Raw genomic sequence first — 114,743 nt, 5'->3', positions numbered from 1 at the left:
AATTTATAAGAAATTTTTTTTCGAATCAGTGGTTCGGAGCGCGTATCAAAGTCACACCCCCCAGTGGTGAACGATTGAAATTCTGAAACACTTATGAGGTAACAAAGCATCATTTACTGAAATCACGTGACTTTGGCAGTTTGATACACACTCCGAACCACTGATTTGAAACAAAAGATTCGTAAATCTTCGAAGCGTCATTAAGCAGTTTTTTTTTAATCGCCCATCACTAGATATTGTTGAATTAAGTCGTTATTTAGTTTTTTTGGAACACAAAAAGTATTCTCGTTGCTTCATAACATTAAGGTTAAACCACTGTAGTCACATGAACTGTTTTAAATATATCTTTAGTAGCTTTCTGGGCATTGGAAGTATTAATTGTCTTGCTGGCAATAGAAGCCTCACTGAGCCATTGGATTTTATGAATAATATCTTAATTTGTGTTCCGAAGATGAACGAAGGTCTTACGGGTGTAGAACGACATGAGGGTGAGTAATTAACGAATTTTCATTTTTGGGTGAACTAACCCTTTAAAAAATGATGTGCACAGATAAATCATTTATAATAAATACTACAATATTCCATAAAAAAACTAAGAATTGTTAATTTTGATTTCATAGTGACTTTAAAACCCACAGCAGCTTCCACTGAGCAAACTACAGCTATCAATCCAGACAGTTCACACCTGGAAAGAGACAGAAATCATTATGTAAGCTTGAACATGTTTGCTAGTCAAGTGCTCCAGATTAGATGGTAATGAGTGGCTGCTATGCAGAGGTGCTGGCTGCTGTAAGACCTCATTCACCTGCCCAGATTAATATAGCAAGCTCCCTCTCTGAAGCATTCTCTTCATATTCATCCATTTCTCTTCCATTTAACAACTAAATATTTATATTTATAAATTTCACCCCATTTGTTCCATTTTAATGTTTTAAAGTAAGTTTAAAAAGCTATTTTCCCATAAACTATAGGCTTTAGAAAAAAAAACCTTGAGCAGCCTTTAAGTATGTACGCAGTTTGTCGCTGGCATTTATATAAGATTCACTCTGTCTGACTCCTACAATGCGCTCTGAACAAGGTCACAAGCCCCTGGAGATAAGATTAAAGAGTAAACAGCTCTATGCCATTGACTCTTTCCCTTGTAGCAATTTATTATACAGTAAACAGCCTGGACTCGCTGACCTAAATTAGAGGTGATCTGAGTATCTCTGCTCACCGTATTGGGCTTGCTGCAAAACAATATTTAATAGTTCTAGCTTTGGAATTTAAAATGTATTTATATTTCGTTACACATTGTTTCTCCTAATCAGTAAATCTTGTGTGGTGCTACTGTGTTTTCTTCACAACTGTTCTTCATGCACATGTTGGATAGCCAAAAGCATATAAATCTTAGTCCATGCAATGAATGTGTGATTTCACTTTAATTTATTGAATGATGTATTTGAGTGATTGATAATGTTAATAAATATTATATTCTAATAAGTACTATGAATTATGCTTGCATGTAAAATTTTTATTTATGCTTTTGGGTTTCAGCTAGGAAATTTGAAAATATATAAAATGTGCAATGTAGTTCAAATACAGCTTTATTTTAAATGGTTTTGTTTTCTTTTAATTTTGTACAGTCAAGTACAAAATACACTTGACAATCCGTACTGTACATAGGCTCCTTGGCAACTGTCAGATTAAAACTGACTGAAATAGTAAAGCTTGTTAGACATAAACAGTTACACTTCTGTCACTTCTTTTGTATTGTTGTATCTATGACCCAGTGTAACAAATACTCAGTGACAGGAAAGAAACCATCTGTGCAGACAATGCATGATAACAATCTTTGGATACAATAAGCCCTGTGATAACAGTTGCTGTGACGTCTTCCATGATAACTGAGTATCACAGATGTTCAGAAGAAACGTTATTAGGTTGTTAAGGTTGTTTTTAACCAATTTCCAGAAAGAAATGCATTAAAAATAGCACATACTTTTAGAACAGGACAAGGCCAAATAATCGTTACTTTTGCAAACTTATTTTTTTTAATTATTTTTTTTAAAGCATTTCAGGTTATCATGCAACTTTAAAACAGTTATTTATATAAGTCTATGAATAAAATTTGACCCAAAAATATTTTACTCCGGATTACTTGATTTTGATTGATCAATCACAGCATTTAGCAGTCTGATATTTCTTAAAATTTGCAGTTGTCTCATCCAGGTAAGTTAACTGAAACTGGAGCTACATGTCGCACGTATCACAACACGTAGGCCAACTTGTAAAATACAAGTTTGAGTCTCTGGAGAGACGTAGGAGAATCTCAGGAGAAACACTTTCCACACATAATGTTAACAAAACGCAGATCAAGAACAGAGCAAAACTGGAGGTACTTGTACACAGAGATAATAAGGGAACTAATTTGATGACTGGTGAATGTAATAACTCATGAGAAGCCAAGGAAACTAACAAGTGTGATGAGAATGCTACACTGAAAAGGATATATAGGAAACTGAAAAACACATGAACAAAAATATAATTAAACTAAACATAACTCTGACAAACCCCAAATCCCGCAGGGCTAGAAGTCCAAGGCAATGTTGCTAGCTCAAAGGACTGAGGCGAGGACTGGGGCCTGGCAGAACGGGGTGACACCAGAGAAAGAGTGAAGACTAAGGCAGAAATGGTGAAGCTGGAAGGATGGAGGACTGAGGCGCAGCTGGTGGAGCTGGAAGGACGAGGGAGCCCAGTGGGGCCTTAGTGATGGCAGACTACGGTGGAGCTGAGGGGGCGCGGAGCCAACGGACTGACTTACCAAGGTGGAGACAAGGGTCTGGAGGCCCAAGGTACAGCCAAGAGATCACAAAGATCACAAAGCTGAGCTGGTGGTGAAGTGGCCCGAGGCAGAGCCGAAAAGCTGGCGGAAATCAGCGACGAGGGTGGAGCGGAGGAACTGTGAGACACCAGTGGAACAAGTGAGTGACTGTGACTTGAAAGAACCAGCAGAGATGGAGACAACGGGGAGGGAAGGTAACAGGGTGGGACCGGAACATCGAACAGGTGACTTTGAGTGAGTCCAGGGGTGGAAGCAAGGGTGGGAGCTGGCTCCACAGTTAAATTAATGAGCCAGCGCTCCTCTGGCTCAACGGTCGACTCTTGGACTTTTTATTTACTTTTAATTTCTGCAGGTTTGGGTCTCCATATATGAGAGGCATGCAGATTGTACATTACCCCTTACTTAAAACACATTGGCAACTCTCCTAAACACCTGTGTTACTTTAACAAGATTTAGGGGCTGTTTGCACAACGCCATTTTCAACGCATGTACACCAACTACTGGCCTGGCATGCATAATGCAGCAGGGTTTTTTTTAAAAAAATTTTTAATTTTGACAATGTTGTCATCTGTATGCAAAACCTTTCCTTTTTTAGTACATTGTTGTTGGGTAAACGTACCTTTAGATGTAAAAAACACATGAACTGTTAGCAGTATTATGTACTTCGTCCATTAAAAGCAATGGGAAGATTAATGCAGCAAATGTGCTTTTTATAATTGTGAATTTGAATGACGACATATCACGTCTCATGTCACAGTGGACAAAGACAGAGAGGAAAGTTATTTTATGGCTGAGGGTGAGCTTTACTTTTCCATAGACCATTGTTTGTAATAATAGCTATTGTGTGTGTCATTGTGTAACATGATGGAGCCAGAATGCTTTCTATACTTGTCACTCTTAAGAATAAGAGTGACAGGACTCAGTCAGAATGACCTGGCTAAATTATACCTCTGATCCTTCACAGAAAAACATGAATGGCACAGGATGGCAGGTGGATGTCCTGCCTGAGTGTATTGACCGTGTCAATCATCTTCCCTGGTATAGTGTGCTCATTTCTACCCACCTGATAACAACATCATTGATGACAGGAAACACGTCTTTCATTCTCCTTAATCCACAGGAGAACAATATTTGAGATAAACACAGACTTCACCAATATAATTGTCTACTCATTTGGAATATGTTCATTCTCCTCTCTTAAAACAGCTTAAAATAACAGAAGCAGAAATGAGTGCCCTTAGCAAAGATGGAAGAATACAAATCACAAGCGTCTGGGGGTCCTGCACCAGCTGAGCAATTGAATTGAGTTGAATACGAATGCTAATGGATAGCTTACGCCAGGTATTATGAAAGCAGAGATGGTCTTATTATTGAGAGATACCAATGTCTGCGGCTCTTCCATTGGAGAAAGCATAAAGGTCAATTTGGATCATGTGTGCCTTGATAACCAATCACATTACAGACTTGACATCATTGAATTTCTGTGACAGTCAATCACTGTTGACAGATACCATAGAAATGAATGAGAATTAAATCCAAAATTAATGTTTAATAGCAAACATGTTGAAGATTAGCTGATAAGCTGTCAATTCATTAAATGATAAGTAGTTTATTCAGCATAGTGAAGTCTCTCCTCCATTGACATCCATTCAAAAAACAGTCTCTGGTCTGCTTGTCTGTGTACCACTGTTACCTTTTTTTTTTTGCTAACCTTGAAGGCTAGCCTTAAAGCGGCTTTGATGAAACTCCTTGGTTTACACAGGATTTGTAAAACGCAGCAAATTAGAAAGAAGTGACGAGGCCCTTGTTGAATCAGTCCCACCACATCAAACAAATCTTAAAGCCATCTATTTGGATTTACACCCTGAAACAGCTTTAAAGTGACATTACGTCAGACTTAGCAACTAATGGTTCTTTGTTGTTTATTAGTCGCTTCCCACTAGCTCAATCCATGGTGCCCTGTGAGTGGACGCCCATAGGAGCAGAGTGGAAAAATGTGTTACCCTAAGAAGAGGCTATATTCGCCATGTGAATCATGGGGGCTTGGCATCCGGGGGTGTCCCCTTACATGCCATATAAGGGCCCGAGGGCTTGAGTGTTATCACTTTCTGCAGAGGGGATCTATTCTTAGGCTGTCTGTCCAGGCCATCCGAGCAGGCAAGAACTCTCCTCCTTCTGCTTTTAAGACTTTTTTTTACTTATTTTGTCAGTGTAAACAGGGGTGGGATTGAACTATTTGTTTTTTTCTTTTAAGTCTGATTCATTCTGTGGTATGTTTTTGAGTTGTATTGATAGTGCAGATGTTAACTCACATCCTATGTGATGGTCGTATAGTGACTGAGGGCATAAGGTAATACAGCTTATTTCACTCTATTGCATTTCCTGTCTGTTGTTGTTGTGTTTCAGAGGCTCCTCGGTGCCTGCCCGTACCCGGGTGTTTGGTCATCCCGACTATAGGGAGAAGAACTGAAAGGAAAGAAAGGACTTTACTGATCCGAGAAGAAGCTTTTCACTTTAAACTCTCTTCGAAATGAGCAATTACACAGTAACCCTGTCAGGACCTGCACCATGGGGCTTCAGGCTGCAGGGAGGCAAAGACTTCAACATGCCCCTGACCATCTCCCGGGTGAGACAACATCTCTGCCTTGTAGAAAAAAACAAACCCATCATGCTCTATTTAAACAAATTCCTGCTTTGATTAACAAAAAGCTCACATTAGAGATTATTTTGACTTCCTAAACAATGAAAATCGCATATATTTTAGCATTATGTAACAACGTGTTGCAGCTGTTGTTGTATTGGTTATCGTCCAAGCCAAAGCTGACATTCTCTAACCAGCTATGGCCCTTTGGCTTGAGCAAGGTATTGTGGTGTATTAACAGTGGAAAACTCTATGAATAGCGATAGATAATGCAAGCCCTGAGAAAATGAATCTGTGCATGTGAGGTTAAAAGTGAAAGGCGAGAAGCCTGGATCTATGCTACTTTCTAGTTGTATCACATACACAACCGCTGATGCTAATTCGCCTAATGTAAAAAAATTAACATGCTGGATATTTGTTTCACCGATTCAATCTATAAAAAGACTCTAACTTTTCTCATATATTGCCCCAGAAGAAAAAGTAATTTAAGTATATTTGACCTTTTTTTTTTTTTTAACTCATCCACATATCATTCCAAACCTGTATGATTTTCTTTTTTCTTTATCACAAAAGAAGATATTTTGCAAAATGTCTGTGTTGTTTTTGACCTGACTTTCATTGTATGGGTGATACCTGTTGTTCAAAATATCTGCTTTTATATTCTGAAGACGAAAGTAAGTCATACAGGTTTGGAATGATAAGAGGGTAAATAAAGTATGACATCATTTTCATGTTCAGGTAAACTATCCTTTTAAGTGTAAAAGTCATTTGCTTTTGGATGTCTCTCTGTACCATCTGTCATTTATGCTAAGCAGTCATTGACGTCATGTTTCATGGAAATACATGCAAATTCTTGTTGCTCTTCTCCTTTTAGCTTTGGGATTTTTAAAAAAAACAACAACGCTGTTTTCCTTGAAGTCATTTCTTCATGGGAAGTGGTTTGCCATCTATCATTTTCTGCAACATGACTTCTATGAAAAAAACATTATGAATGATATTGTAGAAATTTATGGCACAAACAAAGGAGCAAAGGGATTGTCTTACCCTCTCAAACAGATCAATAAGGTGTGGTATTGACAGAATAGCACCTCTTAACCCTTAGAGAGTTGAATTGTTAATACAACACAGAACGTACAGTCTTCTGTCTATTCACCAAGTGTGTTCATCCCATGGCACCTACAATCCTCATTGTGTTAGAGTATGGATTCAGTGAAGTTGACATGCCTTGTCCAAAGGTTTAGAGAGATTATATTGTCCTAACAGAGGTGATTTTCTATCTCCTATGACAAGAAATCGCTACCGCTGTGTTATCAGTCACAGGCGGTTCAGCCTAGTTTGTTTGTTTCATAGCTGACACCTTTCTTGACATTTAAATTGGCTTTCACTTCAACAAGGGGAGAGTCATTACCTCTGTTTGTCAGGGATGTGGTTGGTCCGACTCCTCATTGGCCCCTTGTTTGCAAGTAATTACAGACAGGACCATCATACTGAGAAAACTTTGTTTGAAATATCCACTTTGCTAATCTGCATTGTCGGATGACACTGTAATCAGTGTCAATCCAGGTGTACATCTGGATATTATAGTCTCTCCCGACCCAGCTGTCACTGAATATGGCAGTAAATTGAAATGTGCAAGGTATATGTGTTTGGATCATATGATTGATGCACATGTAACCGCCAGATTTGACAGTTTATGAATTTCAAATCTTCACACACTGTAATAAGAAATCGGCCTCTATCCTAAAGCACTGTAGACAATCTATATTGAATCTTAATCCTGGTCCCAAGGCTGATAGAGCCGCTGTCTTCCACAAAGCAGCCCAGTAATTGCTTTTACTGCTTTTGTAATACTTGCTGATTTTCTGTAGTCTTTTTAGACAATGTGTAAAGTGATATAGAGACGTGATGAAGTTGTGACATTTGAGGACAATGAAGGAGTGGATGATCTAATTTAATACTTTGATTCAGTAAATTATTGCAGTCTTGTATTTTGTTCTCGTACTTGAAAAAAATTCATGCTGGACGGGAGACTAATTTACAGTAGCTGTTGACAAATGGATTTAGACCTGAGACGCAACCTTTTGAAATATCAAATCACAGACATTCTTCAATTGTCGCTTTTCGTTTTTAATGCAAGCTATCATCCAACTTTAATTAAGGTATCCTGGCCTGAGTGTTACAGACATGGGAAAATGACAACGCCAATATGAAGACCGTGCTAAGCGAGTGACAGTACAATATGAGGTTTTAATATGTGTGTATTTGTTTATGTGTGGGCTGATTTTGAGGTTGTGGATTTTAGGCTAAATAAATAATAACAAATAATTAACTTACATTACTGTTTCTTAGCTATTTATCATACCTTTTCCTCCTTTGTAACACTATATAAAAAGCTCTGTGGCAGCTAATGATAGCACTGACGACCACTTTTGGCCTGTGGATGCAATGCCTGACTTATGGTCACTGATTTTAGCTTAGCACTAAAGGTCAAACCAGCAGAAATACATGTGAAGGCCATAAATGTGGAGCACAAAGACAATAGACACATGAGGTCATTGTGTATTTAAATATTGCTTGGAGAGAGTCGCTGGAAGAAACTCCTGAAGCTGTCCGTTCCCTTTATTTTACAGTATTTTCAACTGGAATTGTTTTAAAGGGAACTGATAGCTTCAGAAGAACAGTTCCAATTCAAAATACTGTATATGGGAGACTGGAGATGGTTGTCACATTTATTACACCATTGATTATTTCTCATAGTACATTTATTGTTCAAACCCCATTTTGTAATTTTTGGCTTTTTTAGTTAAAGTTAAACAATAAAGTTATGACTTACACAGACAACAGAAAAATAGAAAAGACATCAAAAATTCTAAACAATAAATTGCATAAAATTACAATATTTAAAACATGTGACGACCTGCCCTGACTGACATCTACTGACAAAGGTTTTCCTGAGAACACAGTTCAAATACATTCATTATATAGTTGACTTTTGTCTGAATTTGAAACATTTTCATTTGATTAAATAATAATAACATTTTCATTTAAATATTTTCATCTTTTTGTGAACCAAATTATTGCATAAAAAATACAAAGAGCGGAAATGAGGAACCGCAATTGCAGTAATACAGCAATAGCTTTAGTAAATTCTGATGAGAGCATATACAAAGTCAACTTGATAATGATGCTTTTAAAATTGGGAGATTCTGTCAGTGGCTTTTGTAAGTGGCGGACAGCTTTGTGGAGCAGCACTGCTGATAGCAGAAAACACTGGCACTAAATTTCCTCTCAGAGATAATTTCCGTCATTATATTGTTGCGCATGATATGGAAGTCCAGCTCTGCAAAGTGCCAATATTATATTCTGTGAAGTACTTCATGACAAAGACAGTCTGAGGAGTCATTTGTGATATATTATATGAAGTAATTTCACTGCAGATGAATCCTTAAGACACTATCTCCTTAGTGATGTACCCAAATCTTATTTTTCTTCATTCTGTTGCCCTTTCATTCTCACATTGTGTCTCCTGTGGATTTCAAGCATATAGAATTCATAGTAAGTTTGTTCAATTCCAATTTGGCAACTGCTTTGTTAGCTCTTCAAGGTCTCTGACCCTGACTGTTCAGTGCTGTAGGATGTCAGGCTACATTATGCTGAGGTCAAGGCCTTTCTGACATAAAGGTGGACAGAGTCAGGCCCTATTATGCATATATATGTGTGCCGGAGCTTAGCAACAAAAATTGAAAAGTATATACTGTTAACGGCCTTCAGAGCCTTGCAAATACCCACAGGTACCACAGATAGTCCAGATCATCACCCAACCTTTGCTATTAGCCAAAACAGTCCAGGAAATGGAAGAAGACAATTAAAGCTGGCATTTACCAAGGGCTGACTCATAAATCACAATGCCAACAACAACAGGCCCCCATTTCATAACTAAACAAGTTCATCTGGCAGACTTCTATCATTCGACAATCTGAGATAAAACAGATGCTCTCATCTATAACTTGCAATGCATGGAACACCATCTGGACTAGATATTTATAAACAGTCACAATATATCAAATGTTTTAATTTGGATCTTAGCGGGTCATTGGATTTACTGTCTGTTGTGGTGAGATTGGCAGCTTAGCAGCTTAAATGAAAAGAACAGCTGTATTTTTGTATTTCTTTTGTGCCTGGTATGCAGACAAAATGAACCTGTGCGTAAACAGTGATTCTTGTTGTCAGTGCATCTCATTTCAATTGGCCAGGGGTGTAAAATGTCCTGAGAAATAAGCTGAAGTATGGCTATGCCATACTCTCCCTCAATTAAAAGTTTAATTAAAAATTAAAATGTTCTTACTAATGTAACTTTGATTGACAGTGCAAAGCAACCTCTAGGACACACCACATGTAAAACAGAAACCTTTTCCTTAAACGTTTTACCTAAAACTTTTATTTAAATCAGCAGTAGTCATTTGTAGTCATTTGACTCAAGTTTGTCAACAGTATTATAACATAATTAATATACATATAATTGCTTTTGCATTACAACTTGTAGTGACCGAAGAAACATCTATTCACAAGGATGAATACATTTCACATTTAAATAGATTTTATAAATAAAAGTTGATCATAAATCATGATTTGAAGTGGAAAAAAATAGATATTTTAATGAAAGGGTAGTTTGTACTTTGAAGACTTAAATGAGATGAGTGAAGAGTGTTTTTTAGAGTAATTCAATAAAAGTTTTAGTAGTACTCTCACTACTCTGTCACGACCGGTTGCTGTAGTAAAAGCACGGCAATACAGGAGAAACACGCAAGAGATCACAAGGGAAACATAATAGAACAATCACATAATACCAAGATGACACGGAACAATGAACAGAGGAAACTAAGGGCTTAAATACACAGGGAGTAATCAACGTAACAGCGAACAGGTGTGGAACTCAAATCAGCAACCAAGGTAACTATCAACGACACAAAACACTGGCAAAACAGGAACAGGGAAAACTAAACTAAAACACAATGGCCTGATTTGACAGACAGGGCTTAAATTAAGAGATTAGGCCTTCAATTAGGACATTTAAGTAGCTTTTATAAACGTGCCTTAGAAAAGAACATTACTGGTGTGAATCTTGAGACAAAACAATGGCACTGACATATTTTAAGATATGTCAATGCAAGTTGCTTTCAGATAGGACAGCTCAAACATGTATTTTAGTCTGGGACTAGGCTTAAGGCTTGTCTGTGAAACCGGGGGAAAGAAACTAGATTGCATAACCATGTCTCAAGTGAAGTGAAAATTCTCCAAATTAATTGTTTTCCAATGTAATATAGTTACTCAAAAACTGTTCAAACCTGAATATGCATTATTTTAGAAATTTTTAATAAAAAAGTAATATTTGTTAAAAAAAAAAAAAAAAAACATGAGATATGCTAAAACATCTTTTCCTGGCTCTCAGAAACAGATTCTTTGTCAAATCAGCCCCCTCTGTGTGTGTGCTTATTTAATTAGCATCACATTGTTATCCACCATGCAGCTCCATGATTGAAGTGTCGGTCAAGCAGCAGTCCGTTGGCTTAAGTAAAATGTGAAGAGAGGGAGGGGGATGATTATATTTTCTTTTATCTATAGCAGCTCCATGATTGAAGTGTTGGTCAAGCAGCAGTCTGTTGGCTTAAGTGAAATGTAAAAAGAGGGAGGGGGATGATGATGTTTTTTTTCATCTACTGTAGCTTGTAGTATCCTGACCAGTGATGCATGCAGTGGGATTTAATGACGTAATAGCCAAGGAGAAATGTGTCTCAACAGTAAAGTCAGTTAAATACAAGCGATTAAATGCAAGCATAAAAATGCAGCGACTATGTGAAAGCCAAATGAATGTGAATATTTTCCAATTTATTATGTAAATTCTATAGTAGCCTAATATTTCTCATTTCCTTGCTGATTTGGAGTTAAGAGCAAAATTATGTTGACTTTTTCTAACTCCTGTCCACCTAAAAAAATTCTCATTATGGATTCAAGTTATTTACAGATAAATCACATGATCAAGTGCCCTTCATGCACCTTCAGAAGTTATAAGTTTTGTCCTCGTACTTGAAAAAGTTATAAGCTTGGCAGTTGGGTATTTACTAGCAGAACATTACATGAAGGAGAGCTCTCTCAGAAGAATGTATATGTGTGCACGTTGAGTAATGGCAGCAGGTGGGACAGAAGAGTTGGTGGCAGGGCCCCAGAATACAGGGTCAAATTGAGGGAGGCAGGGGCGTCAACAACAACCTTTATTTTTAACATTTTAATGAGCTGCCTGAAAGTATAGCCACTGACTTATTGCAAAGATGGGATTTCAGAATTCTTCCCCTTGGTTTCTGAGCTTTGTCAAACCAGTCCATGTTTTATGTTCCACTGCACTGTTTTTTAAATGTTCTTCGTCCTTTTTTATACAGCAGTTAGTCCCAGTTCTTGAGTTTGATTGGCCGAGCAGCATTCCAGTAGTGCTAATATGTACTGAGTCTTGCTGCAGGTTACATTGTTACACCAGTAGGTGACGACAGCCACCTAAAGATCCTTAGGAGTGAGTCATTGAATCATTTATTAATCTGATTCATTCAAAATAATGATTCATTCAGGAACAATACATTATGAGTATATCATTGAATCATTCATTCATCCGATTTATTCAAAATGCTGATTTTTTTTCAGGAACTAAACATTATGAGTAAGTAATTAAATCATTCATTCAACCGATTCATTCAAAAATAGCGATTCGTTCAGACACCAATGACCACAATTTTTTCATATCAGTCAATATCGAAAATTATCACAATAAATTTCAAATCTTAATTTTTTCCAAGTTTAAAGGCAAGTTTTCGCTCCTGAGTAAAAGTTGTAGAAACCAGACAGTTAAGTTGTGGTTTCCAAACACTTTCCAAACACGTGAACATTTCGCAAATTAATAATACATGATTTGTGTATCTTATAAATGCACATTTGTCAGTAGCTTGAGTTTAATGACAGTAGCAGTAGTTTGAATTGGGATGCAGATGTAAATTTATGTTCATTAACAAACACAGTAGCTTCTGTAAAACTATAACATTTAAATATTTGGATCATGTTAACCACAGGTAAGATCAAGCATTGCACCTCTACCATGGTAAAAAAAAAAAAAAAAAAAAAGTATCTATATTGTTTCTATGGTATTTGTTATGAAAACAGTAGCCTAAACACATTGTATAATACAAATGCACAAAACAGCAAAAGACAGCAAAAGAATACTGCAATTATATTCCATTACTCATTTAATGCATTTAATATCTACATTAATGATATGCCACAATCCTATGGTTTCTGTTAATGTTACTACAGTAAATCATGGTAAATGTAGGTGACTTGTGGTGGATTGAAAACCTTATAACTATATTGTTGTGGCTCAATGTTTCTCCTGTTTTCCGCATCAGTGTTGTTGAGAATGTCAGCGCTGCTTTAAACTAGTTTATATCATGAGGCACATCAGAAATCGAACGTCTATCCGCATTCAATGTAGACAGGGTGTAAGTTGAAATTCATATTTGATATCCAGTCAGAAATGCTTTATATATAATTATTTAGTGCATATCACTAGCATGTATCACCTGTATCAAAACGATCATAACAATATACTGTGCTGTGTTCTGTTACACTTGCTGGTTTCACTTTTGAATCTGCAACTGAATCTTTTTATTTTATTTTATTTTGAAAAATAATAGACATTGTCAAATTGATTATTTTACTTTATTTTATTTTTTTAAACCGACACAAATTAAATAAATTTTAACTATGCCTATAGCTGTATTTCATAGGCATATTTCATAAGGTCATATGAGCTCATATAAAATCTATGATAAAACATTATAATGTATTAAAGTGCTGGAATTTGCTTCTTTTTAACCAAAATACTGAAACAGTCATGTGGTTTTGAGGTGAACAAATCTTCAGACGTCATAGATCATGTGCTTTTGGCAAAAATGAATTTCCGTTTCAGTGATTGAATGTGAAATGTGCTGCTGTTGTTTTACAAGAGCTCTTACTGAGGAGTTACTCAATGAGCATTCCTTCTCATTCTTTAAGGGTTTTCATTTTTAAGGCCTCAAGTTTAAGAATTTATTGTAAAAGGAGAACATTGTTTGTGTCGGCATGTACTCAACTCATCTGCTCAGAATCAGCTGCTTTCCTTGACAGTGACAAATTATTAATTAAATGTGACTGGTGTACCATGCACATGTGTGTACTGTAGCAAGCATAATATGTAAAAAATGAATTTGATAGTAATTGTAAATAAAAAATAAACTGTTTCTATAGCCATGAGGATTTTATACTGGATTTTTTTGTGTGTATATAAAATTCAATCTGTGGCATCATTGGTAATTATTTAATTAACGTCTGGTGTCTGTCCACAGATCACACCAGGCAGCAAGGCAGCAAGCGGAAACCTCAATCAGGGTGACATCATTACAGCAATAGATGGGGTTAGCACTGAAGGCATGACCCATCTGGATGCCCAAAACAAGATAAAGGCAGCCACCACCAAACTCGTCCTCACTATGCAGAGGTAAGCCTCAATAATGATGTGTTCAGACGACCACCTCCTTTTTATTTTTTCTTCACACTTATTTCCACTAAACTACCTCTTAAGGCCTCCACGCAGACGCACAATAACGTTCTGAGCTGCAGCTTTGTCATCTGCCGCTTCAAATGCTTGAGCTCTTTAAAGCAGAATGGATTCTGATTGGCCTTTAGTCTTTCCATCTGACGATTTCCCATTATGTTTGTTGGTGAATGGGTTTTCTTAGAGGGCATCAACGATGCATCTCATTTACTTTGGCAGCAGTCAACTCTGGCAAGCAATAAAAGTTCTCTGCAATTAATCAGCTCATCCATGAGGGATATAAGCGGTTGAGCTGACACAAACTACGAGTGATGGTTAGCATACAAATATACAGACAGGACAACAGAATTAAAAAATGTGCCTGTGATAAATCACCTAGATCTTATGTAGTCCTTCAGGTTGCCAGCATGCATAAATTAAAGGCATTGATGTTTAGGAGGTAGGGGAAATTACATTTGGAAGACTTTCCACCTTTTTAATATAGTTTATTAATTTAGTACGGACACCCCAAAGCCTCTATCCGAAAGAAGATTAAGTCCTTTCATGTGGCCGCCTGCACTACAGCAAAGGGAGGAAATGTTACTCACAAAGATACCTCGGCTTCCCTGTGACATTTCTTAATGCTGGCTCTGGTGTTCACTTTTAGAAGCTATTCCTCCTCTGTCTCCGTCTTTCAGTCGTGAGTGAACTTGATTCTCCTTATTTATTGACAGTATACACATTTATTAGTTGGAGGAGAGTGGAAGTTGCTTTCATATGCATGCAGATATTAGTATTATTGTATGTTATTTGATAAATAAATAATCTCCATTTTATTTGATTGGGTAGATATAACAGATTTATCATTGACAGATTTATGTAATTTTGCACAATCTTTCCTTGTTACTCTCCGAGCAAAAGCATCTTAGGAGGAATGAGCTGGTGCAGGGTGTATTTCCCTTGAATTTCACTTGATGATGGATTCCAAGAAATTTCTTATGCCTGGTGACTTGTGAAAAGCCCCCCAGTGTTACTGCCTATACAGCAGTGCTGCTCCTGTTTTACAAGAGCACTTACTGGGAGGTCACTCAATGAGCACTCCTTATTGTCTAAGGATTTTTATTTTCAAGACCCCAACCGTAGTACTTTCATTGGTTTAAGCATTTTTTGTATTGATTTATCGGCCACTCTACAAAACTGGAACTGTTGTGGTTGTGTCTTTGCGAGACAGTATTTGTGAAGTGATGTGCTGCAGTAGCACATACTTTACAGTTTAAATTCATGAGCAAATAAAGGGTTAGTTCACCCAAAAATGAAATTTGTGTCATTAAGTACTCACCCTCATGTCAAAACGTTCCAAACGTGCAAGACCTTCGTTCATCTTCGGAACACAGATTAAGATATTTTTGATGAAATATGAGAGTTTTTTTTATCTCCCATAGAAAGCAACGAAATTACCACATTCAAGGTCCAGAGAAGTAGTAAAGACATCGTAAAAATAGTCAACGTGACTACAGTGGTTCAACCTTAATGTTATGAAGCGATGAGAATACTTTTTTGTGTGCAAAAACAAAATAAAAATAACTACTTTATTCAACAATTTCTTCTCTACCCTGTCAGACTCGTACGCAGTGAACGCAGTTCAGCGCTTCTGTGTTTACATCCGAACTCCAGCTTAGGATTGGTCAACGCTGTTGACGTGAGCACCGCAACGTATGCGCGTGATGCTGACGGAGGAGTCGGCATTCGGATGTAGAGCACGGAAGCGCTGCAATGTGTCTTCAGCATAGGAGACTGACAGGGTAGAGAAGAAATTGTTGAATAAAGTAGTTATTTTGTTTTGGGGCACAAAAATTATTCTCGTCACTTCATAACATTAAGGTTAAACCACTGTAGTCACATGGACTATTTTAACGATGTCTTTACTACTTTTCTTGACCTTGAATGTGGTAATTTTGTTGCTTTCTATGGGAGATAAAAAAAAAACTCTCAGATTTCATCAAAACTATATTAATTTGTTTTCTGAAGATGAATGAAAGTCTTACGGGTTTGGAACGACATGAGGGTAATTAATGACAGAAATTTCATTTTTGGGTGAACTAAACCTTTAAGTGTTGTTCTTTCCTTTTACATTTTTGCCCAATACACTACCATTCAAAAGTTTGGGGTCTGTAAAATTTTTTTATGTTTTTGAAAGAAGTCTCTTATGCTCACCAAGGCTGCATTTATTTGATAAAAAAAATAAAGTAAATGCAATAATATTGTCAAATACTATTACCATTTAAATGAACTTTTAATGTATTTTAAAATGTAATTTATTCCAAAGTTGAATTTTTAGCATTGTTACTCCAGTCTTCAGCGTCACATGATCCTTTAGAAATCATTCTAATATGCTGATTTAGTACTCAAGAAACATTTTTTTTATTATCAATGTTGAAACAGTTGTGCTCCCTAATACCAGACAAATTTTTTTGAAATAGAAGTATTTTTGTAACAATGTAAATGTCTTTATTGTCACTTTTTTCATCTTACTGACCCCAAATTTAGTTAAGAGACATAACTGCTTTTACTGTATAGGAGTATAATAATATATTGGTGTTTAGGTTGTGATTTTTATTTATTTGCTAAAAGCATCTTAAATATAGTTCTTACTCACTATAAGTATCACTATAAGTAAAATAACAATGAAAGCTTGATGTTTTGCATTATTGACCTTTGCTTTTGAATTCTGTACGGTTCCCAGGTCGAGACGTCCCGCTCCTGTACCCACAGCTACTCCAAGAATGGACTCACCCATGCCAGTTATCCCTCACCAGAAGGTAAAATCAAGTTCTGTCTGTTTGAAATGTTCTCTATCCCGAGTATGCATGTTCAACGGATTGGTTTATGTCTGATAGGTGTATCAGTGTGGTGTAAAATATGACTCCAACATACTGACCTTTTTTATTGGAGGGGACAGAAATTTTGAAGGAAACTCAATGATTGTTTTTGGTTATAGGCAAGCCATTTCTTTGTAATCCTCTTAATCAGTAATGGGAGTTTATCATAGAGAGGAGAAAATAGAGGAGGGATTATGAAAGCAAACATTCTCTGTAAAGCTGACACTTAACTCCCTCTACAGGCATTTGTTGGTCAAGCAAGAATAAGCACATTGTATGAAATCATCATAAGTTTCCCACTGGTCCAATTTTCATTTGCATTATTGTTGCTAGATGAAGTTTGTTTGATGTTTTTGTGTGCTTCTTCGTGCCTCATTTGCCTCTTTCCTAACCATCTCTTTTTTCTATGCCTTGCCATTTTGGGCTAATGGTTCATTTGTTAGTCTGATCTAATGGTTTATTTTATACTAAGGAAACCATGGACACTGAGGAAGGAGAAGATGATGAGAAACCTGTCAAAAAATATGGCATCCTCTTGGCCAAAAAACCTTCCAAAAAGTCTCTTATTCCAAACACTGAGAAGCAACCTCAAGAGAATGTAATTCATTCTCCTGCTAAAAGCCCTGTCCCTTCTAATTTGTCATTCGGCCAAGGGGCAAAAAATACCCCAAACCAGAGGGGACAGTATAATTCTCCCATAGGCCTGTATTCAGCAGAAACTTTAAGGGAAATGGTCATGCAACAAGACAGTCTAAATGGCCTGCCATTGTTGGGGTAGGTAACATAATAGCTAACCCACAAATCTGTATCTTCATGAGCAATTCCACCAAATCTGCTTTAACAAACTAGTTGCTAGTGCTCACTTTTCACTAACGGGTCACAGAAACATTGGCTAGCCTCACCTGTATCCCTGCAGTACTTTTAACAAAACTGTGGCAAAGAGTACTCAGAACATTCCGTCCTTACCTCTGCACATTCTGCTCTTACATGCAGCGGATCAGTCGGGAATGTGCTTGGCAGCAGGGGGACCAGTGGTCCGTCAGGCTCACCTGACCCCCCTGCCTGCAACATGAGCAGGGCCTGGCCGAGTCTGATCTGTATCTATGAAAGTTAGCTGTTTCCATATGACAACATACTATGGTTATTTTAGTCGTGTCAGAGCTACATCTCTTATGATTAGAGGAGGACTGCCAAGCTTGAAGTTGGCTTATAAATTATGCCAACACATTAAAGATGGAGCTTTCACCTTTTTTAATATGTTGGCATCATTTATTAGCTTCATAAATCTCCTAAATCTTCTCTGTCGAAAAACATGTGAGCAAATTCCCACAGGCCCAAAGCGTTGAACCGTAATTGAACATGGGTGCAAATGTGTGCTCGTTGGCTCTATTAACGTGCTCAGAATGTCACAGCTCCTGTAACAGTATATCCCAAATGAAGTCCTACCGAAATGATGCCATCACACATCCTCTATTTACAGCTCACAGGAACAGAATTCCCGCTAGGCAACATCACATGCACAGCTGAGCAGAGCATGTGCGTCCATTGACAGTTCATTAATCTATGTACGAGTGGTCTGATACTGTACATTACACTGTAAACTTTGATTCTTGTTGTCATGCAACTAGCAATAGACATCTTTGAGTTGTGATTGGTTCAGTGTTGTTTTTGTATTATATATTATTACAGTATTTATTATTAGAATTTTGACAGCTTTTATTTGAATATTTTCAGTTAATGTTAGTTTAAGTTTTAAAAATGTTATGTGCTTTTGTCATTTTTTTTTATTTTTTAATATTTCTATTTAGTTTTAAACTATTTTTATTTTAGTTTTAGTAATTTTAACTTCATTTCTGTTAGTTGCCAAGACAATATTTCTATTTTTCATGTAAGTTTGTTAAGGTTAAAGGGGCTATTTCAAACGTGAAGCTCAAACGTGCTGTGTAACCCATGGTAATGAACCTCACTGGTTACGCAGCAAGTTTGAGCTTCCGCAGTTTGTTCTCGTGCTTCATTCAGGTTCAGTTGAGCTTCTGTTTATGTTCGCTGATCAATGTTTATATGTGAGGGCAGATGCAGTGATGCAATGACTTTACCAATCGCGTGTTGCACTTTCGCCCATTCATAGTAATATGAGTGCACCGTCTATCTGTATATAGTCTTTGATGAGAGGATGAGTGTTATTTAGCTCCAGTGTTCTCTTTTTGTCCCACTGCAGCCAAACTCCTGTTCCAGTCAATCAATCTGTTCTAGGAACAATCCAGAATGTCATTGTTATGAGAAATGTGACCAGTAATAACCATCAGCTACATCATGGCAAAATATATTACAAGAAATCTGAGTACATTTTTAATGACTGTCATCATTTACTTACCCACAGGTCATTCCAAACTTGTATTAAAATTTTTTACTTCTGCAGAACACAAAAGAAGATATTTTGAAGAATGTTGAAGAACTGTTTTTGTCCGTACAATAAAAGTCTTTCATTGTATGGGAAAAAAATCCTTACCTTTTTTTGTGTTCCACTGAAGAAAGTCATACAGGTTTTAAATTACATGAAGGTGAAAAATGTGAAATACAATGACAGGTGAACTATCACCACTATATTTAAATATATTCAGGTTTAAGGTGCAAGTTCTTTAGGCAAAGTGAAGCAGTTTGCATTCTATGTTAATGTTGAGTTTTCCCTGCTAATTTACATGTACGTGGATCTATTATCATTCAACACACTGCCAAATCAAGGCTAACACTGCCTCTTTTGTGTTTCTTTCTTTCTTTTTTTTTGTCCATATTCCTCTATTTCATCCCAGGTCATTGCCAACACAGCTGCAAAGTCAGTAACAGATTTTGAATACAAAATCTCCAGAGTTGCGTGTGAATCTGTGTGCTCTGAAGCATGGCCACATGTAGTACTGTGGTTGTGGTTTGCATGCTTACATTTTCAACTCCTGAATGTTATGAGCTATTTTGAACAATTTGACATTTCAGACATGATGAAATGTTAAATGCTTTTGAGTGAAGTATTTAAACTGGATAAATCTATAGTTGGTTTTGGTTATAGTTGTATTGGTCAATGCATCTTTGCATGATTTATTTTAAGTATAATAAGTGGAACTATTGCATGCCATGTCTTTTACATTTAAGATTGAAAGCCCAGATGCATTTATTATACAGGACATTGTATTTTCAGACATGGGATTTTATTAGAATGTAAAACAAGAAACTAACAGCTGGTGTAAACAATTCAAACTAAGTAGCAAACTGTAGTATTGTAAAACTCAGTGCTGTTTAATAATACAGATGTAGCCTATTAAGTAAGGTAAGTCAAGCATACATTGTTCTCACTGTCAAATGGCCTCTATCTCTCTGTTTTCCCTCATATTTCTGGCTCCTCGCCATCACCCACTCTCCTCTACACTATCGCACCCCGGACACTCCCTCACCTGAACTCTTACAGCCAAGAATATGTTCCCAGCTTCAACCCCATTGCACTGAAGGACTCTGCTTTGTCCACTCACAAGCCTATTGAGGTGAAGGGTCCTGGTGGGAAGGCTACTATCATTCATGCCCAGTACAACACTCCTATTAGCATGTACTCTCAGGATGCTATTATGGATGCCATTGCTGGTCAGGCCCAAGCCAGAGGAAACGAGATGAGGTAGGTCTCTGGCCCTGTCCAGCACTTTACTACACTGATGCTTAGGTGAAAGCTGAGGTAAGAAAGTGATACAGTGGCCCCAAAATGAACATTAAGCCACACTACATGAATGTCATTGCATTAGAAACACTATTATATTTCGATATTTAATGCAATGATACTTTTAAAAGGAATAGTTCACTTAAAATGGAAATTCTGTCATTATTTGCTAACTCTCATGAACACACTTTTCAATACAATGAAATTGAATGACAACTTGAAAATCAGGAAAAAGAAGTAGACTATCATTAAAAAGTGGTTCACACAACTAAAAAAAAAAAAAAAAAAAAAAAATTGGTGGTTTTAAAGTGCACAATGCTTTTTTAGAAACGCATCTCTGAGCGATTTATTTATGTTTCGGTTCCCACAGTTTAACAGCCCACTCTTTGTTATTCTCTTCTGTCAAAGAATAACAGAAGATGGCAATTTTTGAGTGGACTATTTGAGTGTCTAAATACTTTTAAGGGCCACTGTATGTAGCAATTTAGGGCACAAGCAAGAACTAAGGAGGCCTCCATAGAGGGCTACAGTGATTACATATTTCTGTAGGCCATCATTTTTTTTAGTTAGTACCACCCTATTTCCCTCAACAACAACAACTCAGATCTTTTCATTGGCTTTTGGAATATTGCCAAACATAAGCTCTGTGACCTACACTATGGTCACATGACTTAAACATCACCACCATTATGCTACTGACAAATCTTTCAGCCTGAAAGGTTGAGTTAGAATAGTTTGCAAGAGCGAAATTCTAAACAAAATGAGGCTGTGAAAGCGGACTAGTGAGTAGATGAGTTTACCTGTTACCCCAGGTTATCGTCATTCTAAACAAGACTTTTAACCCCGGGTAAAGAAGCGTTTCACACTTGTAATTTAGATGCAGGGTTAGCACTACATTTTACCCAGGGTTATGAAACCCTGCTCTGGAGCAGCTTTTGCGGTGTTAACCCCCGCATTGCGGTGCCAAACTTATACAGTGTGAAACGATGCAGTGTTAGAATGTTACAACTAGATGCTTAGCAGCAACCGACAACCAATCGCGTGCCTTATATTCACACGCTTTGGGCAGACACGGAAACACAGCGCGATGTATATAAACAGTCGTTTCTGCATATGATAGGAAAAATGTCAAACGGCGATGGAAAACGCAACGATTGGAGTGAAGAAGAGACCGTTTCATTCTTACCTTTATAGTTTGAAAAGTTCACTCAGAAAAACTTGAGATTATTGCAGTCAACAATGTGTAATATGAGGATGCGCCATGCTAGAAGCCTTTACGTAAACAGGTCACGTGTTGCATTTGTCCAGTCAGTAACACTGACACCGCGAATATTCAAATAAGGACTTTAACCCAGGGTTTAGAAATGTGCAATGTGAAATGGCAGTTTATGAATACCCAGGATTAACTGTTAACCCCGGGTAGGCTATATTATGAGCAGTCAAAACGTAAATAAAGATAACCTAGGATTACGTTTACCCGGGGTTTAGAATGACCCAGGGTGAATAGGCCTATTTCAAATGTGAAAAGCCCATTTAGGCAATTTTTAGCAATTATACTTTTTCAAGAAAAGTAAAAGCTTTGAAAAAAATCACAAGAGGGTATTACTTATGTATTTTATGTCATAGAACAAAATGTGAAAATATCTTGAACTTGTGTTCACCACAAACCTATTTCTGGCATTTAACCAAAAACCCATTTAAAAACCCCATTGATTCAGGAAGTTCTAAAATGCTAATTCGTTTGTAGGTTTTGGCCTACAAAACATGTCATCCCTGAAGCACTCTATTAAAATAAGGCAAATTCTTGAAATTTGTTATGAGATGTTAGGAAAAGTAAATGTATTTCCCCTCATTTCGCATCTTTATATTTTCAGTGTACTGTTTTTGATTAGCATCTATAAAACTTGCTTCAGTTTGCAGTGTTTATAACAGTAGGAGCTCATTGTTGGTCATCTAGTCTGGGCTGATTTCAGGCTTCCACAAGGTCATGTGTATCAACCTCATCTGTGCTTTTCCTTCCTCTTCTGCTTGTAATTATGTCACTCCATCCACAACTACCCAACCATACCTCATCACTCATCCTCGCCTCACCCCCTTCGCCTTTCCCTTCCCTCCATGTGACACGGCACTGTCTTGCTCCCTCCCATCCCGGTTCATCATGTGATTGACAGTGGTGATGACTCCGCTGGATCTCCCTTGGCGTAAGTAGCCAACAGTCTGTTTAGATCCGTCACAGCTGCATTGACTCATCTCACATGTTATATTCTCTGTTAAAGGCTGATTGCATAAACACTGAAGTGGACTTTTTTGGTTATTTTTCAATTACCATGTTACACTGTTGTGAATATGTAAGTAAAGTAAATGGAGTGCAATAAAGAAAAATAAATAACCTTGTATTAAAAAACGAATGAAGACAAAACCTAAAAGCAATGTTCTGAGTATATCTGCCAGGGGAGAATTACTACATCTTAAAATGTCTAACATCTTTACCTTCTCCTAATATGGGAACTCTGCATACAGTTTATCCTAACTCATTCTTCAGTCACTTCCTCCATCACAGATCTCTCACTAAGATAGAACTGTAATTAAAATAATGCACATCTTCACAAGAAGCGTAATACAAAAAAGTTTCTTTATTAATTCATAAATCAATTCAGCAAATACTGTCCTTTATTATGATTATTGGAAATGCAATTATGTAATCATTTGTAATTATTTGACATACACATATTCAGAGAACACAGATGAATGACTGATCTTGTTTTTTTTTCCCCTTTTCTCTCTGTTTGGGAGTAGCTCACTTCCTATTAAAGACCCTCTTGTGGATAGTGCTTCTCCAGTGTACCAGGCCGTAATCAAACCTGACGATAAGGAGCCGGAGATGTCTGAATGGGCCCGTCGCGCTGCCAACCTGCAGTCCAAGTCCTTCCGCATCCTGGCTCATATCACAGGAACGGAGTATTGTGAGTACAGACTTTCTTAATGTTGACTGAAAATTGGTTTGAACTGAAAGGGCTGACATGCTTTAGATGCACTGACATAAGATGACTGCTAGTGTTTGTGTGATATAAATCAGTTTGCACTTTATTTTGAAAACTTGTAAAGGGCCTGTAAAGGGTAACTCTATTTTTATTTTTTACGTCACAGTGCAAGATCCAGATGAAGAGGCTCTTAGAAAATCAAGGTAAATCCACTTTGTCTCAATTTTTGCAGTCTTCACCCTTATTTACAATTAATTGAAAATATATTATAGTTTAAATTTATATATATAAAAAAATATGTGTTTCAAATTGTTATGCAAGTGACATATCAGTATGATTTTAGAACAATAAACTGGTATCAGTCTCAGACAGGTTTGTTTAGTAGTTTGCCAGGTCTTCTTAGGTAAATGGAAAACATACTTAAAGGGATAGTTCACCCAAAAATGAAAATTCTGATTAATTACTCACCCTCATGCTGTTCCAAACCCATAAGACTTTTGTTCATCTTCGGAACACAAATTAAGACCTTTTTAATAAAATCTGAGAGCTTTCTGTCCCTCCATTGACAGCCTATGCAACTACCATTTTTAAGACCCAGAAAGGTAGTAAAGACATCATTAAAGTAATCCATTTAACTCCAGTGGTTTAAGCTCAGTTTTATGAAGCGAAGCGAATGCTTTGTTTGCGCAAAAAAACATAATTTACCACTTTATTTTCAAAATATTAATCCCCAATTTGCATTCACGCAACAACGTCTGCTCTCGCGTCAACACAACATGCATGCGTCGTGGTGTTCTTGTAAATGCGCGTTTGAGATTGGATTACTTTAATGATGTCTTTACTACCTTTCTGTGGCTTGAAAGTGGTAGTTGCATAGGCTGTCAATGGAGGGACAGAAAGCTCTCAGATTCTATTAAAAAGATCTTCATTTGTGTTCCGAATATGAACGAAAGTCTTACGGGTTTGAAACGTCTTGAGGGTGAGTAATTAATGACATCATTTTCATTTTTGGCTGAACTATGCCTTTAAAGAGATTATTCCACATTATTAAGCAAGTCACAGTTCTCATGCAATATGGGGAGGAAGAAAGATCTTTCTGAAGATGAAAAGCATGAAATGTCTTGCAAAAGGCATGAAAACAACTAATATATTGTGAAAACTGAATAGAGATGATCAAATTATCAAAAGATTTGTGAGCGATTTAGAGCGCAGAAAAACCCGGTCAGATAAAGGATTATTAAGGAACATTTCTGTCAAACAAATTAATTGTATTAAAAGGACAGCTATACTGTTCAGAAGCAAACAGATACTTGAAGCTGCTGGTGTCTCTGGAGCCTCAAGAACCTCTCCATGCAGGCTGGCAGTTGTGCGTAAAGATGCATTTTAGCCACCTATAACCAAAGCTCGCAAAGAGAAAAGTTTACTGTGGGTGTAGAAATACATGAATACATGATACTTTTTTATAGATGTCCTTACAATTAATTTGTTTGACAGAAACTTTTCTTAATAAGCCTTTTCTGACCGAGTTCTTCTGTGCTCTAAATCACTCACAAATCTTTTGACATTTGATAATGTCTATTCAGTTTTCACAAAGTAAGTTTTCATGCCTTTTGCAAGACATTGCACCATTTCATGCTTTTCATTTCAAAAAGATCTTTCCTCACCACATTGCATGAGAACTGTTACTTGCTTAATAATGTGGAACAACCTCTTTAAGTAGGGTTTCCATTTACCAAAGAAGACCTGATAAACTATTGAGCAAACCTGTCTGAGATCGATACCAGTTATCTAAAAAGATAACAGAACAAAAAAATAAATAAATAAAACAAACAAACACTTATCTGAACACTTAATCTGAATGTTTATTGTACTGAAATCCTACAGGTATGCTACTTGCATAATAATTTGGAACACAGTGTAGATGCAATTAGATTACCTTAAAAGTGCTTTTTGACCCACTTAAGTAGGACTTAAGTACAATTTTATATGTAATTTCATAATTATTTCTATTGTCTTTCTGTTGAAAAGTGCACTGCCAAATACTGACAAGAATTCATGGCAACTAAAATATACTTTAATTTAGCTTCTATTGAAATTTGGGTAACACTTTATTTTACAGTGTCATTGTTACACATGTTAGTAATAACTAGGAATTATGCATAATTACATGCAATTAACCCCAAACCAAACCCTCATCCTAACCCTAAACTTATAGTAAGTACATGTAGTTAATTATTATTACTCAGTATCTGAATGTATAACTACACTGTAATACTGACACCTTAAAATAAACTGTAACCGAAGTTTGTATGTATTAAAATATATTTGTATTTACATATTTGTAATGATGAGATTTCAGTTTAGCACATTTAAAATTGAAATTAACTTTAAATGGATTATTGAATAACACATTAGTTAAAATTATAATCAAGTACTTTACATGTGTATGTTTGCCAACACATCAAAATAAGTGTACAAAGCACGACAAAAGATTAAAACATAATGATTTAAAATGTATTTTAAAGTAAAAAAAAAAAGTGCCCTTTTCATGCTAAGAAACATAGTCAGGAAAGTGTACTCTCTTTAAGTACCCTTAAGTGGCCTTTTTTAAATTAATAATATATTGACTGTGCTTTAAAAATATACTTTTAATATTTGAAGTAAACTGAAAGTGCACATTCAATCAAAGTCCCTTTCTAGGAAAGTCTGTTCACCCGGTGGTCATATTTGCAATGCCTCCAGGCAGCAATTTTGGGCATCCAAGACCAATTCCTATCTATTTGAATAGGGAAATCCTAAAATCTCAAAAACTGTTTGCCATATTTACATTTACATTTACATTTAAATTTACTCATTTGGCAGACGCTTTTATCCAAAGCGACTTACAAGTGAGGAATACAACAAGCGAGTCGTCATGGCGAGGCAAATAGACACAAAAAGTGCTCACAATACAAGTCTTAGGTAATGCTCAGAGTATCATAAGCTACAATAGAGAGGGATTAGAGGAGGTTATTTAAAATATGTTATTTAAATAACATATTTTAAATCAACAACAAAATCTGATATGAACTGTTCCATAATGTTGTTTCTTATGCTCAAACTGTGTTATATTTCAAGCTGGACCAGCCAATGAGCATGTGCAGTCCTAAGCGTGCGTCTCAGGAAACTGACTATGGCAACTGGAGCTTCTAATGGCAGCTGTTCATCTTGTATGACATCAAAGTACTGCAAGAGCAATTCAAAAGCATACAGAGCCAGCTGCTCTCTAATCGCTCTTGCGGTACTTGGGTGTCATAAAACGATTGGTCTGCGCAGCGCCGCTTCAAGTCGAACACACCTGATGACTTAACCAATTGGAGATTGGCTCTTTTATTTAGAAGGCGGGGCATTTTCTGCCATATACATAGTAATATGAGTGCGTCATCTTGGTATATTTAAAGTTGAAAAGTTTGATTCAATACAATTAAGCACACTTCTTTTTCACAAGGGCACTGACACAATTTGTATGGTTGGAGCATATAAAGATCTTGTGATTAATTAAAATCATTTATGCGTTTTTGTTTTTGTTTTTGTTTTGTTTTTTTACAGGGAGAAATTTGAATCAGAGGTAAAAGGCCCACGATTTGCCAAACTGAAAAACTGGCACCACGGCCTATCTGCACAGATCCTTAACATCCAGGGGTAAATGCCTCCTAATGTTGCTGGACAGAAGTTGAGGCAACAATCAACAAAGAATCCAGAAGACGATGTAAAATGAGGGTGCAATAGGCAGAGAGAAGTAGTTTAGTGACTGGAATGTGAGTTAGAGTTATAAACTAGCCTGTAAGTGAACACACAAAGCTCCTGTGTTTGATGTTCATATGTCTGTTTGTTTCATGTAACTTTCAGTCACTGAAACATAGTGCATAGTGCTTAGTTGTCATTTTCTTTTTCATTTTATGTTTCTCTTTTTCTTCTCTTTTGTTTATCTTTTCTCTTTTTTCTTCTCTCTTCTTCTCCTGTTTATCCTAAATTATTGCTGAATAATGAATTGCCTGAATGAATTGCTGATGTAAAAAAAAAAAAAGCTAACCCTGAGAGAAATTATAAGATTATGTACCACATCCACTGCAATAATCCACACCACAGCACATATTGAAATACAAACCAAATGTACTATTGTTAATGTGAATAAAACATTATTACTTTTAACCAAATAAACAAAAGTGTCAGTGTGACTTGTTTATTTACAAAGCCTTCTGGTTATTGGATTGACTCTTTTGGGTGTACTAAGTTCTTTGTAAGGTAAACAGTAATACATTTCCACACAAAGAAAATTTTGAATTATAAAACTTTATTTTAATGCTCGTTGTTTATATAAATTCATACCAAATGGAGCGTCTGCAATATTCACCCAGTCAGTTTCTGCAACACCAATACTGACCTGCAGATGGTACTATAATTCAGAGTGACAAGTAGTTCACGCTTACCTTCTCTGTCTGTGTATAAGTTCATACTTCTCCCTTACGTTTATGTGTACTTTTACTAATATAAAAAGCGGTATTATGTAAGTAATACACATAAAATAGATGTCCGCTTTTTATATTAGTAAAAGTAGGGTAGCCTTCATTATTATAAACATAAAAGTTAAACTGCTACTATAATTCTTCCTCATGTTGACACCAGATGGCATCCGCGGCTCTCATTTTTGGGCGACCCCCTCCCATTCATCCATCCTCTCCCTGGATGCGCGTATATTCAGCTTGTTTTTCACCGCGCGGGTCTGCGAGTGGAACGCTCGCGCTCAGCCGCGCTGCTGTGATTGGGGGACTAAAGCAGCGCGCTGCTGTGATTGGAGGATTGAATCAGGGCTCATCGCGTTACGCTCACGAGTGGAATGTTCCCTCACACAGAGGCACTACTACAGAGGAAAGAACGAAAGAAACCGGAGAAAAACGTCCACTAAAGCAGGAGAAAATCTCACCACAGAAAGTCTCTATAATTCACGTTTTGAAGTAGACCTTCGTCACGAGTCATAAGTCCTAATTTGGAAGGATTTTGAGTTGTTTTAGCGCCTTCATCAAATAGGTAAGTGGGGATTCCGGATATTTGCGTGATGATTTTCTTTCCGGTTGTGGAGGGGGAAAGTTTGTTTCTCTTGTCATGGTTTCGTTCTGCAAAAAATGGACGCTTTAAACGAGCAAGGCAAATAATACAATGTTTGACAAAGGGATTTCTTATATACAGTGTTTGTAAATGCTTCTTTTCACCCATATCTACTATTTTCCTATTCCAGCCCTTTTGTATATAATCTTTTTCTACAACAACCATGTTCTCATAAAGCAAGCGTACATTACTAATTTCTGTCTACGGTGCTCCATATTGTTTCTAGCATTTTTGTTTGATGTTGCTTTGATAACATCTGTGTTTGGGTTTTGTTGTCAAGTCCCAACATGCATCGTGTTAAATCACGACTACTACCTGCTTGCTGTGTAGCTCGGATTGGCCTTTGTCAGTAGTTGAATTAAAAAGTCTTTGTCCTTTATTAGAGAGCTATGTTGTCTTTGCATTAACGATACATAAAGATTATTTTTATGTTAAAGTGTCCAATAACCCATTTTTGCCAGAACTGTGGCTTAATTTCTTCTTAACACAATCCTAACTAAATGACTACAACAAAAAACATGATATTTATTATGATTATTGCATTGACAGCAATACCGTTGTTATTTATGCTATTATATTTATGCAAGCTTTTGCGATTTAAATGTCACAAATTAACTTAGATATTTGTTTTGAGCTCTACATTACATTAGTTAGTTTATCTCTGAATACTGTTTTTGGGTGCTGCCACAAAATTATGCTGTTTATCGATAGACCTGATATTAAAGAACTGATAACTAATTAAGTTGGTCAAACCGATTATGGACAACCGGTCATTCTGACTCATTTGTTGCATTTTTGCCTTGGTTGTTTTCTTATTTTTGAGTATTTGTAAAATAGAAGACTACTTGGATTATGTTTCCACAATTCACTCAGCTTTCTGTGTGAAATTTTAACACCCTTAACTATGAGCTATTGGTCTATAACATTTATGTCTCCTTTGAAAACTTATGCAGTTTCTTCTAAGTTGTTTTAGAGGGACGTTTAGAATAAAGTGTAAATCTTTTTTTTTTTTTTGGTCCTGACCCTCCACAGCACCTAGAGAATGAACAGACCCATGATTAGTCCCAGGGGCAATTAAACACGGAGACAGAGATAAATCTCCTACGAGGAGAGAGGCAGTTCTATCCATATATCTTAATTTACCGTGGTATTGGTCTTTCAGATTTGTGGAGGGAAAAAAAGTGCAGAAAGCTCCAAATGAAAAACAGAGAACCTAAGAAAGGCCTGTGCTTGCTCTTGGCTCTTCTGAGAAGCCCTCTCTTTTTTAGTGGCAGTGTTCGGAAACACAAATAGACCTAATGCCTACAGTTTATTTTTCCTCTCTTAGTGTTGTTGTGAATACGAATAGTCGTTCAAGTAAACATAGGGCACTTTCAGCTACTTAATATGCTGAAAGTCCTTGATTGTGGAGATATCATTGTGAACAGATATGAGATAGCATGTTGGCAAGTGTGAATAATGTTAATTGAAGGCAGACTGTTTTCTAAATGGGGTCTCCTTTTGCCTGTGCAGATTCCTGTTGCATGCACTGGTCTAACCACCACATGTATTCTCATGCAAAATTGTGTGAAAACCACATTGCTTGACAAAACAAAGTTCTTTTAACTCTTTGTTGTCTGAATAAAGCTATATTTATTAGCTTTTTTTTTAATTAATTAATTAGTGAGAGTTTAGCTTATGGTGTAAATCTTATTTTTCCCATTATTACTTTTGGATTTAGTTTAGTGTAAATAATGCACTGCAACAATAAAACAAACAAACAAACAAACAAACAAAAAAATAAGGTGCATTATTTGCAAGAAAACTTTTCTCATTCCATTAGCAGTTTTCTAGATTTAAACAGAAACATCAATAATTTTGTTAAATTTTATACATATTATATTGAGACATTATATATATATATATATATATATAATGTCTCAATATAATAAGTTTTAAGAACAAATTTAATATATATGTCTCAATATATTATGCAATATTGCTTCCCAAGTAAAAATATGTTTGAATGTTTTGGTAAACAAGAGAAAAAATACTGGTTAAGCAAACAATTTTTTTTTGCAATGTTGGTGTTAGATTAGACAGCTCTCTTTATTTGTTGTGTAATTGCATACATTGAATGCGTATGATTATTTAGTGCATGAATTGTGTAAATACAGACGTATAATCAGGACTACTTGTACTTGCCCTGAAGCATGTTTATAAGGTCAGCCCTGCCCTTGACACAAGAATTCACATTCACAATCTGTGTCAGATAGATTTGTCTCATGCCTGTTCTTTCTCACAAACCTTTGGCACCCATTTCTTGCCATTTGCATCATGTTTTCTAATCTACTAGCATGTTTGTATGTGCAAGATGTGGGCTCAAAAACAGCACCCCTCCCACCTCTTACAGCACATGAAACCTTCAGCAATCTGAATTGCTCCTGCAGCCACAGGCCAGAAAAAGGCCTGTGCTCTGCTTGCAACTAAAATAGAAGGACTGGAGTGGGAGGGGAAGAGAGAAACAAATCTAATTTTCTCCCTAAGAGCCAGGCTTTCTTTATTTATATATCGTTATGGCTGTATTTAAAGGAGAAATGGTGGCCCGCTTCCTCCATGCATGACTCGCTCTTTATTTTTCAGCCTGTGGGCCTTTCGTCTGGCCATAGAAGAGCCTCTCCTTGGAAAGGGGGGAGGAGAGAGAAAGAGAACACGAGGGAGGGAGAATGGAAAGGGGGAAGAGAGAGAGTAAAAGAGTCAGGTTTCGGTCCCTGTGCGCTCTAAGCTGAATCAGACAAGAACGTTTCTTTAAGCAAAGCTGCTTTTAGTCTTACATGCTCTGATTTGCTTAAAGGGATCATTCACCCCAAAAAAATGAATATTCTGTCATCATTTACATGTTGTTTCAAACCCGTATGACTTGTTTTCTTCTGCAGAACACAAATGAAGATATTCTGAAGAATGTTTCAGCTGTTTTTGTTCAAGAAGATAATTCGAAAACTTTCTTGATTTTTTTTTTTTTTAAGTCAAGGGGGTCCAAAACAACATTAACCCCCACTGACTTGCATTATATGAACAAAAACCAAACAAGAATTGTTAAAAATGACCTTCCACAGAAGAATAAGGGTCATCAGGGTGAGAAAATGACAGAATTATCATTTTTGGATGAACTATCCCTTTAATACTCCGTATATGGAGTTGCATGCTTCATAGTAGTCTGTTCAGTTTAATGTTGTGTAATTAACCTTGGCTGTAATAAGATGTGGTAGCGAAAAACCAGAGGAGGACTAGTTTCATGGCCTTGAATGGCAGAATGAAATTGAGTCTGGGGAGATCTTATCACTTTCTGCAGTAACAGTAAGCCTGTTTATTTCCCTTTTTTAGTGCATGGAAAGGTGGAGCGCGCATCCCCGCTTGGTGAATCTTTTCTCACTAAATGTTATCTTCAAATCTTAATGAATGCCAAATCTGCAAATGGCCTGTATGCTGTTGGCAAGTGAAGAATGATTCTTTTGAGCAGCTTTGAGAAAGGACTGAAGTTGTTTCAGGTTAAAATTACATGAAAAAATCTTGTTTACTACTTTGAAGTGAAGCACATCTTTCATGCATGCAGGTTGAGTTCATCAAATACTATTTGACGTATGCTTTTAAAGGAAATGTACAGAAAACACTTGTATTTGGAAACCGCAACTAAATTAGCCTTTGTTAAGCCTTTACACCCTCATGTTGACGTAGAGCTCTATGTAATACCTTTTTCCATGTCCCTCTCTTTATCTGTCTCTGTATAGGAAATGCCATGTCTTTCAGGAGGGTTTTGTTGTGACCACACAGAACAATAGAGCAGAGTTGGTTGTGGTTAGCTGAGCGTGCAAAGCACACACACGTCCATTATTTGCTGTGCCGAGACCTCCCAATGTTTAGATCTACCATCTAGTGCTACTCCTTTATACCAATCCAGTAGTGACTTATAGCTAGAGCCTGCCACTATGTTCCCAGGGCTCAATGCTAAGGATATTTTCTACTGGTTCAGATTTTTACTTGCCCTGCCAAAATTTTCACTGGCCCCCACCACAAAAAAGTAATACAATAAAATAGGCCTGGTTATTGTTTTTGACCCATGTAACCTTTATAAATAAGGTTATGACACCAAAACAACTAGTCTAACTCGCATTTATTACTGCTGTCACTTTAAGAGAGATTGCACGGATCCAATATACTGATACACGTTTTCTTTCTCAACTGTTTATGTTCACTTAAGCCATAACCGACTGTATTTATGAGGATACTTGCCAATACGGGCATGTTGACATAATTTTTTTGTGTGTTTATGTCCGTTCAAGCGCAAGAAGACTTGAAAAGCCGCGTTTCCACTGAAATGATCCGGAACAACTTGTCCCAGGAACTTTTTTCCCCCCAGACCTATTGCTAGCTGCGTTTCCATAGCGGTCTAAAGTACCGTGAAGATAGTCTGGTGACGTAGGACTGCGCGCGACTTTCCAGTTACCGCTGGATTTCGTCCTCCGCATATAAGCTTAATAAAGCCTAAACCTCATCGTCTGTCCGTCGGTCGTGTTTTTTAAACTCCATTGTTGATTCGAATAGCAAACCACTCTTACTGCACGCACTGCAACAGACTTTAAAAAAACGATGGTTGAAATAAAATGCTGCGTGGAGTCAACCAATCAAAATGCTGCGTGAACTCAACCAATCAGCATGTTCAGCGTGCAAGTCCTACCCCCGAAAGTTCCAGAACTTTGAAAAAGTACTACCTAGAGAGCAGGTACTTTCAGAGGGGGAATTTTTTACCCGGAACTTCATTTAGACCCTGGTTCCTGTGGTCAAAACACACCGAGTACCACCCCAAAGTTCCTAGTTTCTGGGTAAAGTTCCTGTGGTGGAAACGTGGCTAAAAGACTCAATTCAGTATTTGCACCTTGACTGAGATGCAGTTTTCTGGGTAATATTTAAATTGGCAAGGCTTAAAAACATGTGAAATGATAAAGGTTTGGGATGATGCAGCACTGGCTCGATCGGGCAAGTGACAGTTCCGTCAACTGTCCCAAGTGTTGTTCACGCTGGCCCCAGGGCATTGGGCAGTCCTTATTGTCGAGCCCTGGATGCTATGTTGGTCACATGAGCATATTTATAGTTTTTCCCATATTGCTTTTTAAAGATGTAAGGTTTATTCAAAATGTATTGCATGCTCTTTTTTGCATACTGTTTTGATTGTTTGAGTATTGGATCTTTTCCCTCTGCTTTGCATGGGTAGTTATATTTGACATTTTATTATGGAAAGATCTTCCCAAACCATGCCGTCTGCATTTTTGCAGCGCATTATGTCAGGTCTGAGATGTGTTTGGCATCTGCACAGAACCACACAACTTTAAAGAGGGGCATTTCCAGAGTCTGACTCTCTCAGTCTGAACTTTGCTTGTGCTTATAGTACTGCTGAACCCTGAACAAAACCCTCAATAAAAAACATTCATTAGCACTGAGGCCTCCAGCAAGACAAGTCCATCCATCACAGTCAAAGAAAACAGGATATAATTTCTGCATGTATATAGATTAAATGCATATAGAACCTCAAGGTTTGACAATAAGGATGCCCTTATGGCTAGGGGTAAGTGTGAGAGTTTTATAACAGTTGAGGAACCAGTTCTTTTTTTCATGTGTTTCTATTCTCGATTTTTGTGATGCGTGAAATTCGAAATGAAATGTTGTTCAATACTAGTATTTAAAAAATCACAACATGTTAGTCTTGAAAGCATTAGATAGAATGAGTTGAAAATTAAAAAAAAAAAAAAAATTCATAATGTTTTCCAGCAAAAGTGACTTTGTTTCATATATTAGGGATGGGCACGAGTACTCAAATATTTGAACGTGACAGCGATGATCGATCATGAAAACGATGATCACCGCGACTTATCTTTTTCTAATTGATTATTGCGGAATTTTTGCCGGTACCCAAGTTCTGATCGGTTAGAGTTAGACAGCATGCCATCCAGACCGAAGAACTAAAGTGAAATTATGGCTTTAAAAGTGTGCAGTGATGCCTCGAATTACTTTGATAATAAAAATACAGGAAAGGTCAAGATGTGCAGTGCCAAACTTCCATATACATAACATTAGAATGAGAACATTATCGTTATAGAATGTTGTAAATTCTTTGTGCTTAATTTAGTTGCCTGTGTTTCAGCATTGTTGTTTTGGAAAGAGCGCATCCACAACCGAAGTTATACATTCAGACAAGCACATCAAGGTCACGTGCACATTTGCGTCCTTTTGTGCAGATGTAAGTTGTAATATTACTTTTATGTATTAAATAGCAGATTCAAGGAGATCGACTAACTGAAGGCCTTGTACAGCACCATGAGCTATAGTCTACATATTGTGTTTTCTGCTTCAGAGCCATAACCTAAATGAATGGAGAATGGCTGGTTGTAATTGAATGACTTCCTCCGTAATAGGTCTCTGCTTTGTAGAGGAAATGAGTAAGAGTTCCTAAATGGTGAATATGAACAGATGTGTTACATGGTGGTCATCATCACTCAACTATTGTGAGCACAGGGTTAATTATTGCCTTTCTCCTTTATACTTTGCCAGTCGCACCTCTTAATGGACTGTTAGTGTTTCAGCACAAAAGAAGACATCCGGTGGTTGTTTGACTGATCACATAGTTCGCATTAGTTCACATAGTTCGCATTTAGGCTTGGTATGATTATCTGACCATTTTCAGCACTGTTTTCTGGCTTTCTGCTTATTGGTGGTTTTAAATTGTGCTTGAAGCCTGTGGCTTTGACAGTAAACAAGTTTGCTGTCATCTCACAAAACTAAAGATCCTGACAGAAAAGCTTAGCCGTTGCCTTCCCACGAAGCTGAATCGTGACTGAATGCTCTCTCAGAGCTTGTAAAATATCACAAACATTAAAGAATATCATAACCACAGTGTAAAAAGAATGAGTGGGTGCTTTGCAAGCACAGTTGAGCCCTCCCTCGAGGCATCTGTGTTCCCATCCACAGTGCCTCAGTGAACCACGCTAACCTTCTCATTTCATGGGCTTTAATTTCAATTAGCTATGGCTGATCGTTCGCTTTGATCGTATTAGTCTCCCCTCAGAGCCCCAATTGCTTTTTATACACCCTCGTGCTTTCCTGTTGGTTTTACTAAACCCTCTGGAATTAACAGCAGTGATGGCATCTTCATATGTTTGATTTCCACTTCCTACAGCTGTCGCTCATCTTTCAGCACTGCAACAAAACAATGTGACAAATCAAGCCACATGTTTCTGGTCAAGAGTGTGAAAATGAGCAGACACAAGCCGCTCTGATTAAAAACTTAAAATTAAACTTATTTCCTAAAGCTTAATTGTCATTTTTGATAAGGCTTATTTCAAAGATTATCCCTAAAGCTTCAGATTTGGGAAGAAGTCAACATTCCAGGACTTCTTGGGAAATAACAAGTAATCCTCTTTCTTAGTGAGGGCAGTGGGGTCAACTCCTCCTGGCACCTGTGTGGATATGAATGTCTTAGGCTTGGTGACATTCTGTCTAAGAAGCATTTCTGCCCTGTGTTGGGCGCTAATCCACACAGTATCAGTTCAGTTTAATCCTGGGATCTCCTTTTTGACATATTTAGTGACTTTGCCATGTTGAGTTTTGACATGAACTTTCTTGACGACAAACAATTTACCCTCTTGATTTGTTTCTCATTTACATTAAAGCTTCTGTGTTTTTGGTAGTTCAAAAGTAATATGGTTGAGTTTGAAATGCCCATATCATACTTTGTTATACTGTATCAAACCTCACTTGCAAATATGTACTTTCAGTTTTCAAACGTATAGTCTAAACATGGAAGTGATCTGATCTAAGGCTGCACAAGTGGTTTTAGTGAGCAGTGTGGCATGACAGCTTTCACATTACCAATTTTTCTTACGAATCATGCCCTGTTTTGAGCTAAACTGCCAGTGTGAATGAAAGCACCCTCCAAGAACAATTCATTCATGTATATGTTTCACAACCTCCTAATGTTTAACCCTGCACCTCTACAATTGACTGCAAGCTCGTATTCATTTCTGAGTGCAGTGGCCACATCTCAAAATCCAATCAACAACTGATGCATAAAACCAAGTCGTCACCCTACATTGTGTTTTTTTTTTTTTTTTTTCCTTAATAATCCAACATCAAGTAATGCTGAAAATGCCAAAATGATATCTTGCTAAGTTGTGATTTGGCAGCTGTTCAACTGTGAAACACTGAAAGTGTCCTAAAGCAACTTGTGAGAAATCATGAATACATTGAAGACTATTCTATATTTTTTTCTTTCTTTTATTTACGCACCAAAAAGTCTCTAATGAAAAATTAACATGATTCAATTTTATAATTGGAAGAATTTAATGAACAGGGGCTCAACTCTCTTTTAAATTTGTGATGCAATGAGATGAGTGTTCAGCGTAAATGAGTACACCCCCTTTGAAAAGTAACATTCTAAACAATATCTCAATGAACACAAAAACAATTTCCAAAATGTTGACAAGACTAAGTTTAATATAACATCTGTTCAACTTCTAACATGAAAGTAAGGTTAATATAACTTAGAAAACAAAATTTTCAGTTTTACTCAAATTAGGGTGATGCAAAAATGAGTACACCCCACTGAAAGTCTCTGGAGCAAAGCTAAATTTTAGACTACAAATGTCTAATTTAACAAGAATTCAACCACAGGTGAGTCTAATTATTCATTACACAGGTGTCCAGCAGACAGTTGACTATAAAAGGGTATTAAAGCCCCTTCCCATTTCATGCTGTCAGCAATGGCACCACATGGAAGAGAAATGTCAAAAGACCTGAGAAAGAAAATAATTTCTTTACACCAGAAAGGTGAAGGCTACAAGAAGATCAGCAAAGCTTTACTTATCAGTCAGAATACTGTAGCAAAAGTGGTACAAAAATTTAAAAAAGATGGAACTGCAACCATCTCACAGAGACGTCCAGGTCGTCCACGGAAGTTAACACCTCAACAGGAGCGTCTTCTGATAAGAAGAGTTGAAGAAAATCAGCAAGCAAGTTCACTGCAGTTATCTAAAGAAGTAGAAAGCCAAACTGGGGTGACTATTTCCCGTGACACAATATGGCTTACACTGCAGAGGAATGGCATGCATGGGTGCCGTCCACGAAAGAAGCCTCTCCTAAAGCCCAGGCACAAAAAAGCCCACCTAGAGTTTGCCAGGGCCCATGCTGACAAAGATGAAGACTACTGGGACTCTATACTCTGGAGTGATGAGACCAAGATAAATGTTTTTGGAACTGATGGCTTCAAAACTGTATGGCGTCGCAAAGGTGAGGAATACAAAGAAAAATGCATGGTGCCTACAGTGAAACATGGTGGTGGCAGTGTCCTTATGTGGGGCTGCATGAGTGCTGCTGGTGTCAGGGAGCTGTATTTCATTGATGGCATCATGAATTCACAAATGTACTGCTCTATACTGAAAGAGAAGATGCTACCATCACTCTGTGCCCTTGGTCGTCGTGCACTTTTCCAACATGACAATGATCCTAAACACACATCTAAGGCCACTGTTGGATTTCTGAAGAAGAACAGGGTGAAAGTGATTCAGTGGCCAAGTATGTCTCCTGATCTGAAGCCAATCGAACACCTATGGGGAAGAGACAAGTTGAGCATCACTCTCCATCCAGCATCCAGTCTCTAAAAGAGGTCATTCTTGAAGAATGGAAAAAGATAGATGTTGCAAAATGTCGCCAACTTGTTCATTCCATGCCTAGAAGACTTGGTGCTGTCATTAAAAATCATGGAGGCCATACAAAGTACTAGATGTAGTAGCTTTGTTGTGGGGTGTATTAATTTTTGCATCACCGTAATTTGAAATTGAAAAATGTGTAATGTAAGTTATATTATTAACCTTACTTTCATGTTATAAGTTAAACAGATGTTATATTAAACTTAGTCTTGTCAACATTTTGGAAATTGTTTTTGTGTTCATTGAGATATTGTTTAGAATGTTGCTTTTTTTTTTTTTTTTTTCAGAAATGGAATTCGGCAGACCAAATATCTTTTCTGACCTTAGCGTTGAGAATTTATTTCCATAGTGATGTTGAATATGAAAAAGACAAATTTCCTCCTTTATCCAAAAGAGTCATGGCAGTTTTCATTTTATCTCTAGTCAGAAGTGCTGCTAAATCTCTTCTGACATGGTAAGATTGTTGTTTGCTTGTGTTTTATGCAGTAGTGGCCTCCTAATGTTGTTATCTCATAAATGTAATCTTTCCTCCATGGGCCTGTTTATACCTGGTCATTTAATGCATTTTCTCTGATTGGATAGCTATATGATTATGAAAAGACCAGGTGTAAATGCTCTCCGAAACGCTTTTGAAACTGATTTAAATCTGATCACTCAAACCACTTGAGGAGGTTGTTCGAGACACATTCCAGGCGAAACTGGACAAGTGTAAATGCATCTGGCTGTTGAATATGTAAATTTTATTCCTCCCAAAATGTTAAAAAAATAAATAAATAAACGTGTAAGAGCATGTTAGCCTGCAGCCTGATCTGACAGTGCACACATTCCCACAGATATGGCCCAGATGAGTAGCTGAATGTCTCTTCATCAAACCGACATGCAAACTGATGCAAATTTAACTGAAATTTCGGTGTCGCATCCTGAAGCTCAACACACAGTCATCTTCATTAAAAGTAGCGAGACTAAATTATTTTACCAGTGCTGATGCTGCTCTCTCTCCTATTGCGGAGAGAGAAATTAGCTGTTGATAAATAAAATGCAGCCCATATCTGCTGCTTTCATTGGTGTGAACTCTGTTAAATTTGCATATAGTGCGGGAATTAAAGATCAGATTAATATTCATTTTGCGGAGACACATTTATGTGGCCAAGTGTAAAGGGAACAGTTTTAACAAATCGGATAGCTATCAGATCAATAAAAATGCATGACATGACCAGGTGTAACCTAGTAAAAAAGTAATATATTTAAAATACATTTGTTTCATACTAAGTATAGTTCAAATATATTAACATATTTACTGACATATCGCTTGAGACTTACTGATATAAAAATGATAATTAAACTTTATTTAAATTGGAGTACTACTTGTGCACACTGCACATTTCTTAATATTAAGCCTAAATGTGTTTTAATGTCAATAATGATAAGGATTGTATTTCAATAATATTAGTCTTGAAATACAAGTTATTTAAAGTGTACCTAAAGTATACTTGCAATAGTTCCACTTTAGCACAATCAAATATACTTAATTATATCTTTAGTTGGACCTCAGCACTACTTCCGCACAATTAAAGTGCATTAAGTACAAAATTAGTTGTTCCAATTTAGCAGACTTTAAGTATATCAATTTAGTATACCAAAAGTACAACTGCAGGGTATTTTTATTAAGTACATAAATATGTAAGGCCCGGTTTCACAGACAGGGCTTAACCTAAGCCAGGATTAGACCTTAGTTCAATTAGTATATTTAAGTAGCTTTTATAAACATTCACAAGAAAAAAACATTACTGGTGTGCATCTTGAGACAAAAAAATAGCACTGACATATTTTAAGATTTGTCAGTACAAGTTGCTTTCAGTTAAAACAGCTCAAACATGCATTTTAGTCTAGGACTAGCTTAAGCCTTGTCTGTGAAACCGGGGTAAATGTATTAGTAGCATACTTACCATGAAATAAATGTATTTAAAACACATTTTAGTTTTTTTTTTTTTTTTTTCAATAAGGTAAACAGGCCCTTAGTTTTCCACCAGATTGTATAATCATCTTTTTTTTTTTTTTTTTTTTTTTTTTTTTGCTCTCCATGTCTCTTTAGGTACTACAAAGGTTTTTCACAAGAGTTTGTGGCTTTACCTTGAGATACATCTACAGACAGTAGCCTCTTAGTACTGACACCCATGATTCCCCGGATCATCATGTACTGCCACACTTGCTACCCTGTGAGGTAAGAACCTGCTGCTTCCTGTTGCAGACTGCTGTATGATGCTCTCCTTTACTTTATGATTGAATTTATTCCATTTCTGTTTGGTCTGTGTGTTTTTATACTTTTTTTTTTTTTCTTTTGTAAATCAAGGTCTGTCTTATTTCTCAGAAGCCTTTGTGAAATTAAACTGCCGGTAAATGATTGGAGCACTCTGCTCTGTTACCAGAGTGTCACTTCTTTTTCAAAGACTCAATCCAGAGCCAACTACATTAGTAAATGCCACAGTTTTTCTTTACTTCCTCCACCTTTGGCTGTATTTTCGTAGCGGAGAAGGAGCGTACAAAAACCTTGATTACCGAAGCCCAGAGATTAACCCTTAACCCCATCCCTGAGACAGAGACAGACCTACACAATCAGTGGATTTCCTGTCTCATAATTATTGGCGCTTGATTGGTCTGTCAGAGACCAGATCCCCCTGCAGCCCACCCCCATTAATGACCCACGACATATGAGAACTGTGTTTACATGCAGAACTCCATACCGCCACATTGACTGGATCACTGTTGGGATTTTCTCAGGTACTTAAGGGCTTTGCTTTTGATTAGACTGTAGTGCGAGTTTAGATGTCGCTCTGAGGCATGGGTCAATCAGTCTGTGATGTAGTGAGTCGTATGGAACTGGGATGTTTACATGGAGCTAGATGGATGGATGGCTAGAGGGAGGGGCTGTTCCACTCAATTGCAGCCACATGTTTGCAAAGGATGTGGAGCTGAACGAGGCCGTGTGATCTGCCAGACTTTAAACAGGGCCTTCGCCTGTGGGCAGCTCTAAAGTTTTCCAGCGCGTTCCTCCAGCCTCTTCGTTACTGTGGTTTCTGGGCAAACACACTGCCCTGTTGCCGTACAATTTCGCATTCATGAACTGCACTCGCACTGCCTGAGATTCCCATACAATTGCTCAGACAAATCTGTTCTTGTACTGACTTACACGAAAACAGAGACCACACACATATAACTAAGTTATATTGAGATGGGGCACGGAATATTTCATATATGCCAGTGAAAATATGCAGAAAGTAGAAGCAGGAAAACTTTCAAACATGCACATGAAGCATAATGGAAAATGACATTGTCAACTAACTATGGTTTTTGTTTGTAATACATTGACCACCTGTTTTATGTGCTCTGTTTGTCTGTTCTGACATGTTTATATATGTATCACTGTAAAAAAAAAATCCTGTTAAATTTATGGTAAAAACTGGTAGCTGTGGTTGCCAGAAATTCACTGTAAAAAAAAAAAATACTGTGACAATGTTTCCAGTTTTAGAGGATGCGTGTATATTTTACAACTTATAACCGTATATTTCATTAAGTGACATAATGTTAATATACCTACTTTAACTACCAAAATCTACCTTTTAACTTAAAATGTACAGATAACCACCACAATAATAATAGAAAGCCACATGATTAATCAGAGTTTGCAGCCTATTGCAAGCAGCTTGTCCATAAAACATTGTATATAGGCGGTGCGCATGTTCATGCGTACAAACACAAAACACCATCAGGGTAACACACGTGACACTATAATAATGCAATAAACATTAACTGAATATAAAAAATGTAACACAATTTTTTTTTTTTTTTTACCATAAATTATATGGTAGTTCTTAGTTTTTACTTGCAAAAACCACACATTTGTGTTGCTAAACCATTTACAGTTTATTCGTATATGTTAAGGAAACTTACAGTTAACTAATTAATGTGTTTCTGTAGAATTTTTTTATAGTATTTTTAAGTTTTATAGTTGAAATAAAATGTGTGTACGAAGCTAAGCTACAATGTAGGTCACTTAGTGCAACTTCACAAAGCATAAATGGACTGGCATGAATTCAGTTAGACTAAATGGTTTACATTTTAAAAAGACAAATTATTGTTTTATTCTGACTAAAATCGAACTTTTCAAGTGAATGTAAACAAACTGATTGTTGGATCTGGGATCAAAGTGTCCAGATGTCACTCTTCAACTGAAGAACAAAGTCTTTTACTGCACTTCCTGCTGCTGTAATTAATTAGGTAAACTCAACAATTAGGTAAAAACAAGTTGTAAAATGACGGACATTTAGTAGTTTAACAGAGTAGTATGACCTATTTATGTTTCAGCGTTTTGGAAAAAATAGGAGAAGTTCATTGACTTAAAGGCATAGTTTATCCAAAAATGGAAATTTTCTCATCATTTACTTATTCTCATGTCGTTCCAAACCTTTATGACTTGTTTTCCTCTGTAGACACAAAAGAATAACCTTAAGGTTCTTTACAATGCAAGTCAATGGAGGTCATTGTTGTTTTAGACCACACTGACTTTCATTGTTTGACCAAAAACTGTTGAAACTTCTTTTGTCACTGAATAAGAAATACATGTTTGGAACGACATCAGGTGAGTAAATAACAGAATTTTCATTTGTGGTTAGATTATCGCTTTAAAAGCATGGAGTTTTCTTAAAAATGTTCTTTTTTTTTAATTTTTATACTCTGGACTTGTTGAGTACATGAACCATCCCAGAAGCCTCAGGCTGAAGTTTTCTGCTTATACCAAACTGCCTCTATGGGGCAGGAAGAAAGCTTACCACAGATGATAAAACCTCTTTATCATTCCACAGTCATGGAATTTGTAAGCAGGTAATGGAAAATGCAGCACCTTTTTCCATTCTGTGTCATGCCCAATCCCTTTTGAGAGACAACAACTCAAACCTTGGCGCTTGAAAAACAACCATCACCCCACAGAGATAAGAAAAAAAGATCTCCAGCAGTGCCATTGTATGTCTCTCCAATCTATGTGGATAAGAAAGAAAAAATAGCATCCTTTTAAACACCTTGTGGCAGACATCTTGATTTGTAAGCTCATGCAGGATTAGACATTCTGGCAGCACGAGCTCTGCAGAGTGTGAAAACGATCTGTTTGATACAGAGGAACCTCCTGCCGCAGCCATTAGCGTCCTGCCTAGAGAATTGGAGACATCGGAGACCCCTGCATGAAGTGCACTTTTATGCTTTGCTCATCAGGGCAACGTCCTTCAGCTCAAAACAATTTGCACTTACTGTTTTTTTGGGGAAGGGGGCAATGTCACTTTCAGTTGCCAGCTGGATGACATGTGTTTCTATACACAGAGGGACTAGCCACTTAGTAAAATGGATTTTGTTCTCCTTGTCCAAAAGGAATTGGCTTGCACAGGTCCGCACTGTGGTCTGTGATCTGTCAGACAGGATTTCACACTCATAAGACATGTAGATTAAGGGAACTCAGGTGACCATCCCTGGGTGAAGAACACAATTTTCTGAATCAAAAATTGGCAAGAGGAAAAAATATATGGAGAAAAATGAAGTCCTAAGAGATGTCCACATGCTTGTAGCTCTTGCAGTTTTTTCTAACCCCACAAGTTTTCAGTTCGGAAATATTCTGTGTTTTTAATACAGAAGTTTTAAGATCTTACAATAAAGCTATTTCATAGTCATTGAAGACATAGGCATTTATTTTATACATTTCCAATTTTCTTTGATGTTTTGAATAGAATAGATCAGATATTCCCAGATCCCAGAAGCCTCAACCAGAGTAATTGGGCAGTATTTGGCAATTTTAACCATTTGACCCCATATGTCACTAGGTGTTTGTTTCATTTCAACAATTCTCATGACCAATAGAAAAGTATATATAGTAATAGTAATTGAGTCTTCATAGCCACATGACTGGACCATGATACAAATACAGATACACTATCATTCAAAAGCATATTTGGTTTGTTATGGTAACAATATAATGCAGAACACTACACAGAGTTCATTTCTGTCTAATTTCCAGCAGAGCTGATCTGTGATTGTTGAACTGAACATGGGCCTTCTGGTGTGTTGTCCAGAACGGGACCTCCCGACCATATGTCTCAGTGACGTGAAGCCCTCTCTGGAGAGCTAGGCTACATTTGGTCGTGGAATGTGCTGGAGCGTGTGCATCTGCTTAAACAAAGCCTTATTTTCAGCTCAATGTTGTAATTACAGACTAGAATGAATCTAGCCGTCTTGTGAACCCACAGCAGCCTCTGCGCAAGTTTCCCAGGATCTGTTCAGGGCTTGTAAGTCCAAACAAAGAGTGTTTACAGCAGTAATTCTGAGCCACCATTAACACAACATCTCTCAGACATATTTACTTACTTTTAGTAAAGTTTGTGTCTTTCGTGTGAGGAAATATTATGTTTGTAAAACTACATTGTGTTGGAATGAGATGCTAGCATTAGCTATAGCAGGGTCCACACAGGTGTTGAAGTTGAGAAGAGAAATGGGACTCTCTGGAAGCAGTCAGTCTCAGCGCAGCTTGTAGTCTAGTACTTGTCTAGACATATGGATCGATGGGAGTTGGACTTGCTTTCTTTTTCCTGAAGAGGAAAAGTGGATTGTGATTTTGTTACATTTGTGTACTGAAAAAGAAAACCATCAAATCAATGTTTTCTTATTTTAATACGTTGTAGCAGTGTTATTATTTTATGTTAAAACTAAGATGAAAACTGTTACAAATTAAAAAAATAAATAAATTCTAAGTGTGCAAACTTTATACTGGTAGTGAATGTCAGCCAACATGAATAAAAACATGAGTAAAAACAGGTAAATGGAGCACAGAAGGACCCAAGGTACATTAATATGTACCCTCTACGTGGGTGATTGGTAGAGCAGCATGACCTCAATAGACTACGCACACCATCATCAGTGTGTTCTTGAACCCACGACTGTCTGGATAGAGCCCTGTGTCTGTTGCCACAAACCTCCGCCCTAGTTTCCTTCCTTTCAACTTTCTGCACTTTCCACTCGATTTTCTTTTTTGTAGATGAACCCACAAAAAGATTCATTTTTACCCTCCTGCACTTTTTTTGGTATCAAGTCAGATACAGTCAGTTGTACATCTAAATTCACATCTTATACCCAAATAACACCCTTTTATATTTCCATTAGAGCGCTGTGTATCTCTTGAGAGTTGTTCAGACATAAGCTGCAGATACAAACCAAAGACGGGCTGTAAATGTGAAGAGAAACTGAAGGCAGGCTGTGGGAGGGCTGTCCTGGTAGAAGAGCGTGACTGAGATATTGGAAGAGCTGCGGCCAGCAGGGAATGATAGATAGAGGAGGGCAGAGAGGGGGAGGAGGAGGAGGACAGGAGAGAAGAAGTGCAGCAGGAGGTTTGGAAGGGGAGTGCTCTGCAGGAACGTTTCAGTATTCTTATGGTAATCCAGCCTTGGATGAGCCTCAGAAGCAGCCAAGCAAACAATGAGAGTGGAGCCAGGAAGTCTGCTCTCCCTGCTGGCCGGCGTGACTTGAGAGGCAGGCGAGGCGCTGGGCTGCCTGCAAGGAGGGGCCCCCAGGAGGGGCCAGGGAAACGCATGCCAGCACACATATCCACATACCACATTCACTCAATCTGCGAGTTAGAGAGCATGGTTGGCGTTGGTGAAAAGCATGTTTGTGTTGTTGTTTGCATGTGTTATGATGAGGGGGACTTGTTTTCCTGAAGACTGTATAGAAATGGATGCATTTCAGTACTAGCACAGATTTGGTGATGTACTTTTGCCAATGCTTTTAAGAGTTTCTCATTACCTATGCGCTATAAATCGGTACCATATTGGTTATCTGCTGATATTAGAGGTTTTTTTTTTCTGCTATAGGTCGATATTGGTTATTGAATTGTGTATACTCGTTTCACCTGTTTTTTCCATTTAGATTACTTTTACCATCATCGAATGCTCCTTTGATGAAGTTAATGTTAATAAACTTAACATATAAATATAATATATAAAGTTAATTTTTAAAAATAATAAGTAAATAGTTCATATTTAAAAGAAGGCAAATGGCGTAAAGTGACACAACGCAATGCGACAAAAGCAAATACAATCCATTATAATCAGTGATGCTGTCTACACTGAACATTGTGTTAGACTAGGTTTAGTAAAAGAGGACCTATTATGCTATGTTTCTTAACTCCCTGAAACACCTCATGTTTTCTTCGGGGAACGTACACATCATAATATTCCTCATTTAAACAGTTCCAGCCCAAGGTATGCGCAAAATAAAGGGGAGGATTGGTTGAGTTGCGTTAGTAGTATGTTGTCGCTAGGGCTTCCCCCGACTAAAGATTTTTCTATTCGACTTGTAGTTGTTCACTTAAGCCATTAGTCGACTAATCGCACGTTAATATTAATTTAATTACTTAAATATACTGAGGGGCGACATGCCTCATGCTCAAGGGCACGCATAAAGCTTGCCCCAAAGCACTGGCAAAAGTAATGATTATGAATGTGTCGGATAATAGCAAGTTTATATATGTTTATTATCATAAAATAACGTTTTAATTGTTTATTAATAAACTAGTGTTTTCTGAGTCAGTGTCGGCCGCAAAGATGAAGTAGACGATGCTGACACATCATCTCCGCAGTAATGCACTTATAGAGAGAAATGCACCTTTCCTATGGATTACATAACCGGAGAGTATTTGTTTTTGATTTAAAATGGTTAGTTTAAAAGTAGACATTTAAGATTTATATTTCTCATGTCTGTGAGGAAAGTAGCCTATACTCTAAATTTCGGTTCCTTTCATGTGACGCGCTGCTGTTCAGGGAGATTGAGATGGCAGAAAGCGCATCCTGTTTGTTTTCTTTATTTACAAAAGAATGTTTTGTTGTTATTGTGAGAGTACACAAATAAAAGTAGACCCTTTACAGTTCAGAATGATTACTCTTATCTGTATGACAAAAAATGGCAGAGTATTTTAAGTTTAAAAATGCAAGTGATTGCTCTGGCGCTTCCATGTCGTGCAGTAAGCGCGCTATACTTAAGCTGCCTTCCACACTCTGCACGAACACATTTATCTAGGTTAACGTTAGAGCAAGCAGCCATGTAAAGTTGCTACTACTTACGTGTTTCAAATGATAAGCCATATTTGAGGTTGATGGATGATAGGCGAACGTTTGGATTTCCTGCCCGACATACTGTAATTACCACAAGGACCCGCCGTTAATGTCCCTCACGGACTGCGTGATACCCCTCCCCCCCACACACACACATACACACACACACACATTCACATTCTTTTTCTTCATTGTGCATCGATCAAGACCACAGACTTAAGGATCTCGGCTGATCCCCACTGTTGTTGATCTCACCTGACTTTCCAAAACCTGTCTGAAAGGGGATGTTTGGCGTCTTGCTGTTAGCCTTTTATTCTATGAAATGGACTTAGCTGAAAAAACAAAGATATTCAAAGGACCTGTCAAAGCAGCATTATCTTTAGGGAAACGAGTGACACAGCTCGCTCTGTTCTTCCTCGGATTTCTGTCTCCACGGTGACTTCCCTTTCAAGCATCATATGATTGAAGACTGTGGGAATGCCTTTCCAGAAACCACACGCCATGCCTCAGTGATTTGCTATAAGGTGTGGTCATTCTATATGGTGGCTACAGTTGCTTTACCTGTACCCCCATCTCTCTGGTCTTTCATCCATTCAAAGGAAATTAATGAGGAGCTTTTCTCTGAAAGAATGCTCAGTGAGACTATAAATTATGCAATTTAGCTGCACAACTTTATGGCACCTTTGCCTTCTGATTTAATAGTGGTCTGTCTGCTGCAGAGATTCACTATGTGCCAGTTTTCAAACTCTGTTATTGATATTAAGCTGTGTGCCTCTGCACATTCACATCTGTAGTAATTCTAGTAATTCTTAACTAGAGAAAATTGATTTTCCAAAACATGTATTTGTGATTCGGATTGGAAATAATTTATTTTTGAATATAAAGTTGTTGTTTTTTTTGTTGTTTTGTTTTTTTACTTTATTTAATATTGTTTGTGAGCTGTGACTGTGGTGGGGATGATCTTGTTCACAGATATAAGTGTAAGTGTCAGGAGCCTTATGATAGGATTGTTCTTTCTCTGTCAGCACACTTCCTGTCCTCAGGCCCCAAAGCTTTCCGCGCTGACTAGTCCTGGCATGTTTTTACCAGTCTTTGGCCTTTATCTTACCTAAGGCGAAACTACAAAGTGTTTCTGATTATTTACAGGCTTTAAAGGTACAATATGTAACTTTTGGCCTTCTAGCCGAATGCATGCATTTTGCGGGAGAACATTGTTTTGGCTGTGCTTTGGCACTGCGTGACTGTGCAGATTAATATGGTTATCCTACTGCTCATAAAATATGAACTACTAGGCTTAAGAGATATAACCAGTTTAGTTGGAAAGGCTCTCATGCTGACTAGCTAAAGATGTTACTTTAGCTACACCCATTAATAGACATGGTACTTCCTTAAAAAATGAATTCAAGCACATCGCTACAACCATAATGAAATGACCCTTCACAATAATGCTTTACAATGAACTCTATTAGAGATCTACATATGGCAATTTACCTGTTCAATAAAATACCTTATTAAACTGTTGAGTAATAAAAATGCCTTCTCTGCATCACTTTTACAACATTTCAAATCCCTCAGTTCTCACCATCTCCGAAAAGAAAAGCCAATGCAGATTCTTGTTTTATTACAAGCTCTGTCGCATTCTATTTTTGCAAGCTGTAGCTCCTCTGTAAAACGGGTGATTCCCCGGAGGTTTGAGATTTAGCATGCTCCATGGCAGCCTTTCTCGCTCGTTGTGACAACTAACCTATGACACTCCCACATGCGTCAAAGTAGCCGAAGCAAAATTTTTCTCTATTTATGGATATAACGAGACACACTATATTTGAAAATTTTTTTTTTTATTCTTGTTTGCTAAAAAAAAGCCATTGTGTACAATACGTTAATTGTACTGCCTGTGAACTGCCTTTTAACAGAGATGGGTTAAGTTGTTAAAACCTGTTGCAGGTCCTACCTCTCCATCCCATGCCCTGTGGTCCTGTGTGGAGAGGGATCCAGTCAGTCTTAAGGGGTCCCTGTAAGCCAGAGGAGCCCCGCCTTTTGTTTCCCCATTACCCAGGAGTCAGGGAAGTGTGAAAAGTAGGGCGCAGGTCGGGGCTCTTTGTCCCCCTCGGCCAAATGAAAAGTGACAGACACCGGCCCCCTCTCTGTGCCTGTTAATTCAGGCCCCCAGTCCCGCAGAGCTTCTGGGAGCCACTAATTGCATCGAGACAAGCAGGAGCTAAGAGAGAGCAGACACATTATGTTATTAACGCTGGACAGAACCCAACACCAGCCATTTGAACGGGACACTCCTCGTTTTGTTCCAAACCTGTATGACACAAAAGAAGATATTTTGAGGAGTGTTGGTAACAGTTCTGATGACCGTTGGCTTCTACTGTATATGGACAAAACAACACGAGATATTTTCTCAAAATATCATCTTTTGTATTCCACTGAAGAAAGTCAGTTATACAGGTTTGGAACAAAATGAGGGTTAGTAAATTATGAAAGAATTTTTGTGTGAACTATCCCTTTAAGCAGTCTTCCAGACTTCCAGAGCCGCCATTCCACATCTCCCCTCTGATACAGGGTCAGGGTTCACGCTCTCACAAGTCATGGTGCTAAGATGGAAGTGCAAAGGAATTTGAATACCACCCCGGTCCTCTTTTGCTTGCTTGCTTTCTGGCACTGAGGAAGGAAACATGTCACAATGATGGATCTGAAATATTAATAAGTGTTCCTCTCTCTTCATTACAGGGTCTTAAACAGGAGGAGGCTGTAAAGAGGCCTTGAATCCTTCATCACTCTCACATACTCTTCATCAGTCTACTCGTGTTCATCGCTAATTGGTCACTTCGTTGTCTTAAAAGTGGAAGAGTACGGCACGACCAAGACAGCCATACAGTTTTGCATCTAAGCCAACATCATGAAAAGCACCTCCATGGTCATCGTATTTACCGTTTTGGGAGCTGCCGTCCTCCTCTCGCTGCCGGCTGAGGGTAAGCCAGTTTTGTCTGCACTTGACAAGTGTTGTCAGAAGTATTGACTTCGATACCAAGTCGGTACTGAAATTTTAAAAATGTGACGCTTTTGAAGTGTTGATCATTGTAGCCAATCACAGACATATCTGATGAGTGTGTGAACACAATGGCCAATCAGAGGTGTTTACGAATCCACTCAACAGCCCTCAAAGCGTCACATTTTTAAAAACTTTATCGAAGTATGTACTTTTGACAACACTACACTTGACCATTGCTTACTTCTCAGTGGACCATACAGATGCTTGGCAGTAGATGCAGTGTGTCTGTTTTGAATCACAAACCCCTATAGCAAACAAAAATGTGTTTTTTGTTTGGTTTTGTTTGAGTGAGGGAAGAAGGCAAAAACTGGAGATGACTGAAAGGATCATCTGTTTTGTTTCATCTGGATGCACAATAGAAATGCAGCAGCAATTTATAATACAAAGCAGACTGAAGCAGCAGGAGAATTGATTTCGTCGTATTTGGATGATACCCAGTGTTTGCAGAAGCATCACTGCCTGTTTTAATGGATGGTGGCCTTTAAAAACATAGCAGGATAATGGCCTCGCTTTTTATTCTCATCAGGCCCCGAAAGCACAGAACCCGTCTCTTCACATTTGCGATGCATTAGCAAACAAACGCTTTCTGCCATGATATTCATCTGAATTACATTATTTAATTTTATTGATTTGATGCCCTTCTGATCTTCTCTCATATGGGTCGGCAGTAATGGAGACTTTGTCTCTATTTCAGGTAAATGCAGACATGAGGGACTGCACACTTCTTTTCTCTCAAATGACTCACATTATCAGAATGTAATGGCCCCCGTTAGAGACTGTTGTGTGGCATTCATGTAGTCTTTAGGTAGTTCATTCACTTATTTAGCAGTGATTGTATTGGATACAATACACATCTTTGGGTGTGTGGAGAGGCCGTTGGGGTCACATTTGGCTGTTCATGGAAACAATGGTTTGGGTGATTGGTTTGAAATTGTGAGTGTGTTTATATGTTAAGGAGAGGAATGGGGGAAGAGGGTGTCAATGAGCAAGATTGTAAATGTGTATTTTAGGTGAATGCTGTTTTTCCTCTAAGGTTTTACACTAGTGTGTTAATGTAGGCAGTTGCAGTTGTAGGGTGAATTGAATTAGTGTTTGAGCAAAGCACACAAAAACTTTCTATGGTCTATTTTATAAGAATTTTTTTAATTTATTTAGAATTTTTTTTGAATGGGGGGGGGGCAGGTATACATACCATTTAAAAGTTTGGGATGATAATATTTTTAATAATATTTTATCAAAAATACAGTAAAATAGTAATATTGTTAAATTAAAATGAATTTTGAACAAAAAAAGTTACATAGTGTACCTTTAATCACAGTTTTTGATGCATGTCATTTTGTAGACAGACAAATTGCTATATACACCGTCCAAAAATACCTGATGCTTATCAATAGCTGAAAGCTTAACAAGTAAGCCAAAATATTCAATAAATAAAGATGTTGGTGATGTGTAAAACTTTGTCAGTGACGGATGCAGTTCTGTTGAGAACTGTGCCACGTTCTGTGTATATTTGCGTGCACAGATTCCATGTGAGCCTAGCTATGAGTCAAAGTACACTTTGTTACGTAATATTATGTTATGCAGTCAACAAGTTTTCCAGGTTACAAAATAACACTCAGCAATTTTGCAGTGGTCCACCCTTGTTGCTTAAAAACAGTAGATTCATTGTTTACATTTGACTCTTGAGTATCTCAGAGTTGCCCGCTGATGTCATGAGGTCTTACTATCTGTTTCTGTTTAGTTCTTTGAAGTTTATTTTTCTAAGTGCCTTTCTATTTCAGGGAATGATATCTTGGAGTCATAAACGCTGTCTATTCTTGGCAACATGAAAGCCATGGGAGAGAGCTTTTTCCTCCTATCAAGAATTAGTTATGCCTCTACGGAGTCTGTTAGGAACAAAACAGATCGAAAGAGATTAAAAAGTTTAAATTACTATGTCAAAGCTCACAACCCCATTACCTCCTTTCAGAGTTAAGCTCATAATATTGTATACAAAAGGAAATGACCAAGGCAATTCGAAGTCTCTGGGGTGGGAATGCATTTTAGAAAATTTGTTTGGTACAACAGTTTAAAAGTTGTTTTTGTTCACTGCACTGACACAGTTTTAACCTTACAATTGTTTGGGGTGGTCACCGTCTGCTTGTTAGGCTCTTTAAATATATTCTTCCTTCTGCTGTTCCCCTCCCTGTAAAGAAACAAAAGAAGAAATGGGTGCTGGCAGCAATTTCTCTCACTCGTAAAGTCAACCAGAGCCTTTAAAACAAAGGGTAACTACCCTCGGTCATTGCAAAGGTTCCTGTTAAATGGTGAGGGAGACTGGACTGCCAGTGAGAACAAGACAGGGTGAGAGTTGAACTGCAAATGAATGCTGCTGAGCGTGTTTTGTTGTTTTATGTTTTTTTTTTTTTTTTTTGGTGAAAGCTGATCTGAGGGCAGGTCAACTTCTGACATGGAATAATCTCTCCTGACTGCATATGGCGGCATGTTCTTCTGAGAAATGTCATGTCATTCAACACATTTAACACAGGCTTTCAATACTGGAACTAATAAACGAGCTATGGAATTTTCTGCCTTCAGTGGAGAAGGTGAGGTTGAGCACTTATAGTTGAGCCTCACAGGACAGGAAAACTGGCAGCAGGAAGATCTAGTTACTCGTCTGTGAGGAAACCCAAGTAGGCTAAAATATAACAATCAAAATGAAGCATTTTTATTTATACTGTAAATTCTCAGAGATTGTGGTAATATTGAGCTCACTAGATTTGTTCTATATCTTTAGTTTGGTTTAGTTTTTTTTCCCCATGGCTTTCCCTGGGATCCCTTTAGCATGAATGTATTAAAGGGTTAGTTCACCCAAAAATGAAATTTCTGCCATTTATTACTCACCCTTATGTCGTTCCAAATCCGCAAGACACTATTTAAGATATTTTTGATGAAATCCGAGAGGTTTTTTATCTCCCATAGAAAGCAACTAAATTACCACATTCAAGGTCCAGAGAAGTAGTAAAGACATTGTTAAAATAGTCAATATGACTACAGTGGTTCACTTTTTGTGCACAAAAACAAAACAAAAATAGCGACTTCATTCAACATTTTTTTTCTCTACCCTGTCAGACTACGCATTTGACACAGTGACCGCAGTTCAGCGCTTTCGTGTTTATGTCCAAACGCCGGCTCAGTATTGGCCGGCTCCAACGTCGGCATCACACGCATGCGTCGTAGTGCTCGGGTTAACAGTTTGGTCAATACTGAGCCGGTGTTTGTGACGTAAACATGAAAGCTTGCACTGTTCACTGTGTCAACTGCGTGTGACAACAGTTCAAATTGTTAAATAAAGTAGTTAATTTTGTTTTGTTTTTTTGTGCACAAAAAGTATTCTTGTTGCTTTATAACATTGAGGTTGTACCACTGTAGGCACATGGACTATTTTAACAATGTCTTTACCACTTCTCTGGGCCTTGAATGTGGTAATTTCGTTGCTTTCTATGGGAGATAAATTTAAAAAAACAACAAAAAAAAAACAGATTTTATCAAAAATATTTTAATTTGTGTTTTGAAGGTGAACAAAGGTCTTACGATTTTTGGAACAACATGAGGGTGAGTACATAATTTTAAATTTTGGGTGAGCTAACCCTTTAAATATTTAGCAAATCTCAAAATGTGATGTCTAAATTTACTTGTAGCATTTAATAAGATTGCTACAATCTTTTTTTTTACAATTTGTTTTTTTTTATTTTATTTTTGTCTATTTATTGGTTGATGGCTACAACATGCTTATTAATATTAGTTTTGAATAAATCACTTGCTTCAGTGTTCCTGTGCCCTCATTTCCCATCCTGCACTGCTATACCATGCTGGGCCGCCCGCCCAGGCCCTACTACAGGAAGCTTGTTGAGTCTATTGTCGGTGCTGTGAGTTTCCCTGACACTTTAACTATTTCCTGTATTGCGCTGGCTGACAGGTAGCAAACTAAATATGCCAAATGCGTGCTGCTCTTCAGGAAATAATCATTACCGACTGACAATGAAGGCCTGTGCTGGTGTGCGTGACTGTGCCTTTCCTTGTTTTTGTGGACAACACGTTCTGAAGCATTTGAATAGAGGACTATATTGAGCTTCTGTACGTTGACATGCATGCACTCTAGCGAGCATATGTTCAGCGGTGCGGTGCAGGGGCCTGTTAAAGGCGGTCTGAACTCTCACTTTTACAGCTTGCTGTTGGGTACTTGGCTCTAGAGGTGTTTCCAAGCCCATTAGAGCTTTTCTTTCATAAAGGCAGCCAACTTTATTGGTCTGTGTCAGGCAGGCCGTTGTTTTCCACATGTTCCCTTTTTTTCTTTCCCCTCATTCCATTTTTAACAAGCTGGTGTTCAAATAGTGCTGGATTATTACGTGTTGGGGGATTTGGCTCTGAAATGGGAGCCCATGTGATAATTATAATGATCGTTATTAAAGAGATGAAAGTAAATAAATAATAATGGCAGGTTCAGGTTAACGGCCACTTAAATCTTAAGTCGTTCCTGCCAGCCCACAACCTACAGCCTGGCCTTTCCGCATTGTTCGGTTACTTTTTGTTGTACAGTTTTTAATGAATAACTGGTGTAGGAATTTAATAAATAAATGTCTCTAATATTTAAGCCTCTCACAGAAGGGCAAACCTCCTACGTGCCGTCCCTCAAGGAGACATGATTCACATGTTATTTTGATGTATCTAATGGATACCCAGTGATGTATTTTGGAACCAGGACATCTTGGAGGATTTTTGTGTTTTTATTTACCCTCTCCTACGTTTCTGCTGCAGACACTGTGAGACTGTCATGAGGACTAGTGTCTTGATTATAGGCTTGTGAGCCAAACGCCCTCGTAGAGACTTGGCTGGCTCGTTGCATCATTTCCTGTTAAGCCTTACTGCAGTGCTAAGAAATAATAGCTACAACTCAGAGAACGCATGGAGACTGATTGGTTTTACGTGTCATTTGTCCACAAAGTAGGCTACGTTTCGGTCTGTACTTTTAAAATTTACTTGCAGAACAGCTTCTTTGCAATCTTTCTGTAACTTTTGTATTTTACAGAAACCAAAAGCAGCTAGCATAGCCTGTTTATCAAGGTGTGAAATCTATGAAGCACTCATATTCGTCGCTCACCTCTTGACCAGCCTCCCATTACAGCTTCAATAGCGACTCTGAGCTGCCAACTCTACCCTTTGCTTTAATAGGGTCAAACCACAGATGTTTACCCTGGAGTTAAAGCTTCAGCTACTGCCTCATCTTACGCTGACAAAGTCTTCAAGCAACACAATGTCATGAGTAGGCCATAAAAAGTATGTGGACACTTATACCATATTACAAAAAAATGATAGTATTATAGAAATCAAAACAAGTGGCGTTTATTTTAAAGATGTATAGAACACTTTTCAGTCAAGAAGACATTTCACAAAATAAAGTTAGATTTCAAAATATAGATTTATTATACAAAATGGAGACAAAAAGGTTTAGACACTTTCTGGTTGTCAAGTTTTGTGGAACCGTTAATATGATGAACTACGCTGGTGGTTAATCTGTCAGGACACTTTTGAACTTGAGAGAAACTGACTGGAAAATATCCATGAAGAATGACCTTGAGACCACAAAAGAAGATATTTTGAAGAATATTTCATCTGTTTCTGTCTATATAATTAGTCAGTGGGGTCAAAAGCAACATTGGTTCCCTCAGACTTTTATTGTATGGAGAGAAAAAAAAAAAAATCTTCTTTTGTGTTTCACAGAAGAAAATCATACAGGTTTGGAATGACATGAGGGTGAGTAAATGATGGCGAACTAAAAAAAAAAACAAAGTTGCTCAGAAAAGGTAGTTTGTGGAGAAGCGTACTTTTTCTTTGTATATGCCACTTTGGTTTGTTTTTCATGCAATGACATTCAGACAATTTTAAGCGTGACTTAAAGGATTAGTTCACTTCAGAATTAATTTCCTAATAATTTGTTCACCCCCATGTCATCCAAGATGTTTGTCTTTCTTTCCTCAGTCAAAAAGAAATCATGGTTTTTGAGGAAAACATTCCAGGATTTTTCTCCATATAGTGGACTTCAACGGCTACCAATGGGTTGAAGGTCCAAATTGCAGTTTCAATGCAGCTTCAAAAGTCTCTACACGATCCCAGACGAGGAATAAGGGTCTAGCGAAACAATCGGTCATTTTCTAAAAAAAAAAAATATATATATATATATACTTTTTAACCACAAATGCTAATTTTGTACTGCTCTGCGATGCGCCAACGTAATCACGTAGTAAAAGTCACACGTGACGTAGGCGGAAGTAGGGTGAAAAACTCTCATTTTCTCCTCCAAATTCAAAATCGCCCGACATCGTTGTTTAACTTAGTCTTTGCATGTTCGCTTTGTAAACACTTGCTCGGTACTTCCGCCTATGTCACGCGTGACCTGCGTGGCGCATCACAGAGCTAGTGCAAGACGAGCATTTGTGGTTAAAAAGTATAGATTTTTTTTTTTTTTTTTTTTTTGAAAAATGAACAATCGTTTTGCTAGATAAGACCCTTATTCCTCGGCTGGGATCATGTAGAGCCCTTTGAAGCTGCATTTGAACTGCAATTTGGAACTTTAACCCATTGGTAGCTGTTGAAGTCCACTATATGGAGAAAAATCCTGAAAAATACTTAATTTCTTTTCAACTGAAGAAAGAAAGACATAAACATCTTGGATGACATAGGGGTGAGTAAATTATCAGGAAATTTGAATTCTGAAGTGAACTAATCCTTTAAGTGTACAAATACGTTTGGGGCCACTGTGATAAACTACAAACTGCTTTACCTGTCTACACCATGGGATTGCTGATTGGCCTCACCTGTTGCTTGGGGCTTGTGAGCGTGTTTCACAGCATCTACTTTGATTAAACGTGTAACTGTAGAGTCCTGTGTATATGTTTTGGGCCGACTGTATGGAAAATGGAGTCGAAGTGTCTCTTTAAGAGGCTGGCACTGGAGTCTGAGCTGAGCAGCCTACAGGCTGGGAGAATGCGGTCAGCAGGACTCATTACTGCCTGAGTACTGCCAGACCTCAGACTCCACGGTGACGGCGAGCCACAATCAAGCACACATGTAGGAGCACGGCGATGCTCTGTAGATCCTTCACTCCAAGCCAAGGAAAAACGCAGAGAGGGGGAAAGTGAGCAAATGTATTCAGTGGCTTCGTAATGTCAATGAATCACTTGGTGCCTCAGAGGTACTTCAGAGGAGATAGCGCAACAAGTCCCATCTGCTCTGATTTAGTAAACCTTCTGGCTCAAAACCTGTTTCAGCTCAGATGACATTCCTGAGCCCTGCAGTTGTTTGTGTGCCGCTGTTGTGGTTGCGGGAATTTAGCTCACGCTTATCTGCGCATTGTAGCTGTTAGGACGTGTAGGGCTCAACACATCATAACAGATTAGCCTGCCTTTTACAGTCGCTCTTAAAAGCAGCCTGTGTTTCTGACTACACCGTTCACATTCCTTCAATTTACTGGCCTCTCGCTGAGAGCAGGGATTTCAGAGCAATATTTTCTTTCTTTCTTTTTCCTGTCTCTATTCCACCATGTTTATGTTACCGGTTTCCACCTCCATTATCACACTGGGCCCTGTGTGACAGCAACGGCGCCTGGACTAAACTGTGAAGTGATCAAAGATATTACATCAAATGCTTTTGCCGTGTATTTTGCATTTTGCCCAAATGGAGGGGGCCATGGGAATCCTTCATGGCTTCAAACGAACATTTCTCATCTGCAAAAACTGAACTATGACACATAAACAGAAGATTTATATCGCTGGCTATTGCAGGAAAGCAGCATATGAATGGACTGACTCATACACCAGGAGACAAAGTATTACATGAAAAGAGAAAGAAAGGACACACTAGAGCGGACTCGAGAGTGTTTGATCAGTCTCCAGAGCTCGTGCCACTCGACCCGGTCTTCAACCTCATATTTACACACTATAATCCTGTCTCTTGTGTTCCTAATCTGGTCTTTCACTTTCCCTTCTAATCCCACTTCTCAGCATTTCACCTTCAGGCCATTCAACAGAATGTTTCGTGACACGTTCTTTTGTAAGCGATGTTCCACAAATTGACTTGGTGTTGAATAACATCTTATCGTGTTTGACACATCTGTTCCAGGATCCTTCTCAATAAAACTGATTATAGCCGCTGCATTGTCAAGCACACTTTCATTCCTGGCCTGAGCATGATGTTTTTCCACTCAGATCATTTCAAGTCCCTGGGTGAATCTCATGAAACATGCCCAGATCATATTTCAGCCCACAATCAAAATGAAAGAAATTACAAAGTGCTGCAAGGAAATAATGCCTGCATTTAGGGCCATTAAGATTTTTAAATAAGCATTAATTATATTAAATATACTTAATGTAAATTTATATATTTTAATTTATGAAGATTAACTATGCATGAGGGGTTTTATGATGGTTTAAATAAAAAGATTGTATGCTGGCATTTGTTTTTACTGCAATACAGTATTTTTTATAGTAATTGAACATCTAATGAGAAATAAAAAATGTAAAAAAAAAGAATCTGTAACACTTTTTAATAAGGTTTCATTAATGCATTAACTAACATTAACAATTAGCATTTTACAATTAACATTAACAATAAGCAATACGTTTGTTAAAGTATTTTTAATGTTTGTTAATGTTACTTTAAAAAAACTGTTCATTGTAAGTTCATATTAGCTTAGGTCCGTTAAATAATATTAACAGATACAACTTTTGACTTAAATAATGTATAAGGAAATGTTAAAATTAACATTAACTAAGATGAATAAATTCTTTAGAAGTATATTTCATTGTTAGTTCATGTTAACTTATGTAGTTGTCAAATGGAAGTTGTAGAAATTAAACCTTATTGTAAAGTGTTACCAAAAACTCCTGAAATTAGAGTGACGAGAAATTGTGTGGGAAATTAAAATGTCTCAAAGGTCCAAAAAAGGCTTGATTTTATTTATATCCCAAATCTAATTTTGTGTGTGTGTGTGTGTGTGTGTGTGTCGTTTGATTTTGGAGTGTAATGTGATCTGTACTTTTTTTTTTTCATGAGGTTCACCCCACTACTTCTGCCATTCTGTTCTGCCTTTTATGCACTTTCTCAGTGTCACAGATATAGTCCATATTTACTTTGCTTCAGTCCACATAGAAGCAGCTGTGACTGCACTTAAAATAGAGTTTTAGAAGTTTCTGCTTATTTACATGACTTGCATCTTCATTGATTGCACTGAATATGAATGTAGACATGTATTGAAGCAACATCTGATTAGGAGCAATGTATTTATATGAGATGAATTGTGATTCACTGAATTGTGTGATTCTCCTGTAGATGTTTAACAAACGGTTTGTTTATTCTCTTCCTCCGATATTATAATGCCACGTCCTCTTCATTCCCCCAGCTGATATCAGCTCTCAGGGTATAAAGCGTCCTGGCTCCACGCTTCTGTGTTATCAGACTGTATATCACTTTAGTGGTCTCCACCCCAGCTGATACGGCTGGAGGTGTTGCTGTCGTGTAACTATGCTGATAGCAGGTAAGATCTGCCTACTGGATGGAGTTTTGCCATTTATATTTGTTTGGATTTCTATCTCCTGCCTATTTATTATCTAATATTTATGTTATTTATTCAGAGAGAGAGATGTAAGGCAGGTCTAAAGGAGTCTAAGACGTGGGATGGATCTGAAGCACAGCTCTAGTAATGAGATTCTAGGTGTGGAATGTGGTGTTTTACTAAACAGCAGCATGCCTGTTTTAGTGTGGGCTTATTTTGACTGGGTTTAGGCCTGCCCAGACCTGCAGGACAAGCAGCAGGGCTCTAAGAGGAAGCACCCACAGCAATACTAAACACATGAGTCTTTGTGCTTGGGGCCATATGCACCCTGTCTGTCTGCGACAAATGCTCACACACTCAGACGGATCAGGTTACAGCACAGAGAAATTTACGTTTCTTTCTCTCTTTGTCCAAGTTTTCAATCCTTATCTCACTCTTTTACTCACAGTCTATGGTGATCTGTTTTCCTCACTCCCACCTATTTATCTAAGATCCCTAGATTCCCTGCAGTATAATTCAGCATAGACCAAAGGGAATAACAGGGGATTTGTGTTCATGTGGCTGTGATTTGGTTGTGAATTTTTTTTTTTTTTCTTTCTTCTCTTTTTCTACTTTTCTTACATGTCATCAGAGGGAGGGGAAGTTATTTTGATTAAAGATTACGAGGGCTCATTACTTTTAAATGTTCCTTTAGGTTCACTTACGTTAATAAAGTTTTGCATATATATGTGGAAAAACAATTATTTTCAACCTTCTTTCTGACCCTCTGTCTGAAATGATCCATTTTTAAGGGGCGGCTCCTTTTAAGGCTTGTCAGTAATTGACCATGGTTATGATTGGTTTACGTCATTACATAGAAAGCAGTATTAACACCCACTCACTATTGCACGTGAGTAAGTGTTTTGAAAACATTGTCCATATAAAACTGTCATTTACCGACAAAGCATTATGAAATAATTTCCTTATAATTTGCAATGTAGCTGCTGTCGGATCCAATACAGCTGACTGCCTCTTCTGTCAAAAAAGGTTTCTTTGCGAACTGTGATTGATAATGGCGAAGTGATTTTTAATGGTTTCTATTTGTTAAGTGAATATAATGGGTTCTATTTGCTTTTTATGCAGCGCTTGCATCGAGTGTAGGCAAGTGTCCCAGCCGTTAAGCAACTGAACAGCAGTGGGCGGGGCCTATGGTTCATTGATGTAAAACTATTCGTCGATGTCTTGCTCTGGAGGCAGGCATATGCAAATGTATTTGCATGTGTGACATCACAAGTCCCCCGATATCCAAATGAGCTGTTTTCGGAGCTTGATTAAATAAATGCTTTACTTATAATGAGAAGGACGTTTTAAGCTCTTGAAACTTGCAGGAAGTTTTAATGGTACAAAGACCTATTATATATCAAAAGATCAAGGCAAATTTGATTTCTCACGTCATGACACTTTTAAAGAAAATATAATGATGTGCACAAATAATTTGCAGGGCAGTCATGGCCTAATGGTTAGAGAGTCCGTCTGGTAACCCGAAAGTTGCAGGTTCAATTCTCAATACCCGCAGGAAATGACTGAGGTGCCCTTGAGCAAGGCATCTAACCCCCAATCACTCCCTGGCTGCCCACTGCTCCAGGTGCATCCACGGTTTGCAGTGTGCGTGTTCACTACTCACTACTCCTAATGTGTGTGTGCACTAACTGGATGGGTTAAATGCAGAGGACAAATTCCAAGTATGGGTTACCATACTTGGCCTTCATATGTCACTTAAATTCAATGACTCAATGTTTGTGTAAATATTGAGCCATAATGATGAAGCTATTAGAGACATTCACAGTCTATGTGGTCTAAAAATCTGATTTCCCCTATTTCAACCCTTCTAGGTGGGCAGAACCCAGACTACATGCTTCACGGCACTGGGGTCAAGCCCGGATCGGATCCAAAGAGACAACAGGCAGGGGACGGGTCCACCGTGGCCCCCGAGGATGCTGCCCGCTTCCTTAGCTGTTATTGCTCAGGCCACTGCCCCGAAGATGCCAAAAACAACACCTGCGAGTGAGTGCTTTTCCTAATGCTCACACCAGCCAATTTCAGCTGCTCGTCTAAATCACAAACACAGTGATTAAATAGTCTTTGTGTGTTTACACAGGACAAACGGCCAGTGTTTTGCTATCATAGAGGAGGATGAACACGGCGAGGGTATCCTCACCTCCGGCTGCATGAAGTACGAGGGCTCCCACTTCCAGTGCAAGGTAATACATGAATGGGAGAGTGAAGAATAGATGTTTAAGTGCAGAGGCATTACGAATGACTGAATGTGGTTGTTTTTGTCCAGGACTCTCCTAATGCTCAGACCAGACGGACCATCGAGTGCTGTTCCACAGATTTCTGTAATAAATACCTTCAGCCCACACTTCCACCTCCTATTCCAGGAAGTAAGTGGCACATCCCTTAAGATCCTAAAAATAATAACTATATGTATTTGTGTGTGTGTATGTATACATGTGTGTGTATACATTCACATACAAAAATATAGTAAAAACAGTAATATTGTAATATTATTACCATTTTAAGTAACTGTTTTTAATTGTAATGTTTTAAAATGTAATTCCTGTGATGGAAAAGCTGAATTTTCAGCAGCCATTTCTCAAGTCTTCAGTGTCACAGAACTCCTTCAAAAATCATTGTAATATGCTGATTTAGTATTGAAGAAACATTTCTTATTATTAGTGATGAAAACTGTTGACTGTGATCTCATTGTAATCCAGAGCCTCCGTTATGGAACGCCCACTTGCTGGCCTTTCTGATCTCCGTAACAGTGTGTTGCTTCACTTTGGTGGCCATAACTGTGGTGTGTTACTATAGGTGAGACTTCAATTTCATAATGACATGTTTATCCAGCTGAAATGAATCAAAGATGCACCACAGTCTGTTAATTATTGACCAGCGTACTGATAACACTGGCACAGGCACACCTGTTTAAGATAGTCAAGGGAATTTAGCACCTTTTGTGCTTGATCTTAATGCATGGATATATACTGTTGCTCTTAGTAATAAGTTACTGATTCGTTTGTGTAACAGCTTCTGTGATGTAACATTGTATTGAATGTGATGATATACTCTGTGTGGCCGTTTCATCAGGTATAAGCTACAGACGGGACGGAGGCGGTACCAAAGAGATCTGGAGAAGGATGAGGCCTTCATCCCTGCAGGAGAGTCTCTCAAAGATCTCATTAGTCAGTCCAGCACTGGCTCTGGTTCAGGGCTCCCCCTGCTGGTGAGGCACCATTTCTGGTGTTTTTCATAAAAAAAAACTACAGGGTTTGAAAGGTCATTGAAAATAGGAATTATCAGAGAATTTTAAAACTGATTTATGGTTATGTAAATGAATACAATTTTTAAAGAGTCAGAGAAAGGTCATGGAAATTTATGGTTATGGGAACCCTTGAAGAATAAATTGTTTTACCACTTGTTTTGAACCATTAAATATCTTAAGTTGAATTGTCCAATTCACTCAATTCACAGGTCCAGCGCACCATCGCTAAACAAATTCAGATGGTGCGTCAAATTGGAAAGGGGAGGTATGGAGAAGTGTGGCTCGGTCGCTGGAGAGGAGAAAAGGTGGCGGTGAAAGTGTTCTTTACCCGCGAAGAAGCCAGTTGGTTCAGAGAGACTGAGATTTACCAAACGGTGCTCATGAGACACGAGAATATACTCGGTAAGTTTTTTTTTTTAAGTGCATTTATATTTTAATATGGAGGGAGGAAACATTTAGCTGGTTTAAGGTAGATTAATATTTTTCACAAATTATAGTTTTGTACACCGATATAAAACATTTAAAGGATTAGTTTACTTCAAAATGAAAATTACCCCAAGATTTGCTCACCCTCAAGCCATCCTAGATGTATATGACTTTCTTCTTTCTGATGAACACAATCGGACTTAATATAAATATCCTGACGCATCCGAGCTTTATAATGGCAGTGAACGGGATGCGGAATGCGTTTGTGTAAAAAAAAAAAAAAAAAAAAAATCCATATTTAACAAGTTATAAAATAAAATATCTAGCTTCTGCCAGACCGCCTTCCGTATTCAACTTACGAAGAAAGTGTAACGCCTCTCGTTGTTCAAAATGCTTACGCTACATCATACATCTGCGGAAGCTAGATATTTTACTTTAAAACTTGTTAAATATGGATATTTTTCTTGCACAAATGCATCACTTCACTTCAGAAGGCCTTTATTAACCCCCGGAGCCGTGTGGAGTATGTTTATGATGGATGGATGAACTTTCTTGAGCTTCAAACTCGTTGGCCCCCGTTCACTGCCATTATAAAGCTTGGATGCATCAGGATATTTATTAATATAACTCCGAATGTGTTCATCAGAAAGAAGAAAGTCATACACCTAGCATGGCTTGAGGGTGAGTAAATCTTGGGGTAATTTTCATTTTAAAGTGAATTAATCCTTTAACATATTTGATATTTTATCTAATCTCGCTGTCTGTTGCTGCTGTGATTTTTGACATTCACACTTCTTCTTCCGGTCTTGCTCCAGGCTTTATAGCTGCAGATATTAAGGGCACAGGGGCATTCACTCAGCTTTTCCTCATCACGGACTACCATGAGAACGGTTCTCTCTATGACTATCTGAAATACACCACCCTGGACACACAGGCTCTGCTGAGGCTTGCCTACTCTGCAGCCTGCGGCCTGTGCCACCTCCACACAGAGATCTACGGCACACAGGGCAAACCTGCCATCGCTCACAGAGACCTGAAGAGCAAAAACATCCTCATAAAGAAGAATGGTACCTGCTGCATTGCTGATCTGGGCCTAGCTGTGAAATACAACAGGTGACACTCTTAAAGCACATACTCATAGATGAATGCAAACAAATGTCCTGGCACACTGGCAATGATTAAGTATACTTCAGCTAGTATGAAATTGTTTGTGATAGATTTATTTTATCTTATTTTGCTTTTATTTTAGTGATACCAATGAGGTGGATGTCCCTCTGAGCACAAGGATGGGAACACGGCGGTACATGGCACCAGAGGTCCTGGATGAAACCCTAAATAAGAACCAATTCCAAGCATACATAATGGCTGATATTTACAGCTACGGTCTCATTGTTTGGGAGATGGCCCGCAGATGCGTGACAGGAGGTACGTATCAGGTTATGATAATGTATATACACTTTTAAAAGTATGTTTGTCTCTCCTTTATAAATATGTAATGGATTTGTTTAAATAATGTCATTTTCTTTTATGTGCAGGTATTGTTGAGGAGTATCAGTTGCCATACTGGGACATGGTACCTTCAGAACCGTCCTATGAAGACATGAGGGAAGTGGTATGTGTTAAAAGCATGCGGCCAGTGGTGTCTAATCGCTGGAACAGTGACGAGGTAAGATCAAGCATCACAGTTCAGTACAACACCACAGATACTATTTTTATCTATCTTGTGTTGACATTCTGTTTAAAAGTTTGGGATCGGCACAATTTTTTTTTTTTTTTTTGATAGGTCTCATATGCTCACCAAGACTCCATTTATTTAATCCAAAATACAGTAACATTCTGAAATGTTACAATTTAAAATAACTGTTTTCTATCATATTATATTTAAAAATGTAATTTATTTCTTTGATGGCGAATCTGAATTTTCAGCAGCCATTACTCCAGTCTTCAGTGTCACATGATCCTTCAGAAATCATTCTAATATGCTGATTTGGAGCTCAATGAACATTTCTTATTGTTATCAATGTTGAAAACAGATGTTCTGCTTAATATTTTTGTGAAAACTGTGATGCATTTTTTCAGGGTTCTTTAATGAATAGAAAGTTCAAACAGTTCAAGCATTTATTTTAAAAATGGAAATCTTTTGTAACAATGTCTTTACTGTCACTTTTGATCACTGTAATTTGCAAATGTGCTTATAAAAAGTAATTTTGTCAACATTTAGGAGTGCATTAGGCATATAGTTGATCTTATTGCTAGATAGATGCTAAAACGCACAAAACCTTTGATATCATGGGGTCTTTAAATATCACTGCATTGTAACCATTTAACAGTTGTGTAAAATGTAACCCTAAAACAACTGGTCTCTTGTCTCCATCTCCACACAGTGCTTACGGGCCATGCTAAAGCTCATGTCCGAGTGCTGGGCCCAAAACCCAGCCTCTCGTCTCACAGCTCTTCGAGTCAAGAAAACACTCGCCAAAATGGTTGAATCACAGGATATCAAAATATGATCAGTTTTCCCTCCATATGCCAGTCCGAGATAAGGCATGGAGATATTTATGCTCACTTTATGAACTATTGCCTCAGTTCCTAGACAGACCTGTGGGAGCGCTGCTGAGCAGAACATTTGCCTCCCTGTCTGGCTGCAATTCCTCGCCCTGTTGCAGTTACGCTCTTAGTGTCATGTAGCACCCTCTGCTGGACAGTATGTGCCATAACGCATCCACGAGGAAGTAAGGACAGTAAGGACAGTTGTTCGACAGGCATCCGTACTCACATCATCCCCATCGCCTCCATTTTTTCCTTCTTCAAGCACTCTTTTATATTGGGAGAGAATTGAAGAGCATATGGTGCTTTCTGTGAAAGCTGTCTAATACAATACATCTGTATGGAGGAGTGGTATGGTGCCACCATTTGACATGGGAGTACAGTAATGGAGCCATTTGGGAGAAGGCTTGAGGCTCTGTTATTGCCTGACTTGAGAGGTGGACATATTTGGGGTGATATTTGAACCGAACCAGCCATATGCTTGGGATGTGCTCCAGTATGGCTAGTGTCACAACATGGCCACTCTGCATTTGGACCATGTGCAGTTTTGGCCACTGAAATGTCAGAGAACGCATCCTATTTAATTCAAATGACCCATATTATCATATATATATATATATATATATATATATATATATATATAAAACATGTCCCGTTAACTACATATTGATATTTTAATTAATAGCCTTTTTGAAGAATTTTTCCTTCAACTGCCTTCCTTTCTGAGAATCTGTCCATTAGATGTTCAAATACAAAACTGGGAGTTAGCGATAAGGTTTTCAAGTAGAAACCTTCCCATATTGCAAAGACCTGGAATAGATATGTTGTTAGAAATAGAAAGTTCAGGTATATTGAGTAATGTGATCATAACTCCAGCTCTGGCCTGAAGAATTCAAGCACCACCAGTCAAATATTGCCAACACTACAGCCATAAAAGATTTATTCATCTAGAAGATATGGTGACTTTTAATCTCCCAGAATGGCAGATCTGATCTGCCTTATCGCAGGCGTCTCGGTGCAAATGGATGCCTACTGCTCCCGAATGCCTCATAACCGTTGTTTTGTTTTATCCTCTAGCCTTCAAGTCAACCTCAGTGTATCACATCTGATTTTTTCAGTGTCAGATTGGATTGCTGTTTTCAATGCCTCATTTTGCCTTGAATCTAATGTCGTGACGCTTGGGAATCATATGACTCATAAATGTCTAATGTGATAGAATAATGCAAATGCATGTGCTATTTATTCATGTCATGTCATATAGTATGAATTATTGTGGTAAGATACTTTTACTTGCAGGATTATTAACACTGACATTCTCAATGTCTTTACTGAGCAGCTCAACCTTACAAATACTAGAAACAGTAAATTTATGACTTTAAAATGAAATTCTACATTTAATGACTTCCTGTGAAAGTGTGGGTGTGAATTATCATTATTTGTCATTGTTCTAATGTGTAAAACTAGACCCTTTATCAATATTTTACTCAAGTCAGGACAGGCGACTTCAGTTCACCTTTCATATTTATATATATATATATATATATATATATATATATATATAAAATATGAAAAGAAATTTTTTCATAACTTATGAGATTGTGAATACATTTTTTGCAAAAGAGCTTAGTCAAAAAATGGAATCACTCTACAATGCATTATTAGCACTTGTGGGAAATGCAGGTTTAACTTTAAAACCAGGGTCCGTTGCCTCGAAAAACAAGTTGGCCATTTCTTGAAGTTGTCTGGGAAATATAATAAATGAAGATCTTATTCCGCTTCTGCGTTTATACAAAGGTACAAGGAAGAAGAGAGACTGGTAAAAACCTTTGCTTTGAAGATTCAGATCTCCCATTGCTTATGTGTGTCTTTTCTCATTGTCTGGGTTGCACTTGTGTTCTCAAGCCTATTCTGTCCATTACAATCATAACAGTTACCCTGTAAAATAACATTTGAACTGATTTAAGCTCATCTGTCTAGATAAATGACTACACAATATTTTGGTCCTAATCGTTTAACGTGTAAGGAAATATGTAAAATGGCCTGAATAATATGAACTTTTTTTAATTGTATTGTGCACAGCATCTGGTTTTAAGAGAGATGCCTTATGTTTACCAAGAAAAGCTGTTCTGTACACAGAATTAGTCCAATGTATCAATTTTTAAGTAAATTACCTTATTTTAGTACACAGTCATGTTTTTTTTTTTTCTTCTTGATTGACATTTGCATTGAATGTGATCATTTGAATGCATCCATTATTGGACTATTGGTACCTTTTGTTTATTCATATCACCTCATAGTAACTGGTTTCCATACTGTGATGCTTGCCTTATTATTAGATCCTCCACATTTTAAAGACCAACAGAAGGACTTGTATTTGTATTTTTCTGGTATATAACTGTCTTCCCCTTATTTCTTTAACTTACCCTGTTTTCTCAGTAATATTCCAGAGCCAGTTACAAAACAATATTTCAACAAGAATTTTTGGCACCTTCAAGAAGAGGATGCATGCATACAAATTACAGTATGTCTGGCAGTGACGCACAGTGCGACAGACTTGAGTGTATCCTCCCATGCCTTTGTCGCTCACCCAGATCTTTTCACAGCATGTCCTTGTGCTCTGTAATGAAGAGCAATAGTCCAGACAGTGTGTTATCCCCAGGCTGCGCTTTTCGTAATGATCCATGCATCAATTCTAATGTAACTGTCTCCCCTCGCCGAAGCTCCAGCAAAGAGGCTCGGCTCACTGGTCCCCTCTTTTCCCCTTGTTCCTGTCTGATGGAGGCCACTGGAACTCCACCACGCTTCAGTACAGCCAATGAAAGGCCTCTCTCAAAGTCTAAGGTCACTAAAAAGAGATAGAGTCCCGTCTCAGGGGCCTGGAACACCCCTGATGTAGGATTAAAAGTACCACCGTAGTTCACAGCCACATTTTTTGATGCAAGTTTCCCGTTTGGTCCTATTCTGTAGTCCAGGCTTGTGATGAACACCACGGGGGGATGTAGTAACTGAGCATGTTCTAAAGAGATAAAATTATTTTGATGATTTGTTTTGGTAAAAATGTATACTTTTCAGGTACAGAAAACTGCCTTGTCATGATGTAGTTTTAGTGTTGTCCATTGAGGGGCAGTGTTGTTGTGTGTACACTATGCAGGCCTTTCAGTACCAAATTTCTTCATTCATGTTTAAAACTAATAGCCAATGAAAAAAAACTGTATAATTGAGATCTCTTACCTGTTTCACCGTGTCTTTTGCTTCGCACACTGGAAGTATTTTCTTCTCTTTTCATCTGTTCTTGGTTTTGGTGCCCCCTCCTCCTCTTTCCTTCTTTCTTTCTCACCAGCCTCCAAACTTCATCTAGGTTCAGGCTTCTAGTCGTGCTGACTAGTTCTTCTGTATTACTGAAAAGTTTTTGAAACATTCTCAAATGATCCTCTAGGCTTCGACGTAGGGATGCTATATCTGCTTGCAGTTCCAGAACAGAACCACCAGGGGGCTCAGTGCAGTTGCCACAGCGCTCTTCCAACATGGTTATTCTACCTGCTAACTGCTCCACCTCTTTTCCCAGACTCCAGAAGTCACTGACCGAGTAATCCACATCCTCCTCTCCAGTCAAAGGTTCTAATGAGGACTGGTAACTTCCAGCGTCCTTCACAAGGTTCTTTGTGGCGGTCCCCTCCGAGTATGTCACCGGGTCATCGTTATTCATCTCATCTCCGTCAGGATGCTTTCTCCGAAGAGAATTCAGACTCATATCATGTGTCTCAATCTTTTGCTGCATCACATGCATTCTCTGTAAAAGATCTGGGATACTGAACTCTTTCTTTTGGTTATGTGACCAGCGTGTGAATTCCAAGACCTCTTCTCCAAGTAGCACTTCCAGGACATTAGAGTGGCGTACAGCATCATTTAGGAGGGAAGAGAAGGTGGCTGATAGGCCTCGAATTTCAGCCGACTTGTTCTCGTCCTGCTCTCTCAAGCCTTTTATCTCCTGCTGGCTGTCCAGGAGTGAAGCCTGTAGCTGAGAAATACTGTCATGAAGACTCCTGCTTCTGCTCTGCTCAAAGGCCAATGATTCCTTCATATTCAGCAGGCCCTGATGAAGATCCTCCATTTCAGTGACCTGAATCCTATCTAGATCTGCCTCCTCAAGTGCAAGTCGGTTCTGTCTTGTTAAATGTGTCACGTTAGCCACATCCAGCTCCAACCTAGCTAGTGAACTGACAATCGACTTGCAGCTACAGGCCTGCTCTGAAATTACCGAATCATTTCTTTGTAGTTGATGATAGATGTTGTCCAGGTCAAGCTCAATTTCTCTCAACTGACCCTCATGTGCGCTTATGTTAGATGTAAGCTCACCAATGCTGTTGAGCACCCTGACGCGATTAGCCTCCACCTCCAGACCAGTCTCTGCAAAGTGGACCTCATTGCGTTGTTTGACCTCTTCTAGGCTCTGTCCCAGGATCAATAAGTCTCTTTGCAGATCCTTGATCATTCTAGCAGAATCCTTTGAAGTCTCAGACAAGCTGCTGAGCTGCACAGAGTTACTTTGTGCCTTCTCATCTAGCCGAGTGATGGCCTCCCACACTCCTGACACTTGTGTTGGCTGACCTCCACTCAGATTGACAAACTCAGCATGCTGTCTCTGCAGTGCCTCTTCCAGCCCATTCTGGCCAAGTCTCACCTCCTCAACCATTTCAGTTAGTGACTGGAGATTCACCTGTTGGTATAAAACAAAAAAAGATTTATGCTCTGTTTCAATGTTATAAAGGGTTAGTTCAACCAAAAATGAAAATTCTGTCATTAATTACTCACCCTCATTTCATTCCAAAAGACTTTCGTCCATCTTCGGAACACAAATGAAGATCTTTTTGATGAAATCTGAGAGCTTCTGTCCCTCCATAGACAGCTATGTAACTACCACTTAGACGCTTCAAAAAGTTCATAAAGAGATCGTAAAAGTAATCCTTATGAATTGAGTGGTTTAGTCCAAATTTTCTAAAGAGGCACAATCGCTTTATATGATAAACAGATAGATTGAATTTAGGCTTATATTTACTTATAAACATTCATCAACTCACACATCAATTGTGGTAAACGGAAGCTCAAGCATGTTTGCTTGAAATGTGCAAGAACCAATGAGGTTCGTTCTCGTGTGATACGCAGCATGTTTGAGCTTCTGCAAAAGGTTTGTTCTCACGCGTCAAACCAGTTTCGGTTGAGCTTCTGTTTATGTTTGCTGATCAATGTTTATATGTGCCTTAATTCAATCTGTTCATCATATAAAGCGATTGAGTCTCTTCAGAAAACCACTAAACCACTCAATTCATATGGATTAGTTTTACAATGTCTTTATGAACTTTTTGTAGCGTCAAAGTTAGTTATATGGCTGTCTATGGAGGGACAGAAAGCTATCAGATTTCATCAAAAATATCTTAATTTGTGTTGCGAAGATGAACGAAAGTCTTACGGGTTTGGAACGCCATGAGGGTGAGTAATTAATGGCAGAATTATCATTTCTGGGGGAAGGGTGTACTCACACTAGGCACGGTTGCCTTGCACCGTCTCCTGGTGCGATTGTCCCCCCTCCCCTACTGGCCCGCACTCACAATGCACCTAACGTTCCGGGCCGGAGCACGCTTACATGTTTTTGTTTTGAAGGAAAGCACTTTCACTAATAGACTGTGATCATTTATGCCGCGCAGCGATTTTCACTTGATTGTGCTGCACGTATCAGAAGATTATTATGGAGACAGCTGACGTTTATAGAGGAATTTGCAGCTTTACTCGCAAACTACAATTTCTGTTCATCAATAAGGTGAGAACCAGACCCGTTATAAACCTAAATAATCTCAATTTAGTTAAATTAATCGAGAAGTGTACTATCCAAGTAAGATGTTTGCTGTCGTAATGATGACATAGCGCACACAAGAGTAGTAGCTGTTCCGTGCTCCGGCGCGTTTAGCGATCACACTACATGCGTACCGAGCCCAACTGAACCATGCTCTGGCCCACCTCTTAGGGTGTACTCACACTAGGCGCTCTGAACCGTGCCCGAGCGCGTTTGACCCCCAAAGCCCGGTTCGTTTGACTAGTGTGATCGCTCCGAACCGTGCCCGGGCACGGTTCATTTAGCCGGCCCTGGCCTGCTTGGAAGAGGTGGGCCAGGGCACGGTTCGGTTGGGCTCGAGTGTGGTTCGCATGCAGTGTGAGCGCTAACCGTGCTGGAGCACGGAACGGCTGCTACTTTTGTGTGCACTACTGTCATCATTACGACGGCAAACATCTTTTTTTACTACTTTGATAGTACACTTATCAATTCATGTAATTAATTCGAGTGTATTTGGGTTTATCACGGGTCTGATTCTCACCTTATTGATAAACAAGAATTGTAGTTTGCGAGTAAAGCTGCAAATTCCTCCATTAACGTCAGCTGTCTTTGTAATCCTCTGATACGTGCAAGTGAAAATTGATGCGTGGCATAAATTATAATATATTTCTTCCTGTTTTCTTCCATTCAAAAAGTTGCATCCTATATGACGTAAGCGTGCTCCGGCACGGAACGTTAAGTGCAGTGTGAGCGCAGGCCAGCGGGGGAGTGGGGAGGGGGGACAATCACGCTCGGGCTCGGTTCTAGGCAACCGTGCCTAGTGTGAGTACACCCTAAGTGGGACGGTTAAATGAACCACGTCCGGGCACAGTATGGAGCGATCACACTAGTCAAACGAACCAGACTTTGGGGGTCAAACACGCTCTGGGCACGGTTCAGATCGCCTAGTGTGAGTACACCCTTAGAAGAACTGAATAAATGACCTGTGCATCCTGATTCTGACTGATCCGATCATCCATCTCTTCCTTCAGTTTCGTTAGGTTGTGTTTCAGCAGTTCTTGTTGGGTCTGAAAGGCCCTCTCCATCTGGTCTTTCTGTGCATCCAATTGGGATTTCATTTGGTCGATCTGGAGATGGCTGTACTCTAGGCTCTTCTCAATAGATCCACTATGACCTTCACCCCTGCTGATGGATCTGTTGTCTTCCTGTTCCTTCCGCAACTGCTGCAAGTCCTGAGACAGTGTGTCCACCTCACTGGAAAGATGCTCCAGTGTTTGATTGAAGCTTTCCAGCACTGGTTGAAGCTGACTCATCATATTTGACATTAACCGATGCATTGACAGCAGAATTGATGAATCAAGAAATGGCAGAGGCTGAGAGGTATGGATCCCTTCTTTGGCACCTGGAATATCGATAACAAGCCTCTTTAATGTTGGAGACATACTGTACAATTACAGATATTAACAAGAGAAAATGGTAAAAGAACTCAGTTTGTTACTTGTGTGACATATTAAATACGCATTTAAGATGTCTTTATGTCTTATGCATATTGATTCATCACACAGCCAAGGAAATAGCTCTAAATCGCTGTTCTCAGCCCGACAGTCTTTCTGCCAGAACAGAGTCCCTAGAGGATATCATTGTGCCTGACAGACCCTACATGAGCTTTTATGGTGTTTTCATCAGGAATAACCTTTTCCTTACAAGCCTCCTAAACAAACACATCTCACTATGTTACTGAATATCTGAATAAGTACAACTAATGTATTTTTGATGGATGTTCCTGTATAGGTTTTAATTGCATTTAAAGATATGAGCTCATTTGCTAGATAACATTTCTTTGACTGAGGCTAGACTCAGAAGATATAAAGTCCTTTTCAAACTGCTATTCCATGACTCATCCTGACCATGTGGTTTCATGATGACTTTTTGCCCTTCTTTCTTAATCTCCTTCCGTCTGCCTGTATCTCTGGGTAATTGCATCATGCTGGAGTTTGTTTATAAGAAAGAGAGGATATCCTCCAGAGGAAGACGTCATTGTTTAAGTAGTCGTGCCATTCAGTTTAGGGTGGTAAAATCTCACAGTATGCCTATACTGTAATGTGTCCATCTAAATGTTTTCCTGTGTGCCTGTGTTTGCTGGGCACAGATCCCGTATCTTACCAACAGGGCTCCGGTTTGGTGAAGAACCATGAATGGGAGCCTCTTGTAGAGGTTTGTCAGCCCAGCTTCCGTCTTCCAATAGGTCTGTTTCCATTTTACCTTCTACAGAAAAACACATTTTGTTTGGAGGGAGAATGTGGGAAGGAAGTTGACCACAACATTGTGAGTCTGAGGGTAAATATGCTCATATGCTCAGTTTAGAGGGGTTATTTTAGCCCTTAACGACTTAACATGCTTAAAATACTCTACCAAAAGTTACATTTAATGACCCAATATTACAGAATATTATGAAACTAAATATTATTTTTACTGAGAATAATCCTTTTTTTCCATGATATCAGGCTTAAGTATTTGGCACACATAAGACTCTCATAAACACACAATGGGCCCTATCATACATTCAGCGCAATGCGGCGCCAGGCGCGACGCAAGTGTTTTTTTGCTAGTTTCAGCCCGACGCAGTTATCATTTTCACGTCCTGTGCCACTTTGTTTAAATAGCAAATGCATTTGCGTCCATTTGTGTGCCCATGGGCATGTTGGTCTGAAAACGAGGTGTGTCCAAGCGCATAGTTGGCACATTGCTATTTTGAGTCAACTGAAACCTGGTGTAAAGTCAATGGCGCAATATTTTTATTTATTATTATTTTTATTTATTATTTATTTATTTTATTTATTTATTTGTTATTTAAAGAGCACATTAGTAATATGCGCGCGTACACTCTGTTTATTACACACATGGGGCGCGCAGCAGCACACACACATGCCAAATATTAGAAAATAAAAGGATTCCAATGTAAAAGATTATTACTGTGTGCATAAAGATAAAAATGCTTTGGTGGAATCCGGCTTTTCCCGTTGATGGTCTGCTCACACGCTTTAACCTCGCACACGAGCAGATCCGTCTGCTTGTGCCATGGTGCGAGCGCAACTGGCTTTTAAAGGGAATGGGAGATGAGATTCTGATTGGTTTATTGCACTTTACAACCAAAACACACCCATTACTCATTAAGAGAATAGGGACAACCCTTTTAGAATATGTCCCGGGTGCGCCGACCATTTTTCTCATCCTTAAACTAGCAAAAGTGGATTCGGACATGTCCTAAGTGCCCAATAGGGCCCAATGACTTTAGATTTTAAAGAACGGCTAAAGACTGTACTTTAAAATGTTTCCAATAAAGTACTATCAATGTGATTTGTTAAACTGCAAGATGGACGAGGGGTTTACAGAATCAATTTTAAGGCATGGGGGCACATAAGATGGCTTCTTTTAACAGTCTGGGAAAATGTTCTGCCGTCAAAATATTCACCTCTAGGACCTTTTTGAAATTTGGAAAACATGACTGTAAGTTGTTGTTTTTCTTCTTAAACGTAATTGTTGCTTTTGCCTCTTGGCATAGGGCACTGCTTCTACAGCTATCCCGAGTGCCAGCTGACTTTTCCTTTCCTGTTGAAGGACACTCACTGAGCCAGAGGCCTGCTGGACATTTCCTCTGTTTGTCAGAAAGGTTGTTTTAAAGAAGCAAACTTGCAGAAAGAGGAAAGGTATGAAAGGTTAAAGTTAAAGCCAGCCTTGCCCAAAACAACAGACTTGCCTGAGTTGCCTTTGTCATTAACCTCAGACTCTGAAGAATGTTTCTCGTCCTCTGGAGGTTTGTCTGGAAAAGAAAGATAAAGAGGAAGCAACAGATGAGTCACCAAAACTGAATGGGCAGCTCAACTTATGTGTTCCTTTTGAAGTGGCTGAAGAGCAACAGGTATACTCCTAACATATTTTAAATATAAATGCTTTTGTTGTGTGAAAACGATTGTATCCAGACCTATTCCTGGAGATATGTTACCTTTTTCCAGACAGTTGTATCCTCCATAGCCTGGGCAACACTTCCAGTGTATAGAAGAAAGTGCTATCTGCTTCTGCTTGTACACAGGCCCTGAGGGTTGCCTATACCTGATCATGAGCATCATCATCAATAAAGCAAAGCATATTTTTGAGAAACATAAGATATGAGGTTGAGTTTATGAGGTGACTCACGTGATTTGACAGTCAGGAGCTCCATCGGGACAGGGGTTCACTGATTTCACTGTTTGAGTCTCTGTAGCACAGAGTACAGCTGTGGTGACCACACGGTGATTTACATACGCACACCAGTTTCTGACAGGAGAGAGGAGGTTTAGAATGATAAAAGAAAAAAACAAGGGAAAATTGAAAGTTGAAAGCAGACATTACAGCAAATCACAGACTGATGAAGATCTTGAGCCCCTGTGTTTTCCTGTTGTACCCTTCCCAAAGCTCACAGCAAGATTTTATCGCTGAGCGAAAAATGTTTTATGTTGTTCTATTGGCACGTTCATTGTTTGTTTTTAGCTTTCTGTTGTATCAGAGAGAATCTGATGTGCACACATTGATTACAATGTTTACACATGCTCAAGCTTATTTTGACAAGTCTGTGTTTTTCTGTGGTGTAGTATTTCGTAAACATACAGTAAAGTACACAAAACGTATTCTGCAAAAGTGACCTAGTTTGCAGTGTTGCAGGAGTTCCTGTCAAACACTGAAACATATGTTTGAAAAGGTGGCAACTGTTTTCAAGTTGCATACCGTTTTGCACAGACTCAGAGGAGAGTTCAGGGTTCTGTTCCCGTTATTAACATAAGAACTGAAGTACATAAAAAAGATTTTTCCTCACAATTCTCTTTCTGCTGCCTGTTGTTCAGCTTATTCTAGTGAAGCTTATAAAACACATAGTTTCTTTCCCTCAAATGACTTTGAGGCATTTCTTAGGGGCTATTACATTAAATTATAAAAAAGTGCTCAATTGAGGCAGATGCATTTTTTTATCCAATAACAAGACATGCGCTTGTACTACAATGGAAACATACAGTATATACCCAATAAATCCCTCAATGCGCAACAAAAAAGTAGTGATTTTGCCTCAACAGATCATGTGATCAGAAAAATAACTGCGCTAACCAGTGGTCCAATTTCATTACACAGCATCTCAAATGTTGGTTTGGTCATTCTAAAATGACTGAGCCAAAATCTGTCAACAAAATGGTTGGGTGTAATTACGTCCCCAAACACCAGGCATCTGCCTCTGAACGTAGCAACTTCCATTTTTATTATTTCTCAGAAAGTGATGATTTTATTTTATTCGAAAATCTTTTAGATGATGTCCCAATTTTGCGCATAACTTTGGATGGAAACATAGTGTCTTAAAACCGCAAAGTGCGTTGAAAATGTTAAAGATGTTTGTCAAATGCATTCTTTGCTTATACGCATATTTATTAAAAAAAAAAAAGAAAAAAAAAGGTGCAGATGGACACAATGCATCCTATGTGAATGGCCCATAAGTTTATATGAATATGCACTAGGACATCTTGACTGGTATGACGTTTCTCCATTTTCTCAGCATCAGGATGTGCATTTTTAAGACCGTTTGTCAAGGTAAAAACAGCTAAGTTTTATAACATGTCTCCATTCTGTTAGGTGTTTTAAAATGCAAGAGCACGCCCTGTATGAACGGCTCATTACTTCTGCTTTTTCAACTGACCCTCCTTTGTGCATCCGTTTCAGGAACAAAGAGATTAGATATAAGTGGGCTGTCCTGTTTCCTTTCGTTGCCACCTTGAACCATAGACCCTTTGTCCAGTAAAACATCAGCCCCTATCCAGCCACTGATTCAGTCATTTTGACTGAATGTCTGCCGCTTTATGGTTTTATCGTTAATCTGTCTCAATGTACCCACATCTGAACATCCTTCATCATCCACCTTTCTTTCATCTTCACCCTTCTTTTTATCTCTCTTTTATTTTTCTTTAAACACCTAAACACTTTTGATTAGCACTCCTATGTCTTTTCTGGACACAGCTGGTGCTCATATTCTTTTGTTATAGTCCAGACTAAAAGGTAAATGCCCTTGAAAACTGCTAGGGGTACCTGTCCTCTGCCTCGCTGTTAAGCTGTGGTGAGCATGCCCAGTCCGGTCTAATTCCTCTCACTGAATCTCATCCTCAAGAAATCGACAGAGAGCTCTCAAAGAAAGCTACTGTGTGTGACTTAAATATCAGCTAACACATCTAAGACAGAGTTAGACTATAGAAGTGGATGGTTAAATATCTGCATCACAAGCTACCCTCCTATACATATAGGCCCCCTCAGCAGTATGTGTATATTGGATATCACATCATTGGAACTCAGTTACATGATACCTTCCCAGATTAGATCACTGAAGCCCAGCTTGTATCTTCATTGTAAGATTATTGTAATTAAGCCTCTCAGGCAAATTCATTTGCTTTTTCTTTCTCAGAACAGAGGGAGAAAGCAAAGGACTTTAGTCAGGGTAAACGGCATTTTTAATACGATACTAATTAAAACAAGGCTGCGTGGGATACATGTACAGTCTGTTCAGTGGATCATACTGTTCTCTCAGTAGCAAATAAATAAATAAATTCCAGAGAAAATATAATATCAGTCAAAGGTTTGGACACACTTGACTTGAATTTGTTTCTCATGATCTTAAAGGTTTATGCTTAAATGCTTGAAATTAGTTTTGTAGACAAAAACATGTATGAATTACAAAACAAAATTTTAAATTAACTTAATGAAAAATATTTTTTATAATATTAAAATTTATTACAAAAATTACCATTATTTTATAATTAAAATCTATTTTAATAAAATAATATTTTATTTTATTATTTATTTTATTTTATTTTTATTTTAGAAATGAAATGAAATGAATAGTTGGACCAGATAGAAAAGGAAAAGCAGCCAACAAGAGGAAAAACATCCCATGATGCATCTCATTAAGCTGAAAGAATGGTTAGAGTTGTGACACTTGGCAACTTTGCTTTGAAAAAATTCAAAATAAAATAGTTGGTTTATAACTATTTTTTGGTCACTAAAAATGTCTACTTTCATTTCGGTTATTTTAAATATATAGTAATAATTTAAAAAAAATGGCATGTCCAGACTTCTGAAAAGTAGTGTAAAGCAAGGGTTCTAAAAATTAGAGATGACTTATAAGACTTTTAGACTTGTATTTTATTGAACAGACAAATATATCCTTCAAATCCTTTGTATAATCCACATCAAATTAAATATTCTGATAGCTTTACAATAAAGTTCAGTTGGTGAACATTATAGTTAATGCACTAGATATGGTGAGCTATGAAAAACAACAGACATCATGGGATGTTCACACAAAAAGGTGCATCATGGGATGTTCACACAAAATTTTATATATAGTTTTAAATATGCCCAGTTGACTCACCCTCTTTTTTCAGGTTGATGTATAGTCTCTTTTGAGGGGGGTGCTGAGTTTTGAGGTGTGCCATCTGGAGGCACTGGGATGCTGTGATGTTTATGTGGCATCCCAAAGGTGCCAGGCATATGATGTCCCCTTCCTCTAGCCCCCACAGCTTCCTCTTCCTCCACGTCAGGGTCCCTGGCTCTCACTTCACTGTGGCAGCTCAGAGAGTTCAGCACGGCCAACAGCAGCAGAGGCAGAGTCTGGGCCATCTTGCTTTCCAGAGGTACTGAAAGTCTTCCTCCGGATGGCAGTTTTAAAAGTAGCCTTAAACAATCCTGGAAACTCCCCACCCCTCTCTCCTTCTCTCTCTCTCTCTCTCTCTCTCTCTCTCTCTCTCTCTCTATCCAAACCAGCCAGTATCCTCACCAGTATGTCTCTCTCCCTCTCAGTTCCCACTCCCCCTCGCTCTCGCTCCCTCCTCTCTCTTGACGGTATCAACACCCTCTAACAATAGGAGGAAATCTGTCGCTTGCTAACAACCATAAATCCATGTATTGCGCTACTTGCAATTTTACGGCACCCTTACATACACAAGCACACACACTGCAGTCTAATGCATGATGCTTCTTTGCATGAAAATGGTTGAGTTTCATGTTTATACTTTTATACTTAAAGGATTAGTCCACTTTCAAATTAAAATTTCCTGATAATTTACTCACCCCCATGTCATCCAAGATGTCCATGTCCTTCTTTCTCCAGTCGAAACGAAATTAAGGTTTTTGATGAAAACATTCCAGGATTATTCTCCTTATAGTGGACTTCAATTGATCCCAAACGGTTGAAGGTCAGTTTCACTACAGCTTCAAAGGGCTTTAAACGATACCAGACGAGGAACAAGGGTCTTATCTAGCGAAACGATCGGCCATTTTCTAAAAAAACAAAACAAAAAAACTAAAATGTATATGGTTTATAAACACTTATTCTTAGCTCTGGTTTATAAACGCAATTGCTTCCGTCAGAACGCACTTCCGTATTCTTCAAAAAGCTTACGCTGTATGTCCTACGCCTTCCTATTTTACTTACGGAAAAAAACAGAACTGGCGCTGCGTTCGTTCCGTAAGTTGAATAGGGAGGGTCTTTCCAAAGCGGCGTTTCATTCATAGATTTTATCAGTAGGCTAGGCTATGTGTGATCACTAGGATTTAAAAAGGTAATAGGGTTCAGTTCATTAACATCAGTTACATTAGGTGTAATGAACTAACAATGAACAATATAATTTGATTACACTTTATTTTAAAGTGATATTGTCACAATGTAATTACACTAAGTATTGAGTAATATAAATAAACATACTTACTGTAGGGTTAATGTTAGGTTTAGGATTTGGTTTAGGGTTAGTTACTGTTATTTACTGTTATTACTATAGTAAGGACATGAAACGTGTAACTATGTCATCTTAAAATAAAGCATTAGCCGGCATTTGTTAATCTACAGTATGTTGATGTTCATTTCTACATAAATTAATACATTTTAACATGTCAAATTGTATAAATGAGTTAAAGTATTTTGAATGAACATGATTTAACAATGAACAATAGCATGTTTGTTCAAAAATTAGCATTAATCTATTTTGTTTTTCATAGCTCACCATCTAGTGCATTAACTAATGTTCACCAATTGAACTTTATAATAAAGCACTAACCTTACACTTGAAAATAAAGCTTCCAAAAGGGGGGTTTCACAGCGATGCCATAAAAGAACCATTTTTTTTTTTCTGAATATGAATAATTTAATAATCTAAAGAACCTTTTTCTACTATAAAGAAACTTTTGTGCAATGGGAAGGTTCCATGGATGATCTTTATGGATTCATATGCGTTATGTTTAAGAGTATATTTATATTCTGTGGCTCAAAACGTGGTTTGCAAAAGAAACAAAAAATAAAAATAGATGTCAGCGCAGCAATATATATGCTGTGTTTCCAGTCCAGAGATTGTCTGCAGTGATAAATAGCAAGTTTTTATAACACACAAGAGCCCTTGTTCTTAGCGCTGACCCCATTTCATAAACCATGCCTCCCAAACTCCATCCTCGGAGCAGACATCAGCTGCTCTTTCTCAGCCGGGAGTGAAAACATCCCACCTACCAAAAGGTCGGACTAGATTTAGAGTGCTTGCAGTGGGGGTTTGCATAGAGAGAAGGAGGTATTGTCAAACTAAGAAGGCATTTTCTCTGTGGTGTGGTGGTCCTCAGGGTCTCTGGCTTCATGTCTGCGTCTGACTGCCTCAACAGTGTACAGCTCAGCTGTGACAACAAACAGGGGGTCTCCTTCAAGCCCAGCACTCAGTCTGTGCTTCACAGTGTGACTTCCTGTTAAAGTCTGTTAGGCTGACCGGACCTTGAGCAGGCTTTATACTTACTTAAGAGTAGGAGGATGATATTGTTGACTCGATTATCTAACTATTATTAATTTAGGGATGTTGTGATAAGAAGGACATTTTTAGTGCTGGACATGTTATAATTTAAGTTTCTAAGATAAGTAGTGTAAAACTAACTAGCTTTATGAACACTTTGATCTATGTTAAGACACATTTAGCTAAAAAGAAATTCTTGTCTTTAACAAATTAGTCATGTTTCATGACTCCTTTTTTTTTTTTTTCTTGGTACTTCACTATACTAATGATCAGATCCACATGTATTTTTGTGAGTGGATATGCATTGCTAAGGACTTCATTTGGACAACTTTAAAGGCGATTTTCTCAATATTTTGATTTTTTTGCACCTTCAGATTCCAGATTTTCAAATAGTTGTATCTTGGCCAAATATTGTCCTAGCCTAACAAACCATGTCAATGGAAAGTTTATTTATTCAGCTTTCAGATGATGTATAAATCTCAATTTCAATAAATTGACACTTATGACTGGTTTTGTGGTCACATTTGGTCACTCGCGGCATTCAGTAGTCAGATTATTTCCTAATATTTGAAACGCTGTATATCAGTCCAAAACCAACTCTATACTTTCATGACTCACTGTAGATTCACTCCCTCCATCTTGCATCTTGATAATAATGAAAATGACCTCTGATGACTTCAACTTTAATATTATTGTAAAACTTTTGAAGTGTTATTGCTAACAGACAGTTGTTTTGTTGCCTTATTAATAATCTGTTTTTTAGGCCTTTTAGTATAAATATAAAAACTCCCTCCTTCAGGTCTACCCTTACGTGTGTTGTTTTGTTGTGAAATATTTTATGTTTTTGTTTTGTTTTTTTTAAAGTAAATGTAAAAATAACTTGTATATTGTTAATATTTAAGATGAACACTGGGTAGAAGCAATTTTAAAATGTGAGTATAAAATATGACACGTCATGCTTTTCAGGATATTTATTTGTACATCTCTCAATCGTTTATTGCATTGCATTATGTTTTGCTTCCCACATTTAAAACTTCAGTGCTTTGATAATAAAACTAAGCATTTAAATATAATCTTACTAAGACATTTTATTGAGACATAGAGTGACAACTGATATGTAAATGCATTTTAAGTAGTCTTCTATACTATTATGAAGATCTCATTGCAAACTGTCAGAATTTCATCTTACTTTTTGGCCATATAAATATCAGTAACTGAACCAAATTTCATATTTTTGCTTTGGGCCACTGAATAAAACTGAGTTGTTTTTCTCCTCCTCGAGTATGAGCTCTATAATCTATTTTATTATACTATATGTGTCATTATTTCACATGTCAGGCTTTACAGGGTTATGAAAATATTCAAGTAAGATGAAAATAATTTAATATTCAGTAAAGCAATATCTCATGGCCATGTGTATTTATTTGGTGAGTAGCCTTAAGTGAGATAATGTACAGTCAGGCGGGTTTTACCACAAAATAAGCACAATATCCATCTACATTTTTCAAACTTCATCCTTTCATTTGCTTTCCTGTAGTTTTAAGTGGGATCAGTGATCATCACATGATGTCAGCTCAGTTCCAATGGGAAAAGCCAGCATGCAGAAAAACATACAGTGTATGCCATAAAAGCATGTTCTGACTGGCATGTGTTTGTTTTCAGTAGAAGAACAGAAAACAGCTGGTATACTCACCTGCAAATCACTGGCAGGGAGGTGAGATGCCTTCAGATTCATTTCTGTGTGATAGTGTTCCTCTGTTGAGTCTCTGATCCTTTGAGCTCTTCTGACAGTGCAGTATCAGCTTATTCTCAGCTCTCAGTTATGTCATGCTGGCAGAAGAACAGCACAGATATTGACTACACAGCAGTCTACAGCCTGATGAATGCTTCTGTTCTCTGCATGCTTATGACATGTTAAGTACTGTGTATCATTTCCCAATTGTAATCTGACATCAGAGTAGAAATACTTCCTTTGCTTACCCCCTTCTTTACTATGTGCTCTTTTGATCAATCATAGTCTTGTTTTGGGTTTTATTTTTGCACTCAAAGAGTGAATTAATGTTTTATTAATGATGTCATTCATAATTCATCACTGGTGATGTCTGCATTATTCAAGGAGGACTCCATTACTACAGTATATTTCATTAGTTATTCAGGCAAACTGCTCAGCTTGATGTTTTTTAAACTGAGCTTTTCCATTAGAAGATTTTGTTTCATTAATAATCTTAATTTATGTGTACACATTTAGTACTTTTTATATTGTGTTTAATGTATTACACAATTGTTAATCTACTAGACCACAACCAAAATTCTTTAGTTACCAAATATATATATATATATATATAAAAACTCATCTTGTATGGTTCATTATTGTCTCATATATAATGTGTTGCATGTCATTCCAGATCAGTCTAGTTACTCATGTAGAATGTCATGGACCAGAATATATCGTTCATAGCCTGTAAACTGTTTAATCTCACATAAACAGCTGACCATCTGACGCACAGCAGAGTGGGAGAGCAACCCTGTCTGATTCCATCAGAGATTACTGCTCTCAGGCCTCAGGGGTCCTTCACAGCCTCTATTTCCTGTGTCAATCATCATTCTGTGGTCCTTAACCAATCCACAGCCACCAGGTGGGTTGATATTTACTATCATCATCCAATCACATCGCATCACACCAAAGAATTCCTGCTGAGCTGTGACTTTCAGCTGACTATTCTTATATTTTTAGCATGGAAAGTAAGGAATGATTCAGCTGTTTTTGTTTGATTTTTCACAGTCTATTTGCAGGTCTGCAGCAAATACAACATATTGTTTAAATTTTCCCAAAACAGTGGTATTGTTAACCCTATATATCTTAACATATATATATATATATATATATAGATAGATATATATAGATATATATAGATATATATAGATATATATAGATATAGATATATTACTGTATACTATTTTCTATATATGTATATATATAGAGAGAGAATAGTATACAGTAATGTATATGTACGTGTGTGTGTATTATTATATTAACATGCTATGCCTTGAATGTATATAATATAGTATATATTAAGGCATACATAACAGTAATTTATATATATATATATATATATATATATATATATATAAATACACGAAAATAATATACAATATACAAAAATATTATATATATAAATATGACTAAGCAAAGGAATATTATATTATATTATATTATATTATATTATATTATATTATATTATATTATATTATATTATATTATATTATATTATGTTATATTACTTTCCTAAAACTAAATTTTAAACTGTAAATTTTCCCAAAACATGGGTAATGTTAACCCTACATATCTTAACAGGAATATTCTATCCTCATAATGTTATATGTATTAACATGCTAAACACTGAATGTATATAATATATACATAACAGTAATGTATATGTATGTGTGTGTATATTATTATATTATATTAACATACTATACATTGAATGTATATAATATATATATATATATGTATATATATATATATATATGTATATATATATATTATATATATATATATATATGTGTGTATGTGTGTGTGTGTGTGTGTAAAAATGACTAAGCAAATGAATATATTATATTATATTATCATTCAGTCGTACTATACACATTATATATAGCACACATTTATATGTATAAAAATATAACTAAGCTATTATATTATATTATATTATATTATATTATATTATATTATATTATATTATATTGTACACATTACACAAACATATTTTACTGTGGTAATGGTAAAATGTTTATTTTCATGGGCCAGATAAGAATGTTTATACACTCAAATGAATTCCCATAAAGAAATAAACAACCTAGATTTGAGTCAGAGCACATGTTCCCCAAGGTGCAAGAGGATGGCAATAATTGTAAAAAGCATCTGGTTTTAATGCACTGCTGGCTAGAGCGTAATAAATATGTAATCAGTCTGTTCGACATTGCTGTGAGAAGCAGTGCGTGTCTGCTGTGTGTGTGTGGAGGGGGGTGTGGGTGGAGGCAGTAGCTGCAGCACGACTTAAATGCACTGCAGCATCCAGCAGGTTCTGTCTCTCTGCATCCTGTTCTCTTGCGCCTGCTCGCCTCTCTCTCTCTTTCTCGCTCTCATTCCCCTGCTCTCCATCCAGAGTGTCCGTGTATCCGTCTGTCCCGGCACAGAATCTCTCTGTATTCCTTTCTCCTGTCATCTGAAACTTTCAGTATATAGCCAGACACCGTCAACCCTTGCAAACCCTGCCAGGCCCAATCCATCTGCAGAGCACCATCGTCAAACTCAACGTCCAGGATGGATGTTCTAATGAAGGGATTCTCCATGGCCAAGGAAGGAGTGGTGGCCGCCGCTGAGAAAACTAAAGCTGGGGTTGAAGAGGCAGCTCTCAGGACCAAGGAAGGGGTCATGTATGTGGGTAAGTGCAGATGTTTGCTGCTAGTCTGTGTGTGTGTGTGTGTGTCCCACACAGGGGAAAATAATGCAACATTGACAGTGGTAATAATAGCTGTGTTCTGTAAAGGTCTTTGCAATTATTCTCAATGGATTTAATGCAGATGTGATGGATGAGTCTGCATTCCATTAGTATATGTGTGTGTGAGAGTGTATGTGTGTGTGTGTTTTGAGGAGAGGAGGGTCTCAGTGAGGTTGTGCTCTAGTCTGCTGAGGAGCTGTTAGAGTGTAGATGGAGGCAGCTGCGAATGTGAGATTCATGAATGATAAAAAAAAAATGCTGCAAAAATGGTGCAGGCAACGAAACCTGGGGTGTGGTGAAGCAGTACAGACCTGAACGGGACAAAGTAAAAGCTCATAAATACAATGACAGCGTGCACTAATATTTCAAATAAATAGATTAATGTTTTTGACACATAATAAACACAGACACACTGTTTTACACGCAGTCATACTTAATAATTTGAATAATTTTGTTTTTATTTAATTTAATAAAGTCTAGTATGCTCACAATTGCCATTATCCATCTTGTCTATAATATAATATAATATAATATAATATAATATAATATAATATTTTAATGCATAAAAATACATTGTGTAGAAATACCATTTTTAGGCGGGATTTGCTTTTTTACCTTTTTTTTACACTTATTTTCTGCATGCATTCATGTGCATGTGAATAAGAGATATACCTGTTATTTATCTATCCAATGCATTATAATAATTCTGGACGTTATTTCATCCTGCATGCACTATAAAGTGTTGTTTATGTGCATGTGAACGAGAGAGAAAGTAAGGGGGGGCATGAAGAGCGGATCAGCTGAGCACTGCAGCATTTACTCCCTCCCTCTCTGTGCTCGCCGTCTCCATGCGTATGTGTGTTTGAGAGAGAGCGTGTGCCGATGCAGCAGGATTTGCCTGGTTGTGAGTGGACTGTGATGACTAACCCTCATCCTCTCCCCACGCCACCATAGATAGAGAGAGAGATGGAGAAATCAGGTGCAGTGCTCAGTGTTATGTCATAGGCTTGTGGCCCCGTAGCATCTGCTTATGCTCATCAACACAGAAATGAACAGATGGCAGAGACGGAAAATACAAACACAGTTCAACGTAAAACGATGACTATATAGGATAAATTTAATGGACAGCGTCTCAAAATGACCTACACACCGTAGAGCGTTCCAGAAAACACATTAAACACTCAACAATCCTCAATGTAATTTTCATCACCTATAACTCGACAGTGGTAATCTTACCTAATCCAATCAGATCAACAATCAACCCAGCATGCATTTGGGTGCGATGTAATCTTTATAAGCACTCCTCCACCAAGGTCACCTGTGCAGAGGTCACAGGCCTGCAAATCCGCTCTCACCAAAGTACATGAATTGTCAGGAGGCTTCAGAGTGCTTATATGGCATTGTGTGCACTAGGGTGTGAAGTCATTACTCAGGTTGATTGTTACAAAGGCAGGTTACTTATTCTCCGTTTGCGAGTGAGTGGGTTACTGCGTTTGGTACTGTGAATGGCCTTTGATCCAGGCCTGTATTTTCTGAAGATGCAGTGTCATCAGCATCAGCGTATGACGCAGTATCATACGCTGATCTCCCCTCGACTGCAACTGAACGCTTTATCTACAAGCAGCTCAGATTTCTTCAACAAACAGATCATGTGTATTTGAAAAGCAAACAGCGCAGATAGACTTTGATATATATAAAGAGATCTCCTTTAAGGCATGTATAGAAAGAATGCTCAGCCATGCAGAAACTGCTCAAAACTAAAGCTTTCATGTAAAGAAAGACAGAGATAGATGGAGAAAGAGTGTTAGAGATGGACATACAGGAATATGGAAGCAGGATGTATCCAAATATTACACAATTTGCTTAGACTGCACTAACAACCGACAAGCTGAAATGATGTCCGTGTTTTGAATTTTTAAATGTATGATGACAGCAAGGCTCTAATCTGTGTAATAGATATTGAGGGTAAATGACAGACAAACTCTTTGAAGCGTGTAGTGTCTGTTAATGAAGTATTTGGTATCTTATCAGCTTTAAAGGGTTAGTTCACACAAAAATGAAAATTCTGTCATTAATTACTCACCCTCATGTCATTCCACACCCGTAAGACCTTCGTTCATCTTCGGAACACAAATTAAGATATTTTTGATAAAATCCGATGGCTCAGTGAGGCCTGCATCTCAAGCAAGACAATTAACACTTACATTGCCTAGAAAGCTACTAAAGACATATTTAAAACAGTTCATGTGACTACAGTGGTTCAATCTTAATGTTATAAAGCGATGAGAATACTTTTTATGCACCAAAAATAACAAAATAACGACTTTATTCAACAATATCTAGTGGTGGGCGATTTCAAAAAACAGCTTTATTAAGCTTCACAAATCTTTTGCTTTGAATCAGAAGTTCGGAGCGTGTATCAAACTGCTAAAGTCACGCCCCCCAGTGGTGAGCCATTGAAATTTCGAAACACTTATGACGTAACGAAGCCTCGTTTACTGAAATCACGTGACTATGGCGCTCCGAACCTCTGATTTTTTTTTTGAACATGAACTGTGTTAAATGCGTCTTTAGTAGCTTTCTGGGCAATGTATGTGTTAATTGTCTTGCTGGAGATGCAGGCTTCACTGAGCCATCGGATTTTATGAAAAATATCTAATTTGTGTTCCGAAGATGAACAAAGGTCTTACAGGTGTGGAACGACATGAGGGTGAGTAATTAATGACACAATTTTCATTTTTTGGTGAACTAACTCTTTAAAGTGGTGCTGGAATTCCACTCTGTTTTCATTGGTCTGTATAGTCCTCTATCACCAGTGAATAGAGATGTAAGCAGGTTTAAATGATGAGATTAGAGATCTATGAATGAATTTGCATTTTGTATATGTCTTAATGTCTCAAGTATGTTGCATATTGTTGAAAATCTGTCTGTGTATTTTGCATATTTGTATATTGTTTTGTTTATTGTGTTTGTGCATTTGTATATTTTTTCAACTATAATTAAACACAAATATATATATATATATATATATATATATATATATATATATATATCTGTGTGTGTGTGTGTGTGTGTAACTGACAGTAAATTGTACAGTGAATATGCAGCACAAACTAGTCATGCTGTTCTAAAACCATTGTCTATTGTCTATTATTATGACCATATCTATGTAAAAACTACATACACTACCATTCAAAAGTTTGGGGTCAGTAAGAAAAACAAGAATGATGTATTAAATGGATCAAAAGTGACATTTAAAGGCATTTATAATGTAACAAAGGTTTCTTTTTTTTTTAGATAAATGCTTTTCTATTCATCAAAGAATCCTGAAATACACATATCGCATATTAAGCAGCACAACTGTTTACAACATTGATAATATGAAATGTTATTTATAATTGTAATAATATTTCACCTACTATTCTTACTGTATTTTTGATCAAACAGACGCAGCCTTGGTGAGACTTCATTCAAAAACATTAAAAAATCTTACCAACCCCAAACTTTTGAACCGTATATTATTTTTCACATTTTGACTCAGAACATCCATAAATAGAATGGCTTTTCCTCTGTGTGCTTTTATATGCTCATTCTTCCATATAGTTGGCAAATAGGGTTGTTGAACCAATCTCATGAAGAGCATTTCATGTTTATTTCTCATGTTTCAGGTAACAAGACAAAGGAGGGAGTGGTGTCAGGCGTAAACACAGGTGAGAAATTAAAAAGTGTGCCTATTTAGAAAATAGAAATTGAGAATTGAGAAGTCATTGACATCCACTATCTGTAAAATCAACCCTCACAGTTGCCAATAGGACCACCGACCAGGCGAATATTGTGGGTGAAACAGCGGTAGGCAGCGCTAATGACATGGGACAGAAGACAGTAGAGGGGCTGGAGAACGTGGGTGCATCAACCGGCATGGTCAACCCGGTGAGTGACTGCGCTCTCATGTGGTTCTCCACCGGCACCAGATGTCGCCCTTTCTCCTTTTAGATAACCCAAAGATTGACATCTTTTAATTAACATTATCTTTATGTTTAATCTTTCAGGTGTATTGCGTTTCAAAGACCTTTGAATTACTTAAGTCTAGCTTGAGGGATCTATGTCTTACCTGGGTTAACCACAAAAGGCAGTTTTGTGTGATAATACTGCAGTGTACTATAGCTACTGTAGAAATGCTGTATGTTGTGTCTAACATATTCTGTTTGTTTCCCCCCTGGACAACTGTGCTATTGACAGGATGAGGCTTTATATGAGGTGCTTATGAAATGGGGTTGGGAATGGTGGTTTAGTTTGTAGAAAGAAATGTGCTACAGCCTGTGAATGTGGAATATATACTCCATGCTGCATTTGAGATTTAGCTGACTGCTATATGACACACACCACACAGATGGGGCGAATGTGCGCAACCATCCATATAACAGCAGAGTTCACTTACCTTCATTCAGTCCCCACTGGAGTCATTCTCTTCATTCTGCATAATGAGACCGAATGGCTACATTGATTACCTGGATTCTCATCAGTTCCCATTAAGTTAATGATCTAATACTGTCAGTGTTCAGTAATTTGCTGGAAAGAAAACTCTACTACTGCACAGAACTCAGGGGAGCAAATCTGTGTTATTTTAGTATTATTTATATACTATTATATAAATAACAATAAGTGAATTGTTGCAAGAGAAGCAAATCTTCACATAATAACACATGTGGGTGACCTGAATGACAAGCAAAGATGTCTAATACAATCATTCCCATTGCATCAGCTAACAGCCTGTGCACTCTGTCATGTCTTCTACCAGAACATGCAATCTGGCAGAACAGAACAGATGCAACAAAATATGATTCACCAAGTAAATGACACTAAAGCAGTTACACTTTCACATCCTCAGACAGCTTATCAATGACAGTGTGCCACTGCATTCTGCATTTTTAACTGCTCATGGATAATGCATGTTTTCCCTGGGCAATATTTGTTACTTGCTGTTGCTCCTTTTTAAAATAATGTTAAATGATGGTCTTATAAATTTCTACATGTTCAATATTAATCTTAATACTAATGTTTTTAATGTTTGAATATCGTGCATGCAGGAATGATGCCTTATAGAACCAAAGTTTTGCCTTCAAAACATAATTTAATACATGTATTAATATGTATTTATTAATATAAAAGTCCTTAAACTGCTCTATAGCACAAAAAACCTTTCTGGAAGACACAGATCAGTTTTCATTCTCATAATTGGTTATTGTAATTTTTTTTATTACTGTTATATTACACATATTCAGAGAGCAATGCTTCAAAATCATCAAAAAAAAATTAAAATGACCCTATTTACGTTCACATTCTTGTTGTATTGTGGATGATTCATGGGTGCACTTTACTTTAAAGGGATAATTCACCCAAAAATGAAAATTCTGTGATTAATTACTCACCCTCATGTCGTTCCACAGCCGTAAGACTTTGGTTCATCTTCGAAACATAAATGAAGATCTTTTTGATGAAATCTGAGATCTTTCTATCCCTCCATTGACAGCCTATGTAACTACCACTTTCAAGGACCAGAAATGTAGCAAAGATATCATTAAAGGGTTAGTTCACCCAAAACTGAAAATTTCTGTAATTAATAACTCGCCCTGATGTCGTTCCACACCCATAAGACCTTCGTTCATCTTCGGAACACAAATTAAGATATTTTTCATAAAATCCGATGGCTCAGTGAGGCCTCCATTGCCAGCAAGATAATTAACACTTTCAAATGCCAGAAAGCTACTAAAGACATATTTAAAACAGTTCATTTGACTACAGTGGTTCAACCTTAATGTTATGCAGCAACGAGAATACTTTTTGTGCGCCAAAAAAACAAAATAACGACTTTATCTTATCTAATATCTGATGGGCGATTTCAAAACACTGCTTCATGAAGCTTCGAAGCTTTACAAATCTTTTGTTTCGAATCAGTGGTTCGGAGTATATATCAAACTGCTAAAGTCACGTGATTTTAGTAAACGAGGCTTCGTTATGTCATTAATGACAGAATTTTCATTTTTTAATTGAACTATCCCTTTAAAGGACTAGAAATGTAGCAAAGACATTAAAGTAATCCATGTGACTCGAATTATTTAACTTCAATTTTTTGAAGAGATGCGAGTGGTTTGTTTGTTTGAGGGTGAGTAATTAATGACAGAATTATAATGAGACAGGGCCTCATTTATAAAATGTTGCGTAGAAACTGATAAAATCTCTGCATACATACGTTTTATAAATTTATAGACTTGACTGACTATAAATTAAATGTTTGTTCGCTATGTCTCATCAAAATCTAACTTACTCTGCCTCTGAAATGACTTTCCTTTTTGGCAAACATCACAGATCACAACATTTTTTAAATTTTGTTGAAGGAAGGAAAGATTTGGTTGGGGATGTAGAGAAGAAAGATAGGACTAAGACTGAGACAGAGTCATTTGAGGAGGACAGTGACTCAGCAGAAGAGCCCAGCACAGCTGTACCGCAGAGTCAGAACAAATAGAGAGAGACAGAAGAAGATGTGCCTGCCAGCTGCATTCACCTTCCAAAGGAACTCCATGGCCATCGATTACATCCCTCCCTTCTTCCCTCCATCTCTGCAGAGACAGCAGTCATAACACACTGCAGTAAAGAGACACAGGGAGTGTCTGAGAGGCCTGTGGCTGTGCTGCATCCCTGCATGTCTGAATGGATATTATTTAGTATGGCTATGACAAAAGCAATGTTTTTGATCTCTGTATGAAGATTTACTGCTGAATATATGAATGCCAGATGGAACTAAAGACAAGAGCAGCTGTGTCTTGGATCTTAATGGTGTCTGTATTCCACAGGGTGACTTCTCCCATGGGGGCGGCATGGAAGGAGGAGAGGGTGGAGAGGTGAGAACAGAGAAAAAGCACTTTCCATAAAAAAGTATACAGGTTGTCCCATTGTTTATTTATTTATTTGTTTGATAAACTTATTTCTGACATAAAATTAGCATGTCATAAATTTTAAACAAATGTGTATTCTCCCCTTAAAATTGACGATTTGGCCTGTTCCACCTAAGAGGTCTTATAGCCATTGAATAATTTTCACAAAAAAAAAAAATAATAATAATAATAAAATAAAATTATATATATATACCACTGTGTTTGGGGTTGATAAATCTCTTATGCTCATCAAGTTTGCATTGAATTGATCAAAACTACAATAAAAAAAAAAAAAGTAATATTGTAAAATATTACAATTTAAAATAACTGTTTTCTATTTTCATATATATTTTACTATATGCAATTTAGTTAGATGGTAAAGCTGAATTTTCAGCAGCCATTTCTTCAGTCTTCAGTAGGGTTGGGTATCATTTTAATTTTAACGATTCCAATTCTGATTCCGCTTATCGGTTCTGATTCTTATCGATTCCAGTAAGGTAAAAAACAACAACAATTACAACTTAGATAACATTCACATTTATTTTAAGTCTTATTGCAAAACATTTCATTGTATCTGAATACCATGAACAAAAATCAACATTCTAAAGAACACTTAGGCTACACAAGGAACTTTTGCCTATTGTTTAAAAATACCATAGCAAAAACAACTAGCCTAAATATAAATTTCAAGCATTATTGAAGACAAGTAAACACTCTGTAATTAAAAAAGAACAAATAAACAAATTATCAATCACACAAATAAATTTGATTGAAATAGTGTTTTAAGATTTTCAAGTATTCAGGTACAGAAACTGTAATCAAATGTAAAATATCACTGCTCATTATTTGAATTTTCTCTTTGTGTTTTGTTGTTAGGCTGCTGTCACTTTAAGATCTGCACGGATCCAATAAACTGTCATGCGTTTTCTTTGTCAACTGTTTACATTCACTTAAGACATAACCGACTCTGTTTATGAGGATATTTTGACATATTTTTGTGTGTATTTGTCCGTTCAAGTGCAAAAAGACGCAGAAGAGAACTCCGTTGTATCGCGCAATATTCAATATGAGAGGCGGCTTTCTGTGCACACATTTTGGATGCGTGCACAGCACAGAAAGCAGCGTTGTGGGTCTTCTTGCGTTTGAATGGTTTAAAGTCATATTAAAATGCACACAAAGGAATCGATAAGAGGAATCTAAGTTTTAATTTTATAACAAGTATCCGATTCTTAAGCTTATCCGATTCCAGAATTGGAATCGATTTTTGATTCCCAACCCTTGTCTTCAGTAAAATTTTAAATGTCTTTACTGCTACTTTGGATCAATTTAATGCGTTCATGCTGAATAAAAGTATTGTTTTTTTCCCTTTTTTAAAATCCTACTGACCCCAGAGTTTTGAATGATAGTTTGTATACAATAATTATCTATAAAATATAGAATATATAATATTCTATAATGAATGGATGGATGAATGCTTTATATATTCTTATGTTTATTGCTAGAAAATTGACCTCCTGAGCCAATTCTGATTATTTTATCAGGTTAAACACTTGCCTTCACTGTCCATTTCCTGAAAAAGAAAAAAAGAATGACTTGATTCTGAACTCTCTCCATGGAAAGTGTCCAAAGCATCTGTGCAGATAAGAATGACTTATTCTGTGTTGAACATCAATGTTTTTCTTTCATTTCATCAGGGTTATTAGTCCAGAGGCCTGAAGCTGAAACGGTCCCCTCTCTTCCCTCTGACTCTCCACCTCTGAGTTTCTGCTCCAAAGCCTCACCTCGACCCGACTCCAGATGTTACCGATATTTTTTTGTGACTGTATGGAAAACCAGAGTTGAAAAAGACTTTCCCCGAGCCCTGTAGCCTTTAGATGTGTGACGCTTCCCCTCCTCTTCATCTGTGGTGTCGTCATGCTGTTCTCTAGTGTTATTGCCATTCCTCTGCCCGTCCACACCTCATCAGACACATTCAAACATACACCCTCTCTCACTCCTTACACAAAAAAATGGACAGGAACCGTGAAGCCCAGAGGCTGATATCAGAGGTTGAGGTGGTGTTTTAGGACCATGGCTGGAAAAAAAGATACCCGCATGACCAGAAATGTAAGAAAAGCAATACATCTCATTTCATCAGGGCATGTAGCAATGTGCGTCTGGATCTTTGTAAGATCGTAGCCATGTTTCGATTTATTTAGTCTTGAAAATGCTGCAATGTACGCAAGTTGTGTGTACATTAAGAGATACATTACATTCCTTTAGTTCAGTATGTGTGCAGAATAGAGTTACTGTGTGCTTGATCAATAGACTTACCGTGTGATTTGTTAGAGTAAGAACAAATATGTTTATTCACAAAATGTGAACGCATACTGTATACATAGATACTGTAAAACAAAAAAAAATGATTATCCGTATTGATGTAGCTGTGCTAGACTTGCATCTTTCCATCTGCTTGTATATGTGAGATTTGGTTCAATTTGGTTTTGAGTGAGGTTTGTCTGTTGAAAAAGGGTTTTTAAATCCTTCGGCTGCTAGGACAAGAAGAAAAGACAGTCTTTCGAAGTTGTGGAAAGAAATCAAATCTTCAAACACATTCTGTTTCGTCCTGATTTTGTTGCAATGCATGTGAAGTCGGTGTGTGATCATGAATTTGTGATGCCCGCAATGTAAAAGCAATACTACAGCACCATTGCAAAGTTTGTCATTGGTCTGTTCTATAGCACTGTGCTATATGCTGACTCTAGGAGCTGTGTTTTACCAAGGGAATGCTAAGAAGTGTAGATCGTTACTAATCAGATGACCGTCTTCATCTTCATTTAGCCTTGCCATCATGGCCACCTAAACCCGTCCCTGTCCTTTCACTCAACGGCGTGTTCAGATCCATCCCAGGCTTGTGTCTGCTGTAGGTACCTAGGACAAAGCTATCAAACATTGCAGTTTGTTCTTTCTTTGAAGCCACAAAAAACTGAAGACTGCATGTTGCCTTATCAGCACTCGTATACTCTCTCTCACACACACACTTATACACACACACACACACAAAATAAATGATCAAAACACAAAAACACTCTTCTCAAGCTTTCTTTCTTTGAGCCTGTCTCTCTTTGCTCTCTCTGAAACACACACACACACACAAACAAATGTCCCACATATATTTTATTTTGGCATCAAAGCAGGCAAGCTGATTTTATAAACTGTATAAGTGAAATAAAGAGTTTTGTTGAAATCTATGCCGAATATGTGTCATTTTTTATTTTGCGAGCGGGAATGGAGAAGTGTCCGTTGCAAATGTACTATGCACTATAAATATAGTATGCACTACAACTATACAGCTGATTACATACCATGCATGCAGAATCTGTAGGATATTGATGTTGGTCCACTTTTTGCTGCCAAAACAGCCCTGACCCGTCAAGGCATGGACTCCACTAGACCCCTGAAGGTGTGCTGTGGTATCTGGCACCAAGATGTTAGAGAAGTCCTGTAAGTTGTGAGGTGGGGCCTCAATGGATCGGACTTGTTTGTTCAGCACATCCCACAGATGCTCGTTTGGATTGAGATCAGGGGAATTTGGAGGCCAAGTCAACACCTCAAACTCATTGTTGTGCTCCTCAAACCATTCCTGAACCTTTTTTGCTTTGTGGCAGATGAGGCCACAGCCACCAGGGAATACAGGGTGTGCATGGTCTGCAACAATGCTTAGGTAGGTGGTAAAAGTAACATCCACATGGATGGCAGGACCCAAGGTTTCCCAGCAGAACATTGGCCAAAGCATCACACTGCCTCTGCCGGCTTGCCTTCTTCCCATAGTGCATCCTAGTGCCATGTGTTCCCCAGGTAAGTGACTCACACGCACCCGGCTATCCACATGATGTAAAAAAAAATGTGATTTATCAGACCAGGCCACCTTCTTCCATTGCTCCATGGTCCAGTTCTGATGCTCACGTGCCTACTATTGTCACTTTCGGCAGTGGACAGGGGTCAGCATGGGCACCCTGACTGGTCTGCGGCTATGCAGCCCCATACGCAACAAACTGTGATGCACTGTGTATTCTGACACCTTTCTATCAGAACCAGCATTAACTTCTTGCGCAGTTTGAGCTACAGTAGCTCGTCTGTTGGATCAGACCACACACTTCGCTCCCCACATGCATCAATGAGCCTTGGCCGCCCATGACCCTGTCACAGGTTCACCACTGTTCCTTCCTTGGACTACTTTTGATAGATACTGACCACTGCAAACCGGGAACACCACACAAGAGCTGCAGATTTGGAGATGCTCTGACCCAGTCGTCTGGCCATCACAATTTGCCTCTTGTCAAACTCACTCAAATCCTTACACTTGCCCATTTTTCCTGCTTCTAACACATCAACTTTGAGAACAAAACGTTCACTTGCTGCCTAATATTTCCCACCCACTAACAGGTGCTGTTATGAAGAGATAATCAGTGCTAAAATCGCATATTTGCACATTTTGCACATATCTATCTATATTTATATATTGCACAAGATTCAACATATCTAAATTTGCACACATACTTTTCAAAGGTTTATGTGATTGTTTGCTGTCTTTCGTGATAGTTGTTTAAATCTCTCTGTACTACAACTGAGCATTCAGAATCAAGCACTCCAGAGCGACGTGCATTATGTACATTTTTCAACATATTTTATTGCAAACTGTTTTGACCATACTTAGTACTGCTTATGCTCACAAAAAGGAATATGAAAACTCTTTAATTCATATATTTGCTCATTGCAACAACTCTTACCACTCACTTACTGTTCTTTGACTTCAGCTGACTTAGTGTACTTGGTATACTTGTTTAAATGTTTTTCACACTGAATGCCCTCTAGCCTTTTCATTTGTTGAAACAAATAGCTTGTTATTGTAAATGAGATGCTATCGTTAAATTCACACAGAAATTGAAATGTTATAAGCGTTAATTGTAGTTACTACCAGCACCGCTGGTCACCATCAATGGAGGGTACAGAGGAGACTAGCAAAAATGAAAAAGTGTGTACTAGCCTGTTTCTGATTCTAAATATAATTTACAGATAAATATTTTTGATTATAATACAGCCAGGCAGTATTTGGGGGCTAAAATGACTGTTTATCCTATTTTGAAAGATTTCAAACTAGTTTCCCTTCTCACGCCAGTGGAATTCAGATGAAAGGCACTGCACAGAAAGCTTTTTTTAGCTAGCGCTGCACGATTAAGATTTGAACTGCTATTCAACAAACAAAAATCAAGCCAAACACATTCACACATTCATACAGATCACAGCAATTATCCACCACTCCTTTAGCACATCACCCTTTGAGAATCCATCAGCACACACCCAGTATAAGAGCAAACCACTGAGTCTGAATATTAGAACAATAGTGCTGCAACTGCAATCATATGTATGAAAAAACCTCTAGATTCTATTTCAAAGAAAAATAAATGAAAGCGAGGCGGGTACCTGTATGTTTGCACATGCTTCGTTGTCTTTTTTTAACCAAATATTAAGTAATGCTTACAAAAACAGTTTTGTACCATTATGTACCACTATTTCAAATTCCTTGGAGAACCAATAATCATTCAGTCAACTGATGCATTTTTATTTCATTGCACATCACTATGAACAAAAAGTGCCATGGTTTAAAATGTTATTTGGACAAGTAACATGGTAATACTGTGGTATTCCTTTGTAGTACCTGGAGAACAGAAACCTGACCGTTTGCATGGCCAAAATCACTAATTTGCTTATTTGAGAAACAAGTCTAAGCCTAATGAACTTAAAATTTCTCATTCATTTCTCATTCTCTCCTTGATTTAAAATTTTGAACCCAAGATTTTCAGTGTTGTCTCAAGTGTGGCTTTTCATGTTAGAAGGTATTATAAAGCATATGGAAAAAATAGTAATAGTCACTCCAACCAAAATAGTTTTCACTGTGGTCTCAGGGCTTGTTTACACCTGGGGCCTCATTTATAAAGCGTGCGTACAGATTTGATCTTAGAGTGTGCGTACGCTTAAATCCACGCCAACGCTTATATATATAAAAATTTTCCACTTTGACGTGGAAAAGTGCTTAGAGCCACGTCAGCGTCTGAGCAGACGTACACACTTTTCCTGGTCAGATTACTGCAGGTTTTTGGAAATCTAAGCTATTCTTGCAGTTCGCCAAAGATTTGGACGATGACTGGTGATCTTTTACATGTAAATGACATTAATTTAGTGTCGTTTAAAACGCGGAGAACTGAAACCATTCAGCTGCGCGCAAGTTCAAGATCATTTGCGATTTATAGATTTCACATCTGAAAGAGAGGCGTACGCTCCTTTTCTGTGTGCACGTTCATTCTGTCAATCACACGTATGCACAACGGAGAAATGATCATAAGATCAAATTTAGGAAGGTTTCTGCACAACATTTTATAAATTATAGTATAAAGCATATGGAAAAAATAGCAATAGTCACTACAACCAAAGTAGTTTTCAGTGTGGTCTCAGGGCCTGTTTACACCCGGTCACTTCATGCGTTTTCTCTGATCAGACAGCTATCCGAAGGACTAGGTGTAAATGCTCTCCAAAAAGCGTTCAAGATGGATATAAATCTGATCACTCAAACCACTTCAGGTGGTCTGGGATGCATTCCAGTCAAAACTGAACAAGTCTAAATGCATTTGGTTGTTGAAACTATATGTAAATTTTACTCCTCCCAAAAATGTTAAATAATAAACGTGTGAGAGCGTGTTATAGGCTAAATAACATGTTAGATGTGTCAGCACTACTGCATCATGCATCACAGCAGATGAGCAGCTGAATATCTCTTCAATGGGCAAACTGCTGCAAATGAAATTGAAATTAAGTCGCAGACGCTCAAAACACAATCATCTTCACTAAATGTAACGGAGAGAGACATTTATGTGGCCAAGTGTAATAGGAATCGTTTTGATAAATCAGATAGCTATCTGATCAGCAGAGTTGCCAGGTTTTCCCACCGAATTGCTACTCAAAACTAGCCTAAAACAAAAATCATGTTCTGCTAAATATCATGTTATTTGGGGCTGCTTCAACCCACGGCAACAGTGTTAAAATAGCCCAATTCTGCAGGAAAATCGCAGACTTGGCAACACTGCTGTTCAGTAAAAACGCATGAAGTGACCAGAATTTCAACAAATCCACCAAACATAAACACATTCTTAAGTAAATGCATGAAACAGAAAAACACAAGGAAAATGATCACAAATGAGTTCAGATGCTGCAATTCTCAAAAGCCAAACCAATCAGTGGAAAAACACTTTCAGCTCGGCTTGACTCATTTTGTCTCATAAATTCTTCAGCTGCTTCCTACATCAGTCACGCAACCCTGTGTTCTCCTCCAACAACAAAAGCTTGTATTTCTAGTACTTCTAATGTGTCCGATGCCATGCGTGTTTACAGTACAAACACTATATACGTATCTGACTCTGAGGGGGTTACTGTTGAAGTTAAATGGCTTGTTTTGGCAATTAAATTGATTGTTGAAAACACTTTCCCCAGCTCTGAATACTCATTTAATGTATAAGAAGAGAAATACGGACATGGAGTGACAGAGTTAAAGAATGCCAGAGAGCTGGGTGAGTTTGAGTGGGTGTTCATCTAACACTTTGGGGGTGTGTGTAAAGATGTTAAACACAACAGCCTATAAGTACGCACGTCTCTGATGCACACGCAGTTCCTGACTGACATCAGACACGAAACATGGACTTCATCAAGGGAGCAGCAGATGGGAAGGTGGACAAGGTAATCGATCAGGCTGGTAAGTTCATTGCAAGGTTACAGTAGCCTCTAATTGATGCCTGAAAACAAATGTAATTTAGTTGCAAGAAGTGGCGCATGCTAGTAATTTCTGTAATTTACAGCTAACCTTACCTAACATGTATAGACAAGATCATTTGCTCTTTTAAATGTTTCATTAGCTGTGGTGGCCAAAGAGAAAGTTGGAGCAATAATCGGAGGAGACAAGAAAAAGGCAGAAGGTGCAAAAGACAAGAAACCGCAAGGAGGTAATATTTTACTTTCCTTTGAATGGATCTCTTAGGAAAATAATCTTAAACAACTCTTCCACTATCATATTCATCCAGTTCAAAGCTCCCTGATCAATGCATTCTGTCTGTGTAGGTGTTGGTGACATGTTGAGCGGTGCGATCGGCAAAGCTGGTACAGACGCTGCGGCCGATAAGGCAGCTGAACAGGCGTTGTCCATTGGGAAGGGCCTTTTCAAGTGAGCCTGGATACTTTAAGCCTGAACTCTCTCACTCATCGCTGTATGCTAACTGGACCCCATCCTTCTGCAATTATCTTCTAACTTTCAGCACTGAATAATATGTGTCTCCAGGAGCTGTACATTTTGTCGTCTAGAAATAGGCAATGTCTGAAGCAGATAACTTTCTGTATATTTTGCAGTACCTTTTTGAGCTCAAACTTAAAAAATGTTTGTTGTAATTTCAGAAACTTTGTATAAAAGCACTTTCAGAAATAAATTATGAAAATAAATTAAGTTTATTGCCATTGTCCAAATAATAGTTAACAGGATGCTTTATGAAAATAAAGAATTAGAGAGCCATTGCTCAGTTAGAGATTGAGTTTGAACAGGTTTAAGTTCATTTATGTATTTTAACTATCTTTTGAAATGTTTAAAATTATTTCAGAGTAACATCACAGAATCAATAAAATACATTTCTAACACTTACTGATGTTTGTTCTGTTGTTTTCCCACCAAAATGATGTCACTTCCTGGAGGGCTGGTTTTGGTTAGTTAAAGGGATATTGGACTACCTCTTAAAAAAATATGGTGCGTTCGAGTCATGTTGGACAGATCATATTTAAGAGTTTAATGCACCTGAACGGCACCAAAAATGACTTATTACAATTTACTCAGGATTTTCTTTGTCACAAATTTATTAAAATATATTTAACTATTATTTTTCTCAAAAATAAAACTAGCAATGTTGCATGCTCAAAATACATTTACAATCGCTGGTGTTTCTGACGTCACAAACTACCTTGTAACCAATCACGTCAACAAGTGGATCTCTGAAATGGTGTAAGCGATGAATATGGTGCATATTCATAGAAGAGCGTATACTAAATGAGGAAAGGGTGTAGAGTTACATTCAAGCTATTTTAAGGCGTGAAGAATTTTTAAATACGTCATTTTGGTATCAAAGATGAGTTAAGAGATAAAATTGCCTACAGGGTGACTTTAAGAGAAGACGACTGAAGAAATCTTGCTGTATTGTTCAACTAAAGTGATTTGAATACAACTGGGCTGTGTTCAGCCCCGACAAAACGTCGCAAAACACCCTGTTCTGATGATGCAAGAGTTGCAACTATGGCAGCTGAGAAGGCCATTCTTTGTGTTCTTTTTGAAGAATTGATATGCTATATTTTTACTATAAAACACTTACGACAAACGTGTCTTCAATTGTTGCGTATACTGAGCTGCAGCGGACACATTTGTAAACGACTTTACTTGGACCCATTGTGCGAGCGGTCTCTTTAATACCGCATGGTTTATATACATGTTGCTGCTGATTGGGCTGATATTTTTGACACACCCACCAAACAAGAGAAAACGTATCTCAAACCCCGTTGCACACCGTTTCCCGGAAACCGTAGCAAAACGTTGCGCACCAGTTTGAGCTTGAACGTGCCCCCTGATGTTATTATTATGACTTTCCAACTCGTAAAACTTGGATGCACCAATATTCCAAGAATTCATTTTGTTTGAACTTTTGATAAGATAAAGTATGCCAAAAAAAGAACACCTCAAATATTTCTCTATCAGTTAGCTGCCAGCTAATTAGCAATATTTGCTCCAACCATAGTTCAGTTATTTAAAATTCATCCCTATTCTCTGGAATTGAAATATTGCCATAAAACCGCTGAACCTAATAATTCCACAAAGGTCTGTTCATTTTCCTTAAATAGAAACTGAACAATAACTATTCAAATTGTTAATAAATATTTTAATTGATAGAATATCCTAATTATGATATATAATAGGAATATGGTATTATAATATGTAGCATTTGTGACAGAGAAATAGAAAAAGAAAAAAAAAACAAGAGAAAATAAATTATGATAGTTTGTTTTATTCTCAACAAAAAAGGCAATATACATTTCCAAAACATAGTTCCAGATATGGGTGCAGATAAGCTTGGTGAGCAACTTCCAGCTCTCATTTAAGCACAAGTGCCCCGGGCCATCTAGGTTTAACATTAGCCGCATGCTAACATCTAGCAGATCTCTAAAAGTTATGGGGTATGAACTGCCTCGGATACAAAAAAAGTCTGTACCTAAATGTACTGCACATTGTTAGCTAGAACTTCATTACATCTCTAGGTCAAAACATTGAGATGAGGCAAAACATGTCTGGGTTTCCTTTTGTGTGATGCACTACATGAATTATAGTGACAAAGAAAATAATTTCTCTGAGTATAAAACTCCTGCTCACAGGTGTAAGGCATCTTTAACGCTCTTCATTACTGTAGCAATAACCATGTATAAATGGTTTGCAACACAAAACAATAAGAATAAAGTAAATAAAACCTACCGCAACATGACAGAGAACAAAAACGCACCACGTTGAAGTGATATTTTGAGGAGAGAGGAAGCCAGGTCCAATATGACAAATCAACATACATTTAAAATCAGCTGCATTTGAAGAGGACCACGTTAGTTTACCACAGATCAATACAAAAATCAGGGACAAAATAAACAAGTTACAACAAGAAACACTTGAGAAACCTGAATATTGGTGCCAGTTTGTTTTGAGACCACATCATATACAGCAAAGCAGTGAAAACTGCAGCCTCAGAACAGAAGAAACCACTTTATAGTTCTCAAACTCATGAGGACGGAGATTTTAAGATATGACAGCGTGATGGTGTTATAATAGAGGAGATGGGGGTTAGGCTGAAGTAAATTTTCATATGTTAAAAAGGTTGGAGGGGGAATCGAGAGGTTTATGGTGTTTTTGTCTTCTTTTTGCAAAGGGAATTGTGTGTCATTTATGTAAAGGTCAGGCCAGCCTCACTGTACACCTTGAAGACCTTCTCGATGGCATTGACGTAAGCTGCCGTCCTCAAATCCAAGCCCAGGTTGTACTTGTTTGCCGTGCGCATAATTTGCTGTAAAGGAAAATATTACTTCATGAATACAGGTCTGACTACATTAAAGCACATTTACAAAGCAGAAAGAACATCAATAAACATTAACGACATCTGTGCAATGGGCGAGGTGGCTTTCTTTGCATGGTGATCATACTGCACTAGACTAAAATATGCCTAAAGCTAGGGCTGAACATTGTGTACAAGTTAAAATTAGCTTTTAACCGGTTCACAACAAGACAGCGCTGATCTAAAGCAGCTGAGGTGGAAAAAAGGGTGGTTCCTGCTTTACCTGGTGTTGTTTTACAGGCAGTTTAACTGAGTGGTTCTATGGGCCTCAATTCAGCATCAAAAGCTTTAAATGACATTAAAAGAAAAGAACTTACCCTGGCCGACCTCTCCATGGTATAGGCAAGACCAGAGTGCACAATGTCCTTCTCAGAGGCGCCCTGTCAAACACAAACACATTACATCAATGCACAAACATGACCTGAGAGTTAAGATTTGCTGATCTTGAAGAAAATTCCAAGGCTTTGTTCACAAGGCACATAAAATCAATTGAATGTTTTTAAATCCAATCTAATCCTATATATTTGGGTCAATGACGTGACGGGTCATTTTTTTGTCCAAAAGCCTTAATAATAATAAAAAACAAAGATATGACATCCAAAGTATGTAAGGAATTACAACTAGATCTCTTTTATTGAATCCAAAAGGTTTTAATTATATTTTGCTACATATAAAGGTATTTTAAAGATTTTGAAGTGTCAAAAGGTCATTTGGTTTAACCGTCCAAAGGCCAATACAGCCATTTCATTTGTGATTAAAATATCTTAAAATGTAATAAATGTATATTTTTTTTTATTCTGGCATGATTTTATAACATTATATATCAACATAGTGCAAAATGGTATTAAAATTATGTGTAGAAGTCATTGCTTTGTTATGAGAAAGAATGTCCGGAAAAATGAATTTCATTAATGTCATTTGGAGTAACCCACATAAAGGGACCACAAAAGGGAACACAAAAGGGATTTTGGATCAAGTCATGCGGTCAGTATCATGTGACAGTATGTGACATCATTCAGACACCTGCAAAGGACCACATGGTCGTGAAGCAAAGTAACTAACTATCTTTTAACTATTTGAAATATTCATGTTTTCACTTGCTCTTACGCATATCCCGAAATATCAGGTCATTCGGTACAACTGCTATAAAACATGGAAAATGTTGTAAAATTTTAAAAACTTGTATTAAAATATAAAATGTTTGATTGTCCTTTTGCTAGCTAGCTAGCAAGCTAACTAGCTAGCTAGATATCAGCCTGTTAGCATTGTTCGAAAATATCGTCATTTGGTATAACCAAAAGTGTCATTCGGTAAAACCGAAATTTTGGTTAAACCGAATGACTTTTTTGGTGACAAATTTTGTCCTTCTTGTAAAAAATGACAAAGCAGTGTTAATTGATTATAAAAACAACAATCTCATTGTTAACACTTAATAAATCTTCAAAATGAATTTCCATTATGTTTTTTTTTTTTTTTTTTTTACACTTTTAAAAACCTTATTTGTCAATGACCCATTTATTGTTTTATTTTTTGTTGCTACCACTACAATTGACTAAACGGATTTGAAATGATTATGCCAAAAATGTAAAAAATAAAATAAGAAAAAAAAAGAAAGAATATAATTATAAATAAAATATAGTACATACAAAAAAAATAAGATACATTTAAAAAAAAAAAATCATTAATTAAAAAGAAAAAGGTAAAACGTTATGAACACTCACAGCTACGCGGGCCTGGAAATCAGCGGTGGGAACAATGGGGATGGGACCGCCCTGCTTTCCAAACTTCCTTTCAAGACTCTCTTGCACAGACACTGGAAGAAAGAACAAAAAAATAAACAAGTTGATCAAGAGGTTGTAAGAGTGATATTTGATAAAATGCACAAAAGCAAAATTTAAGGGTGCAAACTGTCACTAAAATAATCAATGTTTAAAACATTTTTTCAAATGTATGCTTTGTAATTGATAAAGTTGACTTTTGTGCTGCGCTGATTTGTGTTAGAAGGGACCACAAATCAAGTCACCTTTATTTATGATCATTTATTTATACCTTTATTTAATTATACTTATTTTTGAAATCAGTACCATCACACTGTAATGTTAAAAGCCAATATCACTTTAGGTCACACTGACTCTTCAAAAGCAGCTTCATTACTCTGGCTTCAATCCCATCTAATTACAGCAAATTAGATTAATGACTCTTTTTTTGAAGGGCTAGCAGAATCTGACATCTGGTTGTCAATTTAATTGGTATAACCAAGGAGAGAAAGAGGAGCCTGGTCATGTGAACAGTACATATAGAACACAATAACAGGGGTGGTGCAAAGTTTGCAAACCGTACATTAACGACATCTGTGCAATGGGTGTCAAAACAGTCTACATGCTAAGAAAAAGTGCCAAAAGGGAGTGAGTGATGCAAGAAAAGGGAATCATGAGGGAAAAACAAGAACACTTAGGGTGTTACAGAGAACATTCTAAAAGGATCAAGATGCGTGTCGGCAAACAATAGCTTTGAAAAATGTTTCCAATGCATTCATGATGCAAGTTCAGCGCCACCTGTATTGATTCATGCTGCTACTCTTTGAGTAACTGAAGCCGATAGGATGTTGTAGGGCTGCTGGAGGAAGTTTAAACACATACTCAGCAGGTGGTAGTTGGAGTCCCTCTCGTACTTGAAGGTCAGGCGACCATAGCTGACATGGTTCAGGTTTTTCAGCCACTCAAAGTAGGAGACTGTGACACCACCAGCATTCAGGTACATGTCCTGCAAATCAAAAAATAAATTATTCCTATTTCTATTTTCCTAGAGCACGACAAAGTTTGAGAGAATATAACAAAATTCTCTTACTGGAATGACCATGATGTTCCTCTCTATAAAGATCTTGTCAGCATCTGGTGTAGTGGGACCATTAGCACCCTCAGCAATAATCTGAATCCATAAAATACCATTTAAACATAAGCATTTAAACAAGGGCATTTAAACATGAGCTCAACTGGATGATGCTGTTGATTTCAGACCTTGGCTTTGATATTGTGAGCGTTCTTCCTGGTCAGCTGTTTCTCTCCAGCTGCAGGGATGAGGATATCACACTGAGCTTCCAGAATGTTTCCCTCATACGGCTGAGAGTTGGGGAAGCCCACAATGGTACCATGTTGCTAAAGACAAAGCACAAACATATTCAAAAACCAGTTCAAGTATAGAAAGAAGGGCAAATTCTCACTAGAGTTTCAGAAAAACTATTGTAAATGGACCCTTAACTGACCAGTTTGTAGTCCTCCAGCTCTTTGGGGTCCATGCCGTTGGGGTTCCAGATGCTGCCGTCGATCTCAGCAATTCCCACACATTTGGCACCATAACGGTGAAGGTAACGCATGGAATGCAGACCCACATTGCCAAAACCCTGCATGACAGGACATGAAACTAGGTGAACTTGTGATTACAAAATTCTGAGAACAAGTTTTTTTTTTTGTGTGGAAGTGGTGCCCCCTTGTGGTTTGCATAGACCAGCTCTAGCATTGGCTCTAAATAGAGTGGGGCAGGGATGACGTCAAAACCCGGAAGACTAATTCAACACTGGTTCCCTCAAACTTTTCATATGGGGTTTTTCAATTTATGAGTAAAATAAGGTCTTCGGTAAACCTAAGTTGACTATACTTTAACATTTTGTTCTACAATGTAAACTGCACACACTCGCACCACAAGCTGTCTTATCTTGTTAAATAAACATAACAGCTTAAAAATTCGCAATTTCAATATTAGTGTATGTAATTTAAGTTGTAGAGCAAAACCTAGTTACCATCAAGTTTACCACTGACCTTATTTTATTAAAAAAAAAAAAAAAAAAAAAAAAAAAAAAAAACACTGTTATAGGAAAATATCAAGGGAACCAGCAGCAAATTAGTCTTCCAGGTTTTAATGTTGTTCCTGCACCACTCTATTGGTGGTTCTCAACTAGAGGGCCTAAAGATGACTAAAAAGTATTTGAATTAATAAATTATTATTAGTATATCAAAATAATCAAACTCAAATCTAAATTAAAATGCTAAAAAACATGTAAAACCAAGACGTAAACTAAAAAAAAATATTTTATATAATATTATAGTAAAAATAAACAAATTCTGAAATAAAAATAGTAAAATAAAAAAATATATTTATTTTTCCCACTCAATAACTTGTTTTTAATTGAAGAGTATACAGTTCTTGAAACTTCTGAGGTCACAAAATTAATTATTTAATAATTAATATCAATACTCCTAGTTTCAGTTTATACAAAAAGTTTGAAAACACACAGCTTTGTCATAATTACAGTAAAAGTACTTGAATATCTGACAGCCTTTGAATATTTTGCTGGACAACAGTCAAAAAGTTTGGAGAACCACTGCTCTAAATTTTTATCTTTGCAAGATTTTCACCACATCAAAGGGTATTACTGGCAAGTTGCCATGTGCATGTCGAAAGGGGAAATGCATATGGCTGCTCACACTACAAAAGGACAAATGGGAAGCAGTCATATCAACTCAGTGCAACAGAATTATGTAATCAATTCCTCTCCTGGGGCTTTGTTTCATAGTAATGACTAGGCTATCTCTTCTCTGCACTGCTCTAAATCCATAACACGTGACAGCATCTTCTCTTGTCTTTTCTCTACACATGCCAGTAAATCTTTAAAAAGAACACTGTAATTTTGTGAGACAGTAATCCCAAAGCAACAGCTGATGAGAATCCCCTCCCCCCGGAGTCTGGGCTGCACTGATTGATTTTAGGAGTCTCGACCACATTGTGGTTAAGACTGAAATTCATCAGAACCCAAAAACTGCGACAAAACCACTCTCAGCTTTATTTGTAAGACTCTAAATCTTAATCCTAGAGAATAAAAGTACAGGTTCATAGTAAAGTCGACAGATTTCACAGCTGTAATGGAGAGCAATTATTTGTGGTATCTGCAGTGGGATTCTTACGGCACATGATTCAAAGGAACTGAGACGTACTACATGCTGACATATAATTAACTCTTCCCTTTTTGTGTCAGCAAAACTTATTATATTTTTAGTCAGCATAATATTCTGTCACTGGGTTATTTCAGCCCAAAATGAAAATTACGTAATCATTTACTCACCCTCATATCGTTCCAAAACTGGTATAACCTTCTTACGTGCAACACAAAAGTAGAAGGTTTGTATAATGTTAACAATGCTTTTCCCAAAAAATGAAAACATATTTTGACCAGTGGCAGTCATGTTCCAAAAATAACAAAAGTAGTCCATGTAACTTATGCACAATATTGAAAGGCTTCTCAAATCATAAGTAAAAAACATTTAAGGTGAGGCCAACCTTTTTTTTTTTTTTTTTTTTTTTTTTTTTTTTTGGAACTTGACTGTTCCTGGTCACAATAAGCTTTCACTGTATGAAAAAGAGCAGCGTGAACATTCTGCTAAACATCTCTATTTGATAGAAATTTGATTTTATTTTATTCTACCAGTGACATTTTATTGTATAGAAAAACTATATGCCAATTATTCAAATGTATGTTGAAACTGTCAGTTGAACCTCTACAAATAGTCCTCTATGTATGTACCTGAATAATAAATGTTTTGTCAGCAAATCCAGGGGTCAGGCCCAGTTTGCTCATGTAGGAGGCTTCATTGATGAAGTTCTCAATGCCATGGAAGACTCCACGACCAGTGGCTGAGATTCTGCCATGGATGCCACCCTGGCTAATGGGTTTACCAGTCACACAGGCATGGGCATTGATATCCTACAGAATCAGAAATAAACAGAACAAAAAAATTATTAGTGTATTATACTTTCTACCACAGTTACACATGCATTTCAAGAACAAAACAGCATTATTATAGTTAAATAAAACTAAAAAATTTTTTTGAAATAAAATAGTTTTTTAAATAGATTTTATTTAATTTAATTTTACTAAAACTAACAATGAAAACAGAAAATATAAAAATTTAAATTAAAATATTTTAAAATAATTAAAATATTTACTCATGTTTCCTATTCCACTAAACAATACTTTTTTCTGTTTTTAAGTACACATTAATGTGTAACCTATAATGGAACTGAATGTAATGGAAAACATTCAGTTCCAGTATTTCGGGTTTGTTTTTTTTTGTTTTTTTTTAAATGAAACCCATTCTGAATTATAAAAAAAAAAAAAAAAAAAAATCAGTTCTTGGTCAACAACACTTCAGCCAACAGTGGTTGTCTGTTCCTCATCCAAAAACAAGCACCAGTCAGGGGTGTTCAGTGGGTAGGATGAGGACAACATGTGATACACTGACAACCAGAGTCCTTGGATTGATGTGAAGGGGTCAAATGCTGTCATAAGGGTACGTGAGAGGGGTCACACACCAAACTCGGCTTGCAAGCTTCCCCAAGGGCAGCTACTGTGGCCCTATTTATGTCATTGAATGAGAAAACGGCAGTGAGATAGAAGACCTGTGCTCTACTCACAGATGACGCACAACAGCAAATGGAACAGCAGTGGTTACTGCAGGGGACGGACAACAGCATACAACAACCTAATTAACCTCCAAACATATAATAAACATGTAATATATACAGTATGTATGTATATGTATGTATGTATGTATACATATATACACATATACACATATACATATTATATATATATATATATATATATATATACATACATATATGAACTTATGCTATCACATCATATGCACCATAATCAAATATCTGCAAGGCTGAGAGGAGAAATCAAAGTATCTGAACTGCTGAACATTCCATCAAGATGATTTGCATGTCTGAGTCAAAAGCTTATTCAATGTTTCCCTCGACTGCCGCTGTGCACAAATCTGCTGAGTGCAGTATTAGTGAAGAGTGATTATTGTAACTATATTTTAGTAGATTGTCAATAATTTACTATTCCCTTGCAGACAGTTTCCCTTGAGTCTGAAACACACCAAGCAACGTTTATTATAGCGAGCTATTTTTACATTTAGACCAGTGTTGTTTTAGGGGCCGTTTACATGACAACTAAAAATGAAAAACTTTTTATGCGTTTTGGCTGTTCATTTACACAACAGCGTTTTGGGGGCCTGAAAATGCAAACTTTTGAAAACAGGATTTAAAGTTTAAGTTGTGAAAACAATTCTGTTATTATTTCCGTATAAACTACAAAAACATGAATTTGTGAAAATTGTGACGTCATGCGCATGTGTATTACATGTTCAGTCTATAGGGGTGTAGTGTTTCTTTACGAAGTAACATCGCCATCTACTGGCCTGGCAGAAGAATACAGCGATTTTAATAGTTTTCGCGGATCCGTGTGAAAAGGGATCGTTCTGACAACATTGTCGCCTGTACAAGAAAAAACGCAAATTAAAAATATTTCCATTTTTAGCACATCGTTGTCATTTAAATGTACCCTCAGTGAACTAAAACTATTAAAATTCATTAATTGAAATAAAACAAATAAAATAAAATATAAATGATATATGAAAAACTTTGCCTTAATTTAGAAATGTTGCCTTGGCAACAAACTGAAATAAAATGTTAAGTTAAAGTACTTAAATTACTACTAAAAATGAAATAAATATAAATTAGAGCTATATATATATATATATATATATATATATATATATATATATATATATATATATATATATATATATATATATACACACACACACACACACACACACACATATACACATACTTAAAAATGAGCACATAATTAAAACTGAACATTTAAAAATAAATGCTCATTTGAAATAAAATAGTATATAAATAATACTAAAATAAAACAGATTTTGATTTATTTTTGTGCTCATTTAAAGCATTTTTTAGCAGATCTCAAAATGAATATTAATTTTTCATATTGTACATTAACACCTAAATTCACTTGTAGCATTTAAAACAACTGATTTTAATCTTCAGTGTTTTACTTTGACTTTATTTAGAAAAAAAAAAAAAAATATATTATATATATATATATATATATATATATATATATATATATATACACATACATATATACACACACAATCAAATTTAATTTAATAAATCTTTAATGTCATTTATTTGTTAAGGGCCATAATGTGGAAATAATTATTGGTCATAATTTTAAAAACAGATTTTATAAAGATATAGATAGTGTCTCAAATATTTTTCTGTGTTTGTAGCACATCTCTTATCTAACATTAAGGCTATAGAAAAGGTAAAGTTACATAAAATTCTGTATTTCTAGGTCAAGTTGTTTCTAGAGTGTCATCGTGCTTGGATGTGACTGGACTCTTGTCCAATCTGGCATCCAAAGACCCTTATGTGTCTTTTCAGGATTAGTAAAGCTTGATATTGCTTAACATAGTCATTATCCTCCCATTTAAAATTATAAAAAAGTACAAGACATGACCACTGTTTTGTTGCCATGGTGATAGTGCTAGTACTGCATTAGGGGATGATGTAACTATAATGAGAGCCCTCTAGGAGAAATAACCCTGACCACAAGCACCATAGCAAATATGGAGACGGAGTAAAAATCTGTACACTGTGGACATTTTTGTAACTCCAAGGCAATCTGCAGCCTATTTCTGCTTCAGGCACCTTCATACTCCAACTGACCCAGCTGTCATCCAAAATCATATCACAAGAAGGAAAAACACTCTAAAATATGCACATACATAATAAGAAGGCAAACTGGTTGCTATTGTCCGTGCAAATAAAGCTGTGACTTATCCATTTATTAGGGCACAAAGGTAAACATTGCACAGTCTGTCGTATAGATAGAATAACAACAAGATAGACAAACAAAAGGTGTAAGGTTCCTGATAAAGCTACGAAAAGATGAAAGAGATTTACAACTTAAAGAAGATCTCTGTGGACTATTGTTTTTGTACTTATTGTTCAAATTCCCATTAAGGGATATGTTTTTTAACCTTTCACTTTGTTAAAAGAGGCAAGGCATTAAACTACAAGTGTAAAAAAGAGTTTTATGGGTATATGGCACTGTTAATAATTTAATAAGGCATTAGAAGAGATAAACAGTTGCTTACAGTGTGGGCAATAGTGTTAGCATAGGTGTCAGCGATCCAGGACATCTCCCTCTCACCGGTGCTCATGTCAGGGGCGGGTACGTCAATGCCAGGTCCTGAATGGAAAGAATAAGGGAGGGAGAGGGGAAAGAAATTGTTTACAACTTGTCAGCTGTAATTGTGTTATGAATGCAGATGGTGGTCATGTGAGCAGGCACATGAACCACACTAAACGCACTTAAATACGAATGCTCGATTGTTTGCACATCTCAGGGAAAAATTAGGATGGAATGCAACAAATGATCTGAGAAGGCAGCTTGTGTTGTTTTTAATGGAGAGCTGGAGTTTCAGTTCCCACTCTGACACTGTGAGAGTGGACCGCCCTTCCCCCCACACCAGTGCCAGTTGCTTTGGCCAGGGAAAACAGGAAGGCATCCAGATAAACAGCTACGCGGACAGCCTTGCACCCGGAATACATTTCCAAAAACAGCTCCAGAGGGGGCAGAGAAGCACACAGCAGGGCTTATTTTTTGACAGCACCAGGGTACTGAAGCTCTTCCGGGTTAAAAGACCAGGGAAGTGAAGTGAATAATTTAATGAGGATTTCCTGATAACTCCAGATTTGTTGCAATGCAGTGATATCACAAAAGGTATCTTATAATGCTTAAGTGATTGTCACAAACATATAAACTGTGAAAGAATGCATCTGCTAAGACCATAAATAGAACTACTGTAATATTTATAATAATTTAAGTATTTACACTACCATTCAAAAGTCTGGGGTCTGTAATTTTTTTTAAAAATGTCTTTAAATGATGTTTTGTATGTGCACTAAGGCTAGATATTACAATATGCAGTTTT

General features: G+C 37.5%; 5 protein-coding genes and 1 long non-coding RNA gene across 9 annotated transcripts in view; 3 read left to right on the top strand and 3 right to left on the bottom strand.

Moving 5' to 3' along the window:
- Window positions 1–4,924: 4,924 nt before the first annotated feature.
- On the top strand, window positions 4,925–27,838 carry ldb3b (LIM domain binding 3b). Of its 3 annotated transcripts, XM_051915450.1 has the most exons (10): window positions 4,934–5,094; window positions 5,231–5,450; window positions 13,889–14,040; window positions 16,820–16,895; window positions 19,766–19,788; window positions 20,413–20,613; window positions 22,824–22,853; window positions 23,449–23,615; window positions 23,800–23,836; window positions 27,222–27,838. In XM_051915450.1, the coding sequence occupies exons 2-10, from the start codon at window positions 5,355–5,357 to the stop codon at window positions 27,316–27,318; spliced, it is 879 nt and encodes a 292-aa protein (XP_051771410.1). In that variant the 5' UTR covers window positions 4,934–5,094; window positions 5,231–5,354; the 3' UTR covers window positions 27,319–27,838. The 3 variants fall into 3 exon arrangements, with proteins under 3 accessions (XP_051771409.1, XP_051771410.1, XP_051771407.1); XM_051915449.1 differs by lacking the exons at window positions 19,766–19,788; window positions 20,413–20,613; window positions 22,824–22,853 and adding an exon at window positions 17,428–17,729 and having other exon boundaries at window positions 4,925–4,981; XM_051915447.1 differs by lacking the exons at window positions 19,766–19,788; window positions 20,413–20,613; window positions 22,824–22,853 and adding an exon at window positions 17,428–17,729.
- Window positions 27,839–28,434: 596 nt separating this feature from the next.
- bmpr1ab (bone morphogenetic protein receptor, type IAb) lies at window positions 28,435–68,763 on the top strand. Its single transcript, XM_051914850.1, has 13 exons — window positions 28,435–28,700; window positions 40,605–40,733; window positions 50,389–50,630; window positions 62,171–62,342; window positions 62,437–62,539; window positions 62,623–62,722; window positions 63,056–63,152; window positions 63,429–63,564; window positions 63,813–64,005; window positions 64,845–65,142; window positions 65,279–65,454; window positions 65,565–65,695; window positions 66,414–68,763. Exons 3-13 carry the CDS (start codon window positions 50,558–50,560, stop codon window positions 66,537–66,539), a joined length of 1,605 nt encoding a protein of 534 aa, XP_051770810.1. The 5' UTR covers window positions 28,435–28,700; window positions 40,605–40,733; window positions 50,389–50,557; the 3' UTR covers window positions 66,540–68,763.
- LOC127523773 (uncharacterized) lies at window positions 44,224–49,220 on the bottom strand. The gene is made up of 2 exons (XR_007932935.1): window positions 47,662–49,220; window positions 44,224–45,135 (listed from the first exon to the last, which is right to left on the bottom strand). It is a non-coding gene; the product is annotated as an uncharacterized LOC127523773 (long non-coding RNA).
- Window positions 68,622–84,834, bottom strand: mmrn2b (multimerin 2b). The gene is made up of 9 exons (XM_051915703.1): window positions 84,780–84,834; window positions 79,839–80,238; window positions 76,598–76,717; window positions 76,407–76,513; window positions 76,161–76,223; window positions 74,567–74,668; window positions 73,387–73,805; window positions 69,808–71,293; window positions 68,622–69,592 (listed from the first exon to the last, which is right to left on the bottom strand). The coding sequence occupies exons 1-9, from the start codon at window positions 84,832–84,834 to the stop codon at window positions 69,174–69,176; spliced, it is 3,171 nt and encodes a 1,056-aa protein (XP_051771663.1). The 3' UTR covers window positions 68,622–69,173.
- A 1,427-nt stretch (window positions 84,835–86,261) lies between these two features.
- Window positions 86,262–96,894, top strand: sncgb (synuclein, gamma b (breast cancer-specific protein 1)). Of its 2 annotated transcripts, XM_051915419.1 has the most exons (6): window positions 86,262–86,675; window positions 90,401–90,442; window positions 90,535–90,662; window positions 90,972–90,989; window positions 93,584–93,631; window positions 95,359–96,894. In XM_051915419.1, the coding sequence occupies exons 1-6, from the start codon at window positions 86,555–86,557 to the stop codon at window positions 95,365–95,367; spliced, it is 366 nt and encodes a 121-aa protein (XP_051771379.1). In that variant the 5' UTR covers window positions 86,262–86,554; the 3' UTR covers window positions 95,368–96,894. The 2 variants fall into 2 exon arrangements, with proteins under 2 accessions (XP_051771379.1, XP_051771381.1); XM_051915421.1 differs by lacking the exon at window positions 90,972–90,989 and having other exon boundaries at window positions 86,266–86,675.
- Window positions 96,895–103,765: 6,871 nt separating this feature from the next.
- The window catches only part of glud1b (glutamate dehydrogenase 1b), a 19,045-nt gene continuing 8,067 nt past the window's right edge, over window positions 103,766–114,743 (bottom strand). The window contains exons 5-13 of the mRNA XM_051914362.1: window positions 113,904–113,998; window positions 110,447–110,626; window positions 108,134–108,271; window positions 107,889–108,026; window positions 107,719–107,799; window positions 107,511–107,634; window positions 106,593–106,684; window positions 105,189–105,251; window positions 103,766–104,823 (exon numbers count right to left, since the gene is read on the bottom strand). Of these exons, the coding sequence (XP_051770322.1) occupies window positions 104,704–104,823; window positions 105,189–105,251; window positions 106,593–106,684; window positions 107,511–107,634; window positions 107,719–107,799; window positions 107,889–108,026; window positions 108,134–108,271; window positions 110,447–110,626; window positions 113,904–113,998 (1,031 nt within the window). The 3' untranslated portion in view covers window positions 103,766–104,703. The remainder of the gene's footprint in view (window positions 104,824–105,188; window positions 105,252–106,592; window positions 106,685–107,510; window positions 107,635–107,718; window positions 107,800–107,888; window positions 108,027–108,133; window positions 108,272–110,446; window positions 110,627–113,903; window positions 113,999–114,743) is intronic.

This window comes from Ctenopharyngodon idella, chromosome 12 (genome assembly GCF_019924925.1).
Source record: "Ctenopharyngodon idella isolate HZGC_01 chromosome 12, HZGC01, whole genome shotgun sequence".
Classification (NCBI taxonomy): Eukaryota; Metazoa; Chordata; class Actinopteri; order Cypriniformes; family Xenocyprididae; genus Ctenopharyngodon; species Ctenopharyngodon idella.
The sequence above is the reverse complement of the archived record's forward strand: the minus strand, read 5'-3'. Positions and strand labels throughout refer to the sequence as shown.

Coding starts and splice junctions, on each gene's coding strand:
- sncgb (XM_051915419.1), top strand. CDS start 86,555: ATGGATGTTCTAATGAAGGGATTCTCCATGGCCAAGGAAGGAGTGGTG. Junction 86,676..90,400: donor GGAAGGGGTCATGTATGTGG/GTAAGTGCAGAT, acceptor CTCATGTTTCAG/GTAACAAGACAAAGGAGGGA. Junction 90,443..90,534: donor GGTGTCAGGCGTAAACACAG/GTGAGAAATTAA, acceptor CAACCCTCACAG/TTGCCAATAGGACCACCGAC.
- bmpr1ab (XM_051914850.1), top strand. CDS start 50,558: ATGAAAAGCACCTCCATGGTCATCGTATTTACCGTTTTGGGAGCTGCC. Junction 65,143..65,278: donor CTAGCTGTGAAATACAACAG/GTGACACTCTTA, acceptor CTTTTATTTTAG/TGATACCAATGAGGTGGATG. Junction 65,696..66,413: donor ATCGCTGGAACAGTGACGAG/GTAAGATCAAGC, acceptor ATCTCCACACAG/TGCTTACGGGCCATGCTAAA.
- ldb3b (XM_051915449.1), top strand. CDS start 5,355: ATGAGCAATTACACAGTAACCCTGTCAGGACCTGCACCATGGGGCTTC. Junction 5,451..13,888: donor TGCCCCTGACCATCTCCCGG/GTGAGACAACAT, acceptor GTCTGTCCACAG/ATCACACCAGGCAGCAAGGC. Junction 23,837..27,221: donor GAGGCTCTTAGAAAATCAAG/GTAAATCCACTT, acceptor GTTTTTTTACAG/GGAGAAATTTGAATCAGAGG.
- mmrn2b (XM_051915703.1), bottom strand. CDS start 84,834: ATGATGATTGACACAGGAAATAGAGGCTGTGAAGGACCCCTGAGGCCT. Junction 76,718..79,838: donor CATCAACCTGAAAAAAGAGG/GTGAGTCAACTG, acceptor CTCTCCTGTCAG/AAACTGGTGTGCGTATGTAA. Junction 76,514..76,597: donor GCTCCTGACTGTCAAATCAC/GTGAGTCACCTC, acceptor GCTCATGATCAG/GTATAGGCAACCCTCAGGGC.